The 122,223-nt window shown below is 34.9% G+C and overlaps 1 protein-coding gene across 1 annotated transcript; it reads right to left on the reverse strand.

The window, feature by feature from the left end:
* Positions 1-11,198: 11,198 nt before the first annotated feature.
* LOC136034017 (uncharacterized) lies at positions 11,199-121,677 on the reverse strand. The gene is made up of 6 exons (XM_065715067.1): positions 120,806-121,677; positions 103,567-103,743; positions 74,853-75,100; positions 72,084-72,705; positions 43,351-43,593; positions 11,199-11,361 (listed from the first exon to the last, which is right to left on the reverse strand). Exons 1-5 carry the CDS (start codon positions 121,589-121,591, stop codon positions 43,354-43,356), a joined length of 2,073 nt encoding a protein of 690 aa, XP_065571139.1. The 5' UTR covers positions 121,592-121,677; the 3' UTR covers positions 11,199-11,361; positions 43,351-43,353.
* Between the last annotated feature and the right edge of the window lie 546 nt (positions 121,678-122,223).

The following is a 122,223-nucleotide window of genomic DNA, read 5'->3' on the forward strand; positions in this document are numbered from 1 at the left end:
TTTTTGTTGCTTTCATACTTTCTTTGTGGCTGTTTGATTTTAAATAGAGAAGTGGAGGTGAATTTGCCATGGGGGAGAGAATTTTTCAGGGGGGATACGCCTAGCACTGAAGCATTATAGGACCCACTTCTGCCCGTCTTGAGTTTTAACACAGGTATTAAAACTCAAGACGAACAGAAGTGAGTTCCTGAGGGTCCAAGCTTCGCTAAGTCAAGCGAACGTTAGACATAAAATGGTGTCTGTTATTCTTCCCCAGCCACTGAACCCCTCCCACCCCCTTGGTGCAGAACGGTCCTCTGCGGAAATGCAATCCCTCTTTACCCTGTTTCAAGCAAAAAAAACAAACGTTTTTCTATAATTTTTCTAGATTTAGTTGTATGGACATTCCTTATATTTGCAAAGGAAACACGAACTAACTTTACTAGATATCCAGTCTAAAATAATATTATTTTTTAGCTAAATATCTTTCTAAGGTATTCAACATTCGGAGCTCAATCGACCCCTTTAACCTAAACTAATACAATACAAAATTAATTCACATGGTAATGCATGATGATAGTAAATACCTGAACTCTTTGTCTAAATGTCAGGACTTCATTTTGACAGGTTTTCTGATATTTTTGTCTCCTAAATTTGCCTCGAGATGGTTTAACAAAAATACATTAAGGGCACAAGGAGGAGAAAAGTAGTTCTCCCAAAATCGTGACCTATCGAGACTCATTTTCTGGCCACGAAATGTTAATGATGCTAATTTTCAGACGAAATTATCGAGTCGTTTTCGAGGAAAAATACATATAAACACATAAAGTATCGTCGCCAAAGGATCTCGGACTTATAGTGCTGTTTGGTGATGCAGGGTGTTATGGTGCTGTTTGGTGATGCATGGGATGTAGGGTGTTATGGTGCTGTTTGGTGATGCATGGGATGCAGGGTGTTATGGTGATGGATGGGATGCAGGGTGTTATGGTGCTGTTTGGTGATGCATGGGATGCAGGGTGTTTGGGCCCAATGGTCTAATACTTCGGCAGAATATATGTCAGTCAATTGGTAGAATCCTGTTGGGGTTTAAGTATAATTGTCTGACAGCATATTTTGAGGAAACGGAATTTAATATTTACTCTCGGACTTCTTGTCCTGGACTCCAGTCAGTTGTGGCTTCAAACAACGCGTGTATTGAGCGTTTTAGTGTTGTACGTTGCTTAGGAATTATCATTGGTGAAAACCTGTCATTCAAGCACCATATTAGCCATCTTCAGCTGAAATTGAGCAGAAATGTTGGAATGATGCATCACCTGAAGTTTATTTTACCTTATAGTGCATTGAGGTCCGTTTATTTTAGCTTAGTACATTGTTATCTTAATTATTTCCCACTTGTTTATTCGAATACATTTAGGACCCAACTTACTGAACTGTGGAGACAACAGACTAAAGGATTGCGAGAACTGAAAGAATGTGTTCTATCTCCTGCTTCGTAACAAAATAAATCAAGTACTCAGAGTATGTAAGTTATATTGAATATCCTTCCAGTTAACCAGTTTGTAACGTTCAATCCAGTTCTCTTTGTTCTTCAGTATCAGACTGTTCGTGGTAACGAACTGTAGTAAGGAGCGACCCGGCTCAATAGTAACCGAAACTCTAAAAAACGGAATTTTGATGCCGATAGTTACATCAAAAGAATTGCATTTGAATGCTGATTTTAGATATACGAGTTTGATCAAGTTTAGTTTTACCCATCAAAAGTTACGAGCCTGAGAATGTTTGCCTTATTTTAGAAAATAATGGGAAATACCCCTTAAAAGTGACAGAATCTTAACGAAAATCACATCATCAGATTCGGCGTATCAGAAAACACTAGAATAGAAGTTTCAAGCTCCTATCTACAAAAATGTGGAATTTGGTATTTTTTGCCATAAGACAGATCACGGATGCGTGTTTATTTGTTTGTTTTTTGATTTTTCCACATGGGTAAGCGTATCAACCCAATGGTCCTAGAATATCGCAAGAAGGCTCATTCTGACGGACATTAAAAGTTCTAGTGTCCTTTTTTAGTGAAAAAAATCGGAGAGCACCTAGGCCCCCTCCCACGCTCATTTTTTCCCCAAAGTCACCGGATAAAAATTCTGATATAGCGATTTTATTCAAAATAGTCGAAAAACCTAATAACTATGTCTTTAGGGACGACTTACTCCCCCATAGTCCTCGTGGGAGGGGCTGCAAGTTACAAACTTTGACCAGTGTTTACATATAGTAATGGTTATTGGGAAGTGTACAGACACTTTCAGGGTTTTTTTTTTAGTTGGGGGAGGGGTTGAGGGGAGAGGGTTATGTGGGAGAACTTTCCTTTTAAGAATTTTTCATGGGGGAAGAGACTTTCCATGAAGGGGGCGCAGGATTTTCTAGCATTTAAAAAAATGAAAAAATAAATATGAAAAAGTTTTTTCAACTGAAAGTAAGGAGCAGCATTAAAACTTAAAACAAACAGAAATTATTACGCATATGAGTGATTCACCTCCTCCTAAGACCTCGCTCTTTACTCTAAAGTATATTTAGTAATTTCAACTATTTATTCTACGGCCTTTGTGATTCAGGGGTCATTCTTAAGGAGTTGGGACAAAATTTGAGCTTTAGCGTAAAGAGTGAGGTATTGACGAGGGGGTGAACCCCCTCATATACGTAATAAAAAGATACAAATATAGAAGGTAGTTACATAAGTTAGTCCGTAAGTTACGTATATTTTCACTAATAAAAAAGCTCGTAAAAAATTAAAAGTTCTAGTTGCCTTTTTAAGTAATCAAAAACTGGAGGGCAACTAGGCCTCCTCCCCCAATCCTTTTTTCTCAAAATCGTCGGATCGAAACTATGAGAAAGCCATTGAGCCAAAAAAATAAACTAATATGCAAATTTCGCTTCAATTATTCATGTGCGGAGAGCCAAATTCAAAACATGCATTAATTCAAAACGTTCAGAAATTAAATAAAAAACAAGTTTATTTTAAATGAAAGTAAAAAGCGACATTAAAACTTAAAACGAACAGAAATTACTCCGTACATGAAAGAGGCTGTTTCCTCCTCAACGCCCCGCTCTTTACGCTAATGTTTTTTAATGTTTTAAAAACTAGAGATGAGAGTAAGAGTCAAACTTTATCGTAAAGAGCGGGGCGTTGAGGAGAGAACAGCCCCTTTCATATACGGAGTAATTTCTGTTCGTTTTAAGTTTTAATGTCGCTCCTTACTTTCAGTTAGAAAAAACTTGGTTTTTTTAAGTTAATCGTGAGAAGGCATTGCCTGCATATTTTTATGAATCTCAGCTATTACAGGTAATTGGATGAGTGGATTTATATCGACAGTCCGGGGATAGTGGATGGTCCGTTAACCGTTAGTTAAATCCAAGAGATCACGTTTTTCACTTTAAAGTAGTTTAGTTACGGTATGGAATAAGTTTGGTAAAAAATTGTAATCTATCTCTTCCTCTATCAAGAGTAAAAAATAAATATAAAATTAAGAATGCCTCATGAAAGTGTAATTATTTAAAAGTATGTTTGTGTGTACATATATGTATTTGTGCTGGTATACGTATGTGTATGTGCTTGTATATACACCGGTACGCCTTTTTTGTATGACCTGACTTGTTTGGGGGAGGGGTGGGTCCCTTTTCCCCTGTTGATAGGTTGAATACAATTTGGAATTTTGGTTATTTTGGTGGGTTGAGGAGTCTGGAAAGGAGAGTTACTTAATGTTTTTTTTATTGTTTATTCTATTTTCGAGGGTAGTTTGAAATAAAAAATTGAAGAAATTTATTTGGGTATACTATATATATATATATATATACTAGTATATATATAGTATATATACTATATATATATATACTAGTTAGAACAACTAGTTTTTAAATTTTTATAAATGCAGGGAAATCTCATAAGCCTGTTTGTTTGAAAGCGATTTTCAAAAATATAATGCAGATTTTCAGAACCGATTTTCAAAAAAAATATATAACCACGAAGCAGTCATTTTTGTTCAATCAAAGAGCAACTTTGTTCGTTACTTTCATAAAATCTTTTTTTTTGTTATTATACTTTAAAGAAGAAGAGCACTAACCGTTATAAGAAACAGTCCGCTATGTTGCCACTATACCTGACCATGAAAAAGACAATTTTTCTGTTCGTTAGCGAAACTGAATAGAAACGTAAGTAAATTCGTGTTTTTTCCAAATTTTTTGAACCGTAAATTTCTACAATTCAAAGACTTTTCTGAAGACAATTGCTCGATTTTTCAGGCCTGTCCCTTGATGAAGAAATAGTAAAATTGCCAAATTTGCTTTTGTTTAGAGAAAACAAGAATTAGCTGCGTGATTGTCATTTTTTACATGGTATGAGGAGTACATCAAGTCATTTCAGAAGATACACATCAACATTATTTTATGCACTTACTTTTATTTGAGACAAGGTACAGTCCGTTCAGCGCAACTCAGCTCAAAGTTTCAGTTGACGTTTCAGTTTCCAAGACTTTTTACAGGGACAGGTAGCAAGCCTGTCACCCAACTTTGCTGCAACTGGGAACGAGCCCCGGACGTTATATTGCCAATCAAAGAAAATTTTACTTCCGTAAGACAACGATTGATCCTTTATGAAAAAAATGTGAATGTCCGCAACATCAAGCCGATCATTAAACTGAAAACACCCACGAAATATTATACAACAAATTAGTGAAGCGAGCATTTCTATGGAGTTTTTTCAATATCTTCGTGGTAAAGAACTGTATACAAGGGAGTGATTTGGCCTAAGAGTAACTGAAACTTTGAAAAACAGAATTGCGATAACAATAAATACATAAAAAGAATTCACTTGTTATGCTACTACTACTACTACTATCAACTCACTGCAGCAACAAGCTGCCTGAAACCAACGCACAATGCTCCTCCGTCTGAATCTATTCTAAGCCTCCCTCTATAACATTCATTAGGTTTAATGTTACCCATCAATGCTACAAGCCGGAGAAAATATGCCTGATTTTCGAAAAAGTAGGGATAGATCCCTAAAAAGTCAAGGAATGAAAATCGCATCATCAAATTTAGCGCATCTGATTACCTTACTGTAGACCTTTCAAGCTCTCATCTACAAAAGTGTGGATTTTTTGCCAGATGAAAGATCACGGATGCATGATCTTGTTTTTTGTTACATTGCTTCTCCCAGGGGTGACATTATCAAACCAAAGATTCTAGAAGATCGGAAGAGAACTTGTTTGAACACAAATTATAAGTTCTAGTACCCTTTTTAAATGACCAAAAAGATTGGAGAGCAACAAGCCCCCTCCCATACCTCTTTCCCCAAAGTCGTCTGATAAAAAGTCTGAGATAGCCATTGTGTTCATCATAGCTGAAAAACCTAGTAACTATGTTTTTGGGAATGACATAACCACCACATCGCTCCCGAGAAAAGGGCTTCAAACTATGAAATTTGCCCATTGTTTGCATATGATTTGTTATTGGGAAGTATAGAAACATAATGGCGGGGATTTTTGTGGGGAGGGTTGATTTTCTACTGAGAGAATTATCTGTGGGAAGGGAGGTTTCCAGTGGTGATCTTTTGAAGGAAATTTCACACGGGGAAATTTGCTAGAATTCCCATACAAAATTATTTTCATTTGTCTTACTTTTCTTAGGTAACTTAATCTTAAATTTTGTAGATGTTCCAGGGCAATTTTCAGCGGGGTACAAATTATCTGGGGAATTTTTCCTCAGTGGGATATTCTGGGGAAAAAATCCAATTAGAGGCGGGAGTTTCACGGAGGGGTTATTTCTAGCATTATCTGAAAAACGATCAATAATAAAGTAAAAAACAAGTCTTTTTTTAAGCAAAGAATACGAAGGAGAATTTTCTGGGGGAGTCGTCTGCAAAGAGCATTCCGGGGGATATTTTCAACGAGGATGAAATTGTCTAGAGGGATTTTCTCGGAGGGGGATGCTAAACAGGAGGAATCTTCCATGGGGAATTTTTTGATGACGGATTTTCCATGTAGGGAAGGTAGATTTCTTGGTATCACCTGAAAAACGGATACAAATTAAAGGTTGAAAAATAAAACATCTTAAACCGAAGAAACAGTACAAAGAGCGAGGCATTAAGGAGAGGGCAGCTTCCCTCATATACGAAATCATTTCTGTTCGTTTGAATTTTTAATGTTGCTCCTTATTTTCTGGTAAGAAAAACTTATATGTTCACAATTTGATGCTCACAGGAAAGAATACTTTCGAAGGAAATTTCACACTTGGAAATTTGCTAGAATTGCCGTGAGATATTATTTTTATTTGTCATACTTTCTCTTTGGTGACTTATTTTTAAATTTCGTAGATTTTCCGGGGCAAATTTTCAGCAGGGTAGAAATTATCTGGCGAATTTTTCCTCAGTGGGATATTCTGCGGGAAAAATTCCAATCGGAGAGGTGAGTTTCACGGAGGGGCTATTTACAGCATTATTTGAAAAATGATCAGAAATAAATAAAAACAAGTCTTTTCAAGATAAAGAATACTAAAAAGAATTTTTCTGGGGGAATCGTCTGCAAAGAGCTTTCCAGGGGATATTTTCAGCGAGGATGGAATTTTCCAGAGGGATTTTGTCGGAGGGGGATTTTAAGCGGGAGGATTCTTCCCTGGGGGATTTTTTCATGAGGGATTTTCCATGTAGGGGGTGGCAGTGTCTCATGGCTTCGAGATCCGACTTCAAAGTTGCAGGATCTGTTTTCTTAGGGAGGGGAGAGGGACTTATTTCTAAATACCTCAAAATAGACTATACGCTATGGTTTATTTTTCTTGTACCTGTCGTCTGACATGCTCCTGGGCTAGTTAATCAATAGTTGTTAAATGATTTGCTGACTTTACGAAGTAACTCGTTAGAAATAATATGAATGTGAAAATGTTTTGAAAAAACCGATTTGTGGTTCAACAGGGTTTTTAGTTTTTGGTTACTACTGGCCAGGTTCTCTCTTTACTTGGTTGCAGCAGCTGCTGCAGTCATAATCTGACTTTTTTGCGAGCAGGTTTAAAAAGAAGAGAGAGAAAAAAAAAAACAAAAATAAATTAATAAAGGTACGCCTTTTAAGCTACGATTGTCAGTAAAAATGACAAAGAATACAAGGGGATAGTAGCAAGCTAATTTTTAGACTTTTTGTATCATTAAAATGGCTTTAAGACCCCCCTCCCATAACGGAAAATCTACTATTCGATACTTGCAAACAATAAAAAGTAAAAGTGTTATTTCCTCCCAATCTGGCATGTTGGTAACTGCATCCGCGCTTTTGTGATTTTCAGGGTCAAACAAATTCTGACCTCACAGTCATGAGGGATCAGAAAACTCTCACAATTAATAGCCCAGATAATAGAAATTCAGAATCTATTCATTTAGAAAAAGTAAAAGTGCTCGGTTTGTTGGTATGTTGGTAACATTATCCGTGCTTTTGTGAATTTCAAGGACTTGACCATAAAATTATGAAAGATCAGGCAAAGAATTCTTACCGGCAACAGCTTAAATAATAGAAATACAGACTATTCCTTACTTATTCTTTTTCCGTTGCATCTTTAACAGAAAAATGGGATTCATTTGGATGTAAGAGGATAACCGAGGATAACCGAGAGGGATTGGAAGCTATCCCCTTGCAAAAGTGGACATAATTATGTCTCCATTGTTGTGTTTAACCACCTCACTGAATAAATTTTTGAGAAAGGAAAGAGCCTCAAAAACACAAAATGAGAGCCAAAATCTTCTTCAATGAAAATTTATTTTCAAAGTTGCTTTTATTTTTCATATTTCAGTAGCTGAAGAGTAACTAATCAGTTTCATTCATAAGTAAAGTGTTTGTATTTTGTAAAAATTGTTTTTCTGTTTGCGAATAAAAGAAACAAACCAATAAAAATTAATTAAAATCAACTCGTAAAAGTGATAGAAGACTTGAGAGCCATGGCTAATTGGAATAAAGCCAAAACAGATAGTCTCAGTGAGGGGCAAAGCTGGCACAACCCCATTTCATAGTTGTTTAAAAATGATGTAATTTCACCTATTGATTATCCATCCTAAAAAGAACTAAGGGCACATCTATTTTTTGGCCCGAGGAAACGGTTAAATGTTGGTCAAAAGTTTTTTTTTTCTTAGAAGACTAGAGTTGTAACATGTGGGAGGTCTACCATCCAGAGAATCCATCCCTATTGATTCACAGATGCTTCGTAAATTTGTGGTCTCCTTCAATTACTTCACATATCTTACACTGTGAAATGAGTAGCCTATACACGTTACCGTAAAACCGAAAGGTGGCTTAACTTAAAATAATAAAAAAAAACTTAAAATAATAAAGGTAAGTGTCAGTAACATGCATTTAATCCCTGCTCAGTAGGCAACCCTGTGATCTTATTATTTGAATGACGTATCTCTTTCAAGTATTTTTAAAGTATCACTTGGTTTTTGATAATGGAAGTGCCTTGAGTCAAGCAAGTATTGCATGTATTTCCAAGGTTGTATAGACAGTCAGTAGCTTTTACTACAGCCAGGGTTGCCATCCATAGTGATTTATCATTATTTCTAGTGATTTTTTACATTGCCTAAATGAAAAATTTACTAAATTTGCCTATTGTTTTTTGGGTCACCCGGTGGCGACTTTGACTAAGACTGGACGAGTAAAGCGGAGAATGGGACAAAATGTATTTTCAAAATCTAGGGAATGTTTCTTTTTAATATTTGAAATAAAGATATGTTATTATAACGGATAAAGATATAAGGATATATAAGGAAATAAAAAAATTTATTTTTCAATAAAATATACAAGAAGGCATATTTTGAAATCTGGGGGATGGAACCTATGGAGCTAAATTAAATAAAAAAAACAAGTTTTTTTAAACGAAAGTAAGGAGCAACATTAAAACTTAAAACGAACAGAAATTACTCCGTATGTGAAAGGGGCTTTTCCTCCTCAACGCCTCCCTCTTTGCGCTAAAGTTTCTTACTGTTTTAAAAATAGAGCTAAGAGTTAAAATCAAAACATGCATTAATTCAAAAACGTTCAGAAATTAAACAAAAAAGTAAAAATTAAACAAGTTTTTTGCTGTTTTTAAAAGTACAGTTGAGAGAAAGAGTCAAACTTTAGCGTAAAGAGCGGGCCGTTGAGGAGGAAAAGCGCCTTTCTTATACGGAGTAATTTCTGTTCGTTTTAAGTTTAATGTTGCTTCTTACTTTCATTTAAAAAAAAACTTGTTTTTTTTATTTAATTTCTGGACGTTTTTGAATTAATGCATGTTTTGATCTTGGCTCTCCGCACATAAATAATTAAAACGAAATTTGCATATTAATTAATTGCAATTAATCGGAAGATTTTGAGAAAAAGGAACGAGGGAGGAGGCCTAGTTGCCTTCCAATGTTTTGATTACTTAAAAAGCAACTAGAACTTTTCATTTTTTATAAACGTTTTCATTCGTATGTTTTTATTGCGGGTATGAGGGGGTTCAACCCTCGTCAATGCATCACTCTTTACCCTAAAGCTTAAATTTTGTCCCAATTCCTTAAGAATGACCTCTGAATCACAAAGGTCGTAGAATAAATAGTTGAAATTACTAAAAATACTTTAGCGTAAAGAGTGAGGTATAACGAGGAGGTTAATCCCTCATAATCGTAATAATTTTTGTTCGCTTTAAGTTTTAATTCTGCTCCTTACTTTCAGTAGGAAAAACTTTTCATATTTATTTTCTCATTGTTTTTTTTTCAAATAATGCTAGAAAACCCCTCGCTCCCTTCATTGAAATTCTTTTTCCCCATGATAAGTTTCTCCATGGAAATATTCTCCCACGTAACCCTCCCCCCCCCCTCAAATCTCCCCCTAAACAAAAAAAGTCCCCTGAAAACGTCTGTACACTTCCCAGTAACCATTACTATATGTAAACACAGGTCAAAGTTTGTAACTTGCAGCCCCTCCCACGGGGACTGCGGGGGAGTAAGTCGTACCTAAAGACATAGTTATTAAGTTTTTCGACTATGGTGAATAAAATGGCTATCTCAGAATTTTGATCCGGCGACTTTTGGGAAAAAATGAGCATGGGAGGGGGCCTAGGTGCCCTCCAATTTTTTGATCACTTAAAAAGGGCACTAGAACTTTTCATTTACGTTAGAATGAGCCCTCTCGCAACATTCTAGGATCACTCCTGGGAAAAAACAAAACAAAACAAAAAAACAAATAAACACGCATCCGTGATTTGTCTTCTGTCAAAAAATGCGAAATTCCACATTTTTGTAGATACGAGCTTGAAACTTCTACAGTGAGGTTCTCTGATACACTGAATCTGATGGTGTGATTTTCGTTGAGATTGTATGACTTTTAGGGGGTCTTTCCCAATATTTTCTAAAATATGACAAATTTTCTCAGGCTCGTAACTTTTGATGGGTATAACTGATCTTGATGAAACTTATATATTTAAAATCAGCATTAAAATATGATTGTTTTGTTGTAACTATTGGTATCTAAATTCCATTTTTAGAGTTTCGGTTAGCATTGAGCCGGGTCGCTCCTTACTACAGTTCGTTACCACGAACTGTTTGAAATGGGCACATATTCCCCACCCCCAAGTAGCATCATTGTATCGTCCGAAAAGCTCTTTGGCTTGTATGCTTTAAAAAGTGTTTTTTTTTTCTTGGCTTTATTAGCATACTAAAGTGGCTGATGCTCAGATTTCCAGTTACCGTTGAATTTTCCTATTTCAGGCTCGTACAGAAACGCAAGTATATAATTCGGGTCTTGAAAGCTGACCTTAAATCTTACCTCTACTACGATGTTACCCTCTACAGGTTAGCCAATTAATACGTATGTGTAAATGCTCTCACAACCCCCAAAGTATGTCTAAAAGCTTTTTTTAAGCGCCAATCCTGCGAAAACGTGCAGAATTTTGGTGGAGGGGAGTTAAAGATTGCCAAGATGGTGGCAAAAATGTGTCATTTTCTGAAAGCTTAAAAAAATTAATTGTTTTATATTTTGATCTCTCGGGAAGAGGAGGGTGTCCTCCTATTGCTAACCTGATTCATGGTGGCAGCCTCTTAATCTGTGCCTAATGAGCAAAAGATAGAATTAACCATCAAAATTCCTTAATTTGGTAGGCAATTATTAGTTTGCATAGTTAGCCCAACTGTTATATAGAGCATGTCGTGTTTTTAGGCTCAAAAGATCGAAAACAATTAGTCAAAAAGAAAAAAAGTCTATATTAATGTATTCGTAAACTTTCACAAAAAAAACTTAGCCACAGTAAAAAATGCATCACTGAATTCCGAGTGTTTGTATACAATCTGCAATTCAAACTCTTCATAGTATCACAAGTGTAGAACGATACACAATACCGCGACATCTGAAACAAAAGAAACTTTATTTACATATTGTGTTTGTGTAAATACAATTGTACATAATATACGCGGAAAATATATTGAAAGCATTTATGCTTTCAATATATTATAGATACTATGTTTGAAAAAGGGATCCCCGGTGACGTACACAAGAGGGAGGGGGCTACTGGCCTTATGGCCACCTGAAATCATAAGATCTTGGATTATTTCTTGATTTTTTTTAATATTCTATATAACTCCTTTCCGTTTCCCCTTTTAAGTTTACCCCCAACCCCTAAAATGCATGTTTATAGATGAAGCACCCCTCCCCAAAAAAGAAAAAAATACACTTTATTCTTTAAGAGAGCTAATATTCTATATATATTCCTCGATCATTTTTGCCAACGCTCCCATTCAAATCACTTTCAAAATTAGCCTTTTTTATACTCTAATTGAACATATAAAAAAGAAAAATTTGCCCCGCCCCCCTCTGATCTTAAAAACACATTTTGCCCCACTCATTTCATCAGCATTTTCTTTAATTGATAGCTCTGAGCAAACATCACAAAATATTGAGCCACACTTAGTTGAGCTGTTCAGAAGCTTCAATTCGAGTAGAACTGTGTCAGCACTGCAATCCAGGACGTGTTATGATGATTCAGGACGTGTAGAATGATGTTACTGGATGATTAAAGTCTACCCTTGCATACTTGTCCAGTCAAAATGACTTTCCATTTTCCGCTAAATGGAGAGTGATTGATTATTAAATTCCCCTTGGAAGGGTTTTATATGGTCTCTTTTGGTGTCTTTCGAAGCTTTAGATATCTGCAATTTATAATGAAAAGAGAAATCACCAATGCAACAGCACAAACACATAAATAAAAGGGAAGACAGAAGGAGAAAAGGAAGACTGTTTTCTTACATTAGTGATTAATATAGATCAGCACTTGAATGAGGCCTTAACCCTACTCATCCATACAATCACATAGGTCAAACAGCAAAGCCATACACAATCAACCATAAAGAATAATCCATGTAGAGGCAGTCGTGTCATCAATAAGTATAAGTCGTCATTTATCAAACAATAAAAAGAGCAAAGACAAATAATTCAGAGGCAACAACCCAACACAAGGACCCACTAGGAGAATACACACCTGCCTATAGGGTTTCGGCACTTTATATTCTCTACCCAGGCAAGTGGCGTGCCTACCATAAACTCCCCATGGCATCCCCGTGTTAGGTATCACCCCCAAAATATATGCCTATGAAAAAACAAGCAAATGTAGAACAACCAAGTAACACCAAAACAAGCTTATAAAATATATCTAATCGCCTTTCAAGTCTTAGAGTTGTTGTTTCCTTAGTAAGCGTTGAATGCAAGATTATAAAAATTTCAGACTGTAACACACACAAGACACGAGTGCTATCTTTATATATAGACCTATTTAGCAGGTAAATATGCACACACAAAATAAGTTGACATGCAGTTCAAACAGCGACTACAAGACAGAACTACAGTGAAAGGCGTGTGACTAATAGCTAACATGACTTCTGAGTAGAGTTTTCGCTAAATAAGAAAATATCCCAGACCAGCTGAAAGTGTATATCTAATTTTCTGCTGTTTAAAACGACTGTTAGTTTTTCAATGAAAAAAGTAAGTGACAACAAGTGACAACCCCATTCCTGAGCAAAGAAAAAATTAGTACCCCCAAGTTTCGGAGAGAACAGATTGTTGACCCTTCTCAGGGCAGAAGTTTCAAGGCCCCTTAAACTTTGCATGTAACTTTTAATAACTTAATCATTATAACTATCATAGGTATTTAAACAACCATTCGCTATTAGTAAAACACAGCTTCGAAAACTATTTGGCCAATCTTGGCATTCTTCTAATATCCGTGTATCTGTTTACTTTACTTTATTACACCTATATATGGCCTGATTTTTCTACTGGAGAACAATATTAACATAGAAACATAATGTAAGTGTATATAATTATATATTGTCCTGTATAACAAAAAAAGGAAGAATGAATCCATCTCGGCAAGTACAAGTCAAATGCTCAAGGTTGTCAAATAGTTCCCATAGTTATAGATACTTCGAGACCGAAAAAAGCCAAATATTTTTGTCTTTTAATTAGAGTTCTATTGATAATAATTATCACTTTCTTTTAGAATAAGTCCTGCCAAGGACACATCATCTTGATATTGAACAAATATTATATTTTTCTGTTATGGTAAGTGTGGTTCAAGTAGCTTTAAAACGCTTTTATGTAAAAATATTCGCTTACGAATTATCAATTAACAAAATTTTTCTTAATGAATAATCATAGATTTAAAGTTAAAAAAATTCTCAAGCAAAAAAAAATTGAAAAAATTTTCAAGCAACACTACTACAGACCATAATGACTTAAAGACATTGCCGGAGGATAGGCGATTGCATAGGAGGGGGGGGAGAATAGTCTGCATCCAATTTTGGATTTGAGTATTCTTAACTCGCATATAAGAAACTTTGTTCTTATATTTCATGCATTTAATTAATTATATTTAATCAATATATTTTAATTATGTTTATTTAATCATTTTATTTTTTTAATCCATATAATTTTGGATTTTAGATTTTTTTAAATCAATGGCAAGAATAATTTACAATGTGTAAGACAAAAGAATATTCAAATGTTGGTTCAAACTTAAAGGCATATTATGGGTCCCTGGTCCTCGAGTTAAAAATATTTCTACTAAACTGATCTAGTATTATATAGATTCACTAATTTTCAAATCAGGACTTAAAGGATTAAATTAGGATTCAAACCCCTTCACCTAGATATTGAAAAATAATCTTTCGTGTGGGAGGATTGCTGTCATTGAAAAAACCCTGTTGGCCCCACCCCTACAAAGGAAATATCTAATGACCTTCCCCATAATAGTCAGTTTGCAGCCTTGCAAAACTGACAAATTAATAAAACCTCGAAAGAGTCAAGTCAGTATTATGAAGCTTTCGGGAATTAAATTTGGGCTCTTCCCTGTCTAGGCACGCACGTTTGGGTATCCGACCCGTGTTCAGTAGAGCTAATCGCAATTAATTGCAATATCTTATTGAACAACCGCAATTATTGTGGGTGAATATATACAAAATTTTACAGCTAATGAAGGGACAAAGTGAACACTGCTCGATTCCCTTTTTATGGCACTTGGTATTAACCAAGTGACATATAGCAATCGCAAATTCTGTCGGTCTGTCGGTCTGTTTTGCTATTTTAGGCACTTCCAGGTAAGTTAGGACGATGAAATTTGGCAGGTATATCAGGGACCGGACCAGATTAAATTAGAAATAGTCGTTTTTCCGATTGGGCCATCTGGGAGGGGGGATTGGGGGCCGGTTAATTCGGAAAAAAATAGAAAAAATGAAGTATTTTTAATTTACGAACGGTTGATCAGATCTTAATGAAACTTGATGTTTGAAAGGATATCGAGAGCTCAGAGCTATTATTTTAAATCCCGACTTGATCTGGTGACATTGGGGGGGGGGGAGTTGGAAGGGGGAACCTAAAATCTTGAAAAACACTTAGAGTGGAGGGATCGGGATCAAACCTTGGTGGGAAAAATAAGCACAAGTCCTAGATACATGATTGACATAACCGAAACGGATCCACTCTCTTTGGGGTAGCTGGGGGGGTTAATTCTGAAAATTAGAAAAAATGACGTATTTTTAACTTACGTACGGGTAATCAGATCTCAATGAAATTTGATATTTAGAAGGATATCGTGTGTCAAAGCTCTTGTTCTAAATCCCGACCGGATCTGGTGACATTGGGGGGAGTTTGGGGGGAACCTAAAATCATGGAAAACGCTTAGAGTGGAGGGATCGAGATGAAACTTGGTGGGAAAATAAGCAGAATTCTTCGATACTTGATTGACAAAATTGGAACGGATCCGCTCTATTTGGGGGAATTGGGTTGGGGGGTTGGTAGTTCTGAAAAATTAGAAAAATGACGTATTACTTAAAGCGGAGAGATCAGGATGAAACTGGACGGGAATAATAAAAACAGGTCTAAGATACATGACTGACATAACCGGATCAGATCCCCTCTCTTTGGTGAAGTTGGGGGGGGGTAATTAATGATCTTAATGAAATTTGATATTTAGAAGGATCTTGTGCTTTAAAGCTCTTACTTTAAATTCCGACCAGTTCCTGTGACATTGGGGGAAATTAGAGGGGGAAACCGGAATTCTTGGATAACGTGAAAACTGGGGTATTTTTATCTTACGAATAGGTGATCGGATCTTAATGAAACTTGATACATAGAAGGATTTTATGTCTCACATGATCTATTTTCTACTCGAATCGGATCCGGGGACATAGAGGGTTGGAGAAGGGAAACAGAAATCTTGGAAAACGCTTAGAGTGGAGAGATCGGGATGAAACTTGATTGGGAAGAATTGACACAAGTTCTAGATACGTGATTGACATAATTGGAATGGATCCGTTCTCTTTGGAAGAGCTGATGGGTGTTAATTTGGAAAAATTAGAAAAATTGAGGTATTTTTAACTTAAGAACGGGTGACCAGATCTTAATGAAATTTGATATTTAGAAGTAATTCATGTCTCAGAGCTCTTTTTTTCAAATCCACACCAGATCTGTTGACATTGGGGGGAGTTGGAGGGGGAAATCGGAAATCTTGGAAAACGCTTAGAGTGAAGGAGTTGGGATGAAACTCGGTGGATAGAATAGGCAAATGTCGTAGATACGTGATTGACGTAACCGTACTGGATTCGATCTCTTTGGGGGAGTTGTGGGGAAGGGTTCAGTGCTTTGGCGAGTTTGGTGCTTCTGGACGTGCTAGTACGATGAAAATTGGTAGGCGTGTCAGGGAGCTGCACAAATTGACTTGATAAAGTCGTTTTCCCAGATTCGACCATCTTGGGGGGGGGCTAAAGGGAGAGGAAAAATAAGAATAAATGAGGTATTTATAACTTACGAATGGGTGATCGGATCTTAATGAATTTTGATATTTAGAAGGACATCGTGACTCAGAGCTCTTATTTTAAACCCCGACCGGCATTAAGCCTCTGATATTCCTTTTAAATCGATTTATTGATTTTTAGAATTTGTTAGAGCTCATACCATATGACCTCTTGGCTCGTAGACTTTCTGGCCTCGTCACAAGAGCCATATGAGCTCCTAGCTCTTGTTTTATCGTCTTTCCAAATGTAATTAAATAAAAAAAACTAGTTTTTTAACTGAAAGTAAGGAGCGACATTAAAAGTTAAAACGAACAGAAATTACTCCGTATATGAAATGGGTTGTCCCCTCCGCAATCCCTCGCTCTTTACGCTAAAATTTTTAATTGTATTAAAAAGTAGAATTCTGGCAAAGAGTCAAACTTTAGCGTAAAGGCCGAGGGATTATGGAGGGGACAACCCATTTCATATACGGAGTAATTTCTGTTCGTTGTAAGTTTTAATGTCACTCCTTACTTTCACTTACTTTCAGTTAAAAAAAAACTATTTTTTTTATTTAATTTCTGCATGTTTTTGAATTAATGCATGTTTGATTTTGGCTCTTCGCACATAAACTATTAAAATGAAATTTGCAAATTAATTCTTTTTTTTTTGGCTAAATGGCTTTCTCTTAGTTTTGATCAGACGATTTTGAGAAATAAGGGGTGGGGAGAAGGAGGCCTAGGTGCCCTCCAATTTTTCGGTTACTTAAAAAGGCAACTAGAACTTTTAATTTTTAACACACGTTTTTATTAGTAAAAAATATACGTAACTTAAGAATTAACTTACGTAACAAACTTATATATTCTTATATTTTTATTATGTATATGAGGGGGTTTGTCTCCTCGTTAATACCTCGCTCTTTACACTAAATCTTAAGTTTTGTCCTAATTCTTTAAGAATGACTCCTGAATCAGAAAGGCCGTAAAAGAAATAGTTGAAATTACTAAAAATACTTTAGCATAAAGAGCGAGGTATTTATCTCCTCCTAAATACCCTGCTCCTTATGCTAAACTATTTTTAGAACCCCTCATATGCGTAATAATCTCTGTTCGTTTTAAGTTTTAATGCTACTCCTTACTTTCAATTGAAAAAACTTTTCATGTTTGTTTTTCATTGTTTTTTTTATAGTAATGCTAGAAAATCCCGCGCCCTTTTCACTGAATTTCTCTTCCCCCATGACATATTCCTCCAAGGAAAGATCTCCCACATAGCCCCGTCACCTCAACCCCACCCCAAAACCAAAAAAATCTCCCTGAAAACGTCTGTACATTTCCCAATAACCATTACTGTATGTAAACACTGGTTAAAATTTGTACCTTGCAGCCCCTCCCCCAGGGACTGTGGGGGAGTAAGTCATTCCCAAAGACATAGTTATTATAGTTTTTGACTATACGGAACAAAATGGTTATCTCAACATTTTGATCCGCTGACTTTAGGAAAAAATGAGCGTGGGGGGGCCTAGGTGCCCCCATTTTTTTGGTCACTTAAATGGCACTAGAACTTTTCATTTCCGTTAGAATGAGCCCTCTTGCAACATTCTAGGACCACTTGGTCGATACGATAACCCCTTGGAAAAAAACGAAAAAAAAACACGCACCCGTGACCTGTCTTCTGGCAAAAAATATGAAATTACACTGTTTTGTAGATAGGAGCTTGAAATATTTGCTATATGGTTCTCTGATACGCTAAATGCGATGGTGTGATTTTCGTTAAGGTTCTATGACTTTTAGGGGGTATTTTCCCCTATTTTCCAAAATAAGGCAAATTTTCTCAGGCTCGTAACTTTTGATTATAAAGACTAAATTTGATGAAACTTGTATATAAAAATCAGCATGAAAATCCGATTCTTTTGATGTATCTTCTAGCATCAAAATTCCGTTTTTTAGAGTGTCGTTTACTATTGAGCCGGGTCGCTCCTTACAACAGTTCGTTACCACGAACTGTTTGATAATTAATTGACTCACAAATGCACCCCCCACCCCTCTGATGATCGTATATAGGGCTCTAATAATGAATTTCTCTGATACTACAATCTAATCATGCGTTCCGTGTGGGACGGAGTACAAAATTTACCAAAATATAATTTGAAATGGTTTTAAAAAAAGGATGATAATGGAAGAAAATATGATAGTCTAATTAATAGAAACATCTCGTGCAGGCTTATATAAGTTAATAATATAATTGTTTTAGTGTTATATGCATTCTTGATTTTTATATATTCCTTTGGCTATATGTGGGACAATCAGGAGGGGGATGAACTTGCAAGTGAATTCATAATCATATTTAAGTAAAAATGAAAAGAAAGTCGAGTAGTGTGTTCACCTTGTGATGATATGAATGATAATTGCTGTCTGAAAAAAAATCTGGCTTTCCAAGGCCCCACGAACTTTATACAAGGATATATCAGACCAGGCTTAGGTAGTGGAACATTACTTAACCATGTATGACTACTTAGTATTAAGCACAGATAAAACTGTGTATTACCTGTAAGGATTTTACTCGTATTAGGACAGGTTATATGAAGCAATGTCTTAAATATTTTTTCTATGGATTATGGTGGAGAAATGATTTGAATTAAGATGTGCAACTGAACTTCGATAAGAGTTTTAAAATTCAACCAAAACCAAGCATATGCGTTCAGCCAACAGATTTTTCATGGCTATCTTATGGTTTGAAAAAAGAGGTTCCATCGTCAATACTTGTATTGCAAAACGATAAAACCGGTATCGCAAAACAAACATGCAGTTTTGATTGTCTCCAGAACAACGCTTGCCCCCCCCCCCCCACCAAAAAAAACGCTTTGCCTTAATGTGCTCTATTGAACGCAGTTTGAGCATCAAAATGAATTTCTTGCAAAAAAAAAAATCAAAATGATATTGCAATCCCTTAAAACATTTGAAACAAATAAAAAATATTGTAAGGTTATGTTGATAACTATGTATTGTATATAATATATAACTATGTAACATTCTAATATTAATATTATATAACTATATAGTTATAATATATAACTATATAATATATAACATATATTATATATAACTATATATCATAATATAATTTATAACTGAATAATATATTGTGCATAATACTGTATATAACATAATATGATAACTATACTAACATAATATGATAACTATATAATATTATAAGGTTATGCTGAACATTATAAGGCTATACTGAATATTGTAAGATTATGCTGATAGAAAAATATGCCAAGAATTTTCGGTAAATTTTTCGACTAACTGACAATTGACATAGCTAAGAACTAGACAAATCTTTGGAACCGAAATCCTGTCCTGAATCCAAATATATCATTCATTTGCGTCACAAATTTATTTTACTCCCCGACTCTCCCCAAGTGGTTACATATTGACCCTGCATTGTATATGCACTGAATTTTCCATGCGACGTTTTTTTCTTATTATTCATCTGAAGCATCAAACCGAAGTATATATCCAATTCTGGAGATATATTTGAGCAGAAGGAGGTGGAGGCGGGTTGGAAATTAAATTTCAACGCAAACAAATATTAGAATTGGATCTGAGATAAAATTCTGATTCTAAAAGTATATCTCATTCTTAGCTAACTCAATCGTTAGTTATTCGAAAAATTTATCGAATGTTTAATCGGAGGAATTGTAGATTATGAATCTCTGAAGCAAAATCTACAAATAAATAATGTAATTGGTTTTACTAAGCACTTTTGAACACGATTTAATAATGGCAACTGCCTATCAGACAACAAATAATACAAAAATCAATTGCAATAAGCTTATTGAATGTAGGTCCAAAAACACATTATAGTCTCCATGGTGATCGGTGTTTGCCACCCACCACCCCCACCCCGGAAAATACCCTATTCCCCAAGGAAAATGGCCCCCTACAAAAACTACCCCCCTCCAGCAGAAAATACTTCCTCCCAGTGAAAAGTAAGGCTTTCCAAATTTGAGAATTTTATGTGAGTTCTGTTTTTTTTTCCGTAGGGGAAGGAATTTTGGTATGTGTCTTATAAGTCACTCACTCAAGTTCACGCTGTGTAAAACTCCAGAACAAACCAGTTTCTTCGTTGTTTTCTTTGAGCTTAGCACGAGACAAGACGAAGACAAGTGACAGAATAGATGGGAAATGTATAATTTGGACTATATATTTGTACATAAGGGGAGGGAGGTAAAGTATTTGGATAGTTTGAAGTAAAGAAACAATTCTTATTTCATAACATGCAGAATAACTGTACCAGATATATTTTGCACGCAGACCCGCTATACCCCCCCCCCCCTAATATGTAAATATACAGCCCAAAATTGTTTTTTAAGTAGCAATGAAACCGGTTTGTTCTAGAGTTTTACATGTCGTAAACTTGAGTGAGTGACGTCTAACACACAAGTACCGGAATTTTTCATGGACAGAGAGCTGGATATCCCGGTAGGCTACTATTTAAAAAGATCTGAAATTAAATTGAATAAAGCAAGTTTTTCAACTGAAAGTAAGGAACAACATCAAAACCGAAAACGAACAGAAATTATTACATATATGAGAGGAGCTGTCCCTTCCACAAGACCTTGCTCTTTACACTGAAGTTTTGACTTTTTGTCATAATTCTTTAAGAATGATTCCTAAAACACAATTGCCATTTAATTAGAAAAATAAGCTTTGTTTTAAAGTTCTATCAAAATAGCTTTAACGTAAAGAGCGAGGTCTTGAGGAAGAGAAAATTCCTTTCATACATGTAATAATTGCAGATCGTTTTAACGTTTGATGTTGCTCCTTACTTTCAGTTGGAAAACTTGTTTTTTTTCTTATTTAATTTCTTACAGATACCATTTGTTATGGGAAATATACGTTTTTTAAAGAAAAGTTAAGAGTCTCATTAAGCCAAAAATGAGCAGAAATAAAGTCAAATAATCTTCAAAGTAAAAACTATGGAGTCTAATAGAAAAAAAAATATTTTCTTTTGAGAAAAAGACTATGTCAATAAAAAATGAACAGAAACAAATAAAAAAAACTTTTTCCACAAAACAAGTTTGTCAAAGAATAGTAAACATCCTCGTTAAACCAAAAATGAGTAGAAACGAGTTCAAACGATTATTCAAGCGTAAAACTACCACAAATCACCATAAATAAATGAATTTAACCAAAAACGAACAGAAATTACAATAAATAACCGACAACCACCCCGCCTCCTCAAGACCAGAGCATAATTTGCACTTTACTGAAAACAAAATACATTTTAAATGTTTTCACTTTTTTGACTTTAACAAATAAAGAAGTATTAAGACTATAGGGAATAGGTATCAGAATATGTATATCAAACTGACAACACACAGTTATTTGTTTTCTTTTTAAGTAAAGTGCAAATTATGTTTTTGTCTGAAGAAGACATGGGTGCTGTCAGCCATACTCCTTTAAATTTTTGCTCGTTTTGAGTTTGACTTGGCTATCTATTGTAATTTCTGTTAGTTTTGGGTTTCATTTATCAATTAATGGTGTTCTGTGGTAGTTTTATATTTGGAAGATAAGAAAAACTAACTCATAGAATTTGACAACGCTTTCATCCGTAAAAACTTAAACAATAAGAATTTTTTGGTTCCTAAAGCCGACTATCTTTTTAAAGGATAGCTGAACCTTCTGTAACTTTTTTTGGGGCCAAATTTTGTTTTTTTGTTTTAGCTTAATTTGATGATTGTTCGCCTAGATTTTTTTCTTCTTCATTTTCTTTCTTTTAATTTGGCACCCGCTATTGCCAAAAATTTCGGAAGTTCATATGGAAGTCTTTTTTCAACACAAATGAATTTGCGGTTTTTAAGTTTCTAAGAAACTTCTGGTGTGTAATTTCCTCTTTTTCCCGTTCTTTGGCACTTTTCAACGAAACTAAAAAAAAAACAAAGTCTCAAAATTGAAAACCTTATTTTCCACGGGGGGGGGGGGGATATTCTCCGCAAAGGTATTTTCCAAGGAGGGGTATTTTACACGGGGGTTACTTTCCGTCGGGGCATTTTCCACGGAGGGGCCGGGGTATTTTTAGGAGGGATTTTCCACGAGGGAGTATTTTTCTCGGGGTATTTTCCGCGACGGGTATTTTCTTGGGTGGGTTTTCTTGGAGGGGTAGTTTAAGGGGGGCGGGTATTTTCTGGGGGAGGTTAATCACCGGGTGAGTAAAAGCCTAGAACCAGTCTCCATACGGAAGAGGAGGGGGCTTCGGGCCCATCCCTCAAATAAATCTTGATTTTGACTATTATTACTTATAGTTCCGACGTCACAATTTGTCCACATTTTCTGCTCCTATAAAACCTAAGATCCCCCCTCCCTCTTCAACGTTGGCCTCTCAAAAATAAAAAACTGTACACATACATCTTCTCGACATTTCAAGATAATTAGCTAGGTTCTTCTAAGCTTTCACTCTCAGTGTGTTAAATTAATTATTTGAAACTTATATTTGCTAAATACACATTAGGGATAATATTTATCAATTTAGTTCATAAAATAATTGCCATATTCATGTCAGAAAAATCCATTATAAAAAAATTAATTATAATTAAGAAATACCTATGTTTACAAGCGACACCGAACCAAACATTATTAACCTTTTGCGTGTAAATGCACTGTAAAAAAGATCGGACTTATTCGTTCCCATGCACCACTCACGTTAAATTTTATGCAGGGTAGTTTATGGGTAGTTATGTTTCGTTAATGGTGGTCCTTTTTACAGGATGTCTAAGTCATTTGAGATGGGCGAAGTTCCCTTCCTAGATTTACATAAGTTGTTGGTGCATTATAAAAATTAAATGTAAATGTGTGTTTAATTAATGTAAAACTGGGAGAGATGCCGTTGACCTCTGGATAGGGATGGAAAGTTCTGTTTTAATGCTTCTAAACATTTCTAGAATTGATTGGCATTTAAGATCTATTAATGGATCTGAAGACAGGCAACTAAAGCTTTAAGAGATCAGAGGATTTTGAGGGTGGGGTATAATTTCAAGTGCAAATTCTTATAATTTTGAGGTAAAGGCATTTACAGAGGCATCAATTCACATAAGTACGAAGGGGGGGGAAGGAAGGGGAAGAGTAAAAATGGATTTTCGAAATCTAAGGAGGCAATTTTTTTCCATTTGTCAATGAAAATTCCAGTATATTTTTTTCAATGAAAACTTATATTCTTTTTTAAATCTAAGCAGAAAATGAATATAGTAAAGATGGTCAATCACCACCCCCTCCTCAATTAAAACCCTAAGTGTTTATCCATCCTGGTTGTTTTTCTTTCTCCTTGCATTCCAAGTCATTGAGCCTTGTGGGGGAATATAATAACAGTATTTGTCTTTTAGGGTTTAGCTTTAATTTTGACAGTGAAGGAAATTCGTAAAATATAGGGATGGGGAGATAAAGCTTTCTTTCACTCTTCAAATGAAGATAAAAAAGAAGGTATTTTCCAATCTAGGAGGGTAATTTAGCCAACCCTTCCCCCATCGGTACCTTTTGAATAAATTTGTCCATCTATGTTTCGTTACTAAATAATTTTTGGTCTAGAAAGGGCCTGGGGAATGGTTAAACCTTAGAAATCTCAAGGTTTAAAAAGAAATTGAAAAATAAAAATATTTGTTCACTAAAGCAATTGACACCCTTAAAATAGTGACTCCTTGACACTGTTAAGGAAGACTCTTATACAAGGGGGATATAGGCAAGTCCCACCATAAACCTCCATGTCCTAAGTAATAGCCCAAGTAATAGCCCATAACCAACTAATAGCCCAATGGTTGTTATTACTATACTATTATAATTGTTATTTTGTTTGGTACGGAGGTAATGAGTCTTTGCGACCAGTACCTCGTCTTGGTTTTGTGAATCCGGCTGTAATAATAACAAAAAATATTGATTTTAAAACCTAACCAGGGTTTCAACTTTCAAGCCAGATTTACGAGCATGCTTGCAGCAAAATACGTTGGCCAGCTTTCGCTTAACTATATTTACACATGGTGATTCACATGCGTGAAAGATATACCTTTCATTTCCTTACTCATGTTACGTCCGGTTTTGTTGGGCTAACCTACGTCCTTAAACTTGACCTGATTGTATAATCACTTTCTCCTAGTAATTTCAAGCAACGCAGCAAGCGTTCTTACGCTGGATCCTTAAATGGTGTTGATACTGAAGAATTGGTTTTCAATGGTGCTAAATATCTTCTTTTCTTTTTTAAAGAGAAATAGAAAAGGTAATCTGATCTCTGATTTAGCTAATAATTTTAAAAGAAAGGCGGATATGTTGCAATTTGTTGCATCAAGACAATACAAAGATTTGAACATCGTCCCAAATTGAGATTTTCGAGCCAGTTGCCTCTTCTGCTCCCCCTATCCCTAAAAAAAATATTTAGACATAGTCTAGATATTTTGAGCCAGGATGATTCGGTGATAATTCATTAATTGGTCCTAAATTATTTGATTAAAACCATGAATAAAATGAAACCGTATCTCTGGCTCCTTACACTGGCTCCTTAAATGGTGTTGATACTGAAGAATTGGTTTTCACTGGTGCTAAATATCTTCTTTTCTTTTTTTAAAGAGAAATAGAAAAGGTAGTCTGATCTCTGATTTAGCTATTAATTTTAAAAGAAAGGCGGACATGTTGCAATTTGTTGCATCAAGACAATACAAAGATTTGAAAATCGTCCCAAATTTAGATTTTCGAGCCAGTTGCCTCTTCTGCTCCCCCTATCCCTAGAAAAATATTTAGACATAGTCTAGATATTTTGAGCCAGGATGATTCGGTGATAATTCATTAATTGGTCCTAAATTATTTGATTAAAACCATCAATAAAATGAAACCGTATATCTGGCTCCTTAAATGGTGTTGATACTGAAGAATTGGTTTTCACTGGTGCTAAATATCTTCTTTTCTTTTTTAAAGAGAAATAGAAAAGGTAATCTGATCTCTGATTTAGCTATTAATTTTAAAAGAAAGGCGGACATGTTGCAATATGTTGCATCAAGACAATACAAAGATTTGAAAATCGTCCCAAATTGAGATTTTCGAGCCAGTTGCCTCTTCTGCTCCCCCTATCCCTAAAAAAATATTTAGACATAGTCTAGATATTTTGAGCCAGGATGATTCGGTGATAATTCGTTAATTGGTCCTAAATTATTTGATTAAAACCATGAATAAAATGAAACCGTATCTCGTATGGTCTTCTTTTAACAAGGGAGATTGATCTTTGAATTTTGAACTCTTTGTTCGGGCTATTTCATTGAATTTAGAGTTAATTGCAGTCCGTCCTTTTTCAGAGCCTTATTTCTTTTTAGAAGGCTACTTGTTAAGCATCTAATCGGTGTATTGTATTTTTTTTTAATCAATTTTGATTGTTTCAATATCAGAAAAAAATAACATAAACCAAGAGTGTATTGAGGAGGTTTCTTCTGGGATGGGGTTCATTTTTCTTTGGGGGGCGGGGGGTACAAAAGGCATACAAAATTTGTTTATACGTATTTTGTTACTTTTTTAAGAGTCCGGGGCGGGTCAAACTACCCCCTGGATACTGCTTTTTTTAGAGAGAGAAAGATGTGTTTATTAATATAAATAAACAAAACAAAACAGCAAATGCCCCGAAGCAAAGCTTATTTGGGCTTACAATCCCGGTACACATACAAATAAAAATAATACGAAAAAGGAGATGAAAATGAAAAAAAGAAAAGAAGCTTTCGATCAAAAAAGCAGATTGATAATCAAGGATCGTTAAGTGCATGTTTCACAAGTAGTGGACAAATCTCACCTTGTTGAAATCAGAGCCAGGCAATGTTTTTCGGGATAGAAAAACTCAAAATAATTTTTCTTCAGGCATTTGTGAAAGGAATTTTTTTGCAAATTTGAGAAGGAAAAGAATATGAAAAAAACGGTACTTGTGTATTATTCAGAACACACTCAATAAGTGAAGTTAGGTTCTTTTGTGAAACAAACTACGATGAAGGTAAATTTTATGGGAAAATCTGGTTTCATAGCCACAGAGACAAAGCTCAATTTAGTTTGCTACGCAGAGTGATAGAAGATAGTGTCTGAACAGGGATTTTGAAATGAAGATTTGGGATTTGCCAAAGACTGAAAAAGAGGCAAATATATTTTTCCAGGATAAGGGGTTGTTGCCCACAACAAAACAGTGCGTCAATGGACACAACATGACTTTATACTCTTACGAGAAGGAACGCATTGTGATAGAAGATACATAACCTAACCTAACCTAACTTCACTTATTGAAAGTGTTCTGAATAATACACAAGTACCAAAAAAACTTTCATGCAAGTGACTCTGACCTTACAACAAGGGGACATGCCCTGGAGGATAGTGTTCATCCTAAAAAGTAATTGTCACTTCTAAACTGAATTATTTTATTTTTTAGATAGTCAATTAGAAAAGGCTAGGCTGAACCAGCTAAAATTTTCAATAACTATCAAAAACCAGGTTTTCATTCAATCTAGAAAGGGAGCTCCCCTTGCAAAATTTAAATGAAGTTGGCAAGTAAGAAAAAACATGTTTATTTATCCCAAAAAATCAAAAGTCCATCGGTCAAGGTTCTAATTTTGGACTCGCAGATCCAGTCTCTATAACTAGTTGTTCAGTGTCATTTCTTAGGACTCGTGCTCTAAAATAGCTTCCTTTCTAAAATTACGGACTAATGAATCTCATTCCCCACGCCGAGGACGCCAAAAACCACGGTAATGACGATGGTCAAGCATAGCTCTGAAACATGGGTCTTGTAAAGGCTGAGGAGGATGTACTAAATATTATTCAAAAAAGTGTCTAAAGATAGCGTTAGACATAATTTGGATGAACTTTTATCAAACACTAAGCTACCAGGGAACGTATCGATCCACGTTCTAGGGCTATAATGAAAGAAAGGTTTTAATTTTTATTGCGCATTTTACAGATGAAAAATAGGTTACCAAAAATCGCAATCCATTTAGGACTCAAAGAAAATGAGGGCGTTCTGTAATTGGGCAAGAGAGGTCATAAGAGAAGATTTAAAAGAAACAGGCACTTTATGGGAGGTATCAAAAAGTGAATCGCTTACCATAGTGGAAAGGGGAAGAGTTTTGTCTGCCTCAGGTAGCCAAGAGCTGCGATGACTTATCAGTAGCGTTAGTAGCACAGTATTCTTTGCTGTCTTTTTACATTTGGGGTACTGAAGTATTTCCTTGTAAGGGCACTCAAAGGGGATGGGGTTTCGCTCCATTTAAGGACAGCAGAAATACAAAAAAAAATCTATACAATTTGGAAAGCTTTTCTAGCAGAAAAAACTTTTCTTCAAACATCAGCTTCATGGAAAGTTTAAGCTAATCCTCCGCAGGTAAATTTTTAAGCTTATTTGTCGTATTTTTGGTTTTTCTTTTCATAATCTTTATCGTAGGCTTTACATTATGGGTGGCTAAAGTATTTCCTGGCAAGGGCATAGGGGATGGGATTTGAGCCCCTCACTCCTTCGTGGGAAATATAAATATTGAAAGACTGTAAGATGAAAAGATAACACTTTTCAAGGAAAATTTGTTCATATTTATTTTTGTTACTTTTTTACGAATCGGACAAATTCCAGGGGGAAGGGGGTTCAAATCTGGTACCTCCCCTTGAATATGGCCTTGGGTTAAAATAACAGAATAAAGCTAAAAAATATTCAAGTACATATTTCACAAATAACGGAATGTCCCAACTTGCTGAAACCAGAGTTATCCATTGGGGAATGGATATAAGGATTTTTTGGGATCGAAGGGCCCGAAATAAACTTTACTTCAGGCCTGTAAAAATCAATTTTTTTTTATATGAATTTGAGAAGGAAAAGAATATGAAAGAAAGAATATGAAAGAAGCATTTTTATATACAGCAGTATTTCCTGGCAAGGGTATAGGGGGAGGGTGTTTGAGCTCCTTACTCCAATAAAATATTGTACGACTGTAAGAAAAAAAAAGATAAATATGTTATAGAAGTCACAAAGAAAACTAGAAATTCATTGTATTTCCCTGTACGTTTAGCTGTCCGCACTATTTTGCAGGTCAAAGGGTTTCGTTCTAAGTCACTGTGTGTATACGGCTACCTAGAAATAAACCCAAAGGTTTGATCGTAATTTATTTATTCGGAGGTTTTGCAAAAAAAAACTTTAAAAAACGCATAAAAAATGTGTTTATATAAATTTTTATTCTGTTTTTACGACGAGCCAAACAAACATTTCGGGCGGGTCTAAACCCCCCTAACCCTCCTGGATACGGCCTTATATCTGCCCCTATCTTAGCACGCATTTCCACAGTATAGGGATATAAATACTCTTTACTGTGAAAAATGCCTTATAGTCGTGTATACCCCTGACACACAGTGCGTTGCCCTTTTTAATAGGTACCGTTTCACTTTTTATTTTCCCTTATGCTTTTTCGGTTCCCTTTTTCTGTTTGACCAGAAGGGTACCCTTTCTCCATTAAGGGTACAAAAGATGCATACCCAAAATGTACCGTCCATGGTAATGACCGGACAGTAAAAAAACCCAATTAGGATGGAAAAGATAAATATGTCCTTCATTGTGTCCCTAAAGGGCAATAGAAGACACAAATCTAATTAGGACAGAGATGATACCAAACTTGGTATTTTAGTAGCAGCAGATGTTTTGCAGTTAAAGGCGTATATTTGATAACGGTTGAAAATTATTTTGAAACGTGACTGACACAGAACTGTCAAAACTGTGTTTTGGATAAATTAGATCCATGCAGCGTTTCAAAATGTTTGTCACTGTTATAATGATTTGATCATCTGGATATCTTTGAGCTCCGATAGACTTACTGAAGCAAAAAGAAAAAAGATGTTGTGATAAATTCATATGAGTCTTACCCAAAGAGTAGCTTATATTTTTATTGCTAACCTGTATATTCTCACGCCCTTTGCTAAAGGAGTAGGTCACAATTTTTCAGAATAAGTAATTGTGATCATTTACCAACATTTTAAGTTAGAAGCATATAGATTATAAGGATGAGCTGCCAATATACTAAGAATGACCAAGAACCGAAATAGGTACAACACATCTGCGAGGCCCCAGAAACTTACTCATTGGTATCAAATCACACAGATAGGAAAACTCTAGATGGTTCTGTTAACGACGAATTGTTTCATGTCCTCCGTTTCTGAATTACGAACTTACAGTGTCTTGATTTTGATCGTCCAAATTGCACTGGAGGCTCACAAATTCTTTTAATTCTCTTTTGATGGTAATCAAACATCATCTGTTAAATGTATTTTTAGGAACTCAGCACGTGACAGGCTTCTATACATGGATTCTCATTGTCGCCTGTCTTCTAACCGCAGATAATTTGCTGTCTTTTCACACTAAACGCTTTTCAAAGATATTTGATTATTAAATCAAGCCCATTTTCTAACGAAGAATCTACTAAGCTTCAAACTCTTGATTTTCTTTTTTAATGTTTTTGAATTGTTGTAATTACCAGTTTTCTACTCTTTACGTAATTAACGTCTTTTTATACTCTTTCTTTTCAAAGATAATTGATAAGGAAGTCCAATTTCTAACAACGATTTCTACTAAGCTTCAAACTTTTGATTTTCTTTTTTAAGGTTTTTGAATTGTTATAATCCCTTGTTAAAATATATACCCATATTTTTGCAATTACCAGTTTTTGCTCTTTACGCAATTGAATGTCTTCATACAGACATTACATAGCTGGTTGCGTTCAAAAAGGTGCTCTTTTTTAAGGCTTTTCAACTGTTGTAATCCTTTTGAATAATGTATTTAAATTCGGCCTTATGTCCCAGAGCCGTCCTCAGCAATGGATTTAAAATGTATTACCAGTTTTTGCTCTTTGCGCAATTGAATGTCTTTTCATACTGACATTATATAATTGGTTGTGTTCAAAAAGGTGCTCTTTTTTAAGACTTGAATTGTTGTAATCCATTGTTAAAATATAAAAAATATTTTCGCAATTACTAGTTTAAGATATTTAAATTGTTGTTGTCATTTGTCAAAATAGACAATCATCATTTATAACCCTTTTTTTGGGCCTTCTTTCTGACAAGGCTGCGTTCAAACCTGTAAACTTAACCACGTAGCGAGTTGATTTTATTTAACAAAAAACACACTAATTTTAGAATTATCAGGTATTTTTCTTTTTGGATTTGAACATTAAAATTATTACTCAGGCACTGTAATATTTTGTAGTTACATAATAACTTTAGCGATTCTGAATTAAATTAAAAAGATTTTTAACTTTTTTTCCAGTCTTAAAAAGACACTGCTTATACTTATAAGAAAAGAAGTTTGGTAATGCTTTTCTAATTCAGTTTCAGTTTTTTGCTCTTTAAGCAATATAATATAAACTTTAGAATCTCCAATTTTTCCTCATAAGTGTGGCAAGTGTGACAACGTCATTGCAATACTGATGTATAAAAATAACGTCACTCTTGTTTTTCTAAAATTAATGCTCTTGACGAAATTTTTATGATTTTTGACCCATCTACATCGTTTTTTTAGACCAGAATATCCCAGGAAACTAATTTCCATGAAAAAATATGTAGCCGTTTTTTGAGAATAAAACATACATACGTCGGGCCACGGCGATCGGTATGCGACAGGCTTATATTCTCATTGTCGCTTGTCTTCTAGCCGCAGACAATTTGCTTTCTTTTCATACTGTCTTCTCAAAGATATTTGATAATTAAGCATGTTCAATTTCTAACAACGATATCTACTAAGCTTCAAACGTTTTATTTCTTTTTTAAGTTTTTAAATTTTTGTAATCCCTTATCAAAATAGAGAATCATCATTTGTAGTAACTGCAAATCTTCGTTTTTTGGGACCTTCCTACTGACATAATATAATTGATTGCGTTCAAACCTGTAAGTTTAATCACATAGCGAGTTGATTTTATCAAACAAACAAGAAAAAACTAATTTAAAAATTTTCAGGTATTTTTCTATTTTGAATTAAAACATTAAAATAATTGCTCAGACACCGTAAATATTTTTTCAGTTTAAATAATAGCTATAGCGATTCTGACCTGAATTTAAAAAACTTTTAAGTTTTTTTCATCAAACAGTTCGTGGTGACGAACTGTAGTAAGGAGCGACCCGGCTCAATAGTAACCGAAATTCTAAAAAACAGAATTTTGATACCAGAAGTCACATTTTAATGCCAATTTTAAATATATAAGTTTCATCAGGTTTAGTCTTACCCATCAAAAGTTACGAGCCTGAGAAAATTTGCCTTATTTTAGAAAATAGGAGGAAACACCCCCTAAAAGTTATGGAATCTTAACTAAAATCACACCATCAGATTCAGCGTATCAGAGAACCCTATTGTAGAAGTTTCAAGCCCCTACCTACAAAAATGTGGAATTTTGTATTTTTTTCCCAGAAGACAGATCACAGTTGCGTGTTCAATTGTTTGTTTGCTTGTTTTTTTCCCGGGAATGATCGTATCAACCCAGTGGTCCTAGAATGTCACATGAGGGCTCATTCTGACGGAAATTAGAAGTTCTAGTGCTCTTTTTAAGTGATCAAAAAACTGGAGGGCACCTAGTCCCCCTCCCACGCACATTTTTCCCCAAAGTCACTGGATCGAAATTTTGAGATAGCCATTATGTTCAGCTTAGTCAAAAACCTAATAACTATGTCTTTGGGACGATTTTTAAGTAACAAAAACTGGAGGGAAACTAGGCCTCCTCCTCCACCCCTTTTATAAATCAAAATCTTCCGATCAAAACTATGAGAAAGCCATTTAGCAAAAAAAAAAACATTAAGATGCAAATTTCGTTTTATTTATTTATGTGCGGTGAGCCAAAATCGAAACATGCATTAATTCAAAAACGTTCAGAAATTAAATAAAAAACAAGTTTTTTAACTGCAAGTAAGGAGCGACATTGAAACTCAACTATAGAAATTATTCCGTATATGAAAGGGGTTGTCCCCTTCTCAACGCCTCGCTCTTTACGCTAATGTTTTTTAATTGTTTTAAAAAGTAGAGTTGTAAAAACTTGTTTTTTTTTATTCAATGTCTTAAAAAGACAGGCTTGCTATTGCTCTTTACACAATTTAATGTCTTTTCGTACAGGGTCTATTCAAAGATAAGTGATTATTACAGCAAGTCCGATTTCCAACAATGATTTCTGCTAAACTTCAAACTTTTGGTGTTCTTTTTTAAGGTTTTGGAATTGTTTTTATCCCTACATAGAAATCTTTTACCCCTAAAGTTTTTACCCCTAATAGCAATATATATATCTTCTATATATAAAAAAATAAGTTGTCTGTGTGTGTGTGGGTCTGTCTGTCGGGTGACGTCATGTTTGTGTGTCGACTGACGTCATGTTTTCAACAGACGGAATTACAGACCGGGACATCGGGACACAAATGACGACCGGGACACCGGCACATAGGGAATATAAATGACGACACTCAAAGAGAAAGCGACCGGGACAAAAGGAATGTTCGATTAGCAATCACCATCAACAAAGCACCGGGACACAAATGACGACCGGGACACAGGGAGTATAAATGACGACCAGGACATAAGTAAAAAAAAACTAAAAAAAACTAAAAAAAAAAGGTAAAAACTACAAAGAAACTAAAAAGAAAAAAAAACTAAAAACTAATAAAAAAACTAAAAAAGCTAAAAAACTAAAAAAACTAAAAAAGAAAAAAAATAAAAAAGGAAAAAAATGAAAAATAAAGGAGAAAAACAAAACTAAAAAAACGAATGTATATACAGACCGGGACACCGGGATACAAATGACGACCGGGACACAGGGAATATAAATGAGCACATGGGGAACACCAACTAGGTGTTGGGGTGGCGCGAAGCGCCACCCCAACAGCTAGTATATATATATATATATATATATATATATATATATATATATATATATATATATATATATATATATATATATATATATGTGTGTATATATATATATATATATATATATATATATATATATATATATATATATATATATATATATATATATATCATGAAAAGAGAAATCACCAATGCTACAGCACAAACACAAAAAAAAAAAAAAAAAAAAAAAAAAAAAAAAAAAAAAAAAAAAAAAAAAAAAAAAAAAAAAAAAAAGGAGACAGAAGGAAAAGGAAGACTGTTTTCCTAAATTAGTGATTAATATAGACCAGCACTTGAATGAGGCCTTAACCCTACTCATCCATACAATCACATAGGTCAAACAGCATAGCCACACACAATCAACCATAAAGAATAATCCATGGACAGGCAGTCATGTCGTCAATAAGTATAAGTCGTCATTTACCAAACCATAGAAAAAATAATATAGACAAATAATTCAGAGGCAACACCCAACATAAGGGCTCATCAGGAGAATACACTGGCCTATATAGGGTTTCGCCACTCTAAATTCTCTACCCAGCACAGTGTTGTGGCTACCACAGAATATCCATGGCATCCCCGCGTCAGTTATCACCCCCAAAATACATGTCTATGAAAAAAACAGCAAATGTAAAACAACCAAGTAAAACCAAAACAAGCTTATCCTGTTAATATATCCCTCCCTTTAGCAACAATAGGTAAACTAAATATTATAAATTTTACCAAATCACAAATATTAACACATTGCAAAAAACCTGAATGAACTAAACAATTATATAATTCATCTTTACCATGTGGCTAATTTTTTAAAAATTCCGCTCAAATAGAAACACAATTCAAAATAAATGGCGCTGTGACAACATTTCTCGAACCTCCGAAATTAGTCAAAAATTTCTTTAAGTATTTCTAGATAATTCTTTTGATATTTATTTAAAAGTTCGTTATAATGAAAACTAAATTTTTTAAATTGCCAAGTTAATTTATTTGCAGAAAAACCTCTTGATATCAATTTTTGGCTTAAGATTTTACATCTATTTTTAAAATCAATATAATTACTACAAATCCTTGCATAACGAAGTAACCGTGAGAAAAACGCTGAATATGTGATATTTGAGTGTATATTACTTTCAGGGAATGGGAAACTAATCACTTCAAAATCAAAATCATCCGTTTTATTATACATTTTAAAACTTAATTTATTATTATCACAAATATTAATATTTAAATCTAAGAAATGATCTTCATGACCAGCGCCATGACTAGGCTCAAGAATAAGCTCTGATGGATATATATTTTTAGAAATATCAATGAAATCCTTACAATTTAAGACCAAAATATCATCTAAATATCTTTTATTATTTGACAAAGCATGTTTTAAATTAATTGGATTATTCTTATCCATCATATATTTATATTCTAGTTGACTTAAAAACAAGTCAGCTATAAATGGGCTGGCATTCCCCCCCATGGGAATTCCCATAATTTGCTTGTACAAATCACCCCCCAAATCTTATATAAGTATTGTATAAAACAAATTCCAATAACTCAAAAATCATATCCAAGCTGTAACATCTCAAGTTAACTGTAGTATTAAAGCAGTTTGTCCATATGGCTTTTTTATTATAACTGTCTATTTTTAAGAACCTTTTACTAGATAAGAGGAAAGATTTCTTTATAACAGTTTTTAAATTATCTAACACTAAATCGAGTGATAAATTAGTATACATTGTCGCAAAATCGAAAGACTCAATTCTTTTAGCTGAAACCATTGTTAAAGAATCTATCACCTGCAGTGAATTATTAACACTCCAATATGGATTAAAATTCGAAAATTTTTTAATACCAGAACAATAGGTTTTAAGTTTATTTACAATTTCCTTTAAAATTAAAGAGAGGTCAGTAGCAGCAATGCGGGTTGGACATTTAGCTGCTCCAGCAATAAACCGTGGTTTAGGGGGATTCTTATGAAATTTTACAGTCCAATATAGGAAAGGGAACTTTTTATCATTGTCATTTATTTTAATATTAAAATTTTTAAAAAGTATTTCTTCAGTCTTTTCAATTAAATTCTCATCCTCTATATTTACCTTTTCATAAACATTAGTTGTGCCTAACTCCCTTTTTAAGATATCACAATACAGCTTCTGACAAATTATGGCAAAATTATTATTAGCTTTATCCACTGGCACAATTACAACTTCATTCTTTAGATTAGCAATTGCTTGTTTAATCTTCGCATTATAAAATAATGATTTAGTGTTACTATTTTTTAAGTTAGAATATATTTTATTTCTTACTCTACTAATAATTAAATTCTTCCAACTTTGAAAACTCTCTTTATTTTTATTCTCTTTCTTACACCACTTATCAATAAATAAATATATATATATATATATATATATATATATATATATATATATATATATATATATATATATATATATATAATAATATATATATATATATATATATATATATATATATATATATATATATATATATATATAATAATATATATATATATATATATATATATATATATATATATATATATATATATATATATATATATATATATATATATAATAATAATAATATATATATATATATATATATATATATATATATATGTATATATATATATATATATATATATATATATATATATATATATATATATATATATATATATATATATTAACCGACTGGCCGCCACCAGAGATCATGGATTCTACAGAGAAGGCAGATGAGACCCCACAAAACGAGACGACCGGTGATGTTTCTGGCTGTTCGAAGGTGGCATTCCTTTCTCCTGAAAAAGTCGAGCCCCCGAGGCAGACCCTAGAAAACAACAAACAAGGGAAGGAAAAGAGGCAGCAGCTCAATCCTCACAGGCTTGTCCGTGAAAGAGATAATCAAAGAAGCAGCTAGGGAGCAAGACCAAAAAAAAAAGAGAAAAGTAAGTACTAAGAAAACCAAAGGGGATTTAAAGAAAGTGAAGATATAAGAAATCTTGAAAAAGGGGGAAAAGTTAAGAGACTGGGCCTCGGGCAAGACTCAGAACTAAGCGAAGTGTCAGCTGTCGAATACGGTGACATTTCTGATGATTCGCTCCATTTTGGAAACAACGAAGAAGAAGAACACTTGTCAATTAGCATTTTGATTTTGTCTTAGTCAAGCATCAATCCAAGACCAGATTGGGTGGTTCCCAAAATCACCACGATCTTTTTGCCCACGAGAAATGCCAACGACTCAAAATGCCCAAGACTCTAAATGCCCACGGCTCAAAATGCCTACGACTCAAAATGCCCACGATTGGATAAATTTTAGGTTTCAGTCCTTAATTGGGGATGAGACGAGGGGTTCCTCACTCCCCAAACCCGTGTACACTGGGTGCCGGTTTCAGAAGGGTGCTGGAAGGGTACCGACCACCGTGGGGGGAGTGAAGGGATAGGGAATCTGGAATCTTGAGGCAACTAAACTTTCGAACGGGTGATCGGATCTTAATGAAACTTGATATTTGGAAACACCTCGTGTCTCAGACGTTACACTTCAAGTCCGGAATGGATCCGGTGACTTTGGAGGGAGTTGGGAGGGACCAGAAATCCTGTGACGCACTCACACACTTATTCCCGGCACCCTCCCGGCACCTTCCACTTTTGTCAGTTTTTTTTGCCGTGGGCATTTAGAGTCGTGGGTATTTTGAGTTGTTGGCATTTTTCGCGGGCATTTTGAGTCTTGGGCATTGTGATCGTGGGCATTTTGAGTGTTAGCCGCCAGGTTGTGTTACGTTGTAGAATAAGTAACCGAAAAAGCAGGGGAAGAAATCACCATACAGGACGTGAAAAACTCAATGGAGGGCAAAAATTTGTCTGGACTGAAGAGACATCTCTAGAAGAGAAAAGCTGCGTAGTTCTTAAGCTGAGATCACTAGTTGCGTAAGGAGGAACAGACAGAGGTCCCAAGCAATTCTTTTTTCAGGAAGTTTTTCAATAATGTCTTTTAAGAAATGTCTAACTAAATATCGCCGTAGTTTTATGACGTTTTCAATATTGCTTACTTTTATACGTTTTTATTCGAAAGTTCAGTAAAAAAGTGAGAAAATATGCACCTACCCTTGAAATAACATTATGTCTTAGTTTACCCCATCATATGTCCCAGTTAGAAAAAAGTGCAAGTGCTAAAAATCGGTAAAAAAAAATTCTGGAGAAACTAGAATGTTTAGGCTATCGGTTGGTTTTTGAAGCGTTTAGATAGCTTCATCAGGACTCGAGCAACACCCAAAAGAAGATTTTTTTTTTGTCGCAGTTATGGCCGGTCTCCCGGATCGACCTTTTTTATGAAAAATATTTACAAAGGATTCGTTTTATACAGGCCTAGTTTGACGCCCTTATCCCTTGGGCTGCATTTATGTTACCCTTGAAGGGATATTTTTGGATTCTTGGACCGTTCTGATTAAAATAGTTATCTTAAAATTTAACTTGTACACACGGACCTCACTGTAGGTCTTTCAATCGCAATAACTGAAAAATCCTTGACTTCAAGTTATAATTAACATGTAGTGCTAGGCGCAGTGCTAGGTGTTACGACAGTTTTAACTAAAATTGATAGTTCGTGATTTTGAACTCCTGAAAAGAGGGGCTGAGCAGGAGCTTGTTAATAATTTATGTTTGGGGGGGGGGGCGAACGAAACTTCGGCTCGCCAGCAGTATTCCTACCCCTCTGTCACAGTAATTAGTCCACCTTTTGACTTTCTGGGAGGAAGAACGTTATCTTCCTCGTGGAACTGCCGCCAGCTCTGAAGGGACTCTGTGGTGACACCTGTAGGCACATAGAGTATTGAAGGGGTGTCCCAATCTCTTCCAATCAGTTTGGCCATCCTTCTTTAAGAAATTAACGTTACTGCGCTGGCTATATTAATTCGCAGCGTCGTTTGAGTGTCCTTTATCTAAAGCTGGATAATGTGTTGCATCTTTATTTGAAGAAATTGATAAAATGCTTGATGGCGTTCTGAGGGTCCTTCGTAAGTATTCAAAATTCCAATGGAAATGTCCAATCCGTGTTTAGGTACGTTTTCTCTATAGCAACTAAAGGCTAAAAAGCAAAAATACGTAATAAAATATAAATGCATAGAATCGATCATGTATTTGGGGCACATTTATTGATATTTAAGGAGCCATGGCCTAAAAAGAATTCTTAAAAGGGAAAAGTTGCAAACAAAATGTAAGAATAGGAATAATCTCTAAAATTTTGAAGGAAGGACACATGTCGGTACTTTTCCTGTACACGGTCGTGTACGGGACCTTAGTTTCTTTTAAAGTACACAATCGAGAATTTGGGTCTGCAGATCAGACAATAACCGATTTATACCTGTCAGTATTCGAAGAAAATTAGCTTAGGCTCAGTTGAAATCTACGTTTTAGGTATATTTGCATAAAATATTTAATATTATAGAGATGGTATTTTGGTTGGGTTAGATTAAGTTAGGTCTTTAGCATAGCCTAATATGTGCTGTGCCCCCTCTACCATAATTCTTTGTTGTAGCTTTCATAATTTTGTCACTTAGGTATTGTATTTTCATCACCTTTTAGTATATTCCATTGTGTTTAACCTAACTTAACTTCCCGAGTGTGTACTGGATAATACACAAGCACCAACATGTCGAACGGCAAAAATTACCCCTCTATCCAACTGAGTGACATAGTTAGCATAAAATAAAATGACATTAAAGAAAATGAATCGCAGTTTTACTCATCTCAAACTTAGGTTATATTCGATTCTTGGACTTTTATTATAGTGACCACCACGAAGAGCGTGATTACCAAACATGGGATCACGACATAGCCGACGCGGTTTATGATCGCATAAGCAATTCTATACAATTTACACAGTCGACGCTTTCGATATTTTCCAGACATTGGAGACGTTTAGATTTACAATGGTGAGACTGATGAGACATCTCAGATGAGAGCTCTCAGAGTTTTAAGGTTAAAAACAAATATCATCCTCAATATGTACGCAAAACCCCAAGTTAAGCGCATATTTCATAAGCGGAAACAATTGGTGCAAGTCCTGGATTGTCTAGGGAAATCCACCAAGAAAAAAGTGTTGGCTCACTCTTTCAGTATTGGTGACTCCTTTGTGTCACCTGATATTTACGACTAAAGAAGTGGTATTGTGGACTTAAAGTGGCAACTGAGTTCCATTTCAATATCAAAACTTTACTCCTGGCATTTTATTCCTGGAACAAAAAATATGTTCCAGCCTCTCTGTCCCACCTCTTTCAACGGTACTTGTATGATAAACGCTACCGCTCAATTTGTTCATTCATTGACACATTATAGAACCGTTTTTTTTTTTGTTGTTAGTTTCTTTAAGCTTAGCGTGAGATATGACAAAGAGAAGTGACAGAGTAGATGGAAAATGTATAATTTGGGCTATATATTTGCACATTAGGGGTGGGGTAGGGGTAAAGTATTTGGACAGTGCGAAGTTAGAAAACAATTCTTACTACATAATATACAGAACAATTGTGCCTAGCACATTAGGGATACAGACTCACTATACTCTACTCCCCCCCCATAATGTGCAAATATATAGCCCAAATTTATTTCTAAAGTATTATATTTCATTATATTTGTTATCTTACTTTGGTATATTTCATTAGGATTGAGCGTCAGATAAACATATTAGAAGAACATTAGATTGGGTTATATCATGCAACTACCCTTTTAACTTCTGTATGCAAATATTAAGAAGTGCTACGAGCAACACAAATGTTACGGAAGTAGAAATACAAAGAAAAATTTAGAAGAAAAGACGATTTAAAAATTGTTTTCTCTGGATGGAACTTTGTTTCAGTCACTTTGTTCCAGAATGAAATATTTTTCTCTAGCTCTTTGTTCCGGAACAAATATTAATCTTCCAAGTAATTTCTTCAACCTGGTTCAGCTTCGGTTTGTCGATATTTTCGTGCTAAATCGAATTTTATTACTTCAGTTTCATCTCCACATCTTCGTAATTGCTCTTTGTCTTTCCAACTTCATCAAGCCTCTTCGCTGCATTCCATATTTTTCCCTCACGAAAAAACATTTAGAATGAATCGTTTGGTACTTAAGGTATCTCCAATTTTTTTCGCGCTCAATTTTTGAAACTAATCTGACGAATCCATATGGTGACACAGCTGGGGAACTCACAGTGGTAATAAGATCCTCGACCAATGTTCACAGAGATGGCAGTTCAACTCATATTCTTCTTCCATGCTCGTGAAAACAACCATTTCTTCAACAAAAAGCTTGATTTTTCCATCCAGCTCTACTCTAGTATTACTACTCTGGTTGAAAAAATCCAGTGCGAAAGCACAGGTTTACGCGGATGGATTACTTCCATCCTCAGATCACTTCCCCTTGAAAATCGACCCCCGATTCGTCAATGAGAGTTCCCAACGACTGCTTGTTCCCTATTGGCCAACGAAATAACACAGAAGAAGGTAAAATAATAACCAAGGGATTTTATTATTTGTTTTTTAATGTTATTTTTTTCTTTTACTTCAGTCGTAAGACTTACGACAATAATTATAAATTTCACAAGCCACGGTTCGTCCAAGATCCCAGCCTCTACAGTAAATGTTACAACTTTATAGCAAAAAAAAATGTTGTATGTTGAAAATGATTTCTTAATCCTTGGAAGACAAAAGCTTAAGAGCTTCAGAGTCAACATTTTCCCAAAAATACTCGTTGAGTCGACGAAAAATTATTTAAAAAAATCTTATTTCATCTGCCATGTATTACGTTTCTATTGATCAAACTGAAATAGCCTATTTTTTTCAGAAGGTCAAAAGAAAATGTAAAAAAAACGTTTATTATTAAGAAATTATCAGAAAAAAGCTAAACGTCGCTTAAATCATAAATAATGTTCAAATTTTTTTGACACAGGAAGAATTGTATTGAAAAAAATTACGATGATTATACCTAAAGGGATAAAGACTTGAGTCAAAAATAAAATAAAACGCTACACTATGGCCAAGGATAATCAGTCTGGCTTAAACTACCGAAATTCAGAGAAAAATTTTGTTAGAAAATCTTTTTGACAGATGCACATCGAAAATAAAATCTGAATATTCAACCAGCTTTATAAACACACACTTCCAGGGGCCCCAAATACGAGACATCGGATCAGGGGCGGATCTGGAGCAAAATCTTGAGGGGGGGGGGGAACGCGAAAAGGGTACCATTAATCAATTTTTTTGGGGGGAGGCAATCTGACAAAGGTACCAATAATTGACCGAATTGACAAATTTATTAAAAGAAAAGTGAAAAACAGAAAAAACAAGGAATGAGGGCGTCAGAAAAATCTTGAAAGGTCAGGGTCCTCTTGGCCCCCTGGATCCACCATTGCATCGCGGAGAATAATCACCCTCATTTAGAAATACCCCTTAAAAATCCTTGCCGTCATCATGAATTCGCGCCCCTGCCTAATTTCTCTAAATAAAGCTACAGGATGTCAAGTGCTGGATTGTATAAGAAACTGGACAGAAAGGATTATTGCTTAGCAACCCCCCTGCTGGAATAAACTATATTCCAAACTAATGCTTGAGTCACTTTGTCACTGATGCCCTTAACAGACAAAAAGCTACCTTTCGTGTAATTATAATGGCAAGATTATTCCCTGCACAGACTTCCTCTTTTTTTGCTACTCAGCCTGATGCAGCCTATGATTACTGCTATTACTGATCACAGCATGAAGCTTCTATCTTTAATTGGGTAAGGAGTAATTGATGTTAAATTTGGGCTTTATAAACCCATTTAGGAATAAGATTGTCTAATATGAGTGATCTGTTTTTTGTTTCATTTCCTGCACGGAGATGGAAACTTAATTTGAAGTGTCAACGACACCGCAGGGTGCCACCTAAGTCACCTTCAAATTTTCAATCGAAGAAAATTAGAAACTGCAAAAAATTCGGTTTTTCAAACAAGATCTGCATCACAGACAAACAGAGGAACTACCTGTAATAAATATTGTTTTTTCACTAGCTAAAACTTTTACACAGGAAATTTTAAATTAATCAAATTTTAAGACAGAAGGGTCTTTTGTCTCTCCATAAATAAGGGCTAGTGCGATTGGCTCATGTAAACCTGTCGTAGATGTGAACCAATGAAACCAAAGCACGTTTTTTACCGTAAAATTATTCGAAATTAATTTCTTTTTTTTCCTTTCTTCACGGCCTGAACCCAAAAATGTGACCCACGGTTTGGCAGAGTTCCAGGAGTTTTCCCCTTTAAGAAGCATTTTTAGAGTGATACCACTGAGTTCTCGGAAAACTCTGCAGATAGCTTTGAAAAGGGACCGCTGTTCAGGTATTTCAATATTCTAATGAAATAGTGATGTAAAGTTCGCACTTTAAGCTGGTTTTTTCTGGGGGAGGAATTAATACTGATGTTATCTATTTTGCGATTCTAATGAATACTTTGCTATATGCTCATGTTTGGCTTACAATAAGCTTATTGCTATTATCATAAGAATGAAATTAAGGCTTGAATTTACCTGATTTGGATTAGGTGTTGTTGAAAATCAGCAGATTTAAATTCTGAAAAAAAAAAATTAAAAGGAAACCTCTTTAACTCTCTGCGGATTCAATTTGAACGTATCTTATTGTCATCAAAATTAATATTGCTAGATGACGTTGTGAATTACAAAGAACAGCATAATTGCAGAAAAGGAACAAAGAAGAGAGATTAGCATCCAATAGTTTCGTGTTAAAAAGGGTGCTAATTGCATTGGCTCATTTTTGTGTCTTTAATGGTCATATTTTTATTTCTTAGCCAATCACACTCTTCCTTAACCATATGTTAAAAAGGAAAGCCATACATCCTTGCCTTATTTTACGCTGTTGTGTATTCCTGTTATTTCTATGTCATATTTTGAGGCAGAAAAAGAAGCCAAAATCTGATATGAGAAAATAAAATTCTAATTTTGAGACTCTTGAAATTTTGAGACTTTAAAATCAAGACTCTTTTGAGTCTCGACATTTTTCACAAGCAAACTCTCTATTTCTCTGTGATACGTATGATAATTTTAAACTGAGTGTTTATTACTGTTATGAGAACGTATACTTAAAAAAATTCTGACAAAAAAGTTGATAAAACAGTAAAACTTACCCGTTATATAAATGCTAAGCCAGATTTTGTTGGTTTTCCGGGTGAATAATAGGTTTTCTGCTTCTTCTTCATATCATAAATGCGGTTGCCTGGCGAAAGCAACGTTAAATAGGAGTAAGTTGATTTTATCTTAGTTTTCCCATTTGGCGAAGGAGATGCCAAAGGAGAGGCAGGAATGGGGCTAAATCTTGGTGGCATATCAGCTATCACAGGTTCGTGCTCATGAACTTCAATGGGAGGAGCCTAAAGTCCAAAAGAAAAGTTATTTTTCTCTTTAGATTCAGCGATATAAGTAGGAGGGTTATCTCTTGATGGTCGGGTGGCAAATTCCTTTAAGGGGAAAGAACTAAAATTTTATTCGAAGATTATTTTATTCGGTATTATTCGAAGAGTATCAAGTAACAACAATTTTTACACCAAGAATTACTAAAGAATTACTTACAATTACCTAATCTATTTTGGACACCTGTCCAAAATAACAATTACTACAGTCAACAACAATTACTACAGTCAACTACAGTAACAACAATTACTACAGTCCAAAAATACGACTGCGATTATTCAAAAAGCAAAACATTATTTGGAATTGTTTGATTTACATACCACTTTCTGTCTTGTCAATGTTTACAACAACAAAAAAGTGAAGAATCAAAACATGACAAAGAGGGATAACTGGCTCCAAGGTACTCCCGTCATGGGTGCATGCCTGGTGGAAGTTATAGGGCTCAATATGAACTACTCACAAGACCGTATCTAGACAGGGAGGTTTGGGGTTTTGAAGCCTCCCTCCTGTAACAAAAATGAGTATAAACAAATTTTTGATGCGCTTTTTAAAGTTTTTTGTATCCCCCCCCCCGGAAAAAATCCTTCTGTAAACCCTACATCACCTCCCCCCCCCCCCGAAAAAATCCTGGATACAACTCTGACTACTCATATTCATTCAACTCAGACACATCAGTTTTTCAGGAACAGCCAATGACAGCCATTTTATCTGCGGAAGTATTGAAAACCGTGAGTATATGAAGTAATTTAAAATATTCAATACTCATTGGACAGTTAAATAAAATAAATTTGTCTATACTGGAGTTAAATTTTCTCCCCTTCAGAACCCAGAGCATTTTGTTTCAAGATTTACGATATTTCTAGCAACAGAGGTCACAGTGTCATAATAAAAAATATACACGGCATTAAATACAGTCTTCTTTGACACTGTAAGCCTTAGATGGGTTTCAAGCTCAACAGCTATATAAATATATATATATATATATATATATATATATATATATATATATATATATATATATATATATATATATATATATATATATATATATATATATATATATAGCCTTAGATGGGTTTCAAGCTCAACAGATATATATATATATATATATATATATATATATATATATATATATATATATATATATATATATATATATATATATATATATATATATATCAAACAGTTCGTGGTAACGAACTGTAGTAAGGAGCGACCCGGCTCAATAGTAAACGAAACTCTAAATAACGGATTTTCGATGCTAAAAGATATATCAAAAGAATCGAATTTTTATGCTGATTTTAAATATATAAGTTTCATCGAATTTAGTCTTTGTCATCAAAAGTTACAAGCCTGAGAAAATTTGCCTTATTTTGGAAAATAGGGGGTAACACCCCCTAAAAGTCATAGGTTCTTAACGAAAATCACAACATCGCATTCAGCGTATCAGAGAACCCTATAGAAAAAATTTCAAGGTCCAATCTACAAAAATGTGGAATTTCGTATTTTTTGCCATAAGACAAATCACGGGTGCGCGTTTATTTGTTTGCTTTTTTTTTGTTTTTTTTTTCCCCAGGGGTCATCATATCGACCAAGTGGTCCTAGAGTGTTGCAAGAGGGCTCATTCTAACGGATATGAAAAGTTCTAGTGCCCTTTTTAAGTGACCAAAGAAATTGGAGGGCACCTAGGCCCCCTCCCACACTCATTTTTTCCCAAAGTCAACGGATCAAAACTATTGAGATAGCCATTTTGTTCCGAATAGTCGAAAACCATAATAACTATGTCTTTGGGGATGACTTACCCCCCACAGTCCCTGGGGGAGGGGCTGCAAGTTACAAACTTTGACCAATGTTTACATACAGTAATGGTTACTGGGAAGTGTACCAACGTTATCAGGGGGATTTTTTTGGTTATGTGGGGTTCAGGGGAGGGGTCTATATGGGAGGATCTTTCCTTGGAGGAATATTTCATGGGGGAAGAGAAATTCAATGAAAAGGGCGCAGGATTTTCTAGCATTACTATTAAAAAAAAAAACAATGAAAATATAAACATGAAAAAGTTTTTTCAATTGAAAGTAAGGAGAAGCATTAAAACGAACAGAGATTATTACGCTTATGAGGGGTTCTAAAAATACTTTAGCATAAAGAGCGAGGTATTTAGGAGGAGATAAATACTTCTCTGTTTATGCTAAAAAATTTTTAAGTAATTTCAACTATTTATTCTACGGCCTTTCTGATTCAGGGGTCATTCTTAAATAATTGGGAGAAAACAAGATTTAGTGTGAAGAGCGAGGTATTAACGAGGGGACCAACCCCCTCATATATATAATCAAAAATATAATAATATAAAAGTTTGTTACGTAAGTTAATTCTTAAGTTACTTATATTTTTTACTAATAAAAACGTTCGTTAAAAATTAAAAGATCTAGTTGCCTTTTTAAGTAACCGAAAAATTGGAGGGCAACTAGGCCTCCTTCCCCACCCCTTATTTCTCAAAATCGTCTGATCAAAACTAAAAGAGAGCCATTTAGCCAAAAAAAGAATTAATATGCAAATTTGATTTTAATAATTTATGTACGGAGAGCCAAAATCAGACATGCACTAATTCAAAAACTTTCAGAAATTAATTAAAAAAACAAGTTTTTTGAAATGAAAGTAAGGAGTGACATTAAAACTTAAAACGAACAGAAATTACTCCGTATATGAAAGGGGCTTTTCCTCCTCGACACCCCACTCCTTGCGCTAAAGTTTGATTATTTCTCGCAACTCTACTTTTTAAAACAATAAAAAACTTTAGCCTAAAGAGCGGGGTGTCGAGGAGGAAAAGCCTCTTTCATATACGGAGTAATTTCTGTTCGTTTTAAGTTTTAATGTCGCTTCTTACTTTCATTTCAAAAAACTTGTTTTTTTTATATATATATATATATATATATATATATATATATATATATATATATATATATATATATATATATATATATATATATATATATATATATATATATATCGGAAATAAGTTGGTCATGTTCATAAAAAAAAAAATAGTTCTTGAGCTTGAGACCCATCTAAGAGATACCGTGTCAAAGAAGACAGTATTTAACGCCATACACATTTTCTTTTTTTATATCGCTGGGAACTCTGGTCTCAGAATGTTATGGGTTCTGAAAGAGAGAAAATTTAAACACAATATTGATCATTTTTTTTTCTTCAATATGCCAGCAAAAGAAAGCAAAATTAAGATTGAAAGTCATCAACTCCCAGTAGTGGATCAAACTGGGAATATCTTACCGCTCTCCCAAGACAGTCCTAAAAATTAAAAAATGACAAACTAAGAAAAAACAAAAACTATAGGAAATACAAAAAATCAATATTTTTATGACTTGGGGAGATGGGCCAAGAGAACCCTCCTGCGCAGGTACCTCTCTATCAGAAAGCTATCATCCTCTCGCTCAAGAAAACTTTTACAAGCTGACCTCATTCAGAGGAAAAATTGTGTGTATGCCAATGTGAACAATAAAACAAAAAACCTCAAAACAATATAGAACAAAAATAGAACAAGATAGAACAAATATAGATCAAAATAGAACAAAATAGAACAAAAAACCTCAACGCCATAAAATATTTGAGGGGGAGGGATTAGGATTACGTTATGATCTATTAATCAGAAGCCATAACTAATGGTTGGTTGTATATTTTTCACGATTCATTTAATCTGTAATCAAACGACTTGGGGCTTTTGCACAATTTCTCCATTGAACACACCCTTGCAAAAACTAAATATTCAAAATAAAATAGAGTTTACATCAAAACAGCCAATTTTGCGGGTGCAATAAATCATATTTAGTGTGGTAAGTTGGGATTGCTTACTATTCATATTCAGAAACTGTTTAGATATTTTTTTAAGTGTAGAGGAAGGGAAGTAGCTCCGGCGTTTTTATTGGGGAGGGGGGGCAAGAGGGGTTCACATCCCAAGAGTTAAAGGACATGGGCTATATAATATTTTTCCCCCAAATTATTGGGGAGGGGTACAAACACCCCCTTCATCTACTCAACCCCCCCCCCCCCAAAAAAAAAAGATTGCTGAGAATTTTCAGAAAATGATGTTTTTTTTTTTATTTAGTGCACTAGAGATTAGTCAGGGACTTCGCAAGAAACCTTTTTGAGAATAGTTTGTTTCATTTTGTTTGTGGGGAGGGTGGCATTTATTGAAAATATATGACTGCCACCTTTGTAAAATCTTTTCATGTTCTTACACAATTCCTCGGAATACGGAGAGTGGGCCCGTTTCTATAAAATGTAACGTTGTAGAATATAAAATAAGATTTAGTACACTGTCTCCAAATCAATTTTTTTGCAAAAACCCTTCAATAAAGTTTTCAGCTCCCCCACCCGAAAAAAAATGTATTCTTAACAAGCTTTGGGATAGCTACTTTTTTCAATAAATAAAACTTATAAAAATAATAGACGATTTTAAATGACTAAAGTTATTTCAACATTTTCTCTTTTTTTTTCATAGAATAAATCAAGCAAATAATTAAGTATTGTCAAGAAAATTTATCACAAGTCAAGTACGATTGCTACATTTAATGATAGCTACCAGGCCTTATTTAAATTACTAAATGCACTCAACAGCTTTCCTGCTGTTACCTAACCCCAAAAATAAATGAAACACTATTATGGCAAGCATGAATAATTTCAAAAGATACTGAATGTGGTTTGCAAAAATGACAACGATTATATGGTCGATGTGGCAAAACGTTCAAACAAAGAGAAAGCGTATCTAAAATTATAAAATCAAATATATTCACAAATAAAAGAGTTGTTTCCCTGGAACGGGTCCCGATTTCTCTAGATTTAAACAAGTTCACTAAAAAATTGAATTGGAAGTCACAGTGAATTGTCTGAATTGTTAATTGTGAATCGTTTCTATGATTGTTTATTTAATTTCTGTTCGTTTTTGGTTTCAAACACTAAGCAAATACATATCAAAAGGAAAGAATATTTTGTCAATTGTCTATTGAGAACAAGTTCACTAAGAAATTGAATTGGAAGTCACATTGAATTGTCAATTGTGAATTGTTGCTATGAATGTCTATTTAATTTCTGTTCGTTTTTGGTTTCAAACACTAAGTAAATACAAATCGAAAAGAAAGAATATTTGTCAATTGTCAATTTAGAACAAGTTCACTAAGAAATTGAATTGGAAGCCACATTGAATTGTATGGATTGTCAATTGTGAATTGTTGCTATGATTGTTTACTTAATTTCTGTTCCTTTTTGGTTTTAAACACTAAGCAAATACAAATCGAAAGGAAAGAATATTTTGTCAATTGTTAAATTGTCGATTGAGAACAAGTTTACTAAGAAATTGAATTGGAAGTCACATTGAATTGTCTGAATTTTCAATTGTCAATTGTGAATTGTAGCTGTGAATGTTTATTTAATTTCTGTTCGTTTTTGGTTTCAAACAAATGGAAATACAAATCAAAAAGAAAGAATATTTGTCAATTGTCAAACTGTCAATTGTCAATTGAGAACAAGTTCATTAAAAATTGAATTGGAAATGACATTGAATTGTCTGGATTGTCAATTGTGAATTGTTGCTATGATTGTTTACTTAATTTCTGTTCCTTTTTGGTTTCAATCACTAAGCAAATACAAATCGAAAGGAAAGAACATTTTGTCAAATGTCAAATTGTCAATTGAAAACGAGTTTACTAAAAAATTGAATTGGAAGTCACATTGAATTGTCTGGATTGTCAATTGTCACAGTAAGTTGTCAGTCGTCATGCTATTGCCCTTTGTTACTCTGACAAGTTGGGAAAAAAGCATAATTTAAGGCATATTTTCCACACGAGAATCTTTAGGATAAATCTTGAATGCTCACTCATTCCTGTTCACATTCATGCCTACTTAGTATTCGGAAGATCACTCTACACCAAAAGCTCTTTGTTAAGGAAGTTACACCTTGTTATAAAGTCTTATCTTAACATTAGGGGGGGGGGGGTTGGATCTGTGCTTTGATGTCTGGTTGATGTGGCAACAGTTTCTGCAATATTTTCTTTCCTCTAAATTTGGCGAGATATCAACTACACCAATACTTAGAAAAAAAAAAATAAAGCCAAGAAATAACGTTAAAGAAAATTGTATATTGAACATACTGTTTGTTTGGCCTGTATATAATATACCGTTCTTTTAGAAGGCTGAATACGAGAATGGTTGACACTGATGAGTGAGACTCCTTCCCAGTGTCAAATTCTGGCCTCGTGCTAATTCTAGTATACTAAAAGTTCCGTTTTAATTCCAAGACCTTGCGAATTTCACCAAATTGTAAACGCCACCAGAAATAGGAACATGAAAAAGGGCGACCGCTATGTTCGACAAAGAGTTACTAAAACTAACTGTTTTGATCCAGCTGGCGTTGTAATAACTGGAACGACAAATAAATAGGTTAAAATTTACTCCGTAGGAACTTTTATTAAAAACACTTAACTGCCATCCTTAGTGAAATAAATCTGTATTATTATTATCATCAGTATTAAAATGAGATTGAAACATACCGAAATTATTATTAGAATGAAAGAGAGACGAATAGAATTAAACTGTATGATCCTTATGAACCTAGTAAGCCACTAGCTGCTTCGCAACCGCTCCCGGAGGATGCCAACTTCACAAAGCTTGTGTAGTTAATGTAGATTTACAAGGATTTATAACTTGGGATAAACCTTAGTCAACCTATAAGATTTTCAACCCTGGCATAATGTTTATTTGCTAAACCACATCCTGGTTTTTGGTCAAAGAAAAACACGAGCGCCGTCGCTTTGTCGACGAAGTCTACCTACCGCAATTTATCTATCTACTTGAAAGCAAAGCTTATGAAATTTTCCTAGAAAAATATATCGAATTGGAAGTGTACAATGAGAACCAATAGACAAACAGAAATCTTTAATACCACTAAACATTAAACATTTAATACCGCTATATGTAGCGTTGAACTTGTCAACGGTGGATTTCAAAGATAGCGAAGTTTTGCTCATGCCTCACGGGTTCTATTGCGTGCATTGGTGCTGGAACAGAGTTTCCAGCCTCTAGTGATTTGTCACTATTTCTAGTGATTTTTTCATTGCCTAACTAAAAAATTACTAAATCAGCGCATAAATCACCCGATTATTGGAGAAAATCACAAGTACCTAGTGATTTTTCAACGGGCGGTAGTCCTGTACTGCAATTTAGACTCTGTTTCAAGTATGTAAGAGCTTGGTAAGTCGTATTTTCTGAACTGGCATGTGTGTAAGCCATAAGCAGAGTCCTGACAAGACTATTCAAAAAAGAATAACGAACAAATAGAAAGTTTAAATTTATTTAAACAACATTTTCCAAGTCGAAAAATAAGTCAAATTTGATCCAAGTGAACCGAATATCCGTCCAGGCAAATACTTTTTTGTTCAGCGACTTAAAACAAGGATTCGGAAAGGAACTCTAAATGTTGTTAGAACACAGATTTAAGATCCACATAAATATTTTTTTAACTAGCAATAACATAAAAAAAGACTCTTTTCGTACTAGGTACATCTAAGGTTTATTCATACCTGAAAACTGCAATTTTTCACTTGTTTCTTTATTTTTGAGTTTGGCACCCACTACCAGTGGTGTGAATTCAGGATAATTAGGAGGGTGAGGGCAATATGTACAAAAAATCTAGGAACGAACGCCCTCTCGAATGCGCCGAACGCCCCTGTTATCAAAAAATCCATATCTCCACATGAACGTCTTCTTCATTAAGGATTAAATTCCAGATTTTCCCCAAAATCCCAGGATATAAAAGGCTGTGTAAGTTTCTCCTTAATCCATTACGAATATTTTATTTCACTATCCTTGGTATTTTAACCTCGCATAGTTAGGAACCTTGAGTATTCCTAAACGTAATGTCAACAACCAGAAGTTCATATTTTATAGCCCAATAGTCACATGTTAAGTGCATGGTACACTGATTTCAAGGAATGAAACTGACTGTAGTAACCATTCATGACTAAACTTTAAAAATTGAAATAACTGCAGGTTTATCAGCTACTTATGCACGAAATTACTCAGTAGCTACTTTATAATGGTTGTGCTAATGATTCTATTTAAAAATAAATTATCGTGCAATATTCTCTAAGGTGTGTATATTCTCACGACTTGAGATTTAAATCTTATAAATGATCTTATTTATCTGAGGCAACCTCGAAAATGTGCCGAAAAATGTCTGCATTTCGTCAAGCGAAAAAACAGCTTACAGACGGTAGCGTAAATTTTTGTGTATATTTCAAAACACGAATTCTAGAATAACAAAGCTGGGAATCGGGTATTTTAACGCCACCGCGGAACGCCACCCAGGAAATCTTGCATCATCAAGAGAATTAGTTGGATCAGAATAGACAGGTTAGGTTAAGTTAGTCCATATCTATGTCTATGTCTATGTTTTTGTCTATATCTGTGTCTATGTCTTTACTATGTCTATGTTTATGTTTATGTTTTTGTCTATATCTGTGTCTATGTCTATGTCTGTTCTTATGTCTATGTCTATTCTGACCTACCTGAATTAAGAGGTGGCGGAAAACATGTGATTGCGGAAAACTGTGGTGGCGTTAAAACGCTGCTACTAAAGCTGGAGGAGTATCAATCCGTAGATAAATAAATGATTTTCTTGCATTTCAGACGGATCAAACATGATGAAACAACAGCAGTGCGTATCAAATGCCTGGTTTAAGATAGCGCAACCAAAAAAGTGAGCCATTTTTTCTTAGGTGTTTGCTCTACCAATCAGAAAAAGAAAAAAATTGCAGGAGTGGTTGTGCAGACTGTTCCGGTTATATCTATAGCAACTCATTTAAACTTCTAGTTTAGCGCCACCATGCCGATCAGTTCGTATTAATACCTTCACGATGAAAGATGAGAAAAAAAAAGAGAGAAGAAAGACGGTCGGAGAGGGGTTGTCCAGGGTCTTCTCGATTATGTCCGCATGAAAACCCATCAACCAAATTCTAGTTTAACGTCACCATCTGGAATGATTTATTTTACTTTCCCTTTCCTCGCTATCATCGCTGGTAACAGCATTTTTATAACTAATATGAGGGGTTGGGGACTTTCCAAGAAACATCTACACAAAGTTTTGCGCGTGAACGCGTGGTGGAAACGTGTCTCACATAGTGCAAAGTGTACTGCTCATGATGCAAAGAACCGTGGCGGAGTGGAAGTGCTACATATTGCAGACCAAATGGCACTCTGAGATGCATATAAGATGCAGGAGGGTGGAAAGTCCCTCGTAATCAACATAAATGACCCAAGACAAGTTTTAAAAAAATAAAAACGATCTCCCTTCAAAACACTTTTTATCATTACCAGTGATTTTTATAAATGAATAATGGACTCTAATAAATTTTATAACTCCACAATTCATTTATGAATACTTTGCATAAAGATGGGGAAAAAAATAATTCAAATTAATGCTCTAGCAGCTACGAGTTTGTCTGTTGCAAATTTTGTAGGTTGTAAAGTAACATTTGGCTCACAATGGAATATCAAGGGTTGTCTTGTATGCATTGACGTTCCACTTTGGTAGCTGTTTCAAAACATACCGGCAAGTAAAGGGAACATTTCATATCTTCGAAAAAGCAGAAATTTTACACATCTAGGGTGCAAAGTGAGATGGAATGGAAAGTCTGGACAGATCTATAGAACTTGTTTATTTTGTGGGGGTGATTTATAGATCGAAACTGTGCAGAAATTTCAGATAATACTTTTGGTACTTGTGTATTATACTGACTATACTATTGTTCTCGATTTGTTGACAACTGGTTTCTCTGTGTGTGTTCAGAGATTATCAGCTTAGCCTGAGTGAGAAATATTACTTTATCTTCTAATATTTATTATGTAGAGTTGGTCAGGCTAGGTATTTAATATCATGCGTTCCGGACCGCCTTCTTTTTATAATTCTCTGTTGTAGTTTCCATAATTGTATTAGTAAAGCATTATATTTTCATCATATTTTGGTATCAAACAGTTCGTGGTAACGAACTGTAGTAAGGAGCGACCCACCTCAATAGTAACCGAAACTCTAAAAAAGGGAATTTTGATATCAATAGTTACACCAAAAGAATTACATTTTAATGCTGAATTTAAATATACAAGTTTCATCAAGATTAGTCTTACCCATCAAAAGTTATGAGCCTGCGAAAATTTTAGACCAGTTTTAGAAAAAGTTTTGAGCCTGCCTTATTTTAGAAAACAAGGTAAACACCCCCTAAAAGTCATACGATCTTAACGAAATTCAATCCATCAGATTCAGCGTATCAGAAAACCCTAATACAGAAGTTTTAAGCTCTTATCTACAAAATGTGGAGTTTTGAATTTTTTGCCAGAAGACAGATCACGGATGCGTGTTTATTTGTTTTTTTTTTGTGTGTTTTTCCCAGGAGTGATCACATCGACTCAGTGGTCCTAGAATGTCGCGAAAGGGCTCATTCTAACGAAGATTAAAAGTTCTAGTGCCCTTTTTAAGTGACCAAAAAAATGGAGGACATCTAGGCCCCCTCCCATACACATTTTTTCCCCAAAGTCACCGAATCAAAAGTTTGAGATAGCCATTCTGTTCAACTTAGTCGAAAACCTAATACCTATGTCTTTGGGGACGACTTAATCCTCCACAGTCCTCGGGAGAGGGGCTGCAAGTTACAAACTTTGACCATTGTTTACATATAGTAATGGTCATTACGAAGTGTACAGACGTATTCAGGGGGACTTTTTCGCGTTAGGGTGGGGATGGGTCGGGGGAGGGGGTTACGTGGGAGTATCTTTCCATAGAGGAACTTATCATGAGGGAAGAGAATTTCCATGAAGGGGGCCCAGGATTTTCTAGCATTATTTAAAAAAAAACAATGAGAAAATAATTTTTTTTTACCTGGAAGTAATGAGTAGAATTAAAACTTAAAACGAACCTAAAATATTACGTATATAAGGGGGTTCTTCCCCTCCACAATACCTTGCTCTTTACGCTAAAATATTTTTAGTAATTTCAACTATTTATTCTATGGTCTTTGTGATTCACGGGTCATTCTTAAAGATTTGGGATAAAATTCAAGTGTAAAGAGCGAGGCATTGACGAGGCGGAAAACTTCCAAATATAGCCTACGTAATAAAAAAACATAAATATAGAAGTTCGTTACGTAAGTTAATTTGTAACTTATATGTTTATCTTTATAAACAGAACTTATATGTAACTTATGTATGTTTATTACTAACAAAGACGTTCGTACAAAAATAAAAAAAAAACCTAGTTGCATTTTTAAGTAACCAAAAATTGGAGGGCAGATAGGCCTCCTCCCCCACCCCTTTTTTTATCAAAATCATCCGATCAAGACTCTGAGAAAGCCATTTAGCAAAAAAAACATTATGCAAATTTGGTTTTAATTATTACAAACACCAAAAACAAGAAGAATAATAAGGAATTTTTTAAGACAGTGGGAAACAAATTAGAATTAATATTTCGGCCCTATGTCCAAGGGCCGTCCTCAGCAATACAAATAAGAAAAAACAACTTACGAGATTATAAAATCAATAAAACTAAAATGAACAGTTTTTCAAAACAGTCCCAGCACCCTTACCTCAGCGAAGTTCAACCAGGACTGAAAAATTCAATGAAATGAAGAGAATGAATTAAAAACAGGTTTTTGATGCCAGCCTAGGTTTTTTCGCTGCTGATCTTACAGGTCTATTTGTGACAGGTTCTGTGTTAATATCTATTGGTTTTTTAAAATATTTTGTAAGGTCATTTTTAATTAAATTTGTGTATAAAGCAATCAGTGAATATTCTCCTAGATCCCTATTTAAGGAAATATTATTGTTAAACTTAAGTCTGATTTCAATTGCTTCTCGAACTACTTGCTTTATGCCTAAATCAATAATGGCAGATTTTTCAAAAAGTATTTTGTGGCTAGGACTTTCAAGAACATGGCTACTTAAAGCAGAATCAGAAAAAACAGAAGTAATATTATTAGAATTCAGAGCTTTGGTGATATCATCTTTATGTTGTTTTAGGCGTTTCTCGAAATTCTGGTGGGTTCTCCCTACATTGAATTTGCCACAGTCGCATGGTATTTGATAGACACCTCTTTGGCGAGTAACTGGAATCTTTACCAGAATTTAGGAGGTTTATGATTTTCAAATTATTGGTAAATACAACATACAGATTATTTTATGTGCATACTTTTTTAAGATTTCTAATGATTTTTGGGATATATGGGAGGTAAATTATATTTTGGGGATTATCGGGATTTTCACATGGTAAACTATCGTTGATTTTATGGGAGTGTCTTTTCACTCAACGGTTAATTGTATTATTAATAAATAAAAGAGAATACCCATTTCCAAAAAGTATGTCCCTGATAAAGTCTAGTTCAGCTGTAATGTAGGAATCAGAACAAATATTCTGGGCACGATCTACGAGAGATATCACGACACTTCTTTTAACTTGTGGAGGGTGGTTTGATTCAAAATATAAATATCTATTGTTTTGTGTTGGTTTTCTGTAAATAGTAAAATTGAGTTCATCTGAGTTACGAATAATTAGAACATCTAGGAATGAGATTTTATTTGCAATTTCAATTTCTAAGGTAAGCTGTAAATTCCTATCATATGTGTTAAGGTGATCTAAAAAAAACCCCGAAGTTCATTTTCCCCATAGTTCCAAAGTAAAATTACGTCATCCATGTAACGTCCCCAAAAGATATGATTAAAAAAATATGAATTTAATGCCCAATTTTCAATATGCTCTACATAAATATTCGCCAGTAACCCGGAGAGAGGCGCACCCATGGGTAAGCTATTTATTTGTTGGTAGAAAGAATTACAGAATTGGAAATACATTGAATACTTGTTACAAAGTTTAACCAAGGTCATTAAAACATCGCAATCTAATCCTGTTGCTGAGACTTCTATTAATTCATAATTTTCGTTTATTTTATTTTCTAATAATTTCTCGGATTCTGCTACATTAATATTTGTATACATAGACACAACGTCAAAGCTAGCGATAATTGTATTTTTTGAAATATTTACGTTTTTGAGTTTTTCATCTAAATCGACCGAATTACATATATAAGATTTTCGAGAAAAAAGCAAAGGTTTGAAAGCTCTACATAACCATCTTCCAATGTTGGAGGCGGGGGCTTTCGTCCAAGCTACAATTGGCCGTAAAGAAATGCCTTGCTTATGTTATTTTGGTAGACCATAAAATTTTGGACAAAAGCTACCTCGGGGGAAAAATTTATTATATAATTGTGGAGTAATTTTACCTTTTTGTTTTAGATCTTTTATTTTTTTTATAATTTTGTTAGCAAACTGATCAGTATGGTCGTGGGTTATAGTTTTATATGTAGTTTTGTCATTTAGATGTGCACAAATTTTTGTGTCGTAATTTTTCGTATCCATGACAACCAAAGAATTGCTTTTATCTGCTTTAGTTATAATAATGGACGGATCTTTGCGGAGATTGGATAGAATTCTTAGGTCACACAAATTATCTGGTTTTATATTGGCGGGAGGATTAGCCTTTTTTTTATTATTGTAAAGTGTATCAATAAGACAAGCCCTAACTTCGTCTGGGTTGGAAATAGACGAATAAAAGTAATATTAATAATATAAATATTAATAATAATATTTCCTTAAATAGGGATTTAGGAGAATATTCACTAATTTTGGACAAAAGCTACCTCGGGGGGAAAATTTATTATATAATTGTGGAGTAATTTTACCTTTTTGTTTTAGTTCTTTTAATTCTTTTATAATTTTGTTAGCAAACTGATCAGTATGGTTGTGGGTTATAGTTTTATATGTAGTTTAGTACTGATCAGTATGGTCAGTTATATGGTCTGTGAGGTAAGTTATAGTTTTATAAAATTCATGCACATCTAAATGACAAAACTACACATAAAACTATACTTAAGATTAATAATAATATTTCCTTAAATAGGGATTTAGGAGAATATTCACTAAATGCTCTATAAACAAATTTAATTAAAAATGACCTTACGAAATATTATAAAAAAACAATAGATATTAACACAAAACCTGTCACAAATAGACCTATGAGATAAGCAGCGAAAAAAGCTAGGATGACATTAAAAACGTGTTTTTAAATCATTTTCTTTCATTTCATTGAATTGCCTCGTTTCATAACAAATTATTTTTCAGTCCTGGTTGAACTTCGCTGAGGTAAGGATGCTGGGACTGTTTTGAAAAACTGTTCATTTTAGTTTTATTGATTTTATCCTCTCGTAAGTCGTTTTTTCTTATTTGTATTGCTGAGGACGGCCCTTGGACATAGGGCCGAAATATTCATTCTAATTTGTTTCCCACTGTCTTAAAAAAAATTCCCTATTGTTCTTCTTGTTTTTGGTGTTTGCGATGGAAAGGCAGTGTGGTCTTCGTCGTTATTTACGTTTTAATTATTTATGTGCGGTGAGCCAAAATCAAAACATGCATTAATTCAAAACCGTTCAGAAATTAAATAAAAAAAACAAGGTTTTTTTTAACTGCAAGTAAGGAGCGATATTAAAACTTAAAACGAACAGAAATTTCTCCGTATTTAAAAGAGGTTGTCCCCTCCGCAACGCCTCGTTCTTTACGCTAAAGTTTTTTATTGTTTTATAAAGTAGAGTTATGACAGAGTCAAACTTTAGCGTAAAGAGCGAGGCGTTGCGGAGGGGATAACCTCTTTCATATACGGAGCTGTTCGTTTTAAGTTTTAATGTCGCTCCTTACTTGCAGTTAAAAAAAAAATTATTTAATTTATTTCATTAGGATTAACCTAACTTCACTTCTTGCGTGTGGTCGGTATAATACACAAGTAACATATTTTTTCTAACTACTACGACAGGCACATGCTTCACTTCTCGGACAAGATTTGCTGCAAGCCATAAAAGTGTGAGCTTTTGCATGACCCCAGCAAAGAAAATACAATACAGCCCAATTCAATCGTCATTCACAGAAAGATGTAACTTGACGTCCAAAGTTTTGTTCCAAGGAAAAGCTCAATCGAATCACCTTAATGTCCAAATCTGGAATTCATCTCTTTAAAATATTGCTTATCATTGCCCGAATTTCACAACTCGTTTACAATTATATTTCAATAGGACAAGCAATCTGAAACTGAAATTATTGATGTCCTACTTATTCAATAAATAATTGCTGACTCATCTTGGACTTCACTTTTCAGAAAAATGCCCAGGATGTGGCAAAAAATTAAACAACAAACCCAGGAAGTAGCAGTCTAATCCTACTTTTCCAAATTTCGGGTTGCGTTTCAAAAGTAATTAATGTCAAACGCAAATTAGGGTTGGTTTATTGAGCTGGAAAAACAAGGCGTATTTTGCCAAATTTAAGGAACGCCGAAGTTGGTCAATCAAATTGCTGATATTTAGTGAGGCAAGTGTTTGTTTTACTGATATAGTTTACTAAACTCAGCAAATTCCTATACAAAGGAGTACCAAGAAAACTGCACAAAAAATCAAAAACCTCCCAAAAAGTCAAAACCTGCCAAAAAGTCGAAAAAGGAAGCTTAAAGACAAGGATGAAGAAAGAAAGTAACAAAAACAGGCAAAACATTCGAAAATATATCCATGGCTTTGTTATCAGTATTAGTTATCAGCCAGCAAATACCAAAATACACCAAAATATCTCTATTTGAAAATACCCGAAAATTCGAATATGACTACCCAGAAATCTCCCTACGAAAGAATTTCATATTGCTCCACATCTCTGAAAAGCGAAATTTATTTGCAGATATAGAATTAGAATTAGGTGAAAAAACAGGCGTCTTCCATTGAAAGTTTAAAGTAACATTAAAATCTAAATGAGCCAAAATTACACAATATATGAGACTGGCTACCCCTTCCTCAACCTTTCACTGTTGACACTAATGTTTTATAATGCATTAGAAATAGCTTTGGTTCCAAACCAAATATAATGTAAGTTTATTTATATATACATATTTTCTCTCTTGTTCTCATATTGTGCTGAAGAAGGCTCTTGGACATAGGGCCGAAATATTCACAGAACTGATTTCCACTGTCTTGAAAAGATTTTCCCTATTGTTTCTACTTTGTATTTGTTTGTTATGGAAATGCAGTGTGGTCTTCGTCGCTATTTTCTGTTATCTCAAAATTCTGATTCGTTGACTTTGGGAAAAAAATGAGCGTGGGAGGGGCCTAGGTGCCCTCCAAATTTTTGGTCACTTAAAAAAGGGCACTAGAGGGCACTGAGCCCTCTTGCGACATTCTAGGACCACTTGGTCAATACAATGACCCCCGGGGAAAAGAAAAAAAACAACAAACAAACAAATAAACACGCACCCGTGATCTGTCTTCTGGCACAAAATACGAAATTCCACATTTTTGTAGATAGGAGCTGGAAATTTTTTCTGTAGGGTTCTCTGATACGCTGAATGCGATGGCGTCATTTTCGTTAAGATTTTGTGACTTTTAGGGGGTGTTTCCTCCTATTTTCCAAAATAAGGCAAATTTTCTCAGGCTCGTAACTTTTCATGATAAAGACTGAATTAAAGACTGAATTTGATGAAACTTATATATTGAAAATTAGCATAAAAACCCGATTCTTTCGATGTATCTCTTAGCATCAAAATTCCGTTTTTTAGAGTTTCGTTCACTATTGAGCCGGGTCGCTCCTTACTATAGTTCGTTACCACGAACTGTTTGAAACTACTCCAAAAGATCGATCGAGACTTTCTTGTAGATACCTTCCGAAAAGCGAGGTATTTTGCTAACCATAATTAAAAAATCCTTATAATCCTAATATCCTTATAATTGATCAAGAAGAATAAAAAAATAATAATAAAAATGCTCTACCTCCCTTTCGATTTAATCCTCATATATTTTGCCTCATAAACAGTTATATTGATCTTACATTGTTTTTTTTCCTCATATACATTACCCTACCTCCCCTAAGTTTGATGGTATGATAATATTGTGTGAAAAATATGTTTCAATCCCTGTTAATTTGACCACACTAAAGGAAAGATTAAGAAGACTAGGCCTAGTACTAAAACTATGTAATATATATATATATATATATATATATATATATATATATATATATATATATATATATATATATATATATATATATATATATATATATATATATATTTATCAAACAGTTCGTTGTAACGAACTGTAGTAAGGAGCGACCCGGCTCAATAGTAACCGAGACTCTAAAAACGGAATTTTGATACCAATAGTTACATCAAAAGAATCGCATTTTAATGCTGATTTTAAATATACAAGTTTCATCAAGTTTAGGCTTACCCATCAAAAGGACTTTGTAATAATATGTTCATTTATACAAAATTGCACATAAGCCATTATAAAAGAGACCTGGTGTGTTTTTGTGCAGGAGAACGGGAAGAGTGGTCGAATCTCGACATTTACATTTTTATGCATTTATTCCTCTCCATGAAACTAAAAATAAATGTCAAAATAAATTTGGCCTTGATTCTGTAAAATGATAAAATGATTCTAAAAAAATGTAATTCCCCTTGATTCTCATGATTTTTAGACTTCGCTTGTATTATCGGTGGAGCAGGGTGACTGTGCCCCTCCTATTACAGACAATCCTTCAACTCTATATCTGAAAAAACAATGCTTGTATGCTTACCATTAGGAAAGGTGGGTTGGGATTATGAGTTCTGTCAAAAAAAAATATGTGCGTCGTCAAATTTATCGGAAGGATGGGGTGTTCGAAGATCACGATTTGAAAACTGTGGAAATGATGAGCAAATAAATAGTGTTTGATATTTCAGCCCCTACCTCTCTAAGTAAATACCTGGAAGGGTAAATTTTATCAGGAATAATTCAAAGCATTGTTATACGAACATTCAGCGTGAATACACAACGAGGGATTCAAGCAGGGAGTAGTAGCTTCTATAACATTTAGAAGGGTCATAGATCAATCACTTTGTGGAAATAAGCCGGAAGCAAAGAGAACTCTTTGTCGAAAGCAACCTAAACTCTAAAAATCAAAGTTTGATTAATATATTATATATTAAAATATTATATGAAAATATATTATTCATCCTGATTATAAATATCCAAATGTGCTAGTTTTATAATTCCTCATCATTACTATTAGCACATGAAAAATAGTACAATTTTGGATATTGGATATAGCTCTGATATTGATAACCCTCCTCAATCCCTACTCTTTCCGCTGAAGTTGAGCTTTTTTCTCAATTTATTAAGAACAGCTGCTCAAAACAATGGCCGTTTGAATTTGATTTGAACTAAATTGAAGATATCACCCCCCCCCCACAAGTTAAAAGAGCAGTTGTAACTTCCCTCATTGATCGTGCCCTGAATATTTGCTCCGATTCGTATATAAATGCAGAAATAAACTTCATCAGAGATATTCTTTTTAGTAATGGATACCCCATTCCTTTTGTTAATAAAATAATTAACCGTAGAATAAAAAGACATTCTTGTAAAATCGAAGAAGATATTTCACAATGTGAGGCTACTGATAAGCCCTCAAATATTGTCTATCTTCCGTATATCCCAAAAACCACAACAAAATTAAAAAATATTTGCACAAAAAATAATCTGTACGTTGCTTTTACTAATAATTTTAAAATCATTAATTTCTTAAATTCCGGTAAAGATAAGACCCCAGTTACTCGCCAAAGAGGGGTCTATCAAATACCCTGTGATTGTGGAAATTACTATATCGGCAGGACCCATCAGAATCTAGAAAAACGGTTACAACAGCATGAAAAAGACATAGACAAGGCATTAATTTCAAATAGTTCCAACAACTCCTTTGATTCTGCTTTAGGTTGGCATATATTGAATAATCCGTCCCACACGATACTTTTTGAAAAATCTTCACTCATCAGTAATGATTTGGGGATAAAAACAGGTGGTTCGAGAATGAATCGAAATTAATCTCAAAATAAATAATAATATTTCTTTGAACAGGGACTTAGGGGAATACTCACTAAATTCTTTATACTCAGATTTAATTAAAAATGATCTAACAAAATATTTTACTAAACCGATTTATAATAGTATTGAACCAACCACGAAAAGGCCTTTGAGACAGGCTGCTAAAAAAGCAAGGTTAGCTCTGAGAAATTGCACTTAATCACTTTTTTCTCTTTAGTTTGAATGAATTTATATTCTCACTTCATTCTTTTTGTCAGTCCTGGTTGAACTTCGTTGAAGTAAGGATGCTAGGGCTGTTTTAAAAAAAAATTTAAAAAACATTATTTACTTTTAATTCTTACAATTTAATGTAAGTTTATTTATATATTTACATATTTTCTCTCTTGTTCTCGTATTGTGCTGAAGAAGGCCCTTGGACATAGGGCCGAAATATTCACAGAACTGATTTCCACTGTCTTGAAAAGATTTTCTCTATTGTTTCCACTTTGTATTTGTTTGTTTGAGATAAACATTTTTTTCCGCACAGTCGAAAACCATAATAACTATGTCTTTGGGGGGAACTTACTCCCCCAAAGTCCCTGGGAGAGGGGCTGCAAGTTACGAGCTTTGACCAGTGTTTACATACAGTAATGGTTATTGGAAGTGTACAGACGTTTTCAGGGGGATTTTTTTTGGTTTGGGGTGGGGTTAAGGGGAGGGGGCTATGTGGGAGGATCTTCCTTGGAGGAATATGTCATGGGGGAAGAGAAATTCAATGAAAATGGCGCAGGATTTTCTAGAATTACTATAAAAAAAACAATGAAAAAATAAACATGAAAAAGTTTTTTCAATTGAAAGAAAGGAGAAGCATTAAAACTTAAGACGAAGAGAGATTATTACGCATATGAAGGGCTCTAAAACTACTTTAGCATAAAGAGCGAGGCATTTAGGAGGAGATAAATACATCGCTCTTTATGCTAAAGTATTTTTAGTAATTTCAACTATTTATTCTACGGCCTTTCTGATTCAGGGGTCATTATTAAGGAATTGGGACAAAACTTAAGATTTAGGGTAAAGAGTGAATTAATAACGAGGGGACAAACCCCCTCATATACATAATGAAAATATAAGAATATAAAAGTTTGTTACGTAAGTTAATTCTTAAGTTACGTATATTTTTTACTAATAAAAACCTTCGTTAAAAATTAAAAGTTCTAGTTGCCTTTTTAAGTAACCAAAAAATTGGAGGGCAACTAGGCCTCCTTCCCCACCCCTTATTTCTCAAAATCGTCTCATCAAAAACAGAAAGTCATTTAGCCAAAAAAAAGAATTAATATGCAAATTTCATTGTCTCACGCCTAAGCTGATCATCACTCTCGTTTTCATCATTCTCATCATCTGCTGATCATCATCACGCCTCATCATTCTCTTTTTCTTGTCTCACGCCTAAGCTGAAAGAAACTAACGAAGAAACCGGTTCTACTTAGCTTCTATATATATAGGCGCTATAACACAGGCACTATAACAGACAAGTACAAAAAATCAAGAAACATAAAAGAGACCTATTTAAAGTTTATCACCCATCACTGACCGATACCAGTGAACATACTCTTCAACAAGCCTACAACTGTGAAAACATACACACAGTAGTGTATTGAATTAGAGGAGTTAAATTTGAACTTGGAAATTTTCCAAGATTAATCGCCCCCTATTGTTCTGGGGAAAAGAAATGCCTGCTTCACGCTTGATTATTCTACTAGCCTTCGAATGAAGCAGAAAACTATGCAGAAAGACCCACGGGGTTTTTTAAACGCTATTAAGGCTTCTCACTAACTTTCACATTCCTGCTCAGCGCAGGCGCGCGACATTTCTTCACAGTCATGCTTGTTGAGTTTGTAATCAACTTAAATCAGATTTCTCAAATATCAGCATGGAAAATCAAGTATGTAATGGGCACACTTATACGGAAGCCGTGTATAGGTATCACGCTTGAGCAATTTGAAAACTGTGCGGTTACTAAATATCAGTCTGATTTAATCGAAGATTGAATCCATATGTGTCATCATGTTAGGTCTAATGGCGCATTCAGACTAACAGCTGAACTCTTTACACTAGCACAACTTAGCGTAGAAAATTGCGCATGCAATATGAAAGCTCCTTTATAGTAATTTCGAATTTAACTCGTAAAGCTGTTCTATTGGTCAATATTTTGTCTTATTGTTCAATATTTTGTTTTATTGGTCAATGTCTATGAATTATATTCTCGTGCAGAGCTAGAAAAGGAAGAAATCCATCCTTAAGTTGCTAATATTAGTGATGACAAACCAACTGTACAAACGAAAATAATAACAATTTTATCCAACAGCCTCTTGATACCACATTCAAACACCTGCACAGCCATGAATACAAAAAAAAAGTAGTTAATTATATCTTTTTGACAAATTCTTATTTACCAAAAATATTTGTCCAAAAGATACATTAATAAAATCACTTGCAAGCTTTATGACCATGATCCAGGAACAGTCCATTTTTCAAGGGTTGATTCACGGCTACGACAGTGGCATTTTGGACAACATAGGGCCAAAAAACTATCAAGCAAAAATTCTGAGAAAATAATCAATTTAAAATTATCGAAGAATTATTTTTGGGGTTCCTCATTTTTCAGAGCCAGGAATGCCGCGCCGTGGTTTCTGAAGATGAACGTAGTCCATACAAAATAAAAGTTTATAAATAGTTTATAATAGTTTATAACATTCATATTCAGCTTCATTTAACTAGGTCGACTTATTTAAGGCTTGATTAAATTCTATTCTTCATTGGTTAGTTAGAACAGTTATGGCCTAAGCCTGTTATATAGTTGTTTTCGGGTGATAATACTCCTTTTATTACGGAAATACATTGTAAAAGTAAATACATTACGGATACATTAAATACATTAGGGATTACGGAAATACATTGCTGGGGAAAATATTTTATCTGGACCAAAGTTAGTACTTGAGAAGTGTATAATTAATTTGTCTGGGATTTATCACTTGAAATGGGATCTGTAAGGTATGATGCCTGGAAAGGGGCACTAGAACCTGGAAGGTATGATGCCTGGTACCTACCTCCAAGGTAGTGTTCTTCAGGAACTATTGTTATTGATTTAAAAATATTATCAAGCCTCAAATGAACCAACTTAGTCAAGTAAAGGTTTGGACGGATGTCTATATGAACTGTTTACTCTTCACTTTGGAAAGCCAAAAAATAGTTTTAGATAATTTTAAATTGAGTATTTACTTCCCAATTTTCAGTCGATAGCTTTTTGGCCCTGTTTAGGCCAAAATTTTGCTTTGGTCCATCGCGGAATGTGAATCTTTTTGTGTATTTAAAAAGGGGCACTAAAACGTATAAATTCCTTTCTGTTTTTTTTTCTTGATCTTTGAATGTCATTGGCTAGATCAAATCACCCCTGAGGAAATTACTCCCCCTCGAAGAAGAAAAAAAATTACAAACATCTATTATCATCCTTCTCAGAAAAAAAGGCAAAATTTTGCTTTTTGTAGATAGAGGCGTCTGAGACCTCCGTAATAAGGTTCTCTTATATGTTGATTTTGATAGTTTAATTTTCGTCATGATCATTTCACTTTTGGGGGTGCCTTCTCTTTTGAAAGTCATGGAAATTCTTTCAGGCTCTTAACTTTCAAAGGATAGCTTTAAGCTTGGTGAATTTTATGTTTTGTTCGCTATAAAGCGGATTCTGAAATGTAGAGATTGTTCTAACAATTCCTGTCTTAGACTTACTGTTTCTACTGTGTTTAACCAGTAAATTGATTCATTTGTTGAATTAAAAAAAAAAAAAAAACAGTAATCAGTGAGGATTTAATTGTGTTTAAATATGTGGTTCAGACTATATTCTCGATTGAACTTCAAGAAGGTACCATAGATTGCTACTTAGTTTATTAAAAACTCATGCTTTGCCAATAAAATTAGATTGATTATATTATCAAACAGTTCGTGGCAACGAACTGTAGTAAGGAGCAACCCGGCTCAATAGTAACCAAAACTCTAAAAAATGGAATTTGGTACCAATAGCTACATGAAAAGACTCGAATTTTTATGCTGATTTTAAATATATAAGTTTCATCAAGTTTAGTCTTACCGATCAAAAGTTACGAGCCTGAGAAAATTTGCGTTATTTTAAAAAATAGAGGGAAATACCCCCTAAAAGTCACAGAATCTTATCGAAAATCACACCGTCAGATTCAGCATATCAGAGAACCCTACTGTAGAAGTTTCAAGCTCCTATCTACAAAAATGTGGAATTTTATATTTTTTGCCAGAAGGCAGATCACGGCTGCGTGTTTATTTGTTTGTTTTTTTGTTGTTTTTTTTCCCAGGAGTGATCGTATCGACCCAGTTGTCCTAGAATGTTGCGAGAGGGCTTATTCCAACGGAAATGAAAAGTTCTAGTGCCCTTTTTAAGTGACCAAAAAATTGGAGGGCACCTAGGCCCCCTCCCACGCTAATCAGTTTCCCAAAGTCAACGGATCAAAATTCTGAGATAGCCATTTTATTCAGCGTGGTCGAAAACCTTGTAGCTATGTCTTTGGGGACGACTTACTCCCCCAACGTCCCCGTGGGAAGGGTTACAAGTTCAAAACTTTGACCAGTGCTTACATATAGTAATGGTTATTGGGAAGTGTACAGGCGTTTTAGGAGGATTTTTTGGTTGGAGGCAGGGGTTGAGAAGAGGGGGATATGCTGGGGGAACGTTCCATCGAGGAATTTTTCATGGGGGAAGAAAATTTCCATGAAGGGAGCGCAGGATTTACTAGCATTACTTAAAAAAAAAAGAATGAAAAAATAAATATGAAAAAGTTTTTTTTCAGCTGGAAGTAGGCAGCAGCATTAAAACTTAAAACGAACAGAAATTATTACCCATATGAGGGGCTCACCTCCTCCTAATACCTCGCTCTTTACGCTAAAGTATTTTTAGTAATTTCAACTATTTATTCTGCGGCTTTTGTGATTCAGGGGTCATTCTTAATGAATTGGGACAAAATTTAAGCTTTAGTGTAAAGAGCAAGGTACTGACAAGGGGGCGAGCCCCCTCATATATGTAATAAAAACATGAGAATATAAAAGTTCTTTACGTAAGCTAATTTATAAGTTACGTATATCTTTTATTTATAAAAAGATTCGTAAAAAATTAAAAGTTCTAGTTGCCTTTTTAATTAACCGAAAATTGGAGGGCAACTAGGCTTCCTCCCCCGCTCTTTTTTTCTCAAAATCATTCGATCAAAATTATGAGAAAGCCATTTAGCCAAAACAAATAAATATACAAATTTCGTTTTAATTATTCCTCTGCGGAGAGCCAAAATTAAAACATGCATTGATTCAAAAACGTTCAGAAATTAAATAAAAAAACAAGTTTTTTAAATGAAAGTAAGGAGCGACATTAAAACTTAAAACGAACAGAAATTACTCCGTATATGAAAGGGGCTTTTCCTTCTCAACGCCCGCTCTTTACGCTAATTTTTTTTACTGTTTTAAAATGTAGAGTTAAGAGAAAGAGTCAAACTTTAGCGTAAAGAGGGGGGCGTTGAGAAGGAAAAGCCCCTTTCATATACGGAGTAATTTCTGTTCGTTTTAAGTTTTAATGTCGCTCAATTGAGAACAAGTTTACTAAGAAATTGAATTGGAAGTCACATTGAGAACAAGTTTACTAAGAAATTGAATTGGAAGTCACATTGAATTGTCTGAATTTTCAATTGTCAATTGTGAACTGAAACGGTAAAAGTGCAAGAGAAGAGAGAGAGAGAGAGAGAGAGAGAGAGGAGAGAGAGAGAGAGAGAGAGAGAGAGAGAGAGAGAGAGAGAGAGAGAGAGAGAGAGAGAGAGAGAGAGAGTTAGTGAACATCATGAAGAGGGATTAATTTGTTAACTTCAATAATAAAAATTGCTGAAAAGGATGAGGCTGATGATGACTTCGATGAGGCTGAAGATATAGCAGCTTCAATTAGATCATCATTACTTCAATTAAATCTCGCCGTATTAAATTGAACTGATTTAAATCATTCTAAATCATTGATTTCATTACTTCAATTAAATCTCGCCGTATTAAATTGAACTGATTTAAATCACTCTAAATCATTGATTTCATAAATCTCGCCGTATTAAATTGAACTGACTTAAATCATTCTAAATCATTGATTTCATTACTTCAATTAAATCTCGCCGTATTTAGAAGCACCTGACACTTAAACAAGGTACAGAACATGAACAAGACCTTGCCGCGTAAAAACACAATATGGCTAGAAAACTAACAAAAATGTAAATGTTTTCTTGCAGTTACTAGTATCATAGGCTGACTGGACTTAGATTATGCTGATGATTTAAGCATATTAGATGAAAGTATGAGCAAAATGAATGAATTTTTAGAGGTTTGGCGAGTTCAGGGTGCTAGAATAGGTTTGAAAATTAATGTTAAGAAGACTAGTCACTAAGGCTAGGATTAAGTGAAGATGAGAAGGTGACGTTGGGTAACAAAAAGATTGTTCAGGTGGGCAGTTTCACTTACCTTGGTAGTATTATTGGTAAGGACGGTGGGAGCAGTGAAGATGTGAAAAGTAGAATAGCTAAGGCTCAGGGTGTTTTTTCACAGTTAAAAAAAGTTTGAAGAATAGGAAGATAAGTCTGCAAACCAAGATTAGAGTATTGGAAGCTACAGTGATGACAGGGGTCAAATATGGCTCTGAACCATTGGCGCTCCGAAAAGCAGATGAAAATTTACTAGATGTTTTCCAGAGAAATTGCCTACGGATTGTTCTGACCATAGAACAAGACGGGTAGGCAGAAATTGCCTACCCGGCTGACTGACCATATTTCAAACAGTAGGTTGTACGAAAAGTGTGGTTCAATCCCGCTTTCTGGGGCTATAATGAAAGAAAGGTTGAGATGGCTAGGCCACGTTCTACGGATGAAGGATGACAGATTACCGAAGATTGTCCTTTTTGGCCAACCGTCTGGGGCTACACGGAAAGCAGGTCGTCCTTGTCTTGGTTGGGAGGATGTCATAAATAACGATTTAAAGGAAATGGGAACTTCCTGGGACGATGTAAAGAGGGAGGCTTTAAATAGATTAGGTTGGAGGAGGAGCGTGCGTAGCTGTGTAGGCCTCAGGCGGCTTGGTGCTACAGTGAATTATTATTAGTAGTAATAGTAATTATTGGCAATGGTAGGCCTAATGCTAGTGCAGAGGCTGCTAAGGACAATACTCCAGTATTCAAAATAGCATCAGTCAGCAGCAAGTATCTTTTATAAGTCAAGAGAGTGTAAGGACCTGACGGAGCTAAGGTTGAAGAACCAGACCTAAGGGGTTTATATAAAAGTCCGGATTAATAAAAAAGAGTAAATATAGTGATGTTTTGGTTTGATTACTTTACTCACATTATTTGTCTAGTTCATGCGAATGACCTTTCTGACTTACAGCTAACACAATATTCACACGCTATTATTGTAAACATAAAGGAAGTGACAAATCGAAATTACTGTAAATAATTGTAATGTTTGTTTATTTATAACAGGTGTCGAATTAAGAAATATACAATACAATCAAGAAAAACAGGAAAATAAACAGAGGATAGTTTGTTTAAGTAGAATAATTAAAATGGGATTTACGCGATCCTTTGATACAGATGATGAGTGAACAGGCACTTACAATCATTAATTTCCGGAGTATATTACCAGATAATATTGAAAAATCATTAAAATATTCCAGCAGTAAAACAAAAACTAGGCATACAACAAAATGGTGGAAATTAATTATGGCTATGGGGCAGGAGGCCTAAATAACTGATTCTGCCCGCTTCATACGTCTTATGAAGCCCTTAATGGTTGCAGGGAAGACAAAAGGCAAGAAGTTCACCAAAACACATGCTATCTAGCTAGTAGGTAAACATTATAAATTAGTTAATTTATTAAGTAGCTAATTTAGAATATTTACTATATATTAACTGGCGCCAAAGCCTGTCGGACAGGGGGGATTTTAGGGGGGGGAAGGGGATATTTGCCCTGGGCTTAGAAATTTGGGGGTGCAAAATTTCAAATAAATAATCTAACTATTAAATCATTTTTTTATTTTTGAAAGTTCATTTTTGTTAAACTGTTGGCAACAAGTATAGGCAAATTGGATCAGAAATTTTCATTTCCCCCATATCTTCATCAACATTCCTTAAAAATAAAAGGAAGTAGAACGAATTTAAATAATTTCAATTTTTCGCAATATTTTGTGTTCAAATTCTGTTAATAAATGAAAATTTTGTTAAAGTCTAGACTGAAAATTTTTAGGAGGCACTAGTCATGATTTCGCCCGGAGGGAGGAGAGGCCAGAACCGCCACTGCTGTCAGACCACAGGTACAAAAACAGAAAAACCGTAGCATGTGCGTCTGTAAGGATCGAGGAACCCCCCAAAGTGCAAAATTCAAATTTGCCGTATCCCCTCTCCCCCTTCGACTATCCCTGAAAATATTATTTCAACCCCTATGAGACATTAGAGGGTGGACTAAACAAAACCATAACTTTGGAAACATTAATTTAGGGAAAAAAAAGATACCTCCCCTCTTTTAAATTAAATTTTTATTCGTCTGCACACGTAAAATAGTCAATATCGAGTTGACTCCATAAATGCAACTTTTACCCGAAGCAAATCTATTCTCGGTATTTCATTTGCCTACGGCGGAAAAAAAACCTTTGTGTCTTGTTATGCGTTATTGTTACATAAGTGTTTGCGTTTGCTTTTTTCGTCTCTTTTTTGTTGAAGTATTGGTGCCATCTTGATCAGGCAAGAACTGATAACCTCATATTTGGAGTCTGCTGCTCCTTCATCTGAGCTATAGGGTTTCACGCCTTTGATGTATTTATATACACAAATAAACAGGCGTCCAATACATGGTTCTCTAGAGCCATAGAAACTTACTAATTATATAAAGTAAGACACATCTACTGTAATTACTCTTGTGAATCACGACGTAAGATATCAGGCGTGGCAATCCAAGAGGCGCCTTGTCGATATTTTACCAAACTTGCATTTTTGGTTAAAACCTCCTAAGCTTAGCAAGCTGTAGAGTTTGTCTGATACGGTATTCCCGTATCTTGTTTAGTTATCAAAATATGGAGAAGTTTTTATCCTCAAATGAGCTGATAAGCCCTTACTATATTCAAAAAAGTGGACAAGGCTTACGATATCAAGTGATTTTTGCCGTATCAGAAACGCATAAGAAAATATTGATTATGGAAGTAACAGGCTAATGTAAAAACAAAGACAAAAACATAAGTTTCTTTTTATTTTCCCGCCATCCTGCAAAACTTCCCCCCGTGTAACATAACGCCTCTTGAATACCGTAGCCGAAAATATCCTAGAAAAACACCGTTGAGACAACACACGTCAAGAGAGATGGCAATAGTTGCATAAAAGTTCATGTCATATAATAGTTTACCTGATGAACATGTTGATTTTTCAGGTCCCAAACGAGGTCAGTTAGGGACCTTGGCCGACTAAGTCTTCTAAGTCTTTTCTCAGGAAGTCCACCAGCTGAGTTCTTACTGCCATTACCTCCACTGTTACTTGAATTAAGCGTATCCGAGTCAACACCTTGCAACAAATTCGTCAAGGATTTATATCTAATTCGGAACAGGGGAGACCTTCCCACGTTTGCTTGAAGAGTGGGTTGAGATACGTATACATTTTCTTTGACTGGCTTTGTCTTCAAAATCCTATGGACAGCACTGCGTTTATGTGATTTTGAGTATATCTTACCAGCGCTAATATGGCTTGTAGCGTCTTCAGCTATACATGCTTGAGTGCTAATTTGTCTAGAAAATTCTTTAACTCGCGAGGGGTCTTTATCAAGAGCCCTTCGAGTTCGTTTCCCTGCACTTCGTACCGGGTCTGGTTCTAAATACGCAATATTTGAATTCGATGCAAAGTCGACTGCTTCATCTCCCTTCCTCTGGCGGAGTTTGACCACATTTGTTCGAGAAGGTCTAGTTCTGAAGTCTGCAGACTGTTGACGCTGATATATCTCAGCTGAAACTGAGTCAGACCAGTCGTAGGGTGACCTAAAAAGGGAGAATTTTTGCAGTAGACTGGGTTAAACACAAAAAAATGTAACTAAACAAATTATTTGACCAGCCACAGGGGAAGTCTTTAGATCAGCTGATTATACACTTAACAGAAACACAAATTTACTTTAAATTTCAACTGTAAATAGACACATAAAAAATAATAAAATTAATTTAATTTTTGAAAGCATTATTAAAAAAAATGACAAAAAGAAAAAAATTAGATTTAATTAAAGACATTTAAGCAGTTTCTTCAAATATGAAACAAAATAGCGAGAACAGCTGCAGAGGCCGACATGGGACACGTTGGGATAGAGATGTATCAATCAAAAGTTCGTTGTAACGAACTGTACTAAAGAGCAAACCGGCTCAATAGTAACCGAAACTTTAAAAACGGAATTTTGATACCAAAAGTTCAATCAAAAGAATTGCGTTTTAATGCTGATTTTAAATATATAAGTTTCATTAAGTTTAGTCTTACCTATCAAAAGTTACGAGCCTGAGAAAATTTGCCTTATTTTAGAAAACAGAGGGAAACACCCCCTAAAACTCATAGAATCTTAACGAAAATCACGCCGTCAAATTCATCGTATCAGAGAACTCCTATCTACAAAAATGTGAAATTATGCATTTTTTGCCAGAAGACAGATCACGGATGCGTATTTATTTGTTTCTTTTTTTGTTTTGTCTTTTTTCCCAAGCGTAATCGTATCGACCCAGTGGTCCTAGAATGTCGCAAGAGGGCTCATTCTATCGGAAATAAAAGTTCTAGTGTCATTTTTAAGTGACCAAAAAATTGGAGGACACCTAGGCCCCCTCCCACGCACATTTTTCCCCAATGTCTCCGGATCAAAATTTTGAGATATCCATTCTGTTTAGCTTAGTCGAAAACCTAATAACGATGTCTTTGGGGACGAATTCATCCCCCACAGTCCCCGGGGAGGGACTGCAAGTTACAAATTTTGACCATTGTTTGCATACAGTAATGGTTATTATGAAGTGTACAAACGTTTTCAGGGGGACTTTTTCACGTTGGGGTGGGGGTGGGTCGGAGGGAGGGGGTTACGTGGGAGGATCTTTCCATGGAGGAATCTATCACGAGGGAAGAGAATTTCCATGATGAGGGTGCTGGATTTTCTATCATTCTTTTAAAAAAAACAATGAGGAAATAAATATTTTTTTTCAACTGGAAGTAATGAGCAGCATTGAAGCTGAAAACGCACAGAAAATATTACGTATATAAGGGGGTTCGTCCACAATACCTTGCTCTTTAAGCAAAAATATTTTTGGTAATTTCAACTATTTATTGTACGGCTTTTGTGATTCAGGGGTCATTCTTATAGAATTGGGACAAAATCCAAGCTCTAGTTTAAAGAGAGAGGTATTGACGAGGGGGCAAACCCCCTCATATACTCAATAAAAATAACCAATATAGAAATTCATTATGTAAGTTAATTCGTAACTTACGTATATTTATTACAAACAAAAATGTTCGTAAAAAAACGTTCGCATATATATATATATATATATATATATATATATATATATATATATATATATATATATATATATATATATATATATATATATATATATATATATATATATATATATATATATATATATATATATATATATATATATATATATATATATATATATATATATATATATATATATATATATATATATATATATATATATATATATATATATATATATATATATATATATATATATATATATGTATATATATATCAAACTGAAGAATTGGGTACACTGGGATTCGAACCCGTGTCCTCTCAGACAAGGGATCCCCAGCGCACCAACCCAATCGACCAGGACGGCTTATATATAATATATATATATATATATATATATATATATATATATATATATATATATATATATATATATATATATATATATATATATATTTATATACTGATGTAGGCTGATTGGTAAGTGTGTGCAACTCTAAGGAACCTTTATTCGTAGGAAACCCGTTCCTTTTTATATATACACACATAAATATATGCTTCCAGTTTTTGTTGGGGAGGGGAGGAGAAAAGCAATTCTGCGCCAATTCTGACACAGTAGTATAGTTTATATAGTTAGTCGAAGATTAATATGTCTCTACTTACTTTACGTGCCTTGGAAGGGGAGCAAAACCTCTGACATAATCATATATTTGGTCAATATCGTCATATTCTCTTAGACACTCTTCATTTTCTTCTTGAGGTGGGGGTAAATCTGGCAACGGTGTAAGTGAAGTAGATTTCTGGCGATGATGCACGATTTGGATCTCTGTACTGCTTCTTTTTAGCAAAGGTGGAAAACGCCACTGAGGAGCTTCACTTTTGGAGCTTTTGGTGAAGGAGCTGTCAAATACCTATAAGTAAAAATTTTACAAAAATTTATTTAAATTAAATTTATATAAAAAGTTTACTTAAATTACGATTAACAATCTAATTTTTTTTTTTTAAACTAAATTTCAGAAATTATGGACTTCCAACAAATTCAAACCTGATATAAATTACAGGAAGATATAAGTTATTACTTAAGAAAACAATTGATTATTAGAAATTAATTTATAGAAATTACAACAAGGACCTCAGGAACAACCACTATCAGAAGATTCCTAACAGGAATGGCGAATGTAAGAGGTCCAGACAACGGATAGCTCCCCAAAAATGTACGCTATATATGGACTGAAGAAGACCTAAGAAGCGTGTTCAACCATAAACATGTCATGGCTCTTGTCAATTATGATTGCAAACGAATGTTAGAGAGAAACAGAGAGTTTGCGCATAGAAAATATTGCGACATAGACAATGCTGAATTATTTTATTATCCCTTAATTTCGCTATTCAACTTGAAATACTGATCCTATTTCAGGAGATTACCAAATTCTTTCTCTCCCCCTCTTTGTAGTGTTGATGGTGTTCTAGTAATAAAAAAACTGACACAAGATAAGCCATATTTTTCCAACAAAAAAAATTTGGATTAAGTAAATTTTTTTAGTCTATTTTTAATGAACTTGGATATTGAGCTTAGTATTGATGTGGAAAAGCTACTTTACTATGCTGCAAATCTTGTGGTTGTGGAAAATTGAGAACAATTGAGAACTCGTTTCATCTTTCTTTTGGCTTCAAAATTTAATAAAGGACACAGGAGAACCAATGACATTTTAAAAAGGATTGGCCATTTGAATTTCCTCTTTGGCAAACGTTTGAGGTATAATGTGACTGGGCGACAAAAATATATCACAGATATAAATGAATGAAATTAAAGCACCTTTTCCACCACAGAACGTTGAGAAAGTAACCTCTATTTTTCTCTTGGCGGTAGGATATCAATTCAAGGGGAAAGTTGTCATGCTGGAGGCAATCAAACTTCCTACGATTTTTCCTCCTCTTCCGTATTTTGATTTTTTTTTGCATTTTCATTGAAAGATCGGAAACGTAAATTCGCCCCCCCCCCTAATTGTGAAATATACATTGTTTGTGTATTTGCATATTGTATAGCGAACACCCAAAGATCTGCAAACAATAGTTCTGTTAAAATAAATATACCTTCTACTACTACAGGGACGTAAAGGGGGAGGGGGGCAAGAGGGGTCTACAGCCGGATCGTCAATGTGCTTGGGCTATCCTCCAAATGAAAGCAGTGGCGGTCCTGGCAACTTCAATTTGCTTATTCTTATAGCAAGTATTAAGTATTATTACAAGGATTACAATAAGTAAATAACTTGTGCCAAATATGACTTCTACTTTATTTTAATAGAGATTAAATTTTAAACAAGAGCTAAGAGCTCATATGGCACTTGTGACGAGGCTGGAAGAGCCAAGAGCTCATATGGCATGTGCTCTAGCAAAATTCTAAGACCGAATTAATAATTTACAGAATACGTAGCAGCTCAGCCATCCCGATCCTGGGGCCACATGTGCAATCTTCCAAAGGATAGGGGAGGGGATGTTCCAAGTGGTTAAAGAGTAAAAATAGCCCGTTCCTTCCCTAAGTCTTCGATAGGACATTTTTCTTCAAGCAATAACAAAGAAAAATTACTATTCAACAAGGACACTACTCGTTTAAGTTCAAAAACATTATAGAATACGTAAATAAATAATGCACACATAGCAAACAAAAATAAATTAAATAGTTGAGTCAGCTTTTACTGAGGCTGTGCAGACGACAATGAGCTCGTGCAATGAGCTCGTGCAGACGACAATAGTGTACTGTAAACTTTTTCGGGTGGGACATTGTCAGTTTAAAAAGCTCGGATTCTTTGCCTATAATCTGAAAGTGCATATCTCCCTTCGCCTTCTTTCACCTCCTGCTCCTATCTTAGGAGACAAAATCCAGCAGTTGCAACTACGCAGTATCCCAATAGCCCTGTGTATCACGTGATTCAGTTGCGTGTAATTTGAATATGACGTCTTAGCAAATAAAAAGTACGCGCTTTAAATTACCATTGTTGAAACCTTATGCAAGAAAATTGCAACCCCCCTTATTGAACAACAAGAAAAAATCACTTTTTTTAGATGGGCAGCAGTGATATGTCCTCTTAGATACTGAGATATTGGAACATCATAAAATAACAAAAAAGGATGTTGTCCATTGAAAAAATCTGGTGGGCAAATTTCCCCCCCCCCCTATGAAAATCCTCCTCTATGAAAAATCCACCCTGGAAAGTGTCTTTACATTTGAAAGAGAAACAGTACTTTTTTAATTTAAAGTATTCGAAAAAAATTCTGAAATTATAACTAACTCCTCGAGCATTGATTGATTAAGAATATCAAGAAAATCTGATTGGAAGCATTATGGTAGAAACCTCATATTTATTAAAACTTACCAGGGATGCCAATCAGATGGGAAAATTCACACCTAGAGTTTGAGATTTACCTTCCTCTTTTGTATTTTTGTTAAAAAAGCAATAAAAAATCTAGAAAAATTAAAAAAACAATTTGTGTGTAATTCAGGGTATGGGAGGCATACATTTCCAGAAGGGGGGGGGTGAATTTTGCTGTATGTCTAAAATTCCCTTCACCAAGCGAAGCTCAGTCTCCTAGTGATACATATTAAAACTGATAACAATAGATAAAGAGTATGTGTTGGTACCACTTATTTGTAAGCATAAAATTTTTAGATTGTGAGAAAAACGTAAAACGAATTGCTCATATTCACTTTATCCTATTTGTAACAGCACACATTTTGTACAGAATGCTGATCCAGAGATAAATGTCACACAAGTAGTCCTGACGTTACGTAAAATGCGTCTATTAAGAGTAATAATCCTGAGCACATTTGTGTCAATTGTTTTTATGGAGCAAGTTAAAACAAATATATAAAAAAGCGAAAATAGTGAAAAGTTAGCAAGGTATTGTACATAGAGGCAGTTCTGTATTTATGGTTTGATATGTGAATCCAAAACGCAAGTAATAGGACGTTATCAGCACTCACTAAACTATCAATCATAGTCTGCGCAATAGCGCTGACTAAGAACGATGTTGGGACGGTGTGTTCTGTGTTTTTTTGGTCTTATGCCAGGGCACTTCGAATTACCGGAAATTGCCATAAAAACTTCAAAAAGGGCTTACTCAATTAGAAATTGAAGGTGGTAGTGCCCTTTTCAATAGTCGAATGTGACTGGAGGGCAACTAGTCCACTTTCTACGCCCACCATTTCCCCAAACACTTTCGATCAAAATTTTGAGATAGCCATTTTGTTCAACGTCGTTGAGAGGTCTAGAAATTATGTATTTCAAAATGACATCCTCCCTGCCCTCAGGACAAGGGCTGTAAGTTATACTCGGGGCCTACAAGTTTTTTTTTATAGAAAGCACTGTCGTAAAAACTTCAAAAAGGACTAATTCGTTGGAAATTGAGAGGACTAATGCCTATTTTAATAGTCAAAAGTGATATAAGAGCAAATATCCCCCTCCCCTTATTCCCTAAACACTTTCGATCAAAATTTTGAGATACCCATTCAATTCAACGTAGTTGAAAGGCCCAGAAATTCTGTATTTGAGGATGACAGCCCCACACAGCCCCCAGGGCAAAGGTTGTAAGTTATACCCTGAGGCCATGTAAGGTTTTCATAGAGGGCGTGGTCATATAAACTTCGGAGGGGGCTCATTGAATTGGCATCAGAAGCTCTAAGGTGCTTTTAATAGTCAAAGTGATCAGAGGGCAGTTACCTCCCCCCCCCATGCACGTCGTATTGTCCCAAAATGCATCTAATAGAAATTTCGAGGCATCCATTTTATTTAAAATAGTCCAAATATCGTATAATAAAGCTTTAGGGGTTGAAAAAAAACTCCAACAACATGGGGACATTGGTTGTGAGTTATGCCCCGGGGGCATTTAAGGTTCTTACGGAAGGGATGGTTATATACACTTTAGAGGAGGCTCAATTGGTTGAAAACTTAAAGTTCTAGTTCCCTTTTAAGAGTCAAAAGTGACGGAGGATAGCTAGCCCCCCTGTTGAAGGATTCAAAACTCCCATGCCTTCCCAATGCCAGAACATAATTTGCACTTTACTGAAAATGTTTTTTTAGTGTTTTTGATTTAATTACTTTAAAAAATCAAACAATATTAGTAATTTAAGGCAAAAATATCAGCATATGTATATTAAATTGACGATGCACATTCATCAGTTGTTTTTTTTTTTGTTTTTTTTTTAGTAAGTGCAAATTATTTTCTGGCATAAGAGGTTTTGAACCCTACTCAAGTTAATTCCTGCTCGTTTAGAGCTTGACTTGGTTATTTATTGTAATATCTGTTCGTTTTGTGTCTCATTTATTTATTGATGCGGATTTATGGTATTCTTACGCTTGGTAGATTATTTGATTCTATTTTTGCTCATTTTTGGTTTAAAGGAGGATTTTACTTTTCTTTGAAAAACTTATTGCGTGGAAATGTTTTTCTTAACTAATTATAAACAAGAGAATTTGGAGCTATATTGGAGTTTTGATTTAAATTTTGGAAGTAAGAATTAAAAGAATTAGTAAAAAATTAAAAGAATATACCAGCCCGAGAATTCTGGGGCTGATATATGCTTCCTACTAACTTATATGATTACGCTATTTGACCTATCTAGTTACAGTACGAATATTATTATAAAAAGCATTAAGTCTTATTTTCTTTTTCGATGATTACATTCATGTTTCCAATGAAAAAACTCTTGTTTTCAGTGATTTTCTGTTTTTCAGTGATTCCATGTCTGCTCTATTTGCAGATGTAGAGGGTGTATTCATATCCATTTTTAAAAGTTAAAAAAAGGAAAATCTTATATTCAACTGATAGATTTTAAGAAGTAAAATATCCATAGCTTTCAGAGGTTTGAAAGTGGCAAAAAGTTTGAAAGTGGCAAAATAGAAGTATAGTACGTTTTCACAATTTTGCCATTAACTAGGCTCAGCTAATGACTTGATGACAAGGTTTCGAAGGCAGTATATTAGCATAAACATTAATTTGGAGCACATTAGGAGGTTTAACCCCTGTTTTAATCGTTTTTTTATATTAAGATCGAGGATGGATTGATTAAAAACAAAATTATCTGCTCAAAAGTTAAGAACGAACTTGAAAGTGAAAACAAGCAACAGTTTTAAAGCTACTTAATACTTTTTCTTCAAAATATTGGGAGGGGGAACTATCCGCTCTTAATCCTCCCTCCCCTCCCAGATCATTTTGACTTGGTTCAAAATTATAAACCTGCGTCATTCTTGTCCCATCCAGATTTTCTTTTTTCTTAAGTAAAATGTTTAGAATTCGGTATAATCACATCCCGAGAAAAAATGCCTAATTACCTACTTTGCTATCTGGGCATCCCAACATCTTACTAACAAGAAGGGGAAAAGATACATAATTTATGTATACATAAATACATACATAATACATACATAATTTTACCACAGTATGCCGAAATTATGCCGCTATTTACTCTTATTTTACGGAACTATTTCAAATTTTTAAACAAAAATTTTCACCTCTGGTTGATCTTTCGTTCTGAGTCAAATTTGAACCCAAATCAAAGGTTTTAACAGAAGGACCACCATTATAATCTATACCAATAAAATATCGAGAAAAAAAAATTAACCACAATTTACAATAACTTAATTGCATCCTCAATGTTGAATAACTTAAACAATTACATTATAAAAAGGGATAATTTTTTGATCAAAAGTGAAAAACAATTAAAATCAAACCAGCATATACAATAGCTACCCAATGTACAAACCAAGGAAAGCTATTGGCTGGATTTTCGTTTTGTTCTTTTTCGATTTTTTTTTTTACTAAGTAAGTCGTTTTTACTAAGTAGACTTTCAATTCTTTCTGTTTTTCATTGTTGAGGATATCTTGGTGTAATACGGGCGAAATATCTGTTTGATTGTTCTTCTTCTTTTGCTTCCCACTGGCCAACGACCCGTTGTTTTTAACAATTATTTCTTTGGTTTCATTAATGTTGGCCAGTTCTGCTTGAACTTTTATTTACCAATTTGTCTTCCAAGTAACAATAGAGATAATCTCCAACGATTACGTCATAATCTGTACTCAGAGCAATAATAGACCAGGAATGGAACATAGTGTAAGCATTCATTATTTAGAACAGTCACGGAATTTAAACCATATGCAATTAAGGAGCTGTACACTCTCTGTAGCAGATGCAAATAGCTTGGTTTACCTGAGCCAATCCTCTTTGAGTTTTGGACCTCTCGTCTTATGTTCTTTCTCTCCAGTTCTTTCTCAGACTTGTCCTGCTTCTATACCTATGTGCGGTGTGTCGGAAAAAACGTTGTGTGTATCCCTTTAATTCCAAGTTTTTAAGTAGCAAGGATGAGCCCACAACATTTTTCATGCATAAAAGAACGGTTGTTGGCTTTTCTGCTTATACAGACGTCAGGCTTATGACGAATCTTCTGTCAACTAGAGTTGAAAAAGCATGAATTGCCTCCAAGGGATCCATTTTAGCAATATCTCTCTTAGAATACCAAAATGTGACTAGTTGTTTTTGGCTGTATTTTTAGCGTAGGTGCTATTTGACTTCACGTCTTATGGCGTTCGTGGAAGAGCAATTATCTATCCGGAATTTCCCTTGAATTATCTGTATGCATTTGCTGGAGCTGCGTATCGAAAAAGACATGTTAAAAAGGAATACCGATTTAAAGGCACAGATTACCAATAAAAATACAGGTATTGAACACGACACAAAATACAATGTAAGTAAAGCTTGACTGTTCACGGTCAAAGCACATTATGTACATTCTTGATTAGGAGTTGAATCTATCGTATATTGTTATAACCTCCTGGCAGTACAGTGGATTGACAATCTGCTCGGCATTACAGGACCCATTGATCGATCTCTGCTGCCGCAAGGTTAGACGACTGGCTTGTAACATGTTTCAGTAAAGAGATCCAGCAGCTGAAACGTCGATTCGAAACCCTAAGCACTAGCAAAAACTATAGAGGATCGTTATCATTTACATAGCTACCAAATCCTCCAGTCAAAGTTACCACCTCTAGTGATTTATCACTATTTCCAGCGATTCTTTATATTACCTAAACAAAAATCACTAAATCAGCACATAATTTAATAGATTATTGATAAGAATCACTAAATCAACTAACAAATAACTAAAATCTAGTGATTTTCTTTCCTCACTAGGTGGCAACCCTGCCTCCGGTATAGATTAACAGCTGGACAATTCCATGGAGTAATAATATTCACTGTTTTCTGACTCAAAACTCAATACCCGCCATCATTCTAAAAAAGCAATTCCACATACTAATAAAAAGTTGAGTTATCCAACTTCCACATAATAAAGTTGAGTTATCGTTATTTTGGGTCATTGATTGTATCTAAATACACTCCAGCTAGTTATAATCTAGTCTCCTAAAGATTATTTGCTATCAGTGATGCCCCCAACTCTTGCTAAGACACCTTTCAAGGCCTGCTAAAAAACTGTATATCTCGTTCTTAGGTGTTTGGAATTTAATCATCGTTCTCTGGATAATCAAATTTCATCTCTAAAAATTATGTACCAAATCATTCCTTTCTTTGAGTCATTCAAACTTAATTTGAATCCCTTCTAATGTCGTCAGTCCCCTTGGATTGTGACATGTTTTACCCTGGTACTACATCAAAAGTAAAACATGTAGAACTGACAGAATCTTGAAATTTTTTGTCTCAATTCATCGAGCATTAACACCTTATATTTCATAGAGTTTTTAGCCTGTGTAAATTGAGGACAAAGTACTGATGTTCCGCTTTCGTTGCGGTACTTCAGAATATTGAAGTTCATTTCACTACTATAGTAGATTTTAAAGTAGGCAAATATAATAAATGGACAGCCGTCAACGGTAGGGCAAATATTTAAAAAAAAACATTAGGGAATTTTTGTTTGGATGAATTCAATGTATCCATTAAGCTTTCTTGGGATTTTGATGTCAACCGGAACCAAGGGTGACGTACACGTGCACGGAAAGTGTTCCATCCACTAAAGCATGACCATTCTCGTAAATTCAACACATTTCCCCTAAACTGCCTTATAGGTCGCCTGTGTTTTGGTGTCTCAATGAACCTGGACCCCTGATAAAAAAAAATACCTGTGCAAGAGCTTACCGACAGCTAAAAAAAAGTTTTGGGGAGGTTGAGGAAAGATGAAGAGACCAATTTCTCTTATATTTGGAACTCGTTCCTCCTTATAGTGTGCATATTAAAGGATCTTAGAACCTTGGGGATCACCCGAAATTTTTTTGCGGAGGTTGGTGAAAGCTGACGAAACCAATTTCTCTTACATTTGGAACTCGTTCCTCCTTACAGTGTGCATATTAAAGGATCAAAGAACCTTGGGGATCACCCGAAAATTTTTTGCGGAGGTTGGTGAAAGCTGACGAAACCAATTTCTCTTACATTTGGAACTCGTTCCTCCTTATAGTGTGCATATTAAAGTATCTTAGAACCTTGGGGGGTCACGCAAAATTTTTTTTAGGGAGGTTGATGAAAGCTGAAGAAATCAATTTCTCTTATATTTGGAACTCGTTCCTCCTTATAGTGTGCATATTAAAGTATCTTAGAACCTTAGGGGATCACAAAAAAAAAAAATTCGGGGAGGTTGATGAAGGCTGAAGAAACCAATTTCTCTTATATTTGGAACTCGTTCTTCCTTATAGTGTGCATATTAAAATATCTTAGAACCTTAGGGGATCACTTTCTCTTCGCTTTGGCCCTAGCGACTTAATTATATATTTTTTTTTATGCATTTGGCTGGATCAGATGGAACATGAAAAACACGAATTTAATTAGAAATCCAATTTATAAAAAGACAATAACAGAATATATTCGTTAATCTAACGGAACTGATATTTTCTCTATGAAAAGAATTGCACCGTTGTAAGACAACATATGCAATTACCATTATGTAGTTAAAGAAACCTGGTTATTTGAATTGGTTCAAAGCTAAACTGGTTTCAAAAGATAATTGAGCAAGAAGTTTAGTGATTAGACAAGAAACAATGGGAGACTAAAAAGGGTCGTATTAAAATAATGTTTACTAATAGTGTCCTTTTGTCCAATAGTCGGGCACTACGGTAATACTGACTGCTCAGGGTTTTACCAACCTATCTAAAGCCCCTTCGCAGCTTTGTCATGTAGAAAAGAGAGATTAAACTAAGGTGCAGTTAAAACTGCACTTTTACTCTATTGTTTTGTTTTTGTGGCATCAACCGCCACTTTGTTTTTTTTTTAGCTAATCACATTACTCGTTAAGGGCAGGATAACCCTACCTCTTTAGTCGCTGTTGTATTCTATTGGTTTATTCTTGTGGCTTCAATCGCCTTAATTTTTTGCCGTAATTCTATTGGTTTATTTTTCTGTGGAGCAATCACCACAATTTGTTTAGCCAGTCACATTATTCTTCAGCGCCAGATATCATATAACCCTACATTTTCAGTACTCGTTTAATATTATTGTCTCATCACCAAATTATCACCAAAATCACCAAAATAATTTTTAGCCTATCACACAGTCCTTAGCAACCCTCTATCCCTATCTTTCTAATCCTTGTTGTATTCAATAGATTGATTTTTATGGCCTCAATCACCACTCTTTTTTCAGCCAATCACATTACTCCATAAGCACCAGATGACCTGTTTTCTTGTGTAACTGTATTCTATTGGATTATTTTTGTGATTTGTATCATCACTATTTAAATTAGCCCAGCATATTGCTCATTAATCTCCAGATAAGCCTACAATTTTATTCTTTGTTGTCATCAAAGCTTAGATACCAATATATTGGTATGTTCTATATATTTTCCATATATAATATGTGGGTAAAAGTCTTTACGAGACTTTTTTAGTCACAATAGTCTTTACAAGTATAGGTTCTTGTGTTGTTGCTTGGTTTCCTGTTGGATTTTTTCAGCTGATCTGTATTAGGGTTATGTTGTGGGGAGATACCAGAGTAAAACAGTCCATTTTTGGTTTTTGAGGCACAGGATTTTCTATATACGTGAATTTGGAAACTTTATATGGAATTGTTCGGCGCTCTCTTTTTGGAACATCGCCAGAAAAAGGTAAAGGCAAATCTAGGAGCACTTCAACTTTTCTGGAAACCTTTTACGTACTTTGCGGATGAAAACCCTAGATGGACAGGTCCACATGCTGGAGGTAAGAAGCCATGGGCATTCCCATCAAAATTGAAATATCCTTACGATTTTTTTCATAATTTCTTATATTTTTCCACGGGTTCGTATAGCAGGAGAGGCAATGTAAAGTTTTTGTGAGCTACAAAAGTTCTTCCTTGTCCAATTCAATGGCCCTTACGTCTCAGCAGTTGTTCTTATAAAATTAAACAAAAAGCCAAACTTTCAAACTTTTATCAAGGGGGCTGCATATCAACCTCTTGGTACTAAATAATTTTAACAAGTTTTATGCTAAAATGTTGCTGTTCACTTTCAGAGGTGAGAACGAGGATTTTTTTAATTTAGTTTATGTTCAATTTAATAGCAGATTCTGGGTTTTTCATAGGGGTACTCTGAAAACGAAGAGGGCTACCATCCCTAAAACCTAACTCTTTGAATAAAAATATAGCTACCGTACAGAAATACTTAAAGAAGAAGACATAAGTCAGTTCAGTTTCCTTACAAAAGCAAGTATAACACCCAAATTAAACTATCGTAACTGAGGACCATGTTAATAATAAAAAAAAAGTATCCTAAATAATCATGTGTTGTTTTTCTTCGTTAATGTTATCATTACTGAAATTTACTGAGATTTATGTCTAATGCTTATTTTTCCTACACGTCTGCGTTTTAGTTTATATAGTTGAATATGTGGAGGAGAAAAATACTAGATAAAAATGTAGATCATGTGAATCGTTTTGTGGCCGAAGATTTTTTTATCTTTTTCTAAATCTTAATCCAAGACAACAGAAATTTCGTTATAATTCCACAAAAATGTTTTACTCTTTTTTTGTGTGTTTCCTATCTTCAATTTTTTTTTTCAAATAAAATAATCACTAAAATTTGTTTGGGCAAAAATCTCAAAAGGAAAATTGCATAAAAAATTAAGGATTATATTTCTAGGAAAATAAAAGGAATGCAGGGAAAGTGGAGAAAACATTGAATAGTGAATTATTAAAGTGGTGTTCAATGGAGACCATTGATAAATTGCTTAAGATAATGCAAATGCAATAAGACGGCATAATACCAAATATTATACTGGTATGTTAAACGATTGAGAAGGAATAGTCAATTTCGACAAGTCCCTGTTAAGCATAGGAACGGGACACAATTGATTAGAAGAAAAGTGTTTAATAGAGAAAAGTGTTAAGAATAGAAGAGTATAAAAAAAAAAAAAAGAAAAAAAAAATGAATAGAATAGAATAGTGTTTAAGAAGAAAAGTGTTAAGAATATTGCAGAAAAAAATTAAGCGTTATATTTCTAGGAAAATAAAAGTAATACAGGGAAAGTGGAGAAAACATTAAATAGTGAATTATTAAAGTGGTCTTCAATGGAGACCATGGATAAATTGCTTAAGATCTTGCAAATGCAATCAGACGGCATAATACTAAAATATTATACTGGCATGTTAATTAATTGAGAAGGAATAGTCAATTTGGACTAGTCCCTGTTAACATACGAGTGGGCCACAATTAGTGTCAGGAAAAGTGTTTAAGAGAGAAGGGCAGAACGTTTTGAGTTTGTGCTAAACTGTGACAAAGTTACAGAAAAAGATATGGAAAAGTAAAAAGGAGTTTGTGGCATTTCTGAAGTGAAGGAAGATTTATTTTTTAAGGAAGAATTAGCGACAGTAGGCTACTAAAAGGATTGAAAAAAACCAATAGGACCCTAGGTGCTGATGGTGTGGTATATGAGTCTTTTAAACATGTTGATTACGATGTTAGAGATGAATTACAGAAGATGTTAATATGTTTTTTTGAAAAAGTTACCTAGTACCTAGCCATTTTAGCGTGTCATTCTGGGTTTTTCATAGGGGTATATATATATATATATATATATATATATATATATATATATATATATATATATATATATATATATATATATATATATATATATATATATATACTAGCTGTTGGGGTGGGACTTCGCGCCACCCCAACACCTAGTTGGTGGGGGCGCTTCGCGCCCCCCCCCCAAGCCCCCCCGCGCAGGTCGTTAGTAGGGCGTAAGTCGTTACGCGCCATATTAGTTACGCGCCATTGTAGTTGTGTCCCTATGTCCCACCTGTGAATATAAATAGATATATATATATATATATATATATATATATATATATATATGTTTTTAACTACGTAAAACTTGCGAATATACAACATTCTTTGCTGTCCCATTGTCTGTGCATATAAATAGATTGTCAGGTTTACCGACTCTTGAACATGCAACATATAATGGTCAATGGGAAAACAATCCGTATTCAGATCTATACCTCATGATTCTAATGATTGCCCTTGAGCTTTGTTGATGGTGATTGCTAATCGACCATTCCCTGAGTCGCCATCGTCATTTATATATCCCCCTGTGCACCCCGGCGTCCCCTTTTTAGTTATGTCCCTGTGTCCCGGTCGTCATTTACATTCCCTGTGTCCCGGTCGTCATTTGTGACCCGGTGTCCCAGTCTCTGATTTCTCTTATGTCCCGGTGTCCCGGTCGTCATTTATATCCCCCTGTGCCCCCCGGCGTCCCCGTTGTAGTTGTGTCATTTATATTCCCTGTGTCCCGGTCGTCATCCCGGTATACATTCGTTTTTGAATTGGTACATGATGAAATAAATTTTTAATTTTTTCCCTTTTTTTCCTTTTTGTTTTTTTTATTGGTTTTGACCTTTTTTTAGGTTTTTTAGTTTTTTTCTTTTTTCTTTTTAGTTTTTTTTGAAGTTTTTATCTTTTTAGTTTTTTTTATTTTTATTTATATTTTTTTAGTTTTCTTTTTCTCCTTTATTTTTCAGTTTTTTTCCTTTTTTTAGTTTTTTTTCTTTTTAGTTCTTTTAGTTTTTACCTTTTTTAGTTTTTTTTAGTTTTTTAGATGAAAATTTTTTTAGTTTTATTCCTTTTTTTCTTTTCAGTTTTTTATTGGTTTTTACCTTTTTTTTAGCTTTTTTAGTTTTTTTTTGTTTTTTCTTTTTACTTTTTTTTTAGTTTTTATCTTTTTTATTTTTTTTATTTTTATTCTTAATTTTTTTTTTATTAGTTTTTAGTTTTTTTTGTAGTTTTTGCCTTTTTTAGTTTTTTCAGTATTTTTTTAGTTTTTAGATTTTTACCTTTTTTAGCCTAACCAGGATTTTAACCTGGGACCTTCATTCTCCGTTCTGACACCCTCTCTCACCGAGTGACTACTCAAGCATGTTCATTTTGGTGTTTTAAATGGTATATTATTAACCAAATTAATGTGTTTTACAATATACTAAGCATCGTCATAACAAAAATGACGACAACTAATTTCATGACGTCAGTCAACACAGAAATTAAGTTCTGAAATTAAGTCATGAAATTAGTTGCCATCATTTTTGCTTTGACGGTGACGTCATTCAAGTTATATAAGACATATGTTCACGTAGAAATCTATTAATGTTTAAGTTTACAATGACTGATGAAGATGCTCAAAGAGTCTATGCCAAAAAACTTGCTGCTGATAGAGAAAGTCAGAAAAGAAAGCGTGCCGAGGAACTATCAGCAGCAAGTTTTTTGGCATAGACTCTTTGAGCATCTTCATCAGTCATTGTAAACTTAAACATTAATAGATTTCTACGTGAACATATGTCTTATATAACTTGAATGACGTCACCGTCAAAGCAAAAATGACGACAACTAATTTCATGACGTCATCTGACACAGAAACATGACGTCACCTGACAACTAATTTCATGACGTCAGCCGACACAGAAACATGACGTCACCTGATCCACAGATCCACAGACAGACAGACAACTTATTTTTATATATAGATATATATATATATACTAGCTGTTGGGGTGGCGCTTCGCGCCACCCCAACACCTAGTTGGTAGGGCGCTTCGCGCCCCCCCAAGCCCCCCCGCGCGCGTAAGTCGTTACGCGCCATATTAGTTACGCGCCATTGTAGTTGTGTCCCTGTGTCCCACCTGTGAATAGAGATAGATATAAATATATGTTTTTAACTACGTAAAACATACGAATATACAACATTCTTCGCTGTCCCATTGTCTGTGCATATAAATAGATTGTCAGGTTTACTGACTCTTGAGCATGCAACATATAATTGTCCATGGGAAAAACAATCCGTATTCAGATCTATACCTCATTATTCTAATGATGTGTCCCTGCGTCCCGGTCGTCATTTATATTCCCTGTGTCCCGGTCGTCATTTGTGTCCCGGTGTCCCAGTTTGTAATTTCTCTTTGAGTGTCCCGGTCGTCATTTATATTCCCTGTGTCCCGGTGTCCCGGTCGTCATTTGTGTCCCGGTGTCCCGGTCTGTAATTTCTATTCGAACAATCCCTGTGTCCCGGTCGTCATTTATATATCCCGCCTGTGCCCCCGGCGTCCCCGTTGTAGTTGTGTCCCTCTGTCCCGGTCGTCATTTATATTCCCTGTCTCCCGGTCGTGATTTGTGTCCGGGTGTCCCAGTCTGTAATTTCTCTTTGAGGTTCCCGGTCGTCACTTATATTCCCTCTGTCTCGGTCGTCATTTGTGTCCCGGTCTGTAATTTCTCTTTGAGTGTTTTTTCTTTTTAGTTTTTTTTTAGTTTTTTACCTTTTTTTTCAGTTTTCTTTTTCTTCTTTATTTTTCAGCGTCACTATGAAGTACATATCGACGAACCTTTGTTTTTTTAACTTAAATCTGGTAGGCATTGATGACCTTATCCAAGTCAAAATCCCAAACCCAATCATCATCGCTATCATTTTCAGTTTTGATATGTTTTGACTCTCGCTGTCCAGGTGGATTTTCATTTAACTGCGCGGTTTTGCGTTCTTTAGCCGCAAGCCTGTTTTCTTGCTGTTCTTGTGATTCCTCGGAACGCTTTCTTTTCTTACTTTCTCTATCAGCAGCAAGTTTTTTGGCATAAACTCTTTGAGCAGCTTCCTCGGCTGTTGCCATTGTAGGTTCTTCAGTCATTTTACAATTAAACATTTTTCCGTGAACAAATGTCTTAAATACCGTTAATGACGTCACCGTCAAAGCAAAAATGACGACAACTAATTTCGAGACGTCAGTCAACACAGAAACATGACGTCACCTGATCCACAGACAGACACACAGACAGACAACTTATTTTTATATATATAGATAGATATATATATCATGAAAAGAGAAATCACCAATGCAACAGCACAAACACAAAAAAAAGAAAAAAAAAGAGAGACAGAAGGAGAAAAGGAAGACTGTTTTCCTAAATTAGTGATTAATATAGACCAGCACTTGAATGAGGCCTTAACCCTACTCATCCATACAATCACATAGGTCAAACAGCATAGCCACACACAATCAACCATAAAGAATAATCCATGGACAGGCGGTCATGTCATCAATAAGTATAAGTCGTCATTTACCAAACAATAGAAAAAATAATATAGACAAATAATTCAGAGGCAACACCCAACATAAGGGCTCAGCAGGAGAATACACTGGCCTATATAGGGCTTCGCCACTCTAAATTCTCTACCCAGCACAGTGTTGTGGCTACCACAGAATATCCATGGCATCCCCGCGTCAGGTATCACCCCCAAAATACATGCCTATGAAAAAAAAAAAAAAAAAAAAAAAAAAAAAAAAAAAAAAAACAGCAAATGTAAAACAACCAAGTAAAACCAAAACAAGCTTATCCTGTTAATATATCCCTCCCTTTAGCAACAATAGGTAAACTAAATATTATAAATTTTACCAAATCACAAATATTAACACATTGCAAAAAACCTGAATGAACTAAACAACTATAGAATTCATCTTTACCATGTGGCTAATTTTTAAGAAAATCCGCTCAATTAGAAACACAATTCAAAATAAATGGCGCTGCGACAACATTTCTCGAACCTCCGAAATTAGTTGAAAATTTCTTTAAGTATTTCTAGATAATTCTTTTGATATTTATTTAGAAGTTCGTTATAATGAAAACTAATTTTTTTAAATTGCCAAGTTAATTTATTTGCAGAAAAACCTCTTGATATCAATTTTTGGCTTAAGATTTTACATCTATTTTTAAAATCAATATAATTACTACAAATCCTTGCATAACGAAGTAACTGTGAGAAAAACGCTGAATATGTGATATTTGAGTGTATATTACTTTCAGGGAATGGGAAACTAATCACGTCAAAATCAAAATCATCCGTTTTATTATACATTTTAAAACTTAATTTATTATTATCACAAATATTAATATTTAAATCTAAGAAATGATCTTCATGCCCAGCGCCATGACTAGGCTCAAGAATAAGCTCTGATGGATATATATTTTTAGAAATATCAATGAAATCCTTACAATATAAGACCAAAATGTCATCTAAATATCTTTTATTATTTGACAAAGCATGTTTTAAATTAATTGGATTATTCTTATCCATCATATATTTATATTCTAGTTGACTTAAAAACAAGTCAGCTATAAATGGGCTGGCATTCCCCCCCCCCCATGGGAATTCCCACAATTTGCTTGTACAAATCACCCCCAAATCTTATATAAGTATTGTATAAAACAAATTCTAATAACTCAAAAATCATATCCAAGCTGTAACATCTCAAATTAACTGTAGTATTAAAGCAATTTGTCCATATAGCTTTTTTATTATAAATGTCTATTAATAAGAACCTTTTACTAGATAAGAGAAAAAAGAAAAAACTAAAAAAACTGGAATTGCACAAATATTTCAATATATTTTGACAATAGATTAAAGTAATTCGAAAACCTTAAAACAAATACCTCAAATTTTGAGGTTCAATGTAAATTGTTGGAGCTTTTGCATGCTTGGCACGTAAAGATTTTTCCAAGTGTCAATGTTAGAATGAACATTGAAAAATTGAAGAAAACAAATCAATAAAAAGAAGAAACTAAAAAAAAAGAAAAAACTAAAAAAGAAAAAAAACTAAAGAAGAAACTGTATCTATATATATATAAAAATAACTTGTATATATGCATGTTTGTTTGTTTGTGGGTTTGCATTTGACGTCATTATAAGTATATAAGGCTTTATATATGACGTCATTATAAGATGACACTACAGACCGGGACACCGGGACACAAATGACGACCGGGACACAGGGAATATAAATGACGACCGGGACACTCAAAGAGAAATTACAGACCGGGACACCGGGACACAAATGACGACCGTGACACCACAGTCACCACAGGACACATACTATATTTTAAGGCATAGAACGCCTCGATTTTTATTTGAGCTACCCTGGTGTTGAAACCCTTGATTCTCATTTCAAATATGTTTATTTTGTCAAAACAAATGGAAAAAAGTATTCCTACCAAATACCAATTAAAATATCAAGAAAATCCTCCTCAAATATCTTTGTTCCCCCAAAAGTAGAATCTTGGCAATTTTCAGCTTGAAAAAAAAATGCCGATACTGTGAAACTATTATAAACATTTTGTTTAAGTTTTCTTCAGTTTCGTTGGGACAGAAACAAATGTCCTTGTGTTTACACTTTTTTGTTCCACCTAGCTAGTCATCTATTCAAGTGAAACCATATTATGTAAATAAAATTGTCTTTAATATGCTGCTTAAAATCGCAGTCTCCGCGTCACTGAGCATCACAAGTGATGTGTAATTAAATGCAGACTATCTGTAGTTTCTATTTACATCAATCATAGTTAAAACTATTTAAGATGCAATTAACCTTTAAAATGCAAGGTAAATAGTAAGAAGATATAATGAGGTAGAAATAAATTAAAATCTCAAGGATCACCATGACCATAGAGCTTAACTAGCAAAAAAAAAAATTGAAGGGAGCAAAAAAAAACTGTTGAGCTGTTTCCCTTTTTGTTCTTTATCTTTTGCTATATCATTGTTTTTGTCGAAATGATTTTCTTTGGGATCGCAATACTTTTTTTTCTTTTTGGCAAATTAAACGCCATGTAAATATGCTATATTCTGCTATTTGTTTTTTTTTTTCTTCTTTTATGATCAAGATTAGTTGTTCTTTCTTTTTGCAGATGCAACACTGTCGAAAAAAATTAACTTTTAGCATCTGATTCTCTTTTCCTCAGTCGGGGTTTCCACTCCTATGGCTTTATCACTATTTATGGTAATATTTTGTGTTGCCTACAGAAAAAAGTCACTAAATCAGCACATTGATCACTAGATTATTGAAGAAAATCACTAAATCATCTAAAATATTACTAACATCTAGTAATTTTTTCACTGTGTGGCGACCCTGTCCTCAGTACATTCTAAGGCCACACTGGCTTTACATGAAGGCGTTCGACAGAAAAAAAAAATGTATAAGAAAACCGAATGATGGTGATTTTCAGCACCTATGAAGTAAATGCGCCTTCGTTTAGTTTCTTATTCATTTTTCTTCGTGTTTTTATTGTTTTATTCATTTCTTCGTGTTTTTATTGAACGTTATTTTACTTTTACTTTTTTTGTGATATCTTGTAGACTGCTTTTTGCTATTATCACAAATACATGCGGGGTTTGGGAGAGGGTACCAAAGAGGCCAAAAAGATTAATTTTCCGAACATGGCTCTCAGCCAACACTTGACTATTGGATTCGACAGAAACTCAGCTCAGAATTGAATTATGTACGAGCCTGTCAGAACTCATTGGGCTTATGTTAGTAGACAAGAATGTAGATTAAAATATACTTACAAACACGTTAAATAGGAAAATTGTCTCGCAAGAAATTTACTGTTATGACAGTAAATGACAGTATTATGACAGTAAATGACAGTATTATGAAAGTATAATCCTGAAATTACACCTATTGTTTCCGTTTATCTTAACAGTAAATGTTCCTTGCGCAAACAAACTAATGGGCGTTTTGAAAAAAGATCTTGAAACGGTGATATTACCTTTATATAGCCCTAGCATGTATGCAAAACTTTCATGTTATTTTTTTTCGGTTTGTACTTTTTTGTAATTATTTCTAATCGACATTGCTTTATATTACCAGACAATACCAATAAAAAAAGAAAAAAAAACAAGGAAAAATGTATGCATCGTTTTGCGTATAGCCTAGGGCTACATTCAGTCATTAGGAGAGGTAGGACGAAATTACACAATAACCATTATTATATTCGGAAAGTGTTGGACGGTAATTCGAACGGTATGTTTATTTTTCATCCAGCAAATTAACTCCAACTTTGACAAATTTACCGCCAAAACCTTTACCAAAAAAACCTTGATTTCGCTTAAAGTTTAAGCCCTGAAAAAGTATTAAAACATCAGATCTCTAAGATTATAGCATTGTAATACAAGTTGGAAACTGTAAGCGAAGCGAGAAGAAAATGTTGAGCTTCTAATCAGCGCTAGTTCAAGCTTATTACTAGATCAATATGAATTACCTCTGAATAAAACAGTTTAGGTTAAACGGGGATTGAGCTGCTTGTGGTTAAATGGGTTGAGTTAAAGGGTTGTTGACTTATGCTCAAGCCAAATGCATAAAAACAATAGCTATGCAAAATATAGACATTTACCTTATAACAGTGAGTAATTCAATCTTAAGAAAAATCATACTTACAAAGAAAAAAATGTATAAAAGGCAAAGGTGTTAACAGAAAGAGGCCTGCGAGAGGAGAATAAAGAAAAATGAGTTAATGCAGACTTTCCTTTGAGGTCTAGGCCAATGAGTTTATAAGCCTAAGTCAGATTAATTAAAAAAAATAATCATTGTAATGAAGGTCTCGAAAACGCTCAATTTTTTATGTTTTCACTGAAAAATACGAAAAACAAAACAAAACAAAAAAGCCTTCCTCTAGACCTTGAAAAATACTTTTTTGTTTCTTCACTAAAATAAACGAAGAAAAAACCTACTATTAATTTCTTTTCTTTTGAACTTGCATTATTATAACTTTATTTAAGCTCAAATTAGCTTTTATATAGTACTTTATTCTTCTTTGAAAAACATCTTTTATAGAAGACGTTTTTAAAGTTATTTTAATGGCATAACCAAAAAGATATTAATTAGCCCCCTCCAAAAAAAAATCAAAATCGCAGTTGGAATAATGTGTCATTTATTAGCCTACAATTTCATCAAAAGAGCGACTCCTGAAGGTAACCGTTAGTTACTGTTTGCAGGCACGGTTCGGGCTACGCAAACTCGTGGAAAGTCCATCCCAATAAAGACGGTCTCCCCCTGGCAGATCCAGGGGAGGCCAGGGGAGGGGAACTTTGCACCCCGAGATTTTTTCTGGCGCCCTAATTCATTGTTTTTTTTTCTTTTTTTTCTCTTTTTCAGAGTAAATTCCTCAATTTGGTCAGTTATTCGCACCCTTGTCACATCCACCCCCCCCCCAAGACTTTGCTTTAGTCCACCCTGATCCCAATACTACTATGGGGCCACCTAAACAGGGTTTCTCTGAAGAAAATAGGGACAGAAAGTGGATACAAAATCAATGTTGGGGGCTACCGACAAAACCTTGGCTCCCCACGGTATTTTCGTCCCTTTGACCCTGTAATTAAAGCAATTTTTGACCTATGAGGTGAGGGTCGTGGCACGTGCCTCTAAAACTACCTTTTATATCTGCCCCCTGATAGGGAAGAAGGAAGGAGGTTCGCAAAACCACAAATGCCAATAGTACTGTGGATGCTTTCGTAGGTCTGAAATCTCTTTTTTGATAAATGGAGGTGACACCGAAAACAATTTTTGGTCTTAAATTTTGACACTTTCACAGAACTTGCTCTGCCAACCATGTAAAATAAGAAAAAAAACTATAATATCTATGCAGTAGCTTTAAGCACTTCATATGTGTTACAAGTAATCGTTTCAGCTTAAGAATTTTTTTTCATATGTTTTAATACCATGATACTCTGCATATAAAAATAGTATAAATCGAAAAAGATTTAGTAACTTAAGATCTTATTTTGATTTTTTTGGCTTTATTATTTGTCAAAAACAGCATTACAATCTACGTTAAGCAAATTGTGAATGACCTTAATATATACGAATACAGGCATACTATTACTTAAATTTTGGAAAGCCATTACTTCGAGGGACGGTTGACTTAAGTAGAAGTATTGTCAGGGTTACCATCGAAGGCAAGAAAACACGAAAGCACTTTCATATACTAAATATCACCAAAAGACAAGTTAGCAGTGAGAAGCTTTAGTATACCAAATACATCCAAATCTATGAGACAGAGCAATTAGGATAATGCCATCTACATATAGTAACTAGTAGCAAATTGCCCTTTATCAGACACTAACATTATTGCCCTCATTATCTATAACTTATTTCGTGAGGTTCTCTAAAATTAAATGCACATTTTCTCTTGAAAATGCATAAGCTTCACAGTGCCACATTCACGCAGATTTTGTCCACAGTACTAATTACAATCCCCGTTTAATGCGTTCATTTTCCAGAAGCTCCGAAAATAGCAGGTTTTCACAAAGCCTCTGCCTATATTAGCAGTTATAGTCCATATTTTAGCCATGCATGAGTCAAGGCCGTATCTGAGAGACGGGGGATTAGAGGGTTATAATCCACCCCCGAGCTGTTTGTCCGACTCGTGAAATCGTAAAAAAAATGAATACAAAAAATGTTGATGATTTTTTAAAAGTTATTTTATGTAACCCCCTCCCCAGTAAAAAAAAATCCTGGATCCGGCCCTGTAGAGAGTATTAGGTAATAACTGTCAGCCTTTTGTTTTAAGCCATATCCATTTTAAGATTAACAATTTACCCCACCCCTCACTCAGTTTTAGGTAAAATGATCGGCTTGGCAATAACACGAACAGAAGACCGGGTTGAGTCAAACATAGCTGGGTTAAACAGGGGTTGAGTTGCATGAGTGTCGAGTTACAGAGGGAGCGAGGTTTGAGTTGAATGGAGGTTGAGTTAAACGGGAATTGGGTTGCAGGTTAGTTGAGCTAAATGAGGGCTGAAATACACGAAGGTTAAGTTGCACAGGGTTGAGTTACAGGAGGTCGAGTTTGACAGAGGTCAATTTAAACAGGGGTCGAGTTGGACGAGCATAGAGTTAAACGGGGTTTGAGTTGAACAAGGATATAGTTAAATAGGTTAAGTTAAACAAGGAATCAGTTGCACGTGGACTTCCGTTTGTCATTATTGATTCAAATTTTTGCCATCTATCGGTGTAACAACTTTCCAAAAACTGTAAATATGCCATGTTCTGCTGATGAAGAATCACAGATAGCCATCCGCTTGTGCTGTTTGGCCATCCGCCAATGGCCGCCGATGGCCTGTTTGGCCATCCGCTTGCGCTGTTTGGCCATCCGCTTAGGGCCAAAAAAATAGTTTGTCCCCAATTAGAGAAGAAAGATGTTATAAGTAAGAATGTTTAAATGAGATTGGGATTCACAGGAGGAGATAAGGCGTGAAGCTTTGGATAGATTGAGTTAGAGGATGAGCAGCCGTGTTGGCCTCAGGGGGCTTGTTAATACCGTGAGTCCATAGCAAAAGTAACAAGCCCAGGAGTATGTCTGAAAAATTTCATCATCCAAGCAAGAGATGATAACTTTGGTTGTTATGATTTTTGTTCTTGCTTTTTTTAATGTGTCATAAATGACTTATTATATTGAGTTTGTTTCTTGAATTTTTCGTATAGATCATACTAAGTTGTTACACATACAAAGACTAATTTTGCGATCCTCTACTCTTATAATAACGATTTTTCAGTTCGTCTCAAGTTTGACCAAATACATAAGTTTAATTCTACTCATCTATAGCATCAAGCTCTCGGAATCTTCGATTTTTTTTGGAAAACCTCTTTTACTTAAGCTTCAGTTACATTTTTTTTTTATTATTTGATTTTTTTTTTTGGTTTATTATTACCGCACGATTTCGGCTTCCATAAAAAGAAAAAAAATACCCTAACGGTGCTTAATTTATCAATAACAACAAAAAAGTGAGGTGTTTTCACGGATTTTTTTCGTTTTGAGCTACCGAATACCAATGTAATTACAAAAAATTGTCCTATTAAAGGAAGTGCAATTACCAATTTTTCTCGGCTTTCAGCCAATACAGAGCAGCGGGCCTTTAAATTAACGCGATGAAGCCAATGAACTTCACAAGAAAAAAGAAATAAAAATGACGTTACAATTATTGATCAGTCAATTCCATCTCTTATTCGTTTCCCAAAAATTTGGGATTTTATTCATAAAGTTGTAAAAATGGATAAAACAAGCAATTTAACTCATTTTTTATTTTATTTTTCTTCTGATAAAGTTAGTCATCAAGCGATCGGCGGTTATTCCCATGGTGTGAGATATAAAGGAAATTAGCTATAAAAAGTTTATCATCAGTTAGTATAAACAACAAAAAAAATTTTTAGTGAGTTTCTTTCATGGATTTTGACTTTTTCTGGAAATTTTCTTCTCGAGTTTTACTGTGGTTATTTTTTACATTCCCATAAATTTCCCAAAGGAAGAGGATCATGATTTTTTTTTTTTTTTTTTTTTTTTTTTTTTTTTTTTTTTTTTTTTTTTTTTTTTTTTTTTTTTTTTATGGGAACTAAGACTTGGAACACACTTCCGTCATAATTCCATATTTTCTAAGAAAATAATTGAAAATTTGGTATTTTTATACAAAAAGCACATAGCAGAGCAATGTTTCATCAATTGGTATAAACGGGGATGATTTCTTCTAGTTGGTAACTGTAAAGTTATTTATGGCTAATATTTACAGTCCCACTCGCATAAATCCTCCAAAATGGGGTGGAACCTTGATATATTTTTCAGGGGGGTGGGGGTACAAATATTTGGAAAACCTCTTACTTTTCAGAATATTTAAAAATTTATTATTTTACACAAAATATTTAAAAATTTAAAAAGTAAAAAAATGCAATGTACACCTTGGTTTTAGCAATATGGATATTTTCTAGTTGTAATTATAGATTTGATTCGAATTTGCTATGACACTCCCACAAACTTCCAAAAAGGGAGAGATCCTGTACCATTTTTCAAGAGAGGGGAGAAGCTAAGAAATGAAAATAATTCCAGCAAAGTCTTATTTTTTTTCCAAAATATTTCAGTATTGGTGGGCACACAAGGTATGTTTCAAAATCTGGAGGAAAAAAAATATCTACGTCGCGATTGCCCTCCAAAATCGTGCCCTGCTCTAAATTAAATAGAAACTAAACTTTAGAATAACTATGTATTTACAGTTGCTCTGGCATACATTTTCTGAAGAAAAGAAGTCTGTAAGTTTTTTAGGGGGAGCTAAAGTTTGGAAAAATACAGAAAATTCCAAAATCCCTCATTTTCTTAATCCTTTTGACTTGTAACACTTTCACTTTGGGAGCTCAAGTTTACATGAGTAATTTTATAGGGAGGGAATTCCCTTGGAGATGAAGTCCGGGATAAATTTACTGCGGGGAGAATTTTTCAGAGTAAAATTGGCCATGAGGGGGAGGGGGAATTAGCATGCCACCCATATTTTTTTGTAAATTACATGGCTTTCTAAAATAGGTTTTTCAAGAGGAGATTTAAAAAGGGGTGGATAAGGTTTGGATGAAAATAACGAAAAGTCTCATATTTTTTTCAAAATTTTGCGGAGTTCCACCCCATTTGTGTACATTTTTATACATCTAGAGTGAATGAAACATCTAGGGACCCTATCCTGTGACTACCATTGCATATTCATAAACTGCATTAGCAATATAATTTGTTTCCCTTAAAAGAAATAAAGAACAGCCCTAATTGAATATTTTGTGCTGTGAAAAATTAGAACTTGAGGCTCTAAAAGCAGACCATTGATGAAATTAAATTCGATTTGCTTAAACTTTCGAAGTTGCTGGAGGAAAACCTGGTGAATGTCTTATTTTTTAATAAACTCTCTTAGTGTGAGGATTTAGAGACGAGCCCAAAGCTAGAGGGAACTAATCATTACTGGAAAACATACTTTATATGAGAGTCGCACAATCTATAATTACTGTGTCAATGGGTAAGCTGCATACTGAACCTGCAGCTATTAACCTTAACACTTTTTCGCTTGGGGAAAACAGGAAAGTAGCCTATGCTAGAAATAGTAGCCAATGCAAGGATAGGCTCAAGAGCCTATCCTTCCAAGAAAAAGCTTTTTGAACATCTGAGTGTGAATGAAATTTTTTACATAGAAAATCTGAGAAACAAAAACATCAATTAACTTTAAGCATGAAGGGGTTAAGAAGAGGCGCTAGCCAGGGTAGCAGCCTCAGGCTCATTAACCCTGCAAAGAGTTAGTAATAACATTAGTAAATAGCGTCAGGACCTTTATTTGTACTTGGGCTTCAAACTATGAGCCCCACATGCTCATATGCCTTATCATGCTTCTGAGAGAAGAGAGAGAAGTTTATTATTAAATACAAGAATATACAAAATACAGTTCAAAATTGAATTACAATACACTTATTACAATACACTTATTCCCCCTCGAAACGCTCCATGGCCGGGGATAGAAGGGGGATCCCTGAATTCTGATTTTTGAAGTACAAGCGGCTTACTATTATCTATTGAAGGAGACACATTTGATCACGGTAAACGTAAGACATGAGTTCATTACATCAGTTACGATCAAAACTACCATTATTGCTGCTAAACTCATAACTATATATGCTCCATCTCTGTGCCTCAATCTACTCAAAGTTTGAATATTTATCTCCTCGTATTCAGTAAAGTTTCATTTCAATATTTTGTCGACCTTTGCCCACCCAATTCGGGCAGGGTCTGTTTTTTTTTCGCCCTAAATGGATGGCCGAAAAGCAAAATCCCTGGCGGTCCATCATTCATCGTCTATAAAATGTGGCCTAGGCATTCCAACCTTTCTGTCATTGCAGCCCAAGTAAGTGGGAACAAACCGCGTTCTTTGTTCAGCTTATTGTTTGACATAGTCAGTTGAGTATTTATAGCTATCCTTGGACTATTCTTCGGCAGTAGGTTTACTTTGGGTTACTCCCAATTTACAGAAACTAGGACGAAGACACGTATTATTTTCGAAGTCTAGGGGGGGGGGCAATTTTTTCTATCATAATAGCAAAACAATTTTTTTTCAATAAAAATATCACAAAAATTATTTTAAAATCTAAGGGGCGAATCCTCCCCTCCCTCAATTGACACTACTGATCTTCTTGAAAAAATCTTACATTTTTCCTGGTATTTTAGATACAATCCCATTTCAGAGATATGCTTCGGTTGTAATGTAATGTTGTAATGTAATGTTGTTGTAATGTTGTAATATCGTGTTCCCGATATTCTATTAATGCTCATCTTCTATTCTTCCAACTTTTTCAACTGCGAAAAAACAACCTGCATTATGGCAATTCTACTTTTTACCAAGTCCTGTGGCCATCATCTTTACTAACAATTAAATTAAGAAAAAGGCTTTTTCAACTGAAAGTAAGGAGCAATATTGAAACTTAAAATAAACAGAAATTATTTGCTCTGTGAGAGGGGCTGCCTCATCCCTCACTCTTTACGTTAAAGTCTTAAAGTTCTTTAAGAATAATGCTCATTCAAATTCAGTGGCCCTTGTGTTTGATCAAAAGAAATTTGATCTTAAAGAATTTTTCTTAAAGAATTGTGACAAAAAGTCAAGCTTTTGCGCAGAGTGAGGGATAAGGACGGAGCAGCTCCCGTCATATGCAGATCATTGCTCCTTACTTTCAGTCGAAAAACATTTTTATTTTATTTCTAACCGTTTTTAAATCACGCTAGAAAATGACTCCTCCCCTCCGCAAAAGCATCCCTAGAAAACTTGTCCCGGAAACCTCCCTCTCCTTATAAAATTCTCTCAATAGAATTCTACCCTTGCTGAAAAATGTTCGTTTATTTCTCAATAACAAATACTGTATGTAAACAATGGGCAAATTGCATACGTTACAGAATTGTTCCCATGGGCTGTGGGGGGCTGGGGTCACGTCATCCCCAGACGTATAGTTATTGGACCTCTTAAGTATGCTGAATCAAATAGCTGTTAAAAAGGAGTGTGGGAGGATGGCTAGTTGCCCTTTTTGGTCATTTTAAAAAAGGGCACTAGAACTTTTGATTTCCATTCGAATGATCTTTCTCTCTCGATTTCTTAGGACCGTTTGTTGGATATGGTCACCTCTAGGAAAAAAGAAAAATAAACACGCATTCAAGCGTCCACATTTTTATAGATGGAGACCTCTATAGTAGGGTTCTCTGACAAGGTTTATCTGATTGGTGTAATTTTCATTAAGATTGCTTGATTTTTTGGAGTTATTTCCCTTTTATTAAAACAGACAAACTTTCTCAGGGTCGTAGCTTTTGATGGGTAACATTAAACTTAATGAGTCTTATATATTTGGAATCAATGGAAAAGGTAATTCTTTTGATGCATCAAAAATTGTCAAAATCTATATCCACTTACAGGATTTCTAATTCACAAATATACAAGAAGGGGGAAAACAAGCTTTCTTTCGTTATTTAGATGAAGATAAAAACAAATTTTAATGTAAATGCTTTGATCATTTTCGATTTTTTGCAATGAAATTACCTAATAAGTTTTTTTTCCGAAATTCCGCGTGGTAACTATACCCCTCTCTTTTGCCGAATCACAGTAAATTCAAAGCATTTGCATTTTTGTTAAGTTTAGCAGGGTTTTATCTTGCCATTTGGTACCGTGTTCTCCCATAGCTTTCGCCATATTCATTAAGGTCAATTTCACCAAAATACTCAATTAAAAGGAGGATTTTGGTTGTAAAGCTCTATTGAATTTCCCGATGCAGGAACTGTTCTCCGCACCGCAACCCAATCAAAAGGTCCTTCCCAAGGGAGAAAGGCTAAAACGCGGCCACAACCCCTCCAATTTACCCCTTAACGGAAAGGTAAAAGAAGAGCTTTTTTCTGACTTTATTTTTAGAACTAATGTTCAACTCCTAATTAGATTGTTTTACCTCCTTTTGAATATATCAATTTTTGTTGAAATTTTTAATTTTAAAATACAATTTTTAATTTTAAACCATTTTTTTTTTAATTTGGCTGATTTTTAAAATACACTTAGTATTTTTCCTATACGCATAATATGTAGATTTTTTTTCTATTTTTTTTAATTGATAAACTTTTTAGAGCTTCCCTTTTTTGTTCCTGTGTGTTTTTTTTTCTTTTTTTTTATCCTTGACAAAAGACAGTAATTTGACATTCTTGCTCCTGATAGCTACTAAAAATTACAATTTATCAAATTTTAAAAATATAAAATTTATTTCAGACTTATAAACGCTCATTCTTACCTGAATTCTATCCTTAATCTGACAATACAAAAGCTTAGTCTTTTCCTCGATTCGGGTCAATTCTTTGGTCTGCAGTGCCTTTAAATTAGAAGCAAGTTGGAGTTTGATAGGTAAAGTTGGAGGCAGAATCACAAGAGGTCCTTCTCGACTAAGGGGAAGACCCAGTATACACTCCTCCTAGAAAATTAGGTGCAAAATATTAGCCGTTGAAATTTAAAAATGAACACAATAATTTTAATACGAACCAACAGACTGAAAATATTGAAAAGATGGCATTCATTATACACAAGCTGCTATGACTACTGATTATTTGAAAGAAAGATTGGTGTGGTTTTAAAATAATATTTTGCCGATGAGAGTTAAAAATATGAATGTGAATCGTTGAGTTGAAACACCGTATGATTAACTTTCCCTGGTGAAACATTTATCAAACCTACTCTGATTAAAATAAAGACATGAAAATTATTTTTTTAGACTTTATCCCCCCCTTGCAAAAATTCCAAGTAGCAGGAAAAACGCTTTTAAATTTTTGTTGATATTTTTATTGACACAAGTTCAAGCATTATGACAGTTGGCTGGTTGTGCGTAAGTATTTTAACTTGGCTATTTCTAAATGCATCATTTTAGAATTCACTTTGTTCATTTCAAGCTAACAGAATGTGAGTTTTCAGAGAAATCTGTGCTATTTGGGGAAAATTATCTTGTAAAACGCAACAAAAATACAAATATATTCCAGAACTAAAACATTGGGAAGTTTATTGCCAGAAGTATACAATTTTGTTTCTGAATATTGCAAAACTGAATAATATTTTAGCTAGTCTTCTAAGAGGAAGGGACAGCTTACATCATACCAGAGATCAGTGGCTTCAACTGAGGGGGGACCTCTGTCCTACTGGGTTTCATGTCCCCCTGAATTAAAAAAAACGCCTTTTTAGGGTATTTTCAACGAAAAATTTTAAAACGACAAATTTCTCTCCCCCCCCCCCTAGGTATTGAAAAATACATTTTGCCCCCTAAATTTTCGTGACTTGACGCCACTGCCATTTACTGTAACCTAGCAGACCCTTTTAAGGGAGACGATTGAATTCTGTTCATAAGCTACAGAAAAGCTCTTGAAAGACTGCTCAAGCAAAGAAGATCCCAATATTTTTTTTCGATCCTTTTTTTTTTCGCAATCCATTTTGATTCGTGTAACGATAGTCTTAATTGGGTAGTATTTTTGGATAAGGACACGAATGAGCCAAATAGCTGAGAAGAATACCACAAGTTTGTTCGTCGTGGCATTGAAGCAACGAGAAATACTTGCTCATAGGTTTGGAATGATTATTGATTCCAAACGAGAGGAAGGTGTGACTTCCCCAAATTTTATACACGAGTCATTACAAGGTGGATTGTCCTCCCAACAAGTTCCACAAAAGCTTCTTAAGGAGCTGAATCCTTATAACCCTTATTACATCAATTATGATAATCCTGTCAAAGAAGGCTTGAAAGGTTACTCTAACCCTTACTCGTAGCTGGATAAGCTAATGCTCAAAGTGTCATAATTTGCGTGTAAATGTAATGTCTTTGAAGGCATTATAAGTGATAACACATTTCCGTTATGCGAAGGTCGGAAGGTTTTGTGTGATATAACATCATCATATTGTGGAAAAAAGGAAAAAGTGTAACCCTCCGGTCACGAAGCGTTGAAAATCCGGCACGCTTTGTGGTAACTTGAACATTCATACTGATGCATTAAGCCTTTTTATGAATCAAATAGTAAAGCGAGAATACATTTTTTTGCTAAAATATGAGCTTTTAGGAATGTTTCTCACGCTCTCGAGTCCGACGTTCGCTTCCAGAACCAGTTTTTGCTGAGCAGCATATATGCTGCTTCCACTAATTTTTTTCATTCTCTAGTAAAGTTAAGCTTTCCAGTTTAATTCACGTCTGATTTGCGAAATACTTAAATCTGATTGGTACGAAAATAAATCATCGCTGTGTGTCCAAAGGCCTTATCTAGCATTTCACATAACTGTGACAATTGTCGTCCGTCCTTGCCGAGTTGTTAGCGCGCTAGACTTGAAACCCAGAGGAATAGGGTATGAGTCCTAGTGTAGCTGGTTTTCTGGTTTAGAACAGAGGTCAATGTTGTGACTCCGTAAGCTCAGCCAGAGTCGATACAGCTCGAAATAGGTACCTGGAGAAATCCGGGGGGGGGCGAGAAGCATCGAATTATTGACCCCCAACCTCGCGTTGCACTGCCGGCCGAAGGCAGCCAATCAGGAGATCTTTATTTTTGCTACACAGACGATTGGTCAGCATGCAAAAAGTTGTTTGAAGATAATTGTCAAAAGACTTTTGCTAAGCCGATCTCAAAAAACTGTGACAATCAGCCGTCCTAGCCGAGTTGTTAGCGCGCTAGACTTGAAACCCTAAGGAATGGGGTTTGAATCCTGTTGCAGCTGGATTTTTGGTTTAGAACGGAGGTCAATGTTGTGACTCTGGGGGTCCCAACATTGTGATGTCCCCCCAGAGAAATCTAAGGGGGGACGAGAATATCGGAATATTTGCCCCCAACCACGCATTGCACTCCCAGCAGAAGGCAGACAATCAGGAGATCTCTATTTTTGCTACACAGACGAATGGTCAGCATGCAAAAAGTTATTTTAAGATAATTGTCAAAAGACTTTTGCTAAGCCGTTCTAAAGGGAATGATCGGCAGGGCAATTCATGTTCAGTCACCCTTTGGTCATCCAGATCTATGTTGCCTGCTAATACTCCCTTTGAGAACCCACTTATAAAACCGTTTTGGCAACTATATCAAAAGTGTGAAAATGCCAGATATGACCTACAGCCATGACAGTAAAATGCAACGTCGAAGAGCCAGTAGCCAGGTCACACACAGATTAAACAGGGCCACAGGGGTTCAAGCCTCTCTTGTTTGAGCTATTGACGGAAAACAAGAAGCAACTTCGAAGGACCAGTGCCAGGGTCAGACAAAGATTAGATAGGGCCAAGGAGATGTCATGGACACTAACAGCACAAAGTAGACAATCCATTAAACACCTCATCTAGTGTCAGTTGCTACAGGGGTTGCACCGGATTCTTATGGTGTACTGTCAGAATAATATCTAAATATGGCCATATTTACATGGCACTACATTTAACAGGAAAAGACGTTAAAATTCCTATTGCCGAGTGACCTCAAGGCTTGGAGGTAATCCATTAAATAGTCCATCAATCTCAATAATTATTCAAGGTCGATTTTTCAAATAAGGCAATCCCTGCATGCCGTATGCTTGGATGAAATGCAATTCGTAGTTATGAAAACCTTTTTTCAATACAATAAAACCATTTGGCAGTTTGATTAACTTCAGCGAAGGAGCATAAAAATAAGTAGAACTTTGAAAAAAAGAAAAACTAAGACTTATTAAAAAATATTGTATTACATTAAAAGTTTAATCTGTTTTTGTTAGCAGGAAACTCATTTCAGATGACAAGGAGGAGCCCATGAATGTGTTAGGGCTAAGGAATTTTCCCTTCATTTTAAGGAACCCTTTTCTGACAGCTATATCTTTCCAAAGATATCATGGAGAATTCATGTCTCTATAAAATATTAATTTATTGACACCCTCTGTAAAAAAAAAATGCATCATAGAGAAGTTAATGAAGAAAGAAAAAAGAAAAGCAAAAAACTCACATAACAACGCAGAAACAGAAATAAAGATGAACTATAGGTCGAACACTAGTGATATATATTTAGTTCAGAATGCACGCAAGAGGAAAATCAACAATTCTGTCGCAACGCTCTCGGAATTTGGTGGCGAGTACATCCAATTTTTTTACATATTTCAAACACTCCATAGCGCCTAGAAATGTAACTGTTTCGTATCCAAATGGGTATACATAGAAAATATTCGCAAAACCGAAAAAAAATGCAGGAAAAATTTCCTCCCTTGGTGGTTCATTAGACTTGGTCAGGCCAAATACACGAAGAGATTTCTGCCATTAAAAAATATGCCTTACTTTCATTGGCTTACGTCTATTATACGTTTTCATTTTTCAATCACTTTATTCCTTAAGCAGATATTAGAAAGGGAAAACCAAAAAAACTAGATTATGAGAACCAAAAAGATAGTTATGAGCAATCCCTCTGTTTCTCCATGAAAAAAATTTATGAACTTTAGCAAATGCATTGGGTGCTTTTGAACGTCTTGGACTGTGAATTTTTGTAACCTAAACAGGAATTGCTGATCTATAAAAACAATCTGATGTAAAATGTTTTCTGACTTAATTTAAGAGTAGAACGATAAAATTTTTAAATAAATAGCAAAATATTCTAATGTCATGCAAAAATAGAAATAAGAAGCAATAACCCAACAGGGCCAACACTATAGCTCATTGAACTTTCGTGTTTTATCCGACACGCCAGAGTGAATATCTTATTTACTAACGACATGGTACGGCTTCCGAAACAATAGGGAGGAAATGTCATCCCTTGACCACCAGTGGTTTATTTGAAACTTGCCCTTGACTTTTTTATATGGAATGCTGACATTTTGCCACTATTTTTCTTTAAGTAGGAAAAAGAAGCAGACAAGCAAATGTTGGATCGTTCATACTATAGCCAAAACCGGAGTAGTGCGAACGCCATTTTGCTGGCTACCGAACAGTCTCAAATGAAAGCAAAGGGAGGGTACAATATGCCTATTCTTAGGATTATTTTTAGTATTTCAATTTATCTCCCCGCCAAAAAAAATGCCCCAGTTATACCCTCCCTCTGTACATTAGTTGAAGATTCCACTCATCGAGGAGTAAACCCAGGAGTACGTTGTTTCCACCGCCTCCTGATACTAACTCCTGAGTATAGTTAGAACACTCCTCACTTATAATTATGGCTCCTAATACCAAAATATAATCGCATACTTCCAAGAATCTTTCTTGCCTACAATTGTAACCATGATGGGGTAATTTCCATATCTCGAAAGAGTCTGCTGCTAAACTTCCCCAGGTAACTGCATGTAACCCATGTATGTGCATGTACCTGAGGTAAGCCTTTTAGCAAATGACACGAGGATTATGCTCCCCGAACGTAAAAAACCTGCAAAATGTACCAAAATCAGAAAAATCCGTGGGTATTGGTAGATCTTTTTTTTTGTCACCCTAGATTTTTTGGAAAACTGAACTCTCATCTTCTACCAATGGGCTGGTGACACAAACTTAGGCACAGAGGCGCCATTTGGGGGGGGGGGGTCAGGGGTGGGCAGATGCCCGCCCCAGATTTTCCAGGGGGCCCAAGCTTCCACCACAAAGGGCCCTTTTCCGGCCATAATTATCCATAATGTCCAACAAAATCCATTCTGTTCAAATGATTTGAACTAACTGTACGCCTATTAGCCAAAGAGCGTAATTACCTGATGACCCTTGGGGTAATTTTGCTATTTGCTATTAATCATTGTAAACTTTGAAAGTAAGTTGGATTCATAATAAAAGTCTCAAGTTCTGTCAAATGCCCCATGCCCACCCCTAGATTTGGCCCAAATGGCGCCTCTGTTTAGGCACTTATCAAATATGTTGGTTGAGAGGGAGCAAGGTTGTAGAGAAGCTTATTTCAGCTACTTTTAACCTCCCACCCCCCAAAAAAAGCAACTGCATTTTACAGCAAAAATTACAATAAAGAAAAGGTCTATCTAGGGAAAAGGTCTTTATGTAGGCGATTATACTTTTTACGTTCAAAGGATAGTAGCCTAAATTATTTCCGTAGCATTCCCACATTCCAAGATGCTTTATTCCATGAGACTCAAGGAGTATCGAGACTATAGTGCACTTCCACGGCTAAAAAATCGAAACAAATTACTCATGTAATTATATTCTAATAACATCCGTTCAGTTTCAAGAGATGCCCTCTGTAAACCTTGAAACTGTCTAGGGTATTTTCGATACTCGATATCTCCCACTCTTTAAAGGAAAAAAACTAACAAATTCAAACTGCATTGTGTTGTAATCGATATCATAATAGTTTAAAATCCATTTTACAGACGCTTTCACGAGAAAGTAGGTATAAATTCAGGAAGGGGGGGGGTATAGTCCACTTCTCTCATGGAATATACACTTTTCAATAATTTGTCCGCATTTCCCTACCTATACCTATAATGTATTTTGCGGCTTCTAAGATACTAAGAAGTCACTAAAAAAAATTTCACCTCCGATCAGAATTAATCTGCCACCCGCTATGGGCGTTAGCCTGTTTAATATGTAATATAAAGCCCAAGTTCTATTTTGTGAGAGCCTTTGATGTCCATTGATTCTACACCAGTGGTTTCATTGGTGGGTGAGGAAGGGGGAGGTATTTAGCCCCTAGATTTCCAAAAATGTCTTTCTTTAATTATGCACATTGAACAATCGAAAAAAATACTCCTCTAGACCTTGAAAAATACATTTGGACTCCCCACTGCCTTTTCGAAAAAAATGGCCCCCCTGCTTTTTATATTGATATTGTAATGGTTTCTTTAAGGGTGACATACTTATAAATATCTGAATTCCAAAGTCGACAAAAAAATAATTGAAAGAAAATCCAGTTTCTTCCTAAAAATTTAAACCGATATTAATATCCAAATTAAGGAGGATTTAACAGTTAAATTTTCACATTTATAATACCGCAAAATCTACAGTGAAAGATAGTTACTAAGCCACAATATTGGGATCACTGACTTTATCAGACAAAAAATGAAACAAGTAAATAAAAACCGCATAATCCCCTATATGTTCGTCCTTGTCCGGTCAGTTTCAAGCTCCGCTGAAATTCGTGCATAAGAAAAGGCGGTGCTAAGAATGTTGTTAAACAGGCATAATACAACTATTGAATCCAATGTTTTTTATCTTCCTTTTTCAAGAAATAATTAATGAAGCGATGCATTACTTCCGTATTCGTAGGTCTTGAGTTCATATACTTTCCAACCAGTCACATAAGTAGGGTTTTTTTCAGTTGTGGGGATGAGGACATTCAGGGCAATCTAGAATTTTGGGGAGGGTTAGTCCCCCCCCCATTTACGTTCCTGTTTCCATTATAATTCAAGACTATTTTTGGAGTTTGTACAACTTATAAGGGAGATAATTTACAAATTGAATAACGATACTTCCCCCTAAAAAAAATAATATAGAACTTTCGTAATACATCCTTTATTTCATTCATTTTAGAAGTTATAGTAGGGATGGTAATTCGAAAGAGTGAAGATACCATGAATTTTATAAATAACACGAAATTTTATTATTTCGGGCCTTTGACCGTTATTAAGGACGAGGTCTTTGTTAATTTTTTTACGCATCAAAGATAGCGCTCAATTTTGCTAGCCTTCATCTTTCAACTATCTCTGTGAGTTAGGAAATAGGATATCGCATCTAGCAAATTCCTGGTGGCATACGGTTAAGGGCTGTGAAAGGAGGGAGGGTGTAAAAAAGCTGATAGTAAGTAAATGCAATGGTCATAGCTAATGCAGGCACAATATTTTTACTGAAAAAACATAAATATGACCATATTCAGCGAAGATGCTTTCTACAGGGTGATTACAGGGCCCTCTGTTGGGGCTAGAGGGCTTAATTGCTTTAAAGATTCCAAAAAATTGTTTTCTAGCGGGTTTTGTCCCTGTAGTGCCCGTTCGCTTTCAAGAGGGAAACCATCTGTGTTTCTCTTTCAACTGCTTTGTTCGACCAGGTTACATGTTTGAAGTTTTACAAAAAAAAAAAAAAAAAAAAAAAAAAAAAAAAAAAAAAATGTCATTATCGTAGATACGAAGGAATGTCTAAGAAGGAATGTCAAAAATTTATTGTAAGACAATACCAAAAAACAACACTACAACCCAGTCCAGAGGAGAGAAGGTATGCCTATTAGATTGTTTCGGGGCCTATAGAGTTCAAACAAAGATCGTGAAGTGGGGGGGGGGGTATTTTCATTGTTATTATACACTTCCATAGTTCTGATCCTTCGCAGCATTGAGTTCTGCAGGAACATGTTGCCTTGTTCTCCTCGTGGTATGACTAGCACACGATGAGCATACTGATCTGGAAGATTAAAGACCTTTGGATTCACCCGCTAGGCAACAAATTAAGATCGGGCAATGTATTGTAGTTGAATATAATTGGTAAAAGAAAACTGAGATTAGGCTAATAGACTTTCGTCATGCATCAAAAACATTAAATGTGTAGTATTGGCATCTCGACAACGAAAATTCAAAAGGGGGTATATTACAAAGCATAGATTTAGGTATCTAGAATAAGATGGAAACAATGAAGATATCGAAAGCCCTTTTCTCCAACTATTTCTATGAGGTAAGAAAGACAATATAGCAAAATTTTGAGAAAAAAAGAAACTTCTATAAATTTTAAGAACAAAACAAGATAGGAGAAAACAAAGTTCTAAAGCCCAGCAGTGGTGAGACCCACAGACTATCTGTAAAATGCATGCTTTTGATTTTGGACTTGTATCTTGCAATATTAACCTCTGATTTATAACCTCTGATTTCTGAACATGGTCAAAAAGTCTTCAACACCAAGTTTTGTTAGAAAAAATAAACTATTTAATACCTACGCCAAAAGAGCTCCTAAATAGGATATCGAGGTAATGGGACTCCGAGGCCCACTAGCGCACGTTCCTGCCTCCACCCTCTTGTTCATTACGAAAGTAAAACAGTTCAAAATAGGGATGATACCTTTTTATTGACAGTGAATAGATATAAAATTATTTAACTGGATATTTCGAACAAAACTTGATTTTTCTTCTAATCCCTTCTAGATTCAGTAAAATACCTGTTTTTGGTGTATTGTCATTGAAAACTATTAAAAATGCCTTTTTCGGTGTTTTCATTAAAAAACTAAAAATCGGTGAATTACCCCTATATTATAAAAAATCCTCCCCCAATATTTTCGTGAATTGACGCCATTGGAGACGTGACTCTTGGCCGCATTAATATCGCGGTATAAATCAAATGACTCGCATACCAGACAGGTTTTCACAAAACTGTAATTTTGCGTTAAAATTCGAAAAAAATCCCTAGACTTTAGAGACATAAAAAGTCGTTTCAAAGCAGCATACTAATATCTCATTTGATAAATGACTCCAACTTTTTGCTCTTTGTCTGGATGGTTAACGATCGAGTATTTTTCAACAATAGACGTCCTATTTCACCAGGGGTTCCTTAAAGTCCTTTGTTACTTGGTAGGAGGGAGTTTGACAGAAAAAATCAGGATGAAGGCACTAAAAGGTTGAAGGTTTTCATATACACAAGGGGTTAGGTACTACATCTCTTCGATTCATTAGTAAAACCAATTAATAAGCACTTTTTTCGGGTAGATGGCATTGATTTTCACTTCCTTCATTCGTCTGAGGCAAGCTAAGCTAATTAGCTTCTAATTTAGTTTTATCCAGAAGATTGGATAAAATGCAGTTTGGAACTCACCGACACTGCGGCTAATGGAATAAATCGACTAATGGGAACTAACCTACACAGCGGTATTAAACTGAAATATGGACAATTGGCCGTATTACGGTTCAGCGCCCCTATTGAAACTAATTCTGATCTGTCCCCCTTTTCATCACCCTCATCGTTGGTTTAATAACTTATATTATTAGTTAAAGGGCGCCAAACCTCTATAGATTTGAAAAATACTTTGCTCGGCATATACTTCGAAAAGAAAAATAAAAAAACTTAATTCACCCCCCCCCCCAACATTTAAATTGAAAAATAACTTTTTTTTGTATCAAACAGTTCGTGGTAACGAACTGTAGTAAGGAGCGACCCGGCTCAATAGTAACCAAAACTCTAAAAAATGGAAAAAAAAAATTGCGTTATTTTAGAAAATAGGGGGAAACCCCCTAGAAGTCATAGAATCTTAACGAAAATCACACCATCAGATTCAGCGTATCAAAGAATCCCACTATAAAAGTTTCAAGCTCCTATCTACAAAAATGTGGAATTTTGTATTTTTTGGCAGAAGGCAGATCACGGATGCGTGTTTATTTGTTTTTTTGTTTTTTTTTGTTTTGTTTTTTTCCAGGGGTGATCGTATCGACCCAGTTGTCCTAGAATGTTGCAAGAGGGCTCATTCTAACAGAAATGAAAAGTTCTAGTGCCCTTTTCAAGTGACCAAAAAATTGGAGGACACCTAGGCCCCCTCCCACGCTAATTATTTTACCAAAGTCAACGGATCGAAATTCTGAGATAGCCATTTTATTCAGCGTAGTCGAAAAACCTTATAATTATGTCTTTGGGGACGACTTACTCCCCCACAGTCCCCATGGGAGGGGCAACAAGTTACAAACTTTGACCAATGCTTACATATAGTAATGGTTATTGGGAAGTGTACAGGCGTTTTCAGGAGGATTTTTTTGGTTGGGGGAGGGGTTGAGAAGAGGGGGATATGCTGGGGGAACTTCCATCGATAATTTGTCATTGGGGAAGAAAATCTCCATGAAGGGAGCGCAGGATTTACTAGCATTATTTAACAAAACAATGAAAAAATAAATATGAAAAAGTTCTTTCAGCTGGAAGTAAGGAACAGCATTAAAACATAAAACAAACAGAAATTATTACCCATTTGAGGGGCTCACCTCCTCCTAATACCTCGCTCTTTACGCTAAAGTATTTTTAGTAATTTCAACTATTTATTCTACGGCTTTTGTGATTCTGGGGTCATTCTTAATGAATTGGGACAAAATTTAAGCTTTAGTGTAAAGAGCGAGGATCTGACAAGGGGGCGAACCCCCTCATATATCTAATAAAAATATGAGAATACAAAAGTTCTTTACGTAAGCTAATTTATAAGTTACGTAAATCTTTTACTAATAAAAATATTCGTAAAAAAATAAAAGTTCTAGTTGCCTTGTTAATTAACCAAAAAATCGGAGGGCAACTAGGCTTCGTCCCCCGCTCTTTTTTCCTCAAAATCACTCGATCAAATTATGAGAAAGCCATTTAGCCCCCCAAAAAATGCAAATTTCGTTTTAATTATTCCTCTGCGGAGAGCCAGAATCAAGACATTTTCAAAAACGTTCAGAAATTAAATAAAAAAAACAAGTTTTTTTAACTGAAAGTAAGGAGCGGCATTAAAACTTAAAACGAACAGAAATTACTTCGTATATGAAAGAGGCTGCTTCCTCATCAACGCCCCGCTCTTTACGCTAGAGTTTTTTACTGTTTTAAAAAGAAGAATTGAGAGACAGAGTCAAACTTTAGCGTAAAGAGCGGGGCGTTGATGAGGAAGCAGCTTCTTTCATATACGAAGTAATTCCTGTTCGTTTTAAATTTTAATGTCGCTCCTTACTTTCAGTTAAAAAAACTTGTTTTTTTATTTAATCTTTATTAAGAGGACTTATAAAAGTGTTTGCCCCTATCCTACATACTTGCAAGTTGGCGCCGCTGTATTTATGATGAAAGACAATTTAAAAATAAACCTAATCTGCATTATCGTCTAGGCTCTGTGGCCAGGCCTGGATTGACCAATTCGGCCTACTAAGCCCGGGCCTAGGGGCGCACAATGTCATAGGACGCAAGAAATTATCACTGAGTGATTTTTTTTTTGCCAGGATTACTCCGACACTATGCAGCCTATTCACAGAAAAGTCATTTTAAAACAAAACAGGAATCCCGAGGCTGCTTATAGACTGTAAATCCGGCCCTGTCTTTGACTCTGCACAGGATCAGAAGATATTTTGGAGTGGTCCCATATGTTGTTGCAAGCACCAAGAATCATAACATATTTAGAATAAAGTTTTACTAATGTGTTTTTAAATTAGTAATTAGAAGAAATCTATTTTTCGAGAACACGATCAGTTTTTTTTATGCTTCAGCCGTAAATATTGATTTCTATCATGTCTTGTAACTTATACATATTGCGTAACCAATGGTGAAAGTGAAAGAAAAGGGGTGTAACAGGAATTAAGCGCATGGCAGTGCAGAACTGGAATATGGTAATTTTGATCAAGAATGCAACATTAGTTGTTGTCGTATACCTCTCCGCTTAAATTAGCAGAAAACTGTCCCAAGCTCCAAAAGCATATGAAACAATTTTTCGGGAGGGGTGCAACATTGAAAAATCATTTTATCATTTGAATAAGTGCCTAAAAATTCCAAAATTATCATTTTTTGTTGGGGGGAGGGGGGTGTGAGACCGATGGTCTAAGGCCATCGGTCTTATAATAAGGTCTATTATAAGGCCGTATGGTTAGTTGGTAATTAACCTTTGTTTTGAAGTTAAGTTACTATCTAAGGACTTTGCCAGCTTTTTCAAGTGTCTACCTACACCTCTTCCTTCCCTACGGGGCGGTCTACGGTCCAAGCCCCCTGAATGCGTCCCTGCCATGTACAGTTTCTTAGTGAACAGAAGGGGGTGTAGGCAAATTCAGAAATTGAGAATGAAAACGAATTTAATGGCAAATGCTGATATTGATTTAAACTGGCTACCTGGTTGAGCTTATAACGCAGAGAAAGCATATGTCATATCCCCATCAGTTAAACATAATCTTTGTGGAGGCAAAAATGTATATATTCCCGGTTTACACACATATTACTTTTTATTTGGAAACATCCCAATTGAAAAACTGGACTCGAAATAGCATGGTAATACAATAATTATTAGCCTCTAGTGGCTACAATTGAAGACTGGGTAACTACCCTTCCCTTAGATTTTTACAAATTCTTTTGGTCAGTAATTTAATTTAAAAATTGAAAGAACAAAACTGCACCACTCTTCCCATTTGCATAATGGACACCATTGAAGGGCCCCTTTTGAACTATTATTCGCATCTTATTTTACGCGGCATAAATTTTAAAACAGAGATATTGTGTCTCCAAATTGCAATAGAAAACAAATACAGTGAATTAAAGTTTTAGTAATGGATCCTCAGTCTAATTACATCTTCTTTTATTGGGGTCATTGTTGAAAGAGTGAAAAAGTACGACCTGGAAAATTTTTTTAAGCGTGTATCTAGACCTCTTCCTCCCTACGGGGCACTGACCTTTGATGAGGGCAAAATTCTATGCAGCCTGTACCGTTTAAAGAATTTATAAAAAAAATATGTTTCAAATTTGAAAAAGGCTAAAAATCATATACAATTCATTGGTATTTATTTTCAAAACCTTCATGCAAAGAAAAGTAGACTCGAGCTAAAACTAAGGCAAAGCTCATTTTGCCAACTTTAAAACAGTTAAAACTGTCCTACATGCAATATGAATGTCGACTTACTGTTAAAATATTTTTTCAATATCCTTATTGTTTAGCTTCTCAGTAATTCAGATTGTTGGAGAAGTTGGGATTGATTAACTTGGACGGTAATTCAGAAAATCACATACTTTTTTGTAGATTTTTTCATAAAATCAGACAAAGCCAGAACTATCATATTTCTGGCCAAAAAACTGTATATATGTAAACCCAGGGTATACCTCTGACAAATAGTATAAAACCCCTCTAAGCACCATAATGGATTCAATTTGGAAATATAATTCGTTGAAGAGGAATTTGACATGGCCTCTGATTACTAAAGGGTAGATTCGTAGGGTGATAAAGAAAAACGAGACTTATTGATCTTGCGGTCGTATAACGAAGAATGTCTCCTAATGTGCATCAGGACGAACTTAGTATACCCTTATAGCGCTAATAAATCTGTCTTTCACGGTCCTTTAAGGAACAGAGGAAATTGGCCACCCCAACAAAAATCTAGGTTTTTCGAATTGGTCCCATAGTATCTGCTAACCTTCACATGATGTGCCGTTTTTTTTTAGACTAAACACCTCCTCCCAATTGTGGAGGGTTAGTGACACCCCATCACAGGTTCCCCCCCCCATCGAATTTTGGACATCATTTTTGGTATCTTCATTTTGTGTTGACGTTGACGAAGTCTTACAGACTCCTTTCTAGACATTTCAATTTTTCGCTTTTTTAGTACGTTAATATTATGTACGTTAATACGTTTAAAATGTGGCGCTAACATCAATGAAGTAAAATTCCTCCACCAAATTGAAAATCATAGAGTGAAGGCTTCAGCTCTCTACGAAAAGGTGGAACCCCGTATTATTACCCCCGTATTATTCCTAAGTATTATTCCCCCGTATTATTCCTAAGGAAAGTAGTCAATGATGCATGTTAACTGTTGGCATGTTTTTTAGTCTGTTTCACTTTTCAGTGGTAGTCGTTAATCTTAAAATATTTGGACAAAGCTCATTCGACAGAAATTTGAGGTTCGAATCCCCCTTTAATGCAGCAAGTGTTCACAACATAAATCAGTTAAGTTGTCGGCCATGTTGTGCCACAAATCAGCGCGTATAAACAATGTGACACGCCAAAATAGCTAAAAAATTCAATAAGTTCTGTATATAATACCTTTGTTTTTGAAGATTTTCTGCCTTAGGGAGCCCATCGGACTCCAAAAATCTATAGGCCCTACAAGACTAGACTTCAATATTATAAGCAAGGGGTTGAGGGAGAAAGCTCTGACTTTCGTATCTAGAGTAATTTGGTTCGTTTTAACGTCAGATTTTAGGTTTAGGTGGAAATATAATAATTCAAAACCGAGTTGAATAAGATGCCAACCGATGCGTACAGGTGCAAAGTGGGTGGTGGTGGTAAGGTGTATATTGATAGCTAGTAAGGTTTACAGTCATCAAAATGATCAATTTTGGTAAAGATCTAAAAAAAAATATCGTCTGGGAACTTAAGTTAATTCGTCACTACATTAAGTTCGACATTAGTGAATAATTCCTTAGGGATCGTTGAACAACGCCTATAGTTTATCTTATACACAGTCTTAGTCGTGTTAAATCAAACAAAAAAACTACTACTATTTTTATATAATCTCATGTTAAAAATATGCTTTAATTTCATTTGTTTTAATCTTTGACGCCTTTTTGTAGGCCAATCACGTAGTTTCTTGCTTTTAGAGATACTTGTAGATGTTTGTTTCTCTTGGGATTAGCATTCATAACTTTATATTTTTGGAAGTTTTAAAGTCTGTGTGAAAAAGTTTAAGCGAGTAAAAATAAAAATTTAACTTCCCTTTGACTTGTCCTCCAGTTCAAAAATTTGAGCCGATAAAAACAACAAAAAGTTTAAGAATAGTAAGTTTTCTGAAAAATAATCCCTCTTTCTCTGTAATTAAATGGTTTAAGAGAATATAAAATTTAACAATTTGAGAATATGGCGTTATTTTTTTTCGAATGGGTAACATGAACCCCCCCCCCCCTTCAACCCAAAATCCAAGATTTTTCCGAAATTCAGAGCATTTTCAATTCAAAATATCAAATTAAAAAATAAAATGTTATTATTCTTCCTCCCCCGTCCGAAAAAAAATATTTCATACGTTCCAGCGTGAAACCATACTCTCCCCCAATGGTGCCAGATATCGACCTAAATGATAGGTTTATTCATTACTTTTCATTGCCTGAATTGTCACACATCCATTCGTTAACACACATTAGTGTTCGTAACCTGGTGAATTATATCAAGCCATTGTGAAGTAAGAACGGTTGATAAAAATATAATTTAGAATGATTTTCAAACGTCAATAAAGTAGATGGAAACATAAAAATCCAATTAACAGAATTATCCTGCCCATTATATAACAAAAGTTTTTCGTTATAGATATCTTGTAGTTTTGTCTTTAGCGTAGGGCCGTATCGGGCACACATGCACGACAGCAACCATTATATTTGGAAATAAATGTTGACTCGGGAACCGAATGGTAGTACTCTTTTGTCATTATGGTTTTTCCTTTTGGAGAGCAGAAACCCTAAAGGATTACCTTTTGCTGTTTTTGTAGCTAGTTTAGCCAGAGAAAGAAAAGATTATTTTAAAGATGAATTATAGGTCAATAAATGAGTTCATTTCCCCAAGTGGAGACAAGCAAAGGGTCTTGAACCAAAATTATCAAATATATCCCTGTAGGTTCCATATACGTATCTCGGCGATTTTTAAGCTAACAAAAGTTGTTGTTCTGCGGCTTTAGCAGATAGAAATATAATCGGGTACTTATCAGCTAGCCAGTATACACTGGCTATCTACAGGTACGGGGTACGGGGTTGAAACAGCTGAGACACTTCGGAGATAGATAGGATCTATAAGATTTGGGCTGTATATTTGCTCATTAGGAGGGGGGTGGAGGTAACTATAGCAGGGCTGCATGCACAATGCTACCTAATCTAACAAAAATAACCAACTAAATGTTTATTGAAATATAGCTTCAATGTAGTTTTCTACGGAGACGAGGCTAATTGTTTCCGTATACAACCGTAATAAACCGGGGTAAATGTTTAGTTTCGTTCCAAGTGATCTAATTGGCGTATTACTGCATATAGCACGATTCTGGTGATAGCATATTATTCCTTTGTCATTATTAGAGAAGCGCATCCATTTATGGTTGACCCTCCTCCTCCATGGGGCAAACTAACAATGAGTAAAGTGGAGACTTGGAACGAAACTAAACATTTACCTAAACCGGTTATTGTTGGATTTTAAAGATCCAATTTACTCGAGTGTTTACTGGATAACAGATCAAAACGTATAGTAACATATCTATCCTTTAATCCCCATGAGAGGGCCGGACTGGGTAATTTTCTTATTGAGGGTGAATGGAGAGGAATTCAGAAACAAGAAGTTTAATTCTAGAATTTTAAGAGTGGCCTCTGGGCGTATTACAGGGCAAGGCCCCCTCCCCCTCTGTGAAGGCATGTGTACGTTCATCGTTTCTTACCTTTACTACTGCAAATACATGCATTTCTGGACAAATATTCTGAATCTTATTCATAGGCCATAAACTTATCGTGGGTCTTATAATATTTAGGCGAACCGTCAATGGCAGGCGCACTTTTGCAGGGGCATTCATACTTTGTTGCTGTTGTTGGCATGGTACACATGCAAGAATTCTGTTCTGGGCTGGGGGCCATTGTTAACAAATAAGATTGATTTTATAATTTGAATAAAACGTTCCCAGAAATCCATATTTTGTAAGGATCAGAGAACTTTTTTTTTTGTGCTGGCAAGTTACTGTTTTCCACTTTTACCCCTAAGAGTAGCCTAAAAAAATGTGGGCTCCAGAATTGCTGGTCTCTAGGAGAAGACCAGAGTGTTTTCCTTGTTCAGGGCGGTGGAAGGGTCAAAACATAGAAAAAGGGTGTATCAAACCATTGGTTTTTATAGAACCTTTGACTGATTATATGGTGAACTTCCCCCTACTCTTTAAGTGCAGGGATGTGTACATTTATCACATGCTTACCTTTACTACTGCAAACAGCCGCATTTCTGGACAAAAATTTTGGAGTATGTTTTTAACTCCTGAAGTTATAGGTGGCCGTCCATGAACAAGTCGAACCATCAATGGTAAACGTTTACTAAGTAACGTTTTAATAGTATGTACACCACTTATATTTTCTTCTTTAGCTATGGCACTGAATTTTCCCCTCATTTCTAGGGGTAAAAACACACTTTCATTTTTAGAGTCCAAACACCGTAAATACTTTGCACCTTCCTGCCTGGAATTCCTTGAAGGACCTGTCACTTCACCACATAAGGTCAGTACTTCCCCAGGATACAAAATCCGGGCAAGATCAGCTGATACTATGGCAGGTCTTCCTTCAGACCACGAAGGATCACAATACCCTTTTGTGTTTTCTCGGACAAGACAACTGTACGGAAAACGTCTGTATAATTCTGCGACTGACTCTATACATTTTACGGCATGGCCATTCTCATTCAATATTTCAAAATATCCATCAAAAGTTTCAGGAATAGCCATCTTTGGCCCGATTAAGGCATGTCGTGATTTCTCTTTGAACTTGACACATTGTGCAGACAGGTAGCATCTTTGCCCTTGAGTGGACAACAAAACAACTTGTGATAAACTGGGACTTGGCAAGGAAGGAACTCCTAGCCCCATATATTGCCCTTTAACGATCCGGGCAACTGTCGGTAAATCTTTAGTATTTAAATCCTTTAAATAAACACTGGAATCTTCCCAAGTTGCTTGGGAAGAAACAAAAAGATTATCCGAGGTCACCACCATGATCCATCTACATCAATATCACTCTCACTGTAGGTAATCAGCTACTCAACTTATTAAAGCAGAATACCGACTGAAGTAACTGACGAGTTTTTGATTTAAACTATTTACCGATGTACCCATGGCTGCCATAGGCGATACATATCACAAAAGCTTGCTGGTACACTTCAACATTAGCTTTATAGAAGGTGGGTTTGGCTACTCTATCACACCTATATATGTAAATTATACCAGTCTAAAATTTCTAATGATACCTGATTGTTATGAACCTATTCCTTTGTTTAGAAGTGAAAATGACTACTGACTGTGCTCGTATAACTAATATTCATACTGTTTATTTTAAAAGTATTTAAAAGTAAGTTGGCAGGACCGTTCATTGTGGCTGCTAGCAATTACCTTATTGCCAATAATATTCGGCAGGACAATACACATGTTTTGTTTGGGGGGGGGGGGGGTTCAAATGAATTTTCGTTTGGAGGGGGGATTAAGGGAGTTTTACATGTATGATACAGTATTTGTTATTTCACAGATTAAAAAAATATTCAAGTATGATACAGTATTTGTTATTTCACAGATTAAAAAAAAATATTCGATACGAGAATAAACATATTTTGGAATGTTTTTAAGATATATTT

This window comes from Artemia franciscana, chromosome 12 (genome assembly GCF_032884065.1).
Source record: "Artemia franciscana chromosome 12, ASM3288406v1, whole genome shotgun sequence".
Taxonomy (NCBI): domain Eukaryota; kingdom Metazoa; phylum Arthropoda; class Branchiopoda; order Anostraca; family Artemiidae; genus Artemia; species Artemia franciscana.

Coding starts and splice junctions, on each gene's coding strand:
- LOC136034017 (XM_065715067.1), bottom strand. CDS start 121,591: ATGGTGGTGACCTCGGATAATCTTTTTGTTTCTTCCCAAGCAACTTGG. Junction 103,744..120,805: donor GGCTGTTTGCAGTAGTAAAG/GTAAGCATGTGA, acceptor CTAATTTTCTAG/GAGGAGTGTATACTGGGTCT. Junction 43,594..72,083: donor AAAATCAACATGTTCATCAG/GTAAACTATTAT, acceptor TTTGGACTTTAG/GCTCCTCCCATTGAAGTTCA.